Here is a 144,179-nt window from a genome sequence, read left to right as displayed (position 1 = left end):
AGTCCAAATACTGAGGTAGTAATTAAACTGTCAATATCTCTTAGCTACTTTCTTAGTTCTAAGACTTTAGGAAATTCCTCTCCATCCCATTTTTCCCAGTCCCTGGGAATAACGTGCCATCCCTCCCAATCCCCTCTCTTTCCATAAGGGCAGGTGGCACCATACCACAATGGTGAGGAGGCTGAGGAGAAAGCTGGTCAGGAAAATGGTGATCCCATAAAAATAAAGTGTGCTACAGACGGATATGTTGGCAGAAGGTAGTTCAGCCATGGCTGATGGTGGTGAGAACATCAGAATACACCTAGGAAGAGAATCAATGGACAGGACCACCATTACAGATATGACACTAGAGAGATACACATTTGGTAAAACAAAATTTATTAAGTATGCAATTTTACTTACCATTCTGCTAACCCTGGCCCATAATACTTTATTCCTTCTTATAGATACATTATCTTCCAGTCACTTCACATTATATTCCTACTTATGTATTTTTTGCCTGATTATACCTTGTTCTATAGACTCTACCAAGGTTCCACAGAACCTTGTTCCAAATACAAGCAACTTGGCCAGAATGTATGTAGAAAGTCTTTTCCATCTCTATATATAGAAAAGAAAAGGTACAGTCTACCACGGAAATGATAGATTTGGTCCTCGCTTACCTGTGGCTCTGGCTGAAGTTGTGGAAACATTCACTAACATTGCCCAGACAGAATACAGGTATCATTAACAGAAGAGGTATCAGGCTGGGAGGGAAAAAAAAAACATCAATCTAATAGGCATTTTTATGGCCTTTCCCCATCACAGAATACTCTGTTCTTTTCCCAACTCCATCACCCCTCAACTCTCCATATATATATATTATATAATAATATATATTCTATATATATGGAATATATAGATTCCATATATATGAATATATATATGAAATTCATATATATATATACATATATATATGAAATTTCTTCAAGAAAAATGCCTCAAAAACCTTATGTATAGGGGTGCCTGGGTAGCTCAGTGGGTTAAAGCCTCTGCATTCGGCTCAGGTCATGATCTCAGGGTCCTGGGATCGAGCCCCACATCAGGCTCTCTATTCAGCAGGGAACCTGCTTCCCCTCTCTCTTGCCTGCCTCTCTGCCTACTTGTGATCTCTCTGTCAAAAAAAAACCAAAACAACCCTTATGTATACTTTTTGTCCAATTGGTAGGTAAGTGGAGTGGAGAATGCATTCCATACCTAAATTAATGAACCCTACAATAGTGTCAGAGAGTCTTTGGGTGTGGGTCAAAGTGAAAGGAAAAAAATCTAACAAGGAGTTCTGTGCTAACTTTCCATGGCCACCAGGAATAACAATTTTCATCACCCCATTTGTAGGAGCTTTTTCAAAGCATACACTTAAATAACCAATTATTAATCCAGCTAAATAGAGCCAGCTCTCTATAAGAGGAAAAGATCCAGAAGTAAAAGTTATAAACTCTAATGTCAACTCTGACATGACTACTACATTAGGTGAGATCCAGACCCTTCTGAGGGTAAATAGTTCCAAGACTCTCACCCAGTGTTATAAAGGTGGATGAGATCTTAAAAGCTATCTGTTACAACTCTTCATGATATAAAAAGGAATTAGAAGTCCAAAGACTTAAAGTGAAATATTTGTTGAAGATCACACAGAGTTAATGGCAGAATTATGGTTAAAATCCGAATCTAAAATTGCTTGCCTATTCTACCTGGGAACATGGTTCCAATGATCATATGTTTGTAGCTTCCAACTCAGTAAGGCTCTGTGAGGACCGAGGAGTAACAGACTCTATGGAAATGAAGGGCACTGTCCTATTTGTTCTCACCTAGACCACAGAATAATGAGTTTACACCTTGCTAGAAAGGAAAGCAAAAACCTTACCTTGACAAAATGATGGCTATCTGACCAACGTGACAAGTATAATCTATAACCTGTGAAAAAAATAAATATGAGTAAAGTCTTAGAATACTGTCAATCATAATAAAATAAATATCAGGTCATTACTTATCACTTGTACGAACAAAAATTCCCAAGAGCCACCCTGCTTCTGTCAAGCAATATTTGCTACAAAACTTAATTAAAACTTAATTAATTAGCATTAGAGACAAGAGAATTTTATCTCTATTACTATAATCTAAAAAGTACAACAGCAACAACAGCCACAAGGAAAGCCTGTGGGAAGTAGCTTAATATAAGCCTTGGATACCACAACAAATTCTTTTAAAAAGAAAGGTAAATATGCAATCATACAGTACTCCTCCATCTTCTAATAATAGTTCAATCCTATTCTCTTTTAGATCCAGGGAGGTGTGGACTTTTCAGATCTTACAGGTGGAGCAGAAGTCTATGTATAAAATGACCAGCAGAAAGCTTAATAGGCCAGGATTAGCATAAAGGAGGCAAGTCAAATAAGCCCTTTGGATATAACATCTATTAGACTCTAGAAGAAAGAACATTCCAAACACCCCCAGTTGTATTAGACACTGAAAAATAATTTACAGAAGAATGTTATCTACCCACTGGAAGTTTATGAAAAAAAAAAAAAAAGACTTTGAATAGAACACTTTAAAGTGAGAATAAACTAGAAAACAGCTTTTTTCTGTTCTGAGGTAAGAGATCCTATTATATTCTAGAATGGCACTGTTAAAAATCAATAAGCATTAAGTGAGCAGTTAATCAATAATCAGAGATGGGTAAATGATCTTCCCTAAAAACTATGGATCAGGAAGAGTAAATGATTTCAAATAAAACAGTCACTGTTGATTTTAAGTAAAATGAGAAAAGTAAAATCAATCTTGGGTGACCTCTCCTACCTGTGTCCCTTCTTCCCTTTTTATTCTATCCTCTACCCATCAGGCTAAACTGTTTTTAATTTCTGTTCTTACCTTACTATCAATGAATCTCTGATTAAAAAAAAAAACTTACCCATAATAGTACCATTTATTCATTCAACAAATTTTTATTGAGTTTCATCATGTGTATGATAGTATACCACTTTCATTAAGTCTAGAACTGATCTGTAGGCTCTAGAGAAAGGTATGTGGGTAGGTTTTCCAGATTAATTTACTCCATGAAGCTCTTAAACAAAAAATCCCCTTCAAAAAAACCAAAACAACTGGGGAGGGTATGTGCTAGGGAGAGTGCTGTGAAGTGTGTAAACCTAGCAATTCACAGACCTGTATCCCTGGGGATAAAAATACATTATATGTTTATAAAAAAATAAGAAATAAATAAAAAATTTTAAAAAAAAACAAAAACAAAACAGGGGTGTCTGGTTGGCTCAGTTGGTGGAGCATGCAACTCTTGACCTCGGGGTTGTAGGTTCAAGCCCCATGTTGGCCACACAGATCACTTAAAGATAAACTCTTGTGGAGCATAACAAATAACATGGAGGACATGGGGAGATGGAGAGGAGAAGGGAGTTGAGGGAAATTGGAAGGGGAGGTGAACCATGAGAGACTATGGACTCTGAAAAACAACCTGAGGGTCTAGAAGGGGCAGGGGGTGGGAGGTTGGGGGAACAAGGTGGTGGGTATTAGTGAGGGCACGTGTTGCATGGAGCATTGGGTGTGGTGCAAAAACAATGAACACTGTTATGCTGGAAAGAAATTAAAAAAAAAACACACACAATAGAATGGATACTACAGAAATAAGAAAACTGGAATATTTAGCAAGATTTATACAATAAGATTAAAATATACAATGACAACCAAAGAAATGAAAATTGCTAACATCACAAAAATGTTTTTTAAAAACGATTTTATTTATTTATTTGCGAGACAGTAAGAGAGCATGAGCAGGAAGAAGGGGAAGAGAGAGCAGGGAGCCTGAGGTGGGGCTCAATCCCAGGACCCCAGGATCAAGACCTGAGCCGAAGGCAGACACTTAACCGACTGAGGCACAAAGCCACCCCTAAAAATGTTTTCTACCAAGATCACTTAGTGATATACCGAAAGAATCAGGAATAAGAAACTGATTGTACTATACAATGGAATACTATTTAGCACTAAAAAAGAATGAATGACTTACATATGCTATCATGGATAAACTTCAAAAGCTTATAAATGAAATCAATCAGACACAAGAGAATATATATTGGATGATTCCATCTATATGAAATGTCCAGAAAAGGAAATCTAGAGAGTCAGAAATTAGATTAGCAGTTGCCTAGTACAGGGGGTGGGTAGGAAATTAACAATGGGCATGAAGAATTTGATTAGGGTGAAGAAAATATTCTGGAACTGATTTATGATATTATTTTATAATAAACACTGTTATGCTGGAAAGAAATTAAAAAAATAAGAAATAAATAAAAAATTAAAAAAAAAACAAAAACAAAACAGGGGTGTCTGGCAAGTATTCTTTAGAAACCACTGGATTGTAACTTAAAATAAATGAATTATGTGATAAGTAAAATATGTATGCACACGCAAAAAATCCATATGTACTTAGTGTTCTCCTCTCTTTTATAAATGTCATACTAGACAGTGCCCCAAACTCTCTTTGAACCAAAGAAGGGAAGACAAGTATTCCCTGGATCCACCTTGTTTTCTGATTACCACACATGAACCCCTCTGCCCTTCTGCAAACCAGTATCTGTTACCCACACATATTGAAGAAATATAGCAGAGCAAAACAGACATTCTCCCTTTCCAACACCTGGAGCCCAAATCCCATGTGAGCAAACTGAGCACCTTCCCTGACTCTACCCAAGATCTTATTCTTTACGCTAGCAACAATGATGGATTGGCATGAAGCTAAGAAGGATGGAACCAGGCAGTAATGACAGTATGCAAATAATGTTTCCTATAATCAAACTTTTTTATTTTTATTTTTTTTTAAGATTTCATTTATCGGGGCTCCTGAGTGGCTCAGTGGGTTAAAGCCTCTGCCTTAGACTCAGGTCGTGATCCCGGGTCCTGGAATCGAGCCCCGTTTCGGGCTCTCTGCTCAACGGAGAGCCTGCTTCCACCTCTCTCTCTCTCTGCCTGCCTCTCTGCCTACTTGTGATTTCTGTCTGTCAAATAAATAAATAAAATCTTCAAAAAATTATTTATTTATTTATTTGACAGACAGAGATCACAAGTAGGCAGAGAGGCAGGCAGAGAGAGAGAGGAGGAAGCAGGCTTCCTGCTAAGCAGAGAGTTTGACGTGGGCCTCTATCCCAGGACCCTGGGATCACGACCTGAGCCGAAGGCAGAGGCTTTAACCCACTAAGCCACCCAGGTGCCCCATAAAACCTTTTTATTTTTTTGATGGCAAGAGAGAAGAGGAAATCTTTTCAACAGAATGGAAACTCTGTGAGAACACGACTTCTCTTTTATTAAGCTCCATGAATTCACCTACCCAGTCCTGAGTGCTTGCACTGTTTATCAAGGATGTATGGATTTGTTTCAGCATAATGGTTTTTTTTTTACATTGAGGCATTTTATTTGTACATATGTATTAAACCCCTAGAAAAAGAATTCCAGGATTTTCCCTCCTGTATGTTTTCATCTTGCTTATTCATGGTCCATGATATCAGCTGAGGTTGTCAGTACAATGAAACCAAACTGGTGGGGCAGAAGCAGGTTATTCTGCCATTTTTCTACATCTTTCAGTTGTACGTTAAATCGGGACCGATCATTCCACACTTGTTTAACCTGCCCCTGAGGTTCACAACAATTTTCCCCATTCTGTGATCATCAGTGATTTCAAATTCGCCAATTTAATTATGCTTCATCATCACAGTGAGAAACCAGATGAGACTTTGGAGGGAGCCTAAGAAGGACCTGGATTTTGTCTCGCTTTTCAGAATTTTTAATGCTCTTGAGAGCATGTGCCAGGACATTCATGCACATCATTATGGCGGCACTAAAGACAGAGGAAAGAAGGCGGGAGGGGTGAGCCCACGGAATTATGGGTAGCATACTTCTTTTTTTTTAAAGATTTTATTTATTTATTTATTTATTTGGCAGGGAGAGAGAGAGAGAAAGAGAGATCACAAGTAGGCAGAGCAGCAGGCAGAGAGAGGGGAAGGAAGCAGGCTCTCCACAGAGCAAAGAGCCCCAAGCAGGGCTCTATCCCAGGAACCTGAGATCACGACCAGAGCTGAAGGCAGAGGCTCAACCCACTGAGCCACCCAGGCACCCCAGGTAGCATACTGTTCTTAAATATCAACTATGAATAAAACTTACCAGTGGAAATGTGCTCTGTCCATTCTGGTTGTGTCTCATCCTCAACTCTTTGTACAGATACCAGATGTAATTGACGGTGTAAAGAAATGAGGAAATGTAGAATATCTAGGTGAGAATTAAAAAAAAACCTCATAACTGTTCCAGTCTGACTTTTTCAATTTATTACATTATTTTCTACCATAAGAATCCTACTTAATTGTCTATTAGTAATGTACCATCTAATATACATAACATGCATAACTGCGCCATATCTGGGAATTCTACCCAGGCCTACCTAGTTTATGTCTTGGATTCCTTATTTTATCCTTTTGACTATTTAAAGAAATCACAGCATTACCCACATTTTCTCACCCAGCTGTTCTACATTTATGAAGATATCCTAGAGTATTTTTCTATTTTATTTTTTAATTGGAAAGACCGTAAAGATTTCCATTTCTAATAATTTGAATTATTTGAACCAGCCTCCCATTTAAAAATTAAACATATTAGATGAAATATTTTTTAGATCCTTAAAAGGACCAAAGACCTGACAAGATAGCAAGGAATAAGGAGGACAAAATCCCAGAGAAAAAAATTTCTGCTTCCATCTTTGATGAAATAATAGTATTAGAATTTGCCCTTCAGCCTTAAAAACTAAAAATTGGGAAAAATATATGGAACATCCTGTTTTCAAATGTTAGGGTAACCATCAGTTCAGAACAGTAATCCCTGAAAGAAGAAAAACAAGCAAACATCCCAATCACTGGCAGGAAAAAGTGAGTGCAGTGAAGGAGAAACCAAACAGTCTGGCTGTCTTAGTGAGTGAGGAGGCAGAGTTCAGAGTTTGGAGAGGCCAAAGCAGCTATAATATATGAAGCAGATTATCAAAGAAGAGGTAGCTACACAGGTGTAGTGCTCTGGAGATTTGCAGTGGTACCCTCAAGTCCTTGATTAAGTACTGATCTATGCATGTGAGACAGAAAACCATGAAGACCAGGAACAGAACAACCACAGAGGAATAGGTGAAACAATCTCCAAAGCAATAGTTTGTGTTTCCATCACTCAGAGTGGAAAGACGTCCTAATACATAGGCAGGAAATGAAGGTATTATAGCATAATAAGGTAGAATCATAAGAAGAGTATTGCCTCGGGGCGCCTGGGTGACTCAGTGGGTTAAAGCCTCTGTCTTCAGCTCAGGTCATGATCCCAGGGTCCTGGGATCGAGCCCCGCATCGGGCTCTCTGCTCAGCGAGCAGCCTGCTTTCCTCTCTCTGCCTGCCTCTCTGCCTACTTGTGATCTCTCTCTGTCGAATAAACATTAAAAAAAAAAAAAAAAAAAAGAGTATTGCCTCACTAATGGGACAAAATTAGCTGTACATGGAAGACTGCCTGAATCAAAGTTTAAAAGTATGTCTTAGAGAAATAAGCAAGTCTCGGGCACCTGGGTGGCTCAGGGGGTTAAAGCCTCTGCTTTCCGCTCAGGTCATGATCCCAAGGTCCTGGAATCGAGCCCCCCATTGGGCTCTCTGCTCAGCAGGGAGCCTGCTTCCTCCTCTCTCTCTCTGCCTCTCTGCCTACTTGTGATCTCTGTCTGTCAAATAAATAAATAAAATCTTTAAAAAATAAAATAAAATAAAAATCAACATTAACAGGAGTTTGGAAAAAGCTGATTCCAACCCTCATGTATGACTTTGAGGTATTTAAAACTTCAGTGCAGGAAGTACTTCAGATGTGGTGGAAATTGTGATAGAACTAGAAGTGGAGCCTGAAGATGTGACTAAATTTCTGCAACCTCATGATCAGACTTTAAAGGATGTGTGCTCCAAAGTATAGTATAATGACTGCCACACTGTAAAAAATAAGTTTTCATCAAATAACTCTGAGTTCCTTTACCCAAGGCCATAGGCAGATGCAAGTTTAGATTTTAGGAAAAAATCTTAAAGAAAGATCCCTAAAACCTTCCCACCATTACGATGACAAACATATGAGAGAAGTGAAGATCCATTGTAGGGAGTGGTGTCCTTTAAATTACATGGCTATTCAATATTGGGAGTAAAATTTGAAACATGATCAGATACTTTGTCTTCTTCTCTCCTCTTGTTGCCACTTAAAGAAACTGACCATTCTATGCTGAGGAAACAAGTTTTAAGAAGCAATAGGTATCCATTATATACAATGGAATATGATTCACCCACAAAAAAGAATGAAATCTTCCATTTGCAACAACATGGATGGATCTAGAGAATATTATGCTAAGTGATATAGAGAAAGAAAAATAATATATGATTTCACTCATATGTGAATTTAAGAAACAAAACAAAAGAGCAAAGAGAGAGAAAGAGAGCGACACCAAGAAACAGACTTTTAATTAGAGAAGTGATGTTTACCAGAGGGGAGGGAGTTGGGGGTTTGGGTAAAATAAGTGGTGGGGATTAAGGACTACACCTGTCATGATGAGCACCAGGTGATGTATGGGAAGTGCTGATTCACTATATAGTATACCTGAAACTAATATAACACTGCATGTTAACTAACAAAAATTAAAATTAAAACTTAAAAAAAAAAAAAAAAGTAATTTCATTTAAGCCCAGTAGAGGGAACCAGGATGTCATCATATCTGACAGATTCCTCCACCCTCCCACTAGCTAGGTAAACATTCTAAATTTGCCACTTCTTGCAGGTTTCAGATTTAAAAATCTGTTAAAGCCTGAGAGCACTGTTGTTAACAACCTTGATGATTATGACTAATATTAACATTCTTCAATATCAAATAGGGGTGACTAATTATAAATTTATCATCCTTTGGGGCACCTGGGCTGCTGAGATGGTTAAGCATTTGCCTTTGGCTCAGGTCATGATCTCCAGATCCTGGGATCAAGCCCCATGTCAGGCTCCCAGATTGGCGGGGAGTCTGCTTCTCTCCCTCTGCCTCTGCCTCTTCCACTGCTTGTGCTCTTTCTCTCTCTCGCTCTCAAATAAATAAATAAAATCTTTTAAAAAATAAAATAAAATAAATCTATCATCCTAACTACTTGTTGTCTTTTGAGACACTCCCAACTCATCAAATCCATTATCTTTATTCTCCTAAAATCCCAGTGAGGCAAATAGTTACAGAATGACTACCATGTATAAAGATGAACTTATAATAGAGAAAATGAGTAAGAACCATCTATTCAAACTTACATTTGTATAATGCCTTATACAAGGCATATAATGGCTTATAACTTAAGTACTTTTTGTATAATGCCTTATAACTTAAAAGTACTTTTACATATATACTGACATATGATCTTATTTTTGTGATAAAAAAACAAAACTAGTACTTTAACATGACTTATTTAAGGTCTGTTAAGCGGCAGAAACAAGCTCACTTCTATTATTAAATTAATAAAAGACCAATGTAAGAACTTATTTGCCCCAAATATCCCCTACACCAATCTAAAACAGATCCAAAAGATAACTCCAGAATCTCAATTTTCAACCAGACCTTTTTTGTTTTTTTTTTTAATTGAATCCTGACACTAAACAAGATCTTAATAGCTTATTTAGTTCATTCATTTACAAAATGAAGATACCTAAATTTAAAATGTGGTTTTCTACCTTTTTAAAATTGTCTTGAAAAGACAGCAGCTCAAACTTACCATAGAAAACAGAAATATAGTACAATCTAGTATAAAAATACTCTCAGATGGCATTTTTGAGCAAATTCTTGTCTCTGTAGACAAGAACCCATTTTCTGAGCAACAGAAAATAAGGTAAGAGAATTCTACTCTAAAGTAGACTCTAGATGTCCCAAAACACTTAACAGTTTGGGTAAAGCTACTTCTGTTACATGGACCTAGGATACAAGGGATTTTTGCTGTTGTTGTTAAAAGTACTTACCCTTAACAAAGGGAAGTGATCATGACACAAATCTGTTCTGTCACAGATCAGACATGGTGCCATGGCATTAATCAGATGTTGGTTAGTATACCATGGCTAAAAGAGACAGCTAGCTAAAGTGGGCTAGCATCAGAAATCTACCCATAGAAAAGGGCTTAGGGCCATTAAGTATGAAATTAAATCCAGAGAAGTCAGCTATCAATTAGCAAAAGTTTATTTGAGCTCCTATTATATTTAAACCAGACCCTAAAAATCACAATAATAATGTCATACAAACCACCAGCCACTGAAAATTTAGGCCTTGGATTTAGGCAGGCTAAGTCCAAAAGGTCAGAGAGGCAGTGAGAATATATTAACTAGCAAATGTCATGAAGTAAAATCCTAGATAAGAGAATATTTTTAATAGACTGCTTTTACCGACAGATTCAGAAGGTAACAGATCAATAAATATGGGGAGGAAACAAAAGGCCTGCAGGAGAATTCTGTTCCTAAGAAGACCAGCAGATATCCTATTTTACCTCCAAAAATAATAAGAACAGCAATAATTCACACTAGGGGCAAGTACTTCGCATTTTTACCAAATTTAATCTTCATGACAACCCTAAGAATCCCATCATTATTCATATCTTACAAGGGAAACTAAGACTTAGAAAAAATAACTTGCGGGGGCCTGGGTGGCTTAGTGCGTTAAAGCTTCTGCCTTCGGCTCAGGTCATGATCCTCAGGATCCTGGGATTGAGCCCCACATCAGGCTCTCTGCTCAGCGGGGAGCCTACTTCCCTTCCTCTCTCTCTGCCTGCCTCTCTGCCTAATTGTGATCTCTGTCTGTCAAATAAATAAATAAATATCTTTTTAAAAAAATAGTAACTTGCTTAAAAATCATACAGCTAATAGGTACCAGAGCTGGGATTTAAACCCAGATCTGTTTGACTCCAAACTCTATGCTTTAACTCCAAGCCACGAATTTCATGTTGTCTGCAATCCAAACTGGTATCTCTAAAGTATGTGACCAGGTTCATTCACTAATAAAAGGTGACTGCTAACACTTCAACCCATGTCAAAATAAACACTAGAATAGCCAAAAGTAAATAGGGAAGCAGACTGGGATAGTGTCTGACACTGTCATTTTCCCTTATCTTACTTCTCTATCACAGTTATCTCTGATCAACAGAAATACTAGCACAGTAATAATCCTAGACCCTTTTAGAAAAAGCAAGGAATTTGTTCCTGATTCCAAGATTGATCAGGGGGGTAATCATATACAAATTAATCTTCTTGGTATAGATCTAATCATCTAACAGAATTAAAAATTCTCAGCATCTTAGACTATGGATCAGATTCCTTCCTTCAGACCCAAAGGCTATACACCAGACAAAGCCTTCAGATTCCAATGTTATGGTGGCACGGTAACATCTATTTACCGGTTGGCTGAGTTTACTAAAAAGAGAGCACTTGAAACATCCCACATCTTGATTTATTAATCAAAGAATGAAATTATTTCTGATGGCCTAGTTCTCAAACTCGCTTTGCTTCTCAGATAAGTTCCAGAACAAATGACTAGCTCTTGGTAAATGACTGATTTCTTCTGTTCCAGTTCACTGAAGACACATAAAAGCACCAGAGCTGCAGTGAGCCAGTGTTTATCCCTGACCAGCTCGGGGTCTCCTACCAAACTCTTTTCATTATCTAAATCAGGCAAGAACTCAGTAAATCCAGACACATAATAAAGTAATAACATAAGAGATGAATAAGCCTGATTCTAATTTGCATCCCACACCCACCCCAATAGAAGAGGAAAAGCTCAAAACAAAACAAAAATCTACATGTCCTGAAGCTTTAACATCTGAAACCTGGAAAGAGCTATGAAGGCCTATATAGAGCAGTAATTTCCAAATGCTAGTTCAAAAATTAGTGGTGATCCCTGACAAAAGAGGCATTAGTCTAAGAAATATTGAGAAAAAGATAGGGATGTAATTAAATTTTTCATATAGCTAAATCTACTAATTTAAAGAGTCGATGTTCTTGGGGTGCCTGGGTGGCTCAGTGAGTTAAAGCCTCTGCCTTCGGCTCAGGTCATGATCCCAGGGTCCTGGGATGGAGCCCCGCATCTGGCTCTCTGCTCAGCGGGGAGCCTGCTTCCCCCTTTCTCTCTGCCTGCCTCTCTACCTACTTGTGATCTCTCTCTCTGTCAAATAAATAAATAAAATCTTAAAAAAAAATAAAAATAAAGAGTCCATGTTCCAGTCTGAGACTATATTTCGCCTAGTTTTTTAGTATCAATTGTTATTCCTTTTACGAAATTAGGTAGTATTTGTTTAAAAGTATTCCTAATTTAGCAAAATAGCAACAGTATGAAAACTCACATTTTTCTCTTTAGTTTTACTCATTTGTAAAGCCCTGAAGTTCAGGAATCAGTGAACCACTTATCTGGTATATCACCTGGAAATCCATTTCACATGGATGAAAATTACGCACACATTTGACAGGGAAACACCAAACTGACCCTAATGATTTATTCATGCATAACACTCCTCAAGGTTTCTACCCATACTATTTTCCTACTACTGCTTAAGCCCATTTTCTTTCATTCTGCTTCAGTGGAATTAATTAATAACTACTAAATATGTTCTAAAAATCTTGGCACTTATTTTCAAAAAATTTTTTTCTATAAGGATCTCGCTGTTCAAAGAATGAAACTGGAAATTTAAATTAAGGAACCTGAATATCTTGTTTGTTTAGATCAGGTGACAAGTCCTTTCCTTACTATGACTCTTGGAAAATCTAGGACCTCTCATCTGCTTGTGCAAATAAGGAGTGCCTTACCTCCACCCACTCCTAGTGGTTTTCTCAAGAACCAGTTACAGGGGAACCAGAGACATTAATCTCAACTGGTTGAACTGTGAAAGTTAGGGGTAGGAAAGGGAGGTGAACTTTTACTTTTCATTTGTAAACCCCAGGTATACAAAAACATGTGTTTTAATTTTTATCAAGAACATGTATTAATTTTATAAATTACAACAAATCTTTATGTAGAACAGCTAAAAAATAAAAATGTTCCGGGCGCCTGAGTGGCTCAATGGGTTAAGCCACTGCCTTCGGCTCAGGTCATGATCTCAGGGTCCTGGGATCGAGTCCCGCGTTGGGCTCCCTGCTCAGCAGAGAGCCTGCTTCCCTCTCTCTCTCTCTCTGCCTGCCTCTCTGTCTACTTGTGATCTCTCTCTGTCAAATAAATAAAATCTTTAAAAAAAAAATAAAAATGTTCCATTTTTAAGGAAAGAATGTATTTTGCAGTCTCCAGGTCTCTAAAGAGTTATTGAACTTGGTACCAGGATTTTCCAGTAACACAGAGAGACATAAAAGAGCCAATCTGGGTTTGCTCTTATGACATAATAAGTAGATGTTTGGTATCTGCCCCAAGTTCCTGACACACCGCTCCTAAAACCCTTGGAATATCCTGAGTGATGAGAATGATAGGGGTATCTCACACAGAGCTCCTAAATCCCTTGAAATTTCCTGGGTCATAGGAGCACCTTTTGTTCTAATGAGATGATACTTGGTGGGCTCCTGGATAGCTGGTTACCAGAAAGATCAAACCGTGACTTGAGGCTTAGAAGTTTCAGCCCTACATCCCATCCCCCAGGGTGAGAAGAGAGGCTAGAGACTGAATTAATAATTGATCATGCCTACAAGATGAAGCCTCCATAAAAAACTCTAAACTACAAGATTCTGAAAGCTTCTGGACTGGTAAACACATCCCGCTCCACAGGGACAGAAGCTCCTGCATTCAGGACCCTTTTGGACTTATGGTAATCTGGCTATTCATCTGTATCTTTAATTATATTCAACTAGCAATAATGATTGTCATAAAAATCAAATGACTTCCTCAAAATCATATGGATTCTCAACAGCAAAACAATGCAGTAATAATTTTCATTTCTGATACCCCTGCTAATGGAAACATCTTCTAATGGATGTACAAAATAAATAGAGATAAAGTATAGATGTCCACATACGCAGTTCATAGTTATGACAGCTTGATGTTGAGTATATTGGGAAAGAGCTTGGTGGCCACTGGCTGGGGAACACACTGCCTCTATAATGGCTTGCTGCAAAACAAACACTGAATGCTATTTTTGCTTTTTGCCTTTTTCCACAAAAGCCAAAATCCTCCTTGGATTTCTTTTGGTTTGTAAGGACAGGTATTCATGTAGGTTTTTCTTTCTTTTTTTATTTTATTTTATTTTATTTTATTTATTTGAGAGAGAGAGAGCGAGAGACAGCGAGAGAGGGAACACAAGCAGGGGGAGTGAGAGAGGGAGAAGCAGGCTTTCCAGCAGAGCAAGGAGCCTGATGTGGGGCTTGATCCCAGCATCCTGGGATCATGAACTGAGACCAAGGCAGATGCTTAATGACTGAGTCACCCAGGTGCCCCTCATGTAGGTCTTTCTTAAAAGCAAAGAGGTATAACACAAAATATTGACAAGTCAGGGATACCTATGTCTCATTCTCTCCTAAAGTTGAATAAATGGACCAACTGACTCTTCAATTGAATTGTATGTTTCAATATAAAGAAAAGGCCCAAGTGGGGGCACCTGGATGGCTCAGTGGTTTAAGCCACTGCCTTCAGCTCAGGTCGTGATCTCAGGGTCCTGGGATCGAGTCCCACATCGGGCTCTCTGCTCAGCGGGGAGCCTGCTTCCCTCTCATTCTCTCTGTCTGCCTCTCTGCCTATTTGTGATCTCTCTCTGTCAAATAAATAAATAAAATCTTTAAAAAAAAAAAAAAAAGGCCCAAGTTAAATAGCATTTTTTTTCCCCTCCAAGCTGACAGAGTTGATCAGGAGAGAAGACAACAGGGAATATTAAAACATTTATCTGAAACAGTCTAGACATTTTTCTACTCTAAAGAATAACTTAAATATTCATTGAGAATTATTTAAATAATATATTCCCCTAAAAGCTCTACGTTAACCCTGAATATCCAAACACTGAAGTTTTTTAGTGGCGCCTGGGTGGCTCAGTGGGTTAAGCCTCCGCCTTCAGCTCAGGTTATGATCTCAGGGTCCTGGGATTGAGACCCACATCAGGCTCTCTGCTCAACAGGGAGTCTGCTTCCCCCTTCTGCCTCTCTGCCTACTTGTGATTTGTCTCTCCATCAAATAAATAAATAAAATCTTAAAAAATAACAACAACAACAATAAAATGCTGAAGTTCTTTGAGCATATTCTTAGTCCCAAGCTTTACTTATGAATTTCTACACCTGGCCAAGATGGAATAACAAAACTAAGGGAGGGCTTGGCAAACTCTGAGTTGAGGAGTTAGAAATGAGAATCCAGGAAGACTAAGGCTGCTAGAGTTCATAGAACAGAGTGCTGGAGAGGAAAGAGCTGCTCAGAGCACCCTGGATATTTGCAGATCTTCCTGGAGTATTCAGCAAAGTACTGACTGATGCGTGTGTGTCAGGGAATTATCCAAAGCTGAAAGAACTATCTAAAAGTATTACAGAACAGTTATCTAGAGTTCACATAGGCCGAAAAGTAGTTCTTACCAAAAACTGGTAATTCAACAGGACATAAGGTAGAGTACTCAGGAAGGTCTTGGCTCAGTTATGAGAAATAATTAGCCTGAGATTGAGCATCACTCCAGAACTAACTAAAAAATTCATAAAAGAAAGATCTGAGAGATTCAAACCACTTCTAAGTAAATTATCTGCATCGAAGGATAAAATACAAGAATGATTGTCAGTATACAGAAATATCTAGTACACCCCAAATATAAAATTCACAGTGCCTGACATCCAATAAAAGATGCAAAGAAGGGAGCGCCTGGGTGGCTCAGTGGGTTAATGCCTCTGCCTTCGGCTCAGGTCATGATCCCAGGGTCCTGGGATTGAGCCCTACATGGGGCTCTCTGCTCAGCAGGGATCCTGTTTCCTCCTCTTTCTCTCTGCCTGCCTCTCTGCCTACTTGTGATCTCTCCCTGTCAAATAAATAAATAAAATCTAAAAAAAAAAAAGATGCAAAGAGGGAGTAAAACATGATCTATACAGAGAAGAATAATCAATCAACTGAAACTACCCAAAACTGAAATAAATATTAGAACTAGCAGTAAAGGACAATAAAATAGTTATTATATTCTATCTCATATTTTTAATAAGTAGAAACATGGAAGGTATTTTTAAAGACCTTATTTGAGCTGTTAAACATAAAAACTACAATGGAGGAAGTAAAAATATATACAGATTAAACATTACAGAAGAAATGACTAATGAATCTTTGAAAGTATAACAAAGGAAAATATTCAAAATGAAAAACAAAGCCAAAAAAAAAAAGAAGAAGAAGAATCCAAAAACTGAAAAAGCATGAGTGAACTGTGGGAAAGCTTTAAGTACCATTATATATAGGTAATAGGATGCCTGAAAGGAGTGCAAGTAGTGGGGAAAAGGGAAACAGACAACATATTTGAAAGAAATAATGAACAAAAGCTTTCCAAATCTGATGAAGACTATAAACTCATAGATATAAAAGCTCAATTAATCCCAAGGAAAAGAAATATGAAGAAAATGACACCAAGGCCCATCATAATCAAATTATTCATTTTTAAAAAGATTTTATTTATTTATTTGTCAGAGAGAGAGCTTACATGCACAAGCAGGGGAGCAGCAGGTAGAGGGAGAGGCAGGCTCCTTGCTGAGCAAAGAGTCTGATGTGGGACTGGATTCTAGGACTCTGGGATCATGACCTGAGCCAAAGGCAGATGCTTAACCAGGTGAGCCGTCCAGGTGTCCCAAATTATTCATTTTTAAGACAAAATCTTAAAAGCAGCCAGAGGAAAAAAGATACAGGGAGGAACAAAGATATAGTATCAGATTTCTTAAAGGAAACAGTTCAAGCAAAAAGACAGTGAAGAAATATGTTAAAGTACCAAAATTTTCTCAATCCACAAATCTATACCCAGCAAATATACTCTCAAAAACAAAGGCAAAATAGACATTTTCAAACACACAAAAGCAGATCCACAACATAAGAAATGTTAAAGAGTATGCCTCAGGTAGAAGAAAAATGGTATCACACAAAAAATCTGAATTTACCCAAAAGAACAAAACACATTGGAAATAATAAGTATAAAAGATTTTTTTATTATTTAAGTCTCTGTAATGATAATTAACTGAGCAAATATAAAAACATATTGTGAGTTTTACAGTATATATATAAGAAATACATGACAATAAGCATAAAGGCCAGGAGAGGAGAAATGAAAGTATTCCATTGTAAGATTCTCACCCTACATGTGAAGAGATATGATTATTACTTCAACTATAATAAGTTAAAATGTATATTATGAACCCTGTAACATAACCACTAAAGTAACACAACAAAGGGTTTTAGCTAATATGCCAACAAAGGAAATAAAAGGTAATAATAAAAATAGTATATTAGGAGTGCCTGGGTGGATCAGTGGGTTAAGCCTCTGCCTTCGGCTCAGGTCATGATCTCAGGGTCCTGGGATCGAGCCCCATGTCAGGCTCCCTGCTCAACGGGAAGCCTGCTTCCCCTGCTCTCTCTGCCTGCCTACTTGTGATCTCTCTCTCTCTCTCTCTCTGTCAAATAAATAAAATCTTTAAAAAACATATATATTAATCCAAAGAAGGGAGAAAAAAGGAAGAAAAGGGAAAACAGAAAACAAAGGGCAAAATGATAGATTCAAATAAAACAGTACAATTAAATTAAGTGTAAGTGTCCTAAAAACCACAATTAAAAGGCAGAGATTGTTGGACTGGATACACTACTAAGACCTAAATACATGCTGGATACAAGAAACACATTTTAAATAAAAATATACAAATAATTTAAATTTACAAGGAGGTAAGAAGATATACCATGCTAATGATAAATGAAAGTGAAACAACAAAATAGTAACAAAAGGTGAAACGGCTATTTAAATATCAGAAACAAAGTAAATTACAGAGCAAAGAATATAAAAATCTTAAATTAGTATACTCCTTGGAAGAGAACTTCAGAATACATGAAGCAAGAACTAACAGAACTAAAATGAGAAATAGATAAACCCACAATTATTATCAGGAAAATCACTATCTTTCACTAATGAATATAATAGACAGAAATACAGCAAGAATCTAATAGACTTAAAGGTCACTATCAATCAACCTGACATAATCAACAGGTATAGAACATTCCATCCAGTGACAGCAGAGTACATCCTAAAATCCACACATAACCTCAAGGGACCCTGAGATTGTTTTGGCTAAAACAATCTTTTTCTTCTTTTTTAAAAATTTAAATTCAATAATTTAACATTTAATGTATTGTTTCAGGGGTACAGGTATGTGATTCATCAGTCTTATATGATACCCAGTGTCATTACAACACATAGTCTCCGCAATGTCCATCACTCAGTTATCCTACCCCATCCCTCTACCTCACTCCCCTCCAGCAACCCTGATTTTATTTCCTAAGATTAAGAGTCTTTTATGGTTTGTCTTCCTCTCTGGTTTCATCTTGTTTCCATTCTTCCCTCTCTTCCCCTATGAACCTCTGTCTTGTTTCTTAAATTCCACATATCAGTGAGATCATATAATTGTCTTTCTCTGATTGACTTATTTCACTTAGCATAATACCCTCTAGTTCCATCCACTTCGTTGCAGATGGCAAGATTTTTTTTTTTTTTTGATGGCTGCCAAAACAATCTTTAAAAAGAAGAACAAAGTTGGAGGACTCCCACTTCCCAGTTTTGAAACTTAGTACAAAGTAACAGTAATTGAAACAGTGTGACATTGGCTTAAAGACAGACAAATAGAAATAATGGAGCAGAATAGAGAGCCTGGAATAAAATGTCACATGTAAGTCATATGATTTTAAACAAGAGTGGCAATACCATTTCGTGAGGAAAGGACAGTCTTTTTAGCAAATGGTATTTAAAATACTGAATATTGGGCACCTGGGTTACTCAGTGGGTTAAGCCTCTGCCTTCAGCTCAGGTCATAATCCCAGGGTCCTGGGATCAAGCCCCCCTGCTCGGTGGGGAGTCTGCTTCTCCCTCTCTCACTCCCCCTGCTTGTGTTCCCTCTCTTGCTGTGTCTCTTTCTGTCAAATAAATAAATAAATAAATAAATCTTTTAAAAAATAAAATACTGAATATCCACATGCACATGAATGAAGCTGGACACTTACACTATACACAAAAATTAGTTTAAAATAGGTCAAAGACTTAAACCTAAGAGGTAAAACTATAAAACTCCTAGCAGAAGACATAGGGGAAAAGCTTCATGACCCTGGGCTTGGCAATGACTTCCTGAATACAAAATCAAAAGCACAGGCAAAAAAAGAAACAATATATTGGACTACATCAAAATTAAACATTTCTGCGCATTAAAGGACATAATCTACAGAGTGAAAGGGCAATCTATGAAAGAACGGGAGAAAATATTTGTAAATCATATATTTGAAAAGGAATTAATATTCATAATACATAAAGAAGCCCTATAAATCAACAACAAATTTAAAAATGGACAAAGAACTTGAATAAATATTTCTTCAAGATAGATATATAAGTCGTCAATAAGCACACAAGATATTTAACATCACTAATATCACTGACAATTTTTTAAAAGATTTTATTTATTTATTTGAAAGACAGAGAGAGCATAAGCAGGGCAGAGGGAGAGGGAGAGGCAGAATCCTTGCTGAGCAAGGAGCAAGGAGCAAGATGTGGGGCTCTATCCCAGGATCCTGGGATCATGACCTGAGCCGAAGGCAGATGCTTAACCAACTGAGCCACCCAGGTGTCCCTGAACTGTACATTTAAAAATGTCAGGATGTAAATTTTGTTACATGTTTTAATCCAATTTTTAAAAAATTTAATGATTAAAATGGTCTTATGATATGTTCTTTACCATAATTTTAAAAAAGCTAGGGGTGCCTGGGTGGCTGGGCTGGTTAAGCATGGGCTCTTGGTTTCAGCTCAGGTCATAATCTCAGGGTCATGAGATGGAGCCCTGCATCAGGCTCAAGCTGAGCATGGAGCCTGCTTAAGATTCTCTCTCTCCAGGCACCTGGGTGGCTCCGCTGATTAAGTAACTGCCTTCAGTTCATGTCATGATCTTGGGGACCTAGGATTGAGCCCCACATCCAGCTCCCTGCTCAGCAGAGAGTCTGCTTCTCCCTCTCCTTCTGCCCTCTCCCTCTGTTTGTGCTCTCTCTCAAATAAAGAAATCTATTAAAAAAAAGATTCTCTCTCCCTCTGACCCTCACCCACTCACATACACTTTCTCTCTCAATAAATGAATAAGAATAACTAAATAAGCTAGTGTGTTTTAGCCCTCTTCAGCCCATCCATCCTACAGATTACAAACAAAAACTCTGGGAAAATATAAAAATTAACTGCTTGAAGACTGAAAAGTAAAAATCAAACAAAGCAATCAAATACAGAGAAGCAAACAGCACAATAGTAAGTTTCCCAAACCTTTCTCTCTTGCTCTCTTACAGCTTTTTCTCAAGTGTACATCCCAATCAATCATAATGCTTCTCAGTGAAGGCCCCTGAAACCCTAACAGAAACCTATATTCTAGGCCACATAAACCAAAGAATATCCCATTTCAGGCAGGAAAGTGTGGGTGGAAACCCAAAAGTGACAGAGCAAGAAAAGCAGATGTCCCAATTCCGTGTATGATGCCATATAAGTCTCAACCTAACCACTGCACTATGCACGTGCATGACAGCTCAAAACCAGCATAGCTAAGGCTTAGAGAACTAGGCATAGAGAACTTGAACCTAAAAATGATGAAATGAAATTCACATTCTAGGGTACCTGGATGGCTCTGTTGGTTAAGTGACTGCCTTCAGCTCAGGTCATGATCCTGGAGTCCCAAGACCAAGTCCCACATCAGGCTCCCTACTCAATAGGGAGTCTGCTTCCCTCCCTGACCCTTCCCCACTCCTGCTCTCTCTCTCAAATAAATTTTTTAAATTATTTTTTTAAAAAAAGGAATTCACATTCTAAACCTAATCAGGTTGATTGTCTGCTAAACAAAAACATTAGCATTCTCCAGAGAATTACAAAAGAACCCCAAGTCAATGATATGTAACAGTCACAATGTCCAAGATGAAACCCTAAATTACTTGACACACAAAGAACAAAAATTTGTCACCCATTATCATGGGAAAAGACAATCAACAAACACCAACTTAGAGATGGCCAGGTATTGGAAATACCAACCAAAAAAAAATTTTTTTAAGATTTTTAAAATTTATTTGACAGAGAGACACAGCGAGAGAGGGAACACAAGCAGGGGGAGTGGGAGAGGGAGAAGCAGGCTTCCCGCTGAGCAGGAGCCTGATGCAGGGCTTGATCCCAGGACCCTGGAATCATGACCTGAGTTGAAGGCAGACACTTAATGACTGAGCCACCCAAGTGCCACCAACCAAAATTTTTAAAAGCAACTATTATAATTCATACGCTCCATGAGGTAAAAGAAAACAAACTTGAAATGATTTTGGGGGGTGATAGAAATAGGAATGTTTGTTATCTTAGTTGTGGTAATGATTTTTTAAAAGATTTTATTTATTTATTTAACAGAGAGAAAGAGAGAGCTCACAAGTAGGCAGAGAAGCAGGCAGTGGGGAGGGGAAGCAGGCTCTCCATTGAGCTGAAGGCAGAGGCTTAACCCACTGAGCCACACAGGTGCCCCATGTGGTAATGATTTGAAAGGGGTATATATATATATATATATATATATATATATATATATATACTAAAAAAGATAAAATTGTACACTTTAAATTTGTTGTATAGGGTCACCTGAGTAGTTCAGTTAAGCATCTGACTTTGGCTTGGGTCATGGTCTTGGGCTCCTGGGACTGAGCCCCACATCAGGCTCCCTGCTCAGTGTGGGCTCTGCTTCTCTGCTTCTCCCTCTTCCTCTGCCCTCCCCACCCTCACTCATGTTTTCTCCCTCTCTCAAATAAATAAAATCTTTTAAATAAATGTCATTTATTATATGTATAGCTCAATAAAGCTGTAAAAAAATCAAAGTAACATTAATCATACCTATGCCAAGCACAAGGCAATAATATTAACGATCATTTTACAGACTAGGAGACTTAAGTTCAGAAATTATTAAGTATTTGCCTAAGGTTACAAAGTTAACTGGGTCCAGAATTCTATACAGATTTTTTTTTTACTTCCAAAACTATATTATTTCCTTAGCTGAGAAAATAATACAGTGTTACTCAATTTATGAGATATTAGGAGGACTGAATAAAGTATGTTTTTATGACACTAAAATTCATATGAGATATTTAATATATATTAGTACATGAATTTCATACCACCAATTACATGTATTATTTTCATACTATATTGAAAGAAATATTCCCTCTAGTAACATATGTCAAAGGAAACACATAGCAGTGAGTCCCAATTGCAGTGTGACCTCTACTTTTTCATATAGCAAGTCTGAGAAATATAAGAAACATATATAGATGGTACTGTGTGGGTTAATCCACTGATAAAATCTGTGAAAGATCTATAATCCATACATGATAATCTATAGTATTTCCCAATTGAAGCCAATGTTTTTTTCCATTTTATTTTATTTCTTTTCAGTGTCAATGCTTATTCTTTTAATAAAGAAAAGCATTATTCTCAAAAGCTGTTGTTAAAGAATGTTTTATTACATGGAAGTACACTCATGACATGTTGAAAAATAAAAGCAAATTATATGAAGTATTAATGTGCTATTTGTTTTAAAATGCATATATGTACAGAGAAAAAGATTGGAAAGATATATAAGATATGTAATATATATAAAATATGTGAGTGATTATAGGTGATTTTAATTATCTTTTTGTTTCTCTGAATTTTCCACACCTTCTATAATAAACAGGCAGTGTTTTTTTAGTACATGTGCTGCTGAAGTGAGCACAACAAGCCGTGTTTTTTAATATGGAAAAATATTAAGAGCTATTTTTTCAAAGGATAACAATAAACAAAGAGGTCCCACTTACCAAGATGAATTATCTTTGCTTTCTATTTAGGTCTGAGTATACCTGTCTTAAAAGATACAGTCACAGTCTAGTACCACTCACCTGTCCAACTGCTTGCAAGTTATAGCAGACAATGTCCTTATTGGCTACTGAAGTTCCATAAAGAAGTGCCTCAATGAGCCAGCATATCCCCAGGAGAAGGTCAGAGCAGCTCAGATAAAAGAGTGGCCTTATCTGTCAAAGCAACAAGAGCCTCATTTCATAAATGATGTAGCTAGGAGAATAAAAATCAATTATTTTTAAGTTATAACTTTCTAGGAGAAACCTGGGCATCATTTTTCTGGGGTCTCTCTCATTGGTGGACTGTGGGGAATGTAAAGGAATACTCCACATAGGAAGGAATCTGTAATTTCAACTATCCCAACTATCCTGGAATAAGATTACTCATGGGTAGATTAGCATTGACCTTCTTCCTTATAGACATATTCATTCCTCAGATTTAGGGACAAAGGAAAGAATGGAGAGATAAGAAATTTTGTGATGGGAGACACACCACAAATAGAAAATTAAAAGTACTCTAGTTGCACAGCCAACATCTTCTAACAATAGGAAATGAGATCATCAGCTGAGTGTTTAGGGATATGTTAATACTCAAAGAAAATAAAAATGGGTTTTTAAAATCTTAATACAGTTTAACTTGCATTTTTCTCATTCTTTTCTTTATTGAAAAATTTGTAAGATATTTAAAGTGTGCGATGTGATGATTTGATAGACATGTACATTGTGAAAGGATTTCCCCAAGTTAACACCTTCATTACCACACACATTTACTTTTTTTTTGGTGAGAACACTTAAGTTCTACTCTTTTAGCAAATTTCAGTTATACAACAGTGTTATCAACTATAGTCACCACATTAGGCATTACATCCTCAGACTTTATTCATCTTATTTCATCAATGAAAACTCAGAGTAGTGGGTACCTGGGTGGCTCAATGGGTTAAGCCTCTACCTTCGGCTCAAGTCATGATCTCAGGGTCCTGGGATTGAGCCCCAAATAGGGCTCTCTGCTCAGCGGGGAGCCTGCTTCCCCCTCTCTCTGCCTGCCTCTCTGCCTACTTGTGATCTCTCTCTCTCTGTCAAATAAAGAAATAAAATCTTAAAAAAAAAAAAAGAAAACTCAGAGTAGGAAAAAATGTTGGTATGAATTGTATATGCTGTTTTTCAATTTCTGACCCCATCAGTGAAGTCTGTCCTTCTTTGTCACTTTCTAGTATCCTTCCCCTTTTGCCCTCCCAACTCCCACTTTTCTAAAAATAGTATTGGTTAGCATACAGAGAAAATTATAAAATGTTTATTGAGAGACATCAAAGAAAATCTAGAGTGAAGATATATACTATGCTCATGGACTGTAAGACCTAAGATTACAAAAATGTAAGTTCTCCCTAAATTGATATATAGATTAAATGCAATCTCAATTGTATCTCAACATATTTTCTTGTGGAAGTTGACAAGCTGGCTCTATATCTGATGTAGAAATACAAAATATGAAGACAACCAAGACATTCTTGATAAAAAAAGGAGAAAGAAGACTTGTTCTACACGTAGCAAGACTTAATATAAAGCTAGAGTGTAGATACTGTGGTTCTAGCATAGGGATAAGCAATAGACAAATGAAACAGAATACAGAGCTCAAACAAACCTAAGCATATATAAACACTTTTGATACATGACAGAAGAGGCTTTAAAAAATATTTATTTATTCAACAGAGAGAGAGAGAGAGACCACAACCTGGGGGAGCAGCAGAGGGAGAAGGAGAAGCAGACTCCCTGCTGAGCAGGGAGCCCTACCACAGGGTTCAATCCCAGGACCCCGGAGATCATGACCTAAGGCAAAGGCAGATATTTAACCATCTGAGCCAGCCAGGTGCCCCTAGAAATGGCTTTTTTAGAACATTTTTGTTATTATTGGCAAAATTATTATTATTACTGTAGTAATCTCTACACCCATTGTGGAACTCAAACTCACAACCCTGAGATCAAGATTTGCAGGCTCTCCTGACTGAGCCAGCCAGGCATCCCACAAAGTGGCTTTCTGGATCAAGAAAGAAAGGATAGGGGCTCCTGGGTGGCTCAATAGGTTAAAGCCTCTGCCTTCGGCTCAGGTCATGATCCCAGGGTCCTGGGATCGAGCCCCGCATTGGGCTCTCTGCTCAGCAGGGAGCCTGCTTCCCTTCCTCTCTGCCTGCCTCTCTGTCTACTTGTGATCTCTGTCTGTCAAATAAATAAAATTTAAAAAAAAAAAAAAAAGAAAGGATAGTCTTTTCAAAACATGATATTGTGGGGCGCCTGGGTGGCTCAGTCGTTAAGCGTCTGCCTTCAGCTCAGGTCCTGATCCCAGGGTCCTAGGATCAAGCCCCACTTCTGGCTCCCTGTTCCACAGGAAGCCTGCTTCTCCTTCTCCCACTCCCCCTGCTTGTGTTCCCTCTCTGTGTCTCTCTCAGTTAATAAATAAATAAAATCTTAAAAAAACAAAACACAACACAACAACCATGATGTTGCAACAACCCGGGTCTATATGTATAAAAATAAAAGTGGACCCCTAGGGGCGCCTGGGTGGCTCAGTGGGTTAAAGCCTCTGCCTTCGGCTCGGGTCATGATCCCGGGGTCCTGGGATCGAGCCCCACATCAGGCTCTCTGCTCGGGGAGTCTGCTTCCCTCTCTCTCTCTGCCTGCCTCTCTGCCTGCTCGTGATCTCTGTCTGTCAAATAAATAAAATCTTTCAAAAAAAAAAAAAAGTGGACCCCTATGTTCTATCTCACACACTCAAAAATGAGTTCCAACTGGTTTAAATAACGAAATATGGAAAGCAAAACCCATAACAATTTTTTTTTAGATAACAGAGGAGAATGTCTTCAACTTCTGGCCAGGGAAACTTTTCCTAAACAAAACAAAAAGGCTCTAAAAGGAAGTAATTGAAAAATTCAACCAGTGACAAAAGAAAAATATGTCAAAAGCACCACCAAGAAAGTGAAAAGACATGCCACAAAATGGGAAAAGATTATTTGCAACACATAAAACTGACAAAGGACTGGTATCAAAACAAAATTAAAAACAAAAACTCTTACAAAGCAATTAAAAAAAAAACCTAGTAGAAAAAAATAGGCAAAAGATGTGAACAGGTAGTTAAGAGGAAATCCAAATGGCCATAAACATATGCAAATATGCCTAACACCACTAGTAATCAAGGAAATTAAAATTTAAATCCACAAAAAAATTATACATTCATGGCAAAAATTTTTAAAGTCTGACAATATCAAGGATTAATGGAAATATAAAGCAATGAATCCTTTCATACCCTACTGGCACAACCATTTAGAAAAAGTTTGGCATTATCTAGGAATATGCCTCTCCTACAGCAATTCTATCATTAGGTAAATATACTAGAGAAATGTTTGCATGTGTGTACCAGAAGACATGGACAAGATTAAAGATTATATATAGATATAACATATATATATTATACCTATACACCATACAAATATAATAGATATACATAAATTATGATGTGTTCAAAGTAGAGAATGCTAAACATCAGTGAAAATTAAATGAACCAGAGCTTTACACAAGAATAAATAACATTGACGAAAAACAGCAAATCACAGAACTATATAAAAAATACATACAGTATTAATCCATTTCCAAAAAAATTCCAAAGTGAGCTGAATTAAATTGTTTAAATATACATACCTTGACAAAACTGTACATAAAAGCAAAGAAATTATGATCACAGAAGTCAGGACAGTGGTTACCTCTAGAGGTGAGGAAGAGAACTGTGACCTAGTAAGGAGCACAGTAGGTTGACCAGTAAGGAGCATTTTGGTACAGGCAATTTCTATTTCTTATTCTTACCGATTATAATAATTCTTTTAAAAGTGCACACAGGTTTTATGCTTTGTAATCCACATCTAATATATATCACAAGAAAAAGTAAATTAAAAAAATATTTAAAGTTATTATCACTTACTACCTAATATAAAACTAATCTCGCCTGTACAAAAGGAAATTTTTCTCATACCCCTCTTCCAAATGAGAGGAAAGGTAAGATGCTATACCTTGCAAGCAGGGGTAAATGGTCACGCTGCTTTGGCTAACAAAAACAAAAACGAGTGAAATAACATTTTTTTTTACATTTTAAACTATATTTAATAAATATCAGATATTATTATTATTATTACCATATATAGCCTTTGCTCCGGGTAAGCCTACTAAAATTCCAGCCAGATAGCACATTCACAGATTGTACTGGCCCATGACCTCCCACAAGTTTATAATTGTTAATGGGTAAAAAATTAAAAGTGAACACCAAATAAACTCTGGAGGAGAAAGGCAGCCAGGAGGCTTTTGTGAGCAAGAATGCAATTTTATTTATAGTCATGGATTCAATAAATAGCCTTATACAGAGAGCGCTATTTGCAACTAAAATATACCTAAAGTCTTTGGCAGGGAAATGGAGGATAAAAAGAGATTTATATACTTTCACTCACGCTTAGAAAACAGTGAGTTCTAGTAATAGGAGATAAAGGCAATCAAGTAAAGAACAAAAATTAACTGAGCACCTATTGCTGAAGCGAAGAAAAATTTCACCCTGCCAACATTTACAAAATACTATGTTGAAGGTAATACAAAGGTACGGTATAGCCCATGGTTTAAGGAAAGTACAATCAGTTCGGTAATCTGTAATACACATAAAAGCAAAAGACATAGTCCTAAATATGAAAGTTTTTGCTTTTAAAAAAAACATGCCTAGTGGTGCCTGGGTGGCTCAGTCGTAATGCGTCTGCCTTCAGCTCAGGTCCTGATTCCAGGGTCCTGGGAGCCCCACATTGGGCTCCCTGCTCAGTGGGAAGTCTGCTTCTCCCTCCCCCATTCCCGTTCCCCCTGCTTGTATTCCTTCTCTAGCGATCTCTCTCTGTGTCAAATAAATAAATAAAAATCTGTAAAAAAATTTTTTAAAAATGCCCAATTCGTACTCCAGTTAAATCAAGAGCAGGATAAGGGGTAGAACATGCACTGTGGGAAAGGGTTTCCCTGGGGAGGTTCTGAGTCCAAGTGGGTTCTGGTGAGTTGAAAGCCCTAAAATAGTATTCATATGAATACTCTTCTAAAATCCTGCTTCCCAATATTTCTATTCAAATGAAATCAGGTTACAAAGAATATCAAAAGTGCTCTTTACGGGGAAATAAAGTCACATAAGTGTAGTAAAGTATATCTGCCTTGAGTATTATTTAACACTGGCTAGTCTGGCCACCTTCTTCTCTCTTCAGTTAGCCTTTCTGAGTCACTGTTTCATCAGCTAATCACCTCAAAGATTCCCTATGGATTTCTCCAATTTACTACATTTATTTTAATTTAATAAACTATTTTGGTCTTTTTCAGATTATGACTTCCATGTGTTTTTTTGATTAAAAATATTCTTTAAGGGCGCCTGGGTGGCTCAGTGGGTTAATCCTCTGCCTTCGGCTCAGGTCATGATCTCAGGGTCCTGGGATCGAGCCCCACATTGGGCTCTCTGCTCAGCGGAGAACCTGCTTCCCCTCCCCGCCGCCTGCTTCTCTGCCTACTTGTGAGCTCTCTCTTTCTCTCTGTTAAATAAATAAATAAAATCTTTTAAAAAATTTCTTTAATGGAGAAAAAAGGAAAACTGGAGGAAGGCTGACATTCTTAATCTGGAAAAATTGGAATTTTTCCTACACCAAGAAAACAGAATGTGTGGGAACCAGTGAACTAGTGGTTGTTAAGGTCCTTTAAGCTCTGGTTATGTGAAAGGTATGGGAACCAAAGCCAGAGAAACTAAAGGTCACATCCTAGGTCAAAGTAGATCCTACATCTTTATAAAGCTCTAACCCACTGTCATGCCAGAGGTCACCTTAGAGCAGTGGTTCTGAGCCAGGAGCAATTACGCCTCCCCCAGGAGATATCTGGCAATAAATTTAAACATATTTTGGTTTTTACAACCTCAGATGTATGGGGAGGTGGTTTGCTTCTAACATCTAGTGGGTAAAGTCTGCTAAACATCCAAAGGTACAGAGAGCCCCCTACAACAAATAATCCTCCAGGCCAACAGATAAATAATGCAGAGACTGAGAATCTCTGCTTAGCTGTCCTACTATGTAACTTATACTTCATTAACTTAATCACCTATGAATTCAAATTTCAGCAAAGGAGACAAACATTAGGGAAATCTGAATCACAGAAAGATATGTGGCCTAAGATTACTTCGGCAGGCAATGACAACACAGTACCAGGACTTCTACTTTCTAGTTACTTACATAGTCACAGTCTAAGCCTGACATTCAAAATCCTATTTTCATTACATACCATATTTCAGTGGCTTAAAAAGCATATATGGAGAAAGGCTTTGGAAAAAGACAATCCTGTACTCAAATTCTAGCTCTAACAAATTACTGGGTATATATAAGATCTTAGGAAAGTCCCTCAACCTTACCAGGATTCCATTTCTTCACTATAATATCAGATTAGTAATATCTACCTCACAGAGTTGTTTTAAGGATTAAATGAAAAATGTATTTAAAACACTGAGCACATCTATCTAGAATAAAATAAATATTAAATACCGTGTTTAATTTGAAAGGGGACTGTAGTTAAGAGTTAGACTTTTGAAAATCTCTGTTCTGCTACTTACTGTAAAATTTCAACAAGTTACTTCATGACTTTGAGCCTTAATTTCCTCATCTGTGAAATGGAGCTAATACCATCCTTCCCATGGGAAAGTGATGAAAGCTAATAAGATAAACTCTGTAAAGCACCCAGCATACTTGGAGCTCAGAAAGTGTTCAACATATGGAACTACTCTGATTAGGAAAGTGGGCCCAATAAAAACCCAATCACATTTTCCACATACAAAACCTCTCCTATATATGTGCTGAACTATATTTTGTCTAATTTTGTGCCATTTGGCCTGGTGAGAGAAAGTGTTGTTACATTTTTATTTCATAGCTAGGAAATACTCTCTCTTCCTAGTCTTCTCTCAGTCAGGAAGGTTTTTCTGTTTGTTTATACCTTAAATATATATAATTTTTGTTTGTCAATTACACCTCAAAAAAAGGAAAATATTTTTACTTGATCTTTTTGGTATGAATAATTTTACCTAGGATGTATTTTTGTTCTGTTTTCACCATTAAATTATAGTTGCCTAGAAGGCCTGAACAGCAAACCTAATATTTTCTGGACAACAAAGTCTGAGCTATTTCTTAGCCCCACTAGCAATATTGCCAAGATACCAATATCAGAAAACTCACCTCTTGGCAGTATCATACTGTGCTTAGAGTGAAGAGGCTTCAAACAACTCTATTTCCTAACTTTAATAATTAATGCATAGCAAAAAAAGTGTACTTTTAGTAGCCAATCTCTCACTATTCAAAGTTATAGTTAAAATAATTACCTAGAAAAAAAGGGAAACCTATTGACTGTGTCTAAAATATCTCAATGTAACATAATGACAAATTTACAAGTAATTCATAGAATTATTCCATTATTTATAGTTGATATTTCTCTTATTTATTTCAAAGGCTAAGTCACTAAAAAAGTTCAAATCCAACACAAAAAGAGTTTGCTCACCTCTGGAGATTTCTGTATATTCTGGAATACGGCATAGGCAATAAGTGAACTTGAACCGATAACACTGACAGAGATAAAAGATAATCATTAAAAGAAGACTACTGGGGCTCCCTCATTTTTGCTAATGATTTTTTACAGCTTTACTAATATATAACAGAAAAAAATAAACCACACATTTTTCTAAAATATGGAAAGCTTCATGAATTTGTGTGTCATGCTTGCATAGGGGACATGCTAATCTCTGTATCATTCCTACTGATTTTGCAAATCAGTCTTGCTGACCAAGTCCTTTGATTTTCAGATGTTATTACTCAATCTGTTTTTTTTGTTACTGTTGATGTTACATTTTATTAATCAGAAAATATCAACATGGTAAAGAACAGCATTTCTCCCTAAAGAGTAAAAGCAAATACCCAGGGGAAAAAATGTAGGAAACTTTAGAATTCTACAGTTTTGCTTTTACTAGTTAAAACAGTCATAGTACATGAGATTAAATAAATTTACCTCAGAGTAGCCATAATAAATTGTATCCACTGTATTGCAGAAAAAACCTAAACAAAACATGAAAGAGAATAAAATCAAAACTTTTACATTTAATATTCAACCTTACTCCAATTTCACTGTTTATTAACTGTCTGTGCAGAGCACAAATTCTTCAGTGCCTAATCAAAATACACTACAAGTCTGAGACGGAGCGGAAAGGCCTCTGGAAAGGCAGGGCAGTTCCTTGTTTCCTCTTTTATTGCTCCATCTCTAGGAAACAATAAGATAAAAAGAGTAGAGAGGTGGACAGAAAACTACTAAATGAAAAGAGAGTTGGATGAGAATATTTAAAAAGAAAAGAATAAAATGGAGAAGAGGTAGGAAAGGTTAAATTTTGAGAGAATAGACATGCGTGAAAATAATAGGTACTAGGAAAGGTAAACAAATACTAAAGAGTTGACTGATAACTAGAGAGAGAAAAAACAGAATAGTAAGGAGTAAAGAAATAGGAAGTAGTAAAGAGATACTGTGAGTGAAAAGTACAGAACAAGGAGGAAGAAAGGGGGAGCAAAAAGAAAGGGACTACTTATAATCTCACCAAGTCCCAATTGTCCTCCAGAATGCTAGCCTCCAGCAGGAAGGCCATGGGGACTTCTGCCCTAGCTATGCTTATGCAGCCCGATCCTTCTCAGGTCTGAATCCAGCACAGAACAGGTGGCTCCACCCCCAGCTCTGCTGGGCTCCTCCCTACCCAATCCTGCCCCGTATCTTGAGGACAAGGAAAGAAGGTGGTGACAAATGGAGGAGAAAGCCAAGCAGAAAGAACAAAAATAGAAAGAGCAGGTGACAAGGAAACAAAGTTCTAAAAAGCATTAGGAATTGTAAGAGGAAGAGACAGGAATAATAAAAAATAGAATGGTGAAAAGATAAACGGAGCTGCAAGACAGAAATTGAACAGAAAAAAAGGAGAGAAAAATAAGGAAGAAAAAGGAGTTCTGCTCAGGGGCGCCTGGGTGGCTCAGTGGGTTAAATCCTCTGCCTTCGGCTCAGGTCATGATCCCAGGGTCCAGGGATGGGAGCCTGGCATCGGGCTCTCTGCTCAGTGGGGAGCCTGCTTCCTCCTCTCTCTCTTTGCCTGCCTCTCTGCCTACTTGTGATCTCTGTCAAATAAATAAATAAATAAAATCTTAAAAAAAAAAAAGATATTTCGGTGGGGGGGGGGGTAGTGCTAAATATACAAAAAGCAGGGTACTAATACAGAGAGAAAAATGGAAAGGTAAATCCCCAAATGGGAATTTGGTCAGTGGCATAAGACATTTTAGAAGGGGTGCCAAGAGTGAAAAGTTCTTATGTCAAGAGCAGCAGACTGATTTGGCATGGTTGTTCCTTGAACAATTTGAGATTTGTTCTTGACTGAGACAAGAGTCCTTTGTCCAAAGGCATTCTCTTATCACTTGGTGAGACTGTCATTAGTCCCCTTACCCTTATTAGATAGATATATGATTAGAGGCCCCAGAACACTCCCTGAGACCTTATAGTAGGGATTTCTGAACCAGAAATCGACTTGAGTTTTTTATTTGTTTATTTAGTACTTTAAGCAAAGTGGTTAGAACCTGCCTCCAATTTAATTAGTTTCCTACCAAAACCTACCTGTTTAATGATGTCCCTTCTTCTACTCCATACTATAGTGAACAAATGAATCCTATATTAACTCATATGAATAAGTGAATCACATATTTAAATCACTGAACCTATGCAAATGATCCAATTTATGTTATCAGTAAATATTTTGTAGAGTGTATGAAAATAAGTTTAGATGAAAGCTAAATGGTCTCATAAATGAAATATTCTCCTTCTGCTTTCTCCTTACCATAGTCCTTGTCCAAATTTTACCAGTTCTTCTGAATATTGTTCAAATGACAGGCAGTGTATATTTTTTTGTGTGCAGATAATTTGAGATTCTGGCATTCAGATAATTTTTCCTGCTGTATTATAAGCTCCTGGAAATCTGGGTCTGTCTCTTATTTGTCTTTGTATTCTGTAGCACAACTTTACACAGAGTTGATATATAAACATAAGTATATTAAATGAATCATGTAATTTAATATATTTCTGGTGGGAATTTTTGGTACAGAATATTTCAGATGTTACTATTAAATGTGAGATATTAACAGCCATTCTCTTCACAGATTTTCTTGGTATTACTAAAAATTTATTGATTGCTTTAATATGCAGTCTCTCTTTTCCATCACAGGCTTTTATCTCTAAATGGGGCAAGTTTTAAGCAGACCTTTTTTTTTTTTTAAGATTTTATTTATTTATTTGACAGACAGAGATCTCAAGTAGGCAGAGAGGCTGGCAGAGAGAGAGGAGGAAGCAGACTCCCCGCTGAGCAGAGAGCCCGATGCCGGTCTCCGATCCTGAGCCAAAGGCAGGGCTTTAACCCACTGAGCCACCCAGGCGCCCCTGAAATATCTTTTAAAACATAATCTTCCCATCTTTCTTTTCTGCAAGGGCTAACCCAAGCCCAAATGAAGTGGGCGATACTTACTTTTAGTTTTCTCTTCTCTTTTTACTTAGCTCCTTAGTAAGCTCAAATACATCACAGCTCACTTAATGTAATGAGCTACTATATTTCATGTATCAATTAAATTAATAGATATTCATTAAACTTCTACCATGAGCAAGTTATGTGGATACAAAGTCAAAAAAGACACCTTCCTAGTAAAAAAATATTTTTAAGTAAAAATTATACTTAACTCAAATAAGATTTCTAGTAATAACATCTACCAATTATCAAGTGCAATCTATGTATAAGGCTCTATGCTAAGCATTCTAATTGTCAACAAAAATTTTGAGGTAAAAAAGTAATATTCCCATTTGAAAAAAAAATTTTAGTAGACTCTACACCCAGTGTGGGTCTTGAAGTCACAACCCTAAGATCAAGAGTCCCATGTTCTACCAACTGAGCTAACCAGGCACCCCAGTAATGTTTACATTTTTTCAGATGAAGAAACTGAGATTTAGGGCGCCTGGGTGGCTCAGTGGGTTAAGCCGCTGCTTTCGGCTCAGGTCATGATCTCAGGGTCCTGGGATCGAGCCCCACATCGGGCTCTCTGCTCCGTGGGGAGCCTGCTTCCTCCTCTCTCTCTGCCTGCCTCTCTGCCTACTTGTGATCTCTCTCTGTCAAATAAATAAAAATCTTTAAAAAAAAAAAAAAAAAGAAACTGAGATTTAAAGAAGTCACTTTTAATGGTTACAGAGTCATCAACGGTAATACCAATATTCAAATCCAGTCATTCTGACTTCATAGTTTGCACTCTTAACACACACAATATTCTAATGGAGAACTAGTTAATAGGAAGAGAGGGAAAGATAATTTTAAAAATTAATGTAACATCTGGGACGCCTGGGTAGCTCAGTCATTCAAGCATCTGCCTTCAGCTGAGGTCATGATCCTAAGGTCCTGGGTTGGAGTCCTGCATCAGGCTCCTTGCTCAGCAGGTAGCCTGCTTCTTTCTGTCCTTCCACCCCTCCCCTCACCCCATGCTCTCTCTTGCTCTCCCAAATAGATAAATAAAATCTTTACCAAAAACAAAACAAAAAGAATGTAACATCAAGGTAGCTCTTTTATTAGGCAATTGCTTCTTAGATATGACAATAAATGCATAAGCAACAAAAGAAAAACACAGATAAATCCGTCATCTTCAAAATTAAAAACTTTTCTGCTTCAAAGGATACCATCAAGAAAGTGAAGACAAGCCGCAGAATATAAAGAATATTTATAAATCATGTATCTGATAAGGGACTTATATAGAGAATATATAAGAACTCCTACAGGGGCACCTGGTAGCTCAGTCAGTTAAGCCTCTGACTCTTGACTTTGGCTCAGGATGATGGGATCAAACCACAGGACAGGCTCCATGCTCAGCAAGGAGTCTGCCTGAGATTCTCTCTCCCTCTCCCTTTGCCCCTCCCCCTACTCACGTGCACCCTCTCTAAATAAATAAATAACAAAATCTTTTTTAAAAAACCCTCCTACAATTCAATAATAAAAATACAATCCAGGGGCGCCTGGGTGGCTCAGCCACTGGGCGTCTGCCTTTGGCTCAGGTCATGATCCGAGGGATCTGGGATCGAGCCCGGCATCAGGCTCCCCACTCAGTGGAAACCCTGCCCCTCCCTCTCCCACTCCCCCTGCTTGTGTTTTCTCTCCCATTATTTCTCTCTGACAAATAAATAAATAAAATCTTTAAAAACATTTCAACCCAATTTAAAAACTGGCAAAAGTTTTATTTTTTTAAGAGATTTATTTAACAGACAGATAGCACAAATAGGCAGAGCAGCAGGCAGAGGGAGAGGGAGAAGCAGCCTCTCCGCTGAGCAGGGAGCCCGATGCGGGGCTTGATCCCAGGACCCTGGGACCATGACCCAAGCCGAAGGCAGCTGTTCAACCCACTGAGCCACCCAGGCACCCCTGGCAAAGGTTTTAAATAGAAATTTCTCCCCCCAAATAAATAAATGACTAATAACACAGGAAAAGATGATTAACATCATCAGCCAGCAGGGAAATACAAAGTCACAATGAGATAACTTTTCATATCTACCAGGATAGCTATAATAAAAACGATAGACAATAGCAACTGTTGCAGAAACTGTGGAGGAACAGAAACTCATATACTGCTGGTGAGAATGTAAAGTACAGCAGCCACTTTGGCAGTTGCTCAAAAGATTAAACATATCCTATATGACTCAGCTGCTAGGTATAAACTTAGTTCTACTTCTAGGTATATACCCAAGAGAAACTAAACATACGCCCACACAAAAACTTGAACACAAATGTTTATCATGTTGTTATTCATATAAATATATTTTTCAATATTTTATTTACTTGGCAGAGAGAAATCACAACCAGGCAGAGAGGCAGGCAGAGAGAGAGGAGGAAGCAGGCTCCCTGCGGAGCAGAGAGCCCGATGCGGGGCTCAATCCCAGGACCCTGGGATCATGACCTGAGCCGAAGGCAGAGTCTTTAACCCACTGAGCCACCAGGCGCCCCACGTTGTTATTCATAAAAGAAAAAAGGTAGAAACACAAGTGTCCACCAACTGGTGAATGGATAAATAAAATGTAGTATATCCATATAATGAAGTATTATTCAACAATTACAAGGAAAGAAGTACTGTGCTCACTTCGGCAGCACATATACAAGGAAAGAAGTACTGGTGCATTCTACACCATCAAGAACCTTGGAAACATTATGCTAAATGAAAGAAGCCAATCACAAAAGACCACATATTGCATGAGTCCATTTGTATCAATGTTCAAAATAAGCAAATTTATACACGACATAAGGAAAATTAGTAGCTGCCTAGGGCTGGGAAGGTAATTTGGGAGAGAATGGGGAGTGACTACTGATGGGCACATGATTTCTTTTTAGTGTGACAAAAATATTCTAAAATTAGACAGTAGTGATGGTTGCACACTTTAAGAATATACTAAAACTCATTGAATTGTACACTTTGAAAGGATAAACTGTAAATAGGCAAATTTTATAAGGAAATGACCCTTTGCTGAAATTCATGGTGTAATGATAAATGGGTAACATTAGTAGGGTCTTTCCTACTGAAAAGAATAATATTTAGAATAAAAAGTGTAAAACAAACATTTTAAGAGGGAACTGAAGATAAAGTTTGTAAGAGAGCACCTGACTGCTCTAAATGAATCCACCACTCCTGGTCTGAACAAAGTATACTCTAGGACTTTGATAAAACTTGCAGGTTAACCCAATAAACCACTGAATGAAATCTGAGAGTTTGTGTAAAAATGGGACAATTGTTAGAAGTTGTAGAATATCATAGAAATTTCTACAAATTGTAGAAAATTGGTGATAACTAAATTTTTAAGGAAAAAAGATGGTGGAATCTGCAAACCATAGATCAAAGATCTCAGTACTGATCCCAAATAAGATTCTAAAATTAACTATCCAAAAAGTGTGCTTCTAAACAATTTTTTAAAAAGTAATCACTAAGTCAGAATGGATTTATAAAAAAATCATGCCAAACTACCCCATTCTTTCTTTGGATAGAATTACCATAGTATATATTCTATTTTGACAAAGCATTTGGTGAGAAATTTCATGATATAAAAATAAGGAGAGGCACCTGAATTTGAGTGTCCAAATCTTGGTTTGGGCTTGGGTTGTAATCTCAGGCTCATAGGTGCATCAGGCTCTGCACTCAGCAGGTCTGCTTGGGATTCTCTCTCTCCCTCTGCTCCTCCCCCTGCTCATACTCTCTCTCTCTCTTTCTCACAAATAAATAAATAAATAAGATCTTAAAAAAATAATAATGAGGGGGTGCCTGGGTCACTCAGTTGGTTAAGCATCTGCCTTCGGCTCAGGTCATGATCTTAGGGTCCTGGGATCTAGTACTGCACTGGGTTCCCTGCTCAGCGGGAAGTCTGCTTCTCCCTCTCCCTCTCCCTCTCCCTCCACCCCACTCTGGCTCTCTCTCTCAAATAAATAAATAAAATCTTAAAAAAAAAAAAAAAGGAAATATAGGCCAAGTGGAAGCACAATTAACAGCATTTCTTGCACAAATAAGCCTAAGGGAGTGTTAACTAAATGATCAACATCAACTTAGAAATGACTTCTACTGGGGTTAATCAGCATTCTGACTTGGCACAGTTCTGTAAAACACTTTCACTGATGACTTCAGAGAAAATATAGTGGGCACATTTAGCAATGTGTGTGTGTTACTGTTGCATAACAACTTTCCACAAATTTAGTGACTTAGAACACACATCATCTCACACCTTCTGTGGATCAGGAGTATAAGAATAGCTTAGTTGCGTCCTCTGCTACAAAGCCTCTCACAAGGCTTAATCAAGATTATCAACCAGGGTTGAGTCTCATCTGAAGGCTCAAATGGGGAAGGATTCTGCTTTCAAGTTCACAAAGTTGTTGGTCTAACACAGTTCTTCCAGGGTTGTTGATCTAAGGACCTAATTATTGATCAAACACTTCACTCAGTTCTTCACCGCATGGATTTCTGCAAGATATCTTCTGATCAAGATGGAAGTCAGAACCTTATGCAACAAAATCGCTTTAGCGATATTCTACCACCACTTCTGTATTCTATTGACCACATATCTTGCCAACAGCCAAGGAGAAAGGATCACATGAGGGGGTAAATACCAAAAGGCCGGGATTATTGGAGACTATCTTAGGGTCTGCCACTGTGTTTTCATCCAATGTATCAAGTACGTTTCCAATTCAGGTCATTTATAATAGCTTTCCTCTTTCTGCAATGTTCTTCCCCCAGAAAATCACATGACTAGCTCCTTCTCATCCTTCAAGTATCAGCTTTAACGTCATTACCTCTGAGATGTAACATTTATCAAATTCCAAAATATCATGTTTGTTTTTGCTGTCTGCTTTCCCCTAGTAGACTGGAACATCCTTGAGGACAGGCAACTTACCTGTCTGATTCACTCCAATATCTTCAGTACCTAAAAAAGTGCCTAGAATGGGTACTCAGTATTTATTGAATGAATGTACTCAAGTTGTGGGAGGTAGATGACAGATTTAAGATCTAATAAGACCTAAATACTTTAGAATAATGAGTTTCATTTAATAAGGTAAAAGTTAATGGAAATAAAAGTATACTGTCCTTGCATCGAAAACACCAACTGGACAAAGATTAGGATGAAAAGTAGCAACATTTTACTTTAAAAATCTAGAGCAGTGCTAGCCAATAAAAATATAAGTCACAGATGTAATCTAAAAGTTTCTGGTGGGGGTGTCTCGGTGGCTCAGTCAGCTAAGCATCTGCCTTGTGGTCAGGTCATGATCCCGGAGTCCTGGGATGAAGTCCCGTATCAGGCTCCCTGCTCAACAGGTAATCTGCTTCTCCCTCTGCACTTCACCCTGCCTATGCTCTCTCGCTTATCCTCTCTCTCAAATAAATAAAATCTTAAAAATAAATAAATAAATAAATAAATAAATAAATAAAAGTTTCTAGTGACCACACTAAAAAAGCAAAAACAGATGAAATTTTAATAGTAAATTTTACTTAAACTAAATATCCAAATTTTTTCTTTCCAACATGCAATCAATATAGAAAATCAGATATATTTTACATTTGTAATTCTGAACTTCAAAATTTTGTGTTTTATAACATCTCAATTCAGAGTAGCCACATTTCAAGAGCTCAATAGCTATATGTGATATTATAAATATCATTTTTATTTAGACTCTTTAATTTATAACTAGATTTTGGAGGCTCTTGCATTTGGATTTTATGCTACAAAAATGCCACTATAAATTTCTATAGTCAAGCAAATTTCCAAGAAAAGAAATGGTATGACATAATAACCATAATAGGTAGTCTTAAGCGAATTATGTACTATATGGCAGATACTGTTGGAAATGCTTTATAACTAGTGTTAACTAATTTAAATAAGTGTGAATTAATTTAATCCACTTACAATCCTATGAGAAAAATATTATTATTATCCCTATTTTATATGATTGTAATTACACGTTGGCAGTGTGCAGGAAAGATTGAGGGGGGATGAGATCCGCAAGAGTTAGGTTACTTTTATTTACTTACTTATATTCCACTTTGACCTAGATAGTATTTCAGGTGGCTTACAAGAGTACGAAAATAAGACAAATTAACATGAATTCAATTTGATCCATGGATGTTAAAATCTAAGATTTTTGGAGATAGGAGAAGAATAAATGAAACAAGATGGGATTGGGAGGGAGACAAACCATAAATGACTCTTAATCTCACAAAACAAACTGGGGGTTGCTGCGGGGAGGTGGGATTGGGGGAGGGGGAGCGGGCTATGGACATTGGGGAGGGGAAGCGAACCATAAGAGACTATGGACTCTGAAAAACAACCTGAGGGTTTTGAAGGGTCAGGGGTGGGAGGTTGGGGCAACCTGAGGGTTTTGAAGGGTCAGGGGTGGGAGGTTGGGGGAACAGGTGGTGGGTAATGGAGAGGGCACGTTTTGCATGGAGCACTGGGTGTTGTGCAAAAAGAATGAATACTGTTACGCTGAAAAAATAAATAAAATGAGAAAAAAAAATAAATACTAACCACACCTAAAAAAAAAAAAATGTTACTTCATTGAAAAAACAATTATTAAAGTAACAGAAATCTATAATAAGGTTTCCTACAATCTCATCAGCTAGTCGGAACATCCTTTTTATTTTTGTTACTTTAAGTCCTTGTCCCTATACATATTCAGTTTCTATCCATTTGTAGTAACTCTATAGCTAGTATTTTATATTCTACTTTTTTAACTTTATTCCATAATAATTTTATTCTCTTTTGTTAGTCTTATTTTCTTTCTCTTCATTCCTCTAGACTGTAACCAATGCTAAAAGCCTAATGTATTTCTCTACATCTTTCTCTATGCTTGTTAAAATATATCCAAATAGGGACAAAGGACACAGTCCGTCTTTGGGTTTCTGGAAGGAAGCACAAAGGAACAGGTAAAAAAGAAAACTGAAACCACCCCTCAGGGGACAGCAACTTCCCTAACAAGACCTCCCACTAGCCCAGACTGCCCACATCTTTTGCCCTAAACCCCTGAAGGACCTCGGAGTAACCACTGGAATAACCTGCAATTACCTTTACTTCATTATAATACTAAAATCTCTGCCTAAGGAGGAGACTCCACCTCATTTATGTAACATACAAAGTATTTATAGGATTTTATGCCCGCCTCTACATACAATGACAAGACTTTCCAATCTAAATATTCATCCTGGGGCACCTGGCTGGCTCAGTAGGAAGAGCATGCAACTGGTGAGTTTGAGCCTCATGTTGGGTATAGAGATTACTAAAAAAAAAAAATAAATAAAAACTAACTATTCATCCTAACCCTAAACAAAAAGCACCCATTCACCCTCCTTTGGGGTGAATTCACAGCTTTAGAAGCTATTTCCCATGATCTCTTTATTTGCTGCGTATGAAGTTTACTTTGTGAAATAAAAACAACAAAACCACATCCAAATGCATACATACATAATAAGGGTTATTATGTTTATGTTATGTTTTAGTTACAGGGTTTTAAAAATGGGATCACATATTTCTGTATACATTTCTTTTCTCATCTAGTATTTCATGGAAATAGTTCTAACCCATTCTGATAGCTGTATAATATTCTATATAAGATCATTTCTCCAGGGGCACCTGGCTGGCTCAGTCAGTAGAGTTCAACTCTTGATCTTGGGGTCTTGAGTTCAGATCCCACACCGGGCATTGAGCCTATTTAAAAAAAAAACAAACATCATTTATCCAACACTTACTCTAAGAAACTTGTGAGTGGTCCTTAGGTTTTTTCTTTTCTTCTTTTTTTCATCTGCAAACAATGCTGCAATAAATATCCCTAATCTCTGCACTTATAACCTCCTGCTATGCTAATGACTTTGCTATTAAAGAATAAATTCCAGAGTGGAATTCTTTAAGTTCTCAAATATTTCAAGTTCTTTCTCACCCCAGAACCTTTGCACTTGCTCTTTTCGTTTCCTAAAATCCTTCCTAACATATACCAATTTTTCAATTTCATATTTATTTATAATTATTTAATATCTTTCTCATCACATGAGCCTAAGTTCCTTGAGAGCTAAATCCTATTCATCCTTTAGGTCTTTCTTCAGCTTACATATACTTGTTTCTAGAAGTTTCCCATGAACTCAAATTCCAATTGATCCCTCCATCATATTTTTCCATAGGTCTTCAACTTTTCTTTCTAGAAATTATCACAATTTGTAATTATATTTTATTTGTATGATTATTTAATGCTGGTTTTCCCAACTAGGTCTGTAAGGAGCATGTCTATTTTGTTCACCAGTGTAACCCTTACCCTCAGAAAAGTATATGGTACCTGAAAAATGCACAGTAAGGGGCGCCTGGGTGGCTCAGTGGATTAGGCCGCTGCCTTCGGCTCAGGTCATGATCTCAGGGTCCTGGGATCGAGCCCCGCATCGGGCTCTCTGCTCCTCAGGGAGCCTGCTTCCTCCTCTCTCTCTGCCTGCCTCTCTGCCTACTTGTGATCTCTGCCTGTCAAATAAATAAATAAAATCTTAAAAAAAAAAAAAAAAAAAAAATTTAAAAAAATGCACAGTAAATAGCAGTAAATATTGAAACACTGAATAATTTTTTACATATAGAAAGCATTCCTTTTTTTAAGATTTTATTTATTTGAGAGAGAAAGAGAGAGACAGTGTGTATGTGCAAGCATGAGCAGGGAGGCGGGGCAGAGGGAGAGGGAGAAGCAGACTCCCCGCTGAGTAAGGAATCTGATCTCCATCCCATGACCCAAATAGCACACCTTGAGCTGAAGGTAGATGCTTAATAGACTGATCCACCAAGGTGCCCCAATATTCAAAGAATTCTTAGAGGAGGATGGGGCTTAAAGAAAATCACACCGCTGGTAAATCTTTCCATAACAATTTTTAACAGATGAAAACGGCTTTGTTCTTTAGACAGTTTAGGTGTTCATCTATCTCAAAAGAACTAGTGTTAACACCAACAAAAATTTGCAAGGGAAAGACAATTAGCTCCAAGGGATGGACCATCTCTGAAGAACAGTATGAGGCTTAAGAAAGGAATGTAGAAAGAGCCAATGGAATTTTGAGAGATAGCCATGGAGTAATTTCTCTCTCATTTATTTACTCACCGAACAAGTATATACTGAGCACCTACCATGTGCCAGACAGGGGGCTATAGTAACTTAACCGAAACAGACAAAAACATAAATCCAGCCCGCCCTGGGAGCAGATAAAAAGAAAAATAAGCAAATTATATGTTGGTTAGCAAGCTGAAAAGTGCTATGGAGGGAAAAAAGAGGGGAGATACAAAGCAAGGAAGTATCAAGAAGGAACAATTTTTTTTCAAGCTTCAGATATTTATTAATCAGTGTAAACCCCAACACAATACAGAAATATGATTTCAGGGGCGCCTGGGTGGCTCAATGGGTTAAGCCGCTGCCTTCGGCTCAGGTCATGATCTCGGGGTCCTGGGATCGAGTCCCACATCAGGCTCCCTGCTCAGCAGGGAGCCTGCTTCCCTCTCTCTCTGCCTGCCTATCTACTTGTGATCTCTGTCAAATAAATAAATAATCTTCAAAAAAAAAAAAATATGATTTCAGCATTTAGAAGGGAACTATTTCCTGGATAAGTGAAAAATTATGCTGATGGTTTCTGGGACACCTTCATTCTAAGCAGCTTTATAGTGAAACACTTTTTTTTTAAAGATCTTTATTTACTTATTTGAGAATGAAAGAGAGGGAGAGAGAGAGAACATGAGTGGGGAAAGGAGCAGAGAAGTGGTGGGGAAGCCAAAGAAGGAGACTCCCTGAGACTCCCTGCTCAGCAGGGAGCCTGACGCAGAGCTTGATCCCAGGACTCCCAGATCATGACCTGAGCTGAAGGCAGACGCTTAAAGACTGAGCCATCTAGGTGCCCAAAATATTTCATTTAGAAGTCTAGATCTTCTTTCTTCAGTTTGTTGTAATTTACATTCACTGAGTACAACTTGTATTGATCACTGAGGACCCAGTCTTTTACAGGGTTCTGAGTTATTCTTCCTATCCCAACTGACATCTAGATTGCACAATGCCAGGGGCAAGACATACAGTGCTGCTCCAGTACCTGCTACCCTAATAAATATGAAAAGGGGGACTAAATTTGGATGCTGCTTTGCCTGACTGAGGATCCGGCATAACTTGGTCGTAGCAGAGCCCTCCAGCCAAGGAGAAGTAAAAATCAAATATGCAAGGCCTGGAAATAAGTCCACCCTACCAGAAGGAGCAATTTTTTAAAGGACGGTCAGGGCAGATCTTAGGAAGTTGACAAATGAGCAAAGAACTTCAGGGAAGTGAATGAGCCAGCCATATGAATATTTTAACGAAAAGTTTTAGAGGGAGAAAGCCAATACAAAGACCCTGAGGCAAGAGCATGCCTAGTATATACAAGGAAGAGCAAAGAAGTCAATTAGATTGGGGCACCCTGGCTTGATGTCGTCAGAAGAAAAAGAATGGAATTTATTTATTATTTGCCTTAGCAGATCACACCACCTTTTTCCTCCTCACTCCAGCTCCTACATCGATCGGGTCATGTATGCACTCATTTTGATGTGGAGAACAAAGGCAAAAGAAATATAGAAACAGTTAAATTTCCTTACAACTTACAACTCATTGACAAGTACTTGGGACTGGCAGGGTGACCTTCCTCCAGAAACTCAACTGCCTCAAAGTTAATGCTTTGCTGTGGCAAAAAGCAACCTTAGCTTGACATTATCCTGGCTTCCAGAATTCTGCAAATCCACTTTAACAGAGGGAAATCTCTTTGGAAACGTCCTTTATCTCTACCCCCTAAGATATATGTTAGCAATCATCCTCCAAACATACAGCCCACTGCCCACTGATATACACCTGAAGGGTCTCATGATTAAGGTTTTACTAGACAGCAGTAAATGACCCCTCAAGTTCCTGGAAACCTTGCTTCCAAATTCCTTAGAGACTTACACTTATCCCTATTTCCTCCCAACTTGAGAGTATGCAATCAGTCACTCCTCACAACCCCAGTGCTGCTGTTTCTGCCCACAGATCCCTTCCCTGCATTATAATAAAAACACCTTTTTGCACCATAAAATGTTTCAAGCATTTTTTTTTAAAGATTTTATTTATTTATTTGTGAGAGAGAGAGAGAGAGAGAAAACACAACCATGCAGAGTGGCAGGCAGAGGCAGAGAGAGGAACAGGCTCCCCGCTGAGCAAGGAGCCCGATGTGGGACTCCATCCCAGAACCCTGGGATCACCACCCAAGCCGAAGGCAGCGGCTTAACCAACTGAGCCACCCAGGCATCCCTCAAGCATTCTTTATTGACCAATGGGCTCAACAATCTTGCATCAACTTAACCTGCCCTGTCTCTTCCTTCCTACCTCTCTTCAATACCCAGCCTTTTGATTTTCCACATCGGTGTCAACTATGGGAATGCACAACTTCCTAAATACGGAGAATTATACCTGGCTTATTTGTGTACATTGTTGTCAGGGTCCTGAAGCTAAGAATCTAATCATACTATAAAGCAAATGACTGGGACCCAGGCACTACTAAAAGGAAGCATTGAGACAATTATTGTACCACATTGAATTGTTTCCATTCATAGCAAAAGTACCAATATTTCTCTTCCCTCTCCAACCAATCCTCTTCCTTCACTATTTTCAAAACCTACTTCAAAACTATAACTAGAGGGGTGCCTGGGTGGTTCAGTGGGGTAAGCCTCTGCCTTCGGCTCAGGTCATGATCTCAGGGTTCTGGGATCGAGCCCCACATGGGCTCTCTGCTCAGCAGGGAGCCTGCTTCCCCCTCTCTCTCGCCTGCCTCTCTGCCTACTTGTGATCTCTGCCTGTCAAATAAATAAATAAAATCTTAAAAACAAACAAAAAACTGTAACTAGAAAGTCATTCCTGATTGATTATGCTAATTAGGTATACCCAAAGCATTTACAAGTTCTTTTTTTTTTTTTTAAGATTTTTTTTATTTATTTGACAGAGAGAGATCACAAGTAGGCAGAGAAGCAGGCAGAGAGAGGAGGAAGCAGGCTCTCTGCAGAGCAGAGAGCCCGATGTGGGGCTCGACCCCAGGACCGAGATCATGACCAGAGCCGAAGGCAGAAGCTTTAACCCGCTGAGCCACCCAGGGACCCCAGCATTTACAAGTTCTTAAGTGATAATTTAAAAACAGTTTAAACATCTTATAAAGGGTTCTAAAAGCTCTTTTTTTTTCTTTGACAGAGATCACAAGTAGGCAGAGAGGCAGAGGGGGAAGCAGGCTCCCTGCTGAACAAAGAGCCTGATGTGGGGCTCGATCCCAGGACCCTGGGACAGTGACCTGAGCCGAAGGAAGCGGCTTAACCCACTGAGCCACCCAGGTGCCCCTGGGTCTAAGAACTCTTAACAGCTCCTCATTGAGTACACGACAGAACAGGAAATTCTTTGATTTCTTTCAAGACTTTATGTTGCTTGGACTTAAAACTATCTAACTAGCGTTTTGAGAACTCTTTCCAGCCAGGCTGGTCTCCCTAAACCATCATGCTCATTCCCACTTCTGCTCCCTTTTCATTTTTCTCCACCTAAAATGTTCTTTCTTCCAAGGGTTAACTCCATTTCTACTTCCTACATGAAGGCTTCTTTAACCACTTTAGCTCATAATTTTCCCCCCACCATCTATCATTTGTCTATGTAGCTCATTTTATTTAATAGCTTATTAAAGGAAACTCAAATTTTTCCAACACACCCCCCCCCCAAACACACACACACATAGTGACTCTTTCTTTCAAAAATTCTATATAGGGGCGCCTGGGTGGCTCAGTGGATTAAAGCCTCTGCCTTCAGCTCAGGTCATGATTCCAGGGTCCTGGGATCGAGCCCCGCATCGGGCTCTCTGCTCAGCAGGGAGCCTGCTTCCTCCTCTCTCTCTGCCTGCCTCTCTGCCTAGTTGTGATTTCTCTCTTTCAAATAAATAAAATATTAAAAAAAAATTCTATATAAACTGGTTGCCCATAACTGGATCCTATGATCTTTGATGACTATTTTATACAACCATTTATTAACATATACAGTGGTTAATATAATGCTAAGACCCTCATAATGCCATTTGTTCATAAAATTTTGTGACTTCTACCCTACAAAATTTCTCATTCGACCCTTCCCCCTCATTGTGGGCTACTGCAGGACCTTAACCTCTCTTACCTAGACTACTACAATTGATCCTTAACTAGTCTCCCCGCCTTCCTTCTTCCATCCACTCCCTTCACATTTTCTGTTGTTTTTTTTTTTTTTTTTTTCCCCCACTCCCTTCACTCCTAAGTGAAAGCAAATTCAACTCACTGTCCTGGTTAATACCTGTGGTGGCTCCAAACCCTTCAGCTTGATGAGACCCTTTGCAGTGTACCCCGGTTTACTTTGCCAGATTCACCATGTTTTTCCCTTTTTAGAAATATCCTTTGGTGTTTGGCTTGTAAATGCCTCCTTCTCCTTCACGATCCAGTTTAAAAGTCATTTCCTGTCTTTAACTTTCCTTGACACCCCTAAGCAGGGCTAACTGAATTTCCACTGATGTTCTCACAACACTGTGATGGTCTTATCACCTCCTCCCGAACACAGGTCCTTCCGTCCAGAGCTCTGTCTCCACAGAGCTATTCCGTATTCCTGCAGGCAAAATCAGGATCTGGGGTAAACCACGCCCTGAACAAATATCTAGGGAATAGAATTATGAGGATTTTTTTTAAGGTTTTTAAGGTTTTTTTTTAAGACCTTCAGGAGCCTAGGGCGTAGCTGGGCGGATACTCCGCTTTCAGTGAAGCAGGCTCTTACAGAAGCCCGGCGTCTCGCCACTGAGGCACTCACCACACAGCAGGCACTGGGCAAGGTTCGGGGTGGCCCTGACCGCCACGCTGACGAACAGCTGCCTCTGCGTGACCTACTCGGGTCCTGAGGGAGCTGGGGAAGTATGAACGACCTCGCGACGACGGTAGCACAGACTGACTGACAGACTAACCTAAAGCAGTAGCGGGTCTCAATGGTCTGCCAGGCGGGCCAAAAGCAGGAAGAAATGGTGGCCAGCCTCGTCATCTTCGAAGAGGAGTAGAAAGAGCGACCTAATTGCTGCAAGACGCCAGGCACGCGCTTCGAGCCGCTCCTCGCGCAGGGGAGGACGGGAAAAGGGCAGGAAGACTGCGAGCCTTGCCGAGTGCGCGTGCGCAGCAGCCTCTTTCCACCGCCCGCCACCCGCGGCCCCGCCCTCACACCCTAGGCCTGCGCGAGCTTTGTCGAGCGAGCCAGCGCGCGCGTGCGCGCGGCAGCCCCATTTCCCCGCCCCTCACGTGGCCCCTCCCTCTCATCTTAGGACGGCGCGAGCCTCCCAGGGTGTACACGTGCGCGCAGCAGAGCCTGCCTTGCAAGTCACGTGACCCACGACTCGGCGTTTTCTCCACTACAGCCTTCCTAGCTCCTACTGCCAGATTCCGGCGTTATGGCTGCCGGCATTCCTCGCGCCGCTTCTCTCTCCCCACTGTTTCCCCTTCTGTTTCTTCTGCTCCTCTCCGCTCCGCATGGCGGCAGCGGCCTGCACACCAAGGGCGCCCTTCCCCTGGATACAGTCACTTTCTACAAGGTAACGGGGGTGGGGGAATCGCGCGCAGGTGCTGCCTGAGCGCCCAGGGGTGCACACCCGTGGGGAAGGAGGCAGGGCTGGCAGAAGGTGGTTTGTAGCGACGATCCCAGGGCTTCCAACCATCCTGAAGGGCCGGTGGACTCTGGGTCGGGACCATCCTGCGACCATGGGGCACACACAGGCCAGGGTCCCCGCGCACCCTTGTCTTTGCAGTATTTGTACTTCCTCTTTGGTAAAAGAGCAGCAGAGATGCAATCCAGGGAACTTGCTGCCCCTTCCCTGCACCCAGTGGGGAGAAGGCGGTGCCGGGCAAGATCCAATCCTCGAGTCCCAAGTGGGAGGCCTGGAGGGCGGTGCGAGGCGGACGCCAAGTGTTCCCGGCTGTGGTGGGGCGGTAGTGAGGGAGGTGGTTGGAAACCCCGCTTATTAACTGGCGTTTCTGCGCCCCTCCTCCCTTGGAGGGAGCAGGGAGTGCACCCTGCTTTGCAATACGCAAACAATGTCCAGAGATCTGTGTCTTCCTGAAAAGTGCAACCGTTAAGAATAAGGGAACTCTGTAGGGAATATCTTGGGCCTGGGAACAAAATGAATAAACTCGGGTCAAGACGTGGAAGGATTCCCCTGGGTAAGTGGACGTTGGAAATGTTGAAGGCTGAATGCAGTCCCAGCTCCCTCCTCTGGCACCTGTCTTCACCCACTGGCAGCTTTCAACTTCGCCTACGAGATGGGCAAACTAAGCATTGAGAGAGAACCCATTCGTTTTATTTTCTTAATTTGAACCCATTGCTGGGAAGTGAAACCAAAAAGTGGAATTCTAAATCTGTCTCAAGCGGTTGAACTCTCTATTCTCAAAAGGTTTCCTTGTCCTGGATTTGGCCTCTGTGGTTTATTCAAATATTTAAAAGTGTAGGTACGGCTGGTTGGTTGTCAGGCATACCCCACAGCACCCTATGCTTTTGGGGTCTTTATTGGGAAAATGACACCCCAGCCCCAAAAGGGGGGAATGGGGTAACATCACAGACCAAGCATGACTTAGAGGGAAATTTTGCACTGTTGGTGCCTCTCTGTTTTTATTGGTATCGCCCTGGTCTTGTCTGTCATTACAGTAACCTTCTTGCAGGTCTTACTGCTCAACCTTTCCTCTCCTGACCATTCCCCCTTTCATTCCTTCAGCTCCAGCCATACATGTCTTCCGTCCTTTGAATATTCCTAGCTCATCTCGCTGACATGGGCCCTTTGCACTGGCAGTTCCTTCTGACTAGAACATTCTTTGCCCAATCTTTGAAAGGCTGGTTGCTTCTTATCATTCAGGCTTAGGTTAAATATTACTTACCTTCTCAGAATCCTTCCTTGACTTCCTTTTCCCCCTGTCAAAAGAGCTAGTCACATTAGTTGGGTCTTTCTGTGGAGCACTTATCACTGATTTTTTCCCCCCTTGTCTATTTTATCATCTCCCACACTAGAATATGAAGAACTGCCTTGTCTATTTTGTGATCATCTGCACGACCTAGCAGGTTACCTGTTACATAGAAGATACTCAATAATAATATATTGAATGAATGAACAGATATCTTCTCCAGTCCCTTTCTAGATCTTCTTCCATCACCAACTGAACAGAAGGAGAGCTACCTGGTAATACATCCAGGGTCCTTGTTCTGTGCTTTTGTCTTTCAGCAATTTCCAGTGTCTTCTTTTGTTTCTTGCCCTTCACAAAGCATCACTAGAAATAAGAGACCCTGCCTGCTTTTTTTACTGCTGTGTTCATGTAGAGTGGTGTCTAGCTCTTGATAGGTACCTTTTTATCCAATGGATGAATGACTGATGAAATCATCTTCATCTTGAGAAAGCAAGTTACCTAAATATAGGATATGGTGGAGTCGATTCCTTAAGGATAAAGAAAGGAAACATATTTCTAAAGCAATTAAGAGGTACAGGCTAATTAATGAAAAGGAAAAAGTCCACTGTGCAGATGTGTGCCATTCAAAACCATTCTGCTGATGGCCTAAAATGGCAGAATAAAAGATGGAGGCCTCTCAGTTCTGTTTCAGGGTTAGACCACCATATAATTATTAATTATTCCATAATACAAATGTAGGCTCTTTGAAGATAGGGTTCCTGTGTTGTACTTTTAAAATATTTTCCCCCAGACATATGTAGCATCTGCTACCATAGCCTACCCTAGTTGTGTTCGTCTTCCAAGTATTTTCAGAGCATCTGCTACATGCCAGGCACTCTTGGGCAATAGGGATAGAGCAGACAACAAGTCAGACCAGGTCCTTGTACTCATAGTGTACGTTCTAGTGGAGAGGACAGACAACAAATATGCAGGTAAGAATTTTAGTGAGTGATTATTGCTGTGAAGAAAGCACAGCAGGGTAATGTGATGGAGGGCGAAATAAAGGAGTGCCAGGATGGTATGAGTGGAGGAGGCCTCTCCATTGTGGGTGGGGGAACATTCAAACTAGCTTTGAACGATAGACATCCATGGAAGGAGCTGGGGAAAGTGTATTCCAGCCAACAGAGACAGCAAATGAAAAGGCCCTAGGTGGAAATGAGTTTGTGGAACTGAAAAAGGACAGCTAGGCCAGAGGGATGTGATCTGGTTTATATTTTAAGTCTTACCTGGGGGGCACCTGGGTGACTCAGTCAGTTAAGCCTCTGCCTTCGGCTCAGGTCACGATCCTGAGGTCCTGGGATCCAGCCCCACATTGGGCTCTCTGCTCAGCGGGGAGCCTGCTTCTCCCTTGCTGCCCCCCCCACTTGTGCTCTCCCTCTCTCTTTCTCAAATAAATAAAACTTTATTTTAGAGATAAATTAGATAAAAAGCACAAATGGGGGAGCGGGAGAGGGAAAAGCAGGCTCCCTGCTGAGTAGGTTCCTGATGTGGGGCTCAATCCCAGCTCAGATCATGACCTGAACTGAAGGCAGATGCTTAACTGAGTCACCCAGACACCCAAATAAATAAAATCTTAAAAAAAAAAGTCTTACCTGCTTTTAGGCCGCCAGAGCTCAGATTTTGGGGGCCAGTGATCACTTAAAAGATTGCCTGTCCTGGGGCGCCTGGGTGGCTCAGTGGGTGGCTCTGTCTTCAGCTCAGGTCATGATCTCAGGGTCCTGGGATCGAGCCCAGCGTCGGGCTCTGCTCAGCAGGGAGCCTACTTCCCCCTCTCTCTCTGCCTGCCTCTGCCTACCCGTGATCTCTGTCAAATGAATAAATAAAATCTTTAAAAAAAAAAAAAAATTGCCTGTCCTGATAGCTTCTCCTCCTTTCCTTGTGTCTCTAGGCAGTGTTAAATATTTTTTAAAAGCTAAAACCAAATAGACATCAACGCACAGTGAGCAACAAAGACTAACAACTGGAATGATGTCAGCTTGACTTAATTATGATAGTGTTTGCCTATGATGAAAAATGGGCAAGAAGTGATCACTTTGATTAGAAAAGCAAAACGTTGGGGTGCCTGGGTGGCTCAGGGGGTTAAAGCCTCTGCCTTTGGCTCGGGTCATGATCCCAGGGTCCTGGGATCGAGCCCCACATCGGGTTCTCTGCTCAGCAGGGAGCCTGCTTCCCTTTCTCTCTCTCTGCCTGCTTCTCTACCTACTTGTGATCTCTGTCTGTCAAATAAGTAAATAAAATCTTTAAAAAAAAAAAGTTATAGGAGGAGGAGAGGGCAGTTGTTAGACTAAAGCTATGCATTGGGAGAAACCATCAAAACAAAGATCTTGGGAATTCCTTTAAAACTTAATCATAGAATTACTATACAACCCAGCATTTCCACTCCTAGGTATATACCCCAAAGAAATGAAAACGGGTGCAAACAAACATTTGTAGGCAAATGTTTGTAACAGTGCTATTTACAAATAGCCAAAAGGTGGGATCAGCCCAAATGTCCCATCACCTGATGAATAAATAAATAAAATGTGGCATATCCATATAGTGGAATATTATTTGCCTACAAAAAGGAATGAAGTACTGAGACATGCTACAGCATGGGTGAATCTTGAAAGCGTGATCCTGAGTGAAAGAAGCCAGGTACCAAAGGCTGCGTATTGTAGGATTCCATCAGAGTAGACATCATAGAGACAAAAAGCAGATAAGGGGTTATCAGGGGCTGGAGAGGGAAGGAAGAATGGGAAGTGACTGCTTAAAATGTGTATGGATATGTGATTTCTTTTCAGGGTATGAAAATGTTATGGAATCGGTATTAATGATCATTGCACAGTATTATTAATGGACTAAATTTCACTGTATTGTACACGTTAAAATGGTAAATGTTGTGTGATGAGAATTTTACCACAATTGAAATAAAGGTCTTGACCCTGACAGTTTAGGACCTGGAGACCTAGACAAAGGGAACTGTGGTCAGGGAGGGGACATTGTCCTAATAAGCCTGCCTCTCAGCAACTTTTTGTGAACCCTGAAACTGCAGAGTTGAGCCTCTCGGCTCCCTAGCCAAAACACCTCCATGGGTGCCAACCTTTTTACAAATGGTTGGTTGGTTGGTTGGTTTTTGTCAGATTTCTGGTTCACTGTTTACTGAGAAAGGCCCTCTGGGATGATGGGCATGCCATGGGGCCAATGTAGTGTTTTCTAAGGGTTCCCTGAATCTTACTGAAAAGGTCACTGGAAGGGAAGGCCTTAATACGTCTGCAGCTTTGTTTATTCTAAGCAGGGTTGTAAATGTCTTTGATTACTATGAACCAGTACCTAATGGGGTACCCAACATCAATAAAATGTTAAATGATTCAGTGGGTCAACGAATGAGTATTAGTGTGTCAGCACTTATCACCCTTGCAGGCATGGTTTCCACTCTGTTTCTTAAACAGGGGTCCCTTGCGAAAGGGAATTAGCCCCAAAGGTCCCTGGAATCCTGGACTTGCTCAGCTCTCTATGCCCTCAGGTCATTCCCAAAAGCAAGTTCGTCTTGGTGAAGTTCGACACCCAGTACCCCTACGGTGAGAAACAGGATGAGTTCAAGCGTCTGGCTGAAAACTCGGCCTCCAGCGATGATCTTTTGGTGGCAGAGGTGGGGATCTCAGGTATGGACAAGTCCAACCCGACTGGAGGGCAGAAGGGGAGGAAGCTAGGAATCATTTCCCTCCTTGTAGGTGGGATACCCAACACCGTTCTGTCTAAGCCACGCGGGAGTGTAAATGAAGTCATGGCCTTGGGGAACTGGTGACAGGCTTAGCTTGAGCAGATCTGATACCACAGAACCTCAGTTCATCCTTGCAGGTGCAAGGGAAAGGGATCCCCCATCCTTTACCCTCCACCCCACACTGACGTGAAACTTACTGTGAGAATCTGGAGCTCTCCTTGCAGGGGACTATAGTCAGAGGAGGAGGTATTATGGTTCCTAGGGTCTCCATAGTCACTTCTCCAGCTTCTTTTCAGCTGTTTTTTTACGAAAACGATTGGATTGTGGCTTTAACTCAAATCTGTCAGAGCTGCCACTAAATCAAGGACCATTCTCAACCACAATGACCACTCTAATAATAATAGTTGCCAACATGTGGTGGTTGACAGTGCACTTTACATCTTCCCTTGAACGCTGCCTAAAATGTGAGGCACATGTTCTCCATGTTTATACTTGAGGAAAACTGAAGCTCAAGGAACTAAGCGGCCCATCCAGAACGCCACCTTAGTATTTATTCTCAAGTCCAGTGGGTTCTTCCCTCTCTCCGCTTCCTTCCAGCAGGGATGCCCCGGTTCCTTGGCTAGCTTGAGAGTCTGATCCTGGGCAGTGATAGTTCCCGCACTTTTCCAGGGCAGTCAGTCAGTTCTGACTCAGCCGCAAATCCACTCCCTTGGGAATTTTTAGAAAAAGAAGAGTAGCAGCTGACATTATCAAACATGTACCGTGTGCCAGGCCACTGTGCCAAGTGTTATCCATGTATCTTATCCTTGTGACAACTCTAGGAAGAAAGTACTGTGACCCCTGTGCTTCATGCCGAGAGTACCTTGCTCAAGACCGTACAGTCTGAAGTGGCAGAATGAGGATTGGAACCCCCACTTCCTATACTACTATCCTGTAATAGGCGGCCTTGGCCCTTTCTTTTTGGCCCGGTATAAGAAACCTGCTGTCACAACATTAGTCCTTGCAACTGCTACTGCTTGTTAGGAAGTACATAGCAAATGCCACATATTGCCCTGAACTCTCCAGGTTAAGTGCACTTTTCTCCTCACGGGGTCCTCCTAAACACCTCACATGTGGTAGAGACGCTGCCTGTTACCTATCACATGTTGCTCTCGCTCACTAAGCTCCAGCCAGAACGGCCCTTGCAAGCCTTCAATCCCCCCAGCTTATTCCTGCCTCAGAGCTTTGGCTCTTTCAGTCCTTCCTACCTGAGACATTCTTCCCAGATTATCACATGTCTGGCTCCTTGAAACTTCCAGTCCTTCAGCTCATGTCATCTCCGCAGAAAGGCCTTCCATGACCGCCCAGAGTAGGCCTTCTTACCTACTGTCACATCACTCCCATTTTATTTTTATCTTTTTGGTACTGATCATGTATGTTTGTTTACCATCTCTCTTCTTACCCTTAAAAGAATATAAGCTCCTTGAGGTCAGAGAAGTTGTAAACTCTTAATCATAACTAGATCTGTAGCACTCAGAACAGAACCTGGCACATAGTGGACTAGAATAAACATTCAGAAGAGTACCCATTTTTCAGATGATGAAAGTGAAGTTCAGAGAGGTTAAATGACCTGACTAATGCCGCACGTCTGGGAAGCAGCAGAAGAGGGATGTCTACACAACCAGAATCCTTGCTGTCAGCTCAGATAGCCCTCACAGCCATCTCCTGCCCTGCATTCCTCGTGGTCTTGCTCCTCATACCTGATTTCTGTTCACAGATTATGGCGATAAGCTGAATATGGAGCTGAGTGAGAAATACAAGCTGGACAAAGAGAACTACCCAGTCTTCTACCTCTTTCGGGACGGGGACTTTGAGAACCCAGTCCTGTATAGTGGGGCTGTTAAGGTTGGAGCCATCCAGCGCTGGCTAAAGGGGCAAGGAGTCTACCTAGGTATGCCTGGTTGCCTGCCTACTTATGACGCCCTTGCTGGGGAGTTCATCAGGGCCTCAGGTGTGGAGGCCCGCCGGGCCCTCTTGAAGCAGGGGCAGGACAACCTTGCAAATGTGAAGGAGACTGAGAAGAAGTGGGCTGAGCAGTACCTGAAGATCATGGGGAAGGTCTTAGACCAAGGTGAGGACTTCCCAGCGTCAGAAATGACCCGGATCACCAAGCTGATTGAGAAGAACAAGATGAGTGATGGGAAGAAGGAAGAGCTCCAGAAGAGCTTAAACATCTTGACTGCTTTCCAGAAGAAGGGGGCCGAAAAGGAGGAGCTGTAAAAAGGCACTCCGGGTGTTTTCCAGGGCTTGGTGGGGGTGGGGAGGGGAGAGTTACCTGCCGACTGTGAGAGACCTGGGTTATGAGAGTGGTGGTTAAAGTGGCACTAAGCCAGAGATCTGAGCATGGCCGCACACTGAAGCTGATATGACCGTGCTTGGGACATCACTATAGCCAGTCTTTGTATAACCAGAGCACTTAACCAGATGGCTTGTGAAATTCCCCCTCAGAAGGAGTTGGTGCTATAAAGAGGAGTGTACTGCCCAGGTCCTTGACAGGTGTTATTCTGACCCAATTAAAGTTTCTGTGTTTTGGTTAAAAGGACCTGAAGCCATTCAGTTTTCTTTCACAAACTATACTTTGGCCTGTGACCTGCTTTTGCCTTTGAATTTATTTTTTAATCTGAGCTGGTATGCACTCCACTCTACCAGGGTAATTGACTATTCTTGTAACACTGTAGAAACTGGTCCCAGTTCAAGGTCTGCCTTTATTACTTTCCACCGGTGTCCAAACTCCAGTGGACTGATTGTGGGTGGCAAAATGCATTGTCCTTTTTCTGGTCCTTAAAAGTGGAATGGCAACATTTTTTTTTTTTTAAAGATTTGATTTATTTATTTGACAGCACAAACAGGGAGCAACAGACAGAGAGGGAGAAGCATGCTACCCGCTGAGCAGGGAGCCCAATGTGGGGCTCGATCCCAGGACCCCAGGATCACAACCTGAGCCAAGGCAGATACCTAAGTGACTGAGCCACCCAGGCGCCTGTGGAATGGCAACATTAAGGGAGCTCAATGTATCATTTTCCATACTCCATTAAAAAACGTAAAGCAGGGGTAACTGGGTGGCTCAGTTGGTTAAGCGGCATGCTCAGGTCATGATTCCAGGGTCCTGGGATGGAGCCCCGCACTGGGCTCCCTGCTCAGCAGAGAGCCTGTTTCTCTCTTTCCCTCTGCCTGCTGCTCTGCTTACTTGGGCTCTCTGTCAAATAAATAAATAAAATCTTTAAAAAAAAAACACACATAGAGCAAATTCTTAGTTTTATTAATAAAATCAGTGTTTTTTTTTTTAGTTGGATTTAGATAGCTAAATGATACAATTTGGTCTGATTTGAAAGTTTTTTTAAAAAGGGATTTTCCATCTAAGCTACTTTGTCACTGTAAGTACCAACATTAAAGAAGCAGAGTGGGAGACCATTGTACTAACTCAAATCTGTTTTCAGGAGCAATGGGCAATTACCTGCAATGGTAAGGTTCTTGATAACCTTCACTTTTCATATTTAACAACTTGGAAATACCAAAGTGCAGCTTCTGAAATATTTATTATTATTATTATTATTTTTAAAGATTTTATTTATTTGACAGAGAGAGATCACAAGTAGGCAGAGAGGCAAGCAGAGAGAGTGAGAGGGAAGCAGGCTCCCTGCCGAGCAGAGAGCCCGATGCGGGACTCGATCCCAGGACCCTGAGGTCATGACCTGAGCCGAAGGCAGTGGCCTAAACCACTGAGCCACCCAGGCGCCCCTGAAATATTTATTATTAAGGCCACAGAAACTTGAACAGAGTTAGCAAGTCAAACCTTAACTTGTTTGTGTTCCTCCATTTCAGCCAGATTGGTAAATTCACTGAAAACAAAAACAACTGTGATAGCTTAAACTCACAGTTCAACTAAGTAAAAGGTTCAGAGGCACCTGGGTAGGTCAGTAGGTTGAGCGTCTGACTGGATTTCAGTTCAGGTCATGATCACAGGGTCATAGGATGGAGCCCCGTGTTGGATTCCGTGCTCAGGGTGGAGTCCGCTTTGAGATTCATTCTCTCTCTCTCTCTCTGCCTCTCTCCCTGCCAATGGATAAATAAAATCTTAAAAAAAAAAAATGTTCAGACCTAAACTCCTGCCGGTAACCAGCATAAGTACTCTCAACATTTAAGAGGATGTAACTGTATACATTTAATTATTTCCCCTACTCATTATGAAAATTTCGGAAGATCTTTCTGGATGCTTCTCACTTGCTTTAGCAAGATACACTTGCTTTAGCTGTTCTGGTTTTTTCTCATCTGTATAAAACAGATTCACTTCCAAAGAACTAAGCAGTCACTGTCCTAATGGGAAATACAGTAAGACAAATGGCAAGTAGGGAAAGAACTCTTCAAACCACATGCATCCACAGTCCCTGAATGTGATCCTGTCAGCTGGGAAAGAAAAGGTGGCAGCACATCAGTGGGTCTTAATTGGATGAGTCCAGGCTGAGTATTATTATTTATAAGCCTAGGGTCTTGAAGAGCCATTAGGCAGGGCTAGAGTATCCTATCAGAGGCTCTTTTTATAGCAAATATTTTTCATTAAAGATGGGCCCTCTAGAGTCTGAAGTGATTTGCATAAGCCACATAAAATTAAATCCTCCCTGACACTTATATATAATATTATGTATAATATATTATATACTATATATTAATATATAGTATATTATATATATTAATTAGATAATATTGTGGCTCAGGTGCTGCTAATCAGACTATGAGGAAGGCTATGGACTGGCTTCCCAGAATCAAACAAATACAATTTCTAGGGAATCTGTAGATAACCCGAGGCAAATAAGACCCTGGATCCAAGATGAAGAAACTCATTCTGAGGAACTTATAAGTTACCTAAATTAATCCTTGGCAATTGGTGCCACCAAAAAAAGTTGCATCAGAATTAGTTCAGGAAAGATTGATTGATAATAAATAAGGCAGAGTCTGGGAATACGAATATAGCCATCAAGACTACTAAGAATGTGAGATGGTGAGTTGGGGGTGGTCTAGATTTCAACTCGCTTCATCAATGCTTTAGAGTTTGAATCTTCCCTAATCTTTACCTTGCTAGGTAGTCTTAGGTGATAGCCTGACCTGCAGTAACTTCTCTTCTCATATGTGAAATAGTACCTTGTCAGGGACCCACTTTTACTAGGATATGTGGAAGCTGGAGGTTGCAAGAGAGCACTGCTTCCATGTATAAACTGGTATATAGGTACCCCATAAATTTTTATAAGCATTTGGCTCATGGTTGCTTACCTTCTACTTGTTACTATGAAATACATGTCTGCATCGAGGCAGTGATAGCATCCAAAAATGGAACAGAGTATAAACCTGAAGATTTTGAGGAAGATTAAAAATGGCATTTGAGCTGCCGACTCTTGGATTTGGCATAGGTTGTGATCTCGGGGTCAAGATCAAGCCCCACATCAGGCTCGCGCTCGGCAGGGAGCCAACTTGGGATTCTCTCTCTCCCTGTTTCTTCCCTGTGCACATGCACACACACACGCTGTAATAAATCTTTAAAAAAAAAAAAAAAAGGTGGTGAGGTGTATTGAGGTATATCCAAGTATCCATCTTTTGTTAACGGAAAAAGAATGATGTGATGGAGTCCCAGACAGAAACCAACATCTCAGGGCCCACACAAAGGCATTTAATAGTATAGGACAGAAGAAACTAGGAGCTCCTCTTTCCACCGTACTGTCAGTGTGTGATCTCAGCCTGTGGGCCCAAGTACTCTTGGGTTAATCATATCATCAGTCTGCCTGAAATCCTCCAGCAACTTCCCACTACATTTAGAAAGCTCCTTCCTTCGCCATCTATAAAGTCCTGATTGCGCGTGCACACATACACACACACACCCGTTTACTTCCCCCTTTCCACTCCGTTAAGCCCAGACACTTGAGCCCTTTTTTGTGAGTCACTGGAACATACCCAGTAGTTCCTACTGTGAGGCCTCTGCACTTTGGTTCCTTTCTCAGTTGCTGTCAATCAGGTCAGATGACACTGCTTGTGGACCCCGGTTAGCATGCACCCTAAAACAGACTTGCAAACTAATGTTTGTGTTCTCTCTTCCCCCACCTGGGCCACTAACTAGGATGTGTGCTCTTATTTACCGCAGAGTCTAAAGTGTAAAGAAGCATCCAATGCACGTATGTTGAATTCACGAATGCTAGCATGTGAGGTACTACTTTCAAAAAGACTAGTCCCTGGGGCTAATAATACATTACATGTTTATATAAAAAAATTTTTTAAAAGGCAAAAAAAAAAAAAAAAGACTAGTGGCCTTGGGATAAAAATTTTAAATTCATAAATACAATTTTGCCAGGGAATATAACACTCAGTACAAAATTGAGATAAATTACCTCATTTAAAAGGTGTGGCTTCTATGAATCCAAACAGAAATGACCCAGGCAGAAATCCCAACTTAAAATGGAAGGGTTTATGTAAATCAACCCACCTAGGGGTGCCTGGTTGGCTCAGTGGGTTAAGCCTCTGCCTTTGGCTCAGGTCATGATCTCAGGGTCCTGGCATGAGCCCCACATTGGGCTCTCTGCTCGGTGGGGAGCCTGCTTCCCTCTCTGTCTCTGCCTGCCTCTCTGCCCGCTTGTGATCTGTCAAATAAATTTTAAAAATCTAAAATAAATAAATAAATCAACCCATCTAATTTAATTGGCTATGTACGTTTCACTAAGTTCTGAAGAAGAATATATACTTCCCATATTAATAAATGATATCAAATAAGTAGGAAGAGTTTCAATAACAAGGCCATAGATACATTGAAACCCCTTTTTATATTAAAAGTTTAAATGAAAGACAAATCCAGGTTGAACATAGTGATTGCAAAATATAATGCAATTTTGAACAATTAAAATTATGAAAATATACAAAATTGATGGGCAACACAGCTAGGCATTTGTACATTTTCCATTATGTGAAGAACACTAAAAATTTCTATATGCTTTATCCACATCAGATAAATGATTTAAACCAAATGTTTGCTTTGGAGAATCTTAACTTAGGATCTCAGTAGTATAAAAAGCAGTAATTTTTCAGTCTGTAAACAGTAGTCGTGTTTTTCTTTCTTTTTTTTTTTTAAATATCAATTTACCACACAAAAACAAACACAACAACAACAAAAAAAAACCCACACAAACCAAAAACAGCAGCAGCAGCAATGGGTTATTTGGGAATTCTCTTCAAATACCAATGACATACAATTGCTGGAGGGTGCTTTTTACTCATGTAAATTTTATATATATATGTGTATATATATATAAAATTTTAAACTGTACACAATTTATAGTGCATAACGGTTTCCAAAAGAACAGATCAATAAAAGATATTGGGCATCTCTGCATAATTTCATTCTTTTTACAATTCTCTCAAAATGTAAGAGGTTGGATCTAATTGAAATGCTACATTTAGTAGGAAAGTCAGCAAGTAACAAAGGAAGCATAACCTCACGTCCTAACATTATTTGTCACTAAAACCAGGAGAGGTCCTGGGTGTCCCTAGGCAAAAGACTAGTTAGGTAGACCACTGGAGTCAAGCACTGTCCCTGAGGACCAAAGCCAGCTCACTGAGCACACATATGCTAGATTGACCATGGTCAGCTGAAGACTTGTTTCATAGAGCATTTCTATGTACAGTATTTTTGGATATTCAGAGAAACATCATTTCAAGAACACATGCCATACACACATACCCCCACCCTCATACACACACCAAGTTCCATCTAAATAGGCAATAGTTTTATGAAATTATGTTGTCATTAAATTAGATTTGGAATTAATTAGAATTTTCAATTCATCTTGTTCAAGGCAGTTCTTCCTTTTCGGACGGGGTATGATGGCTGTGGATAACAACTTACACTAAAAAATAACTTCTTGGAATTACTTGATGGACCAGGATTTCCAGCAAGTCTTATTTTGAACAGATAATAGTAATTTTCTTAAAATTTTCCTTGGAAGTTCAAGCAGTTACTAATCACTCTATCAAACTGTGAATCTAAGAAAGTCACGATGAAGGGACAAAATGCAATTGTTTTGAATACAGAGATTTTCCAAGCTCTCTTTTGTTTCCTTTTAAAAGAAAAAAGTATCACATTTCACTGGAGAAGTGAGTAGACAAGGAACCGTAAGGTCTTTAAGACCAATCAACCCTCCATCAGATGCTTGAATTTTCTCATCAAACTCGTATCTTTGCTCTTACAGAATTACTAACTTTAATGGTGTTTGAGTAATGAAAACCAAAAACAGAAGCACAGATTCAAACACAAAAAGGTATCAAAGCAACTGTATAAACTGTATAACGTTTTCAAGAGCAATGTTATCTTTTCTGTTAGATCAACCTCTGAAGCTATAGTCATAGGGAGCTCCAGGTGAACAATGTAAACACCATCCTGGTGTAATTCTCAAGTTTGAAGAAAGCAGACCAAACGTCAAACCCAATGGATAACATTTCTTTTGCCAGCCTAAAACTTAAAACCTAAGTTAAGTCCATAATATACATTCCTTCCTTCCTCCCCAAACCCCCCACTTAAAAAACACTAAAGTATTAAATCTTTATTTTCAAGCACACAAACACACACACACGTGTGTGTTTGTGTGCTTGAAAAATATATATGTAAAAGCATATACATATATATATATATCTCACAAAACCAATGACATTGGTATCAGACTTGCCTGCATAAATTATGTACACGTCTCTTTAAAACAGTGATTCCCATCTTTCCTAAGGGTGGATGAAAGACAGCAAGCTAGTCCTTAGCAGGCTCATAAGTGGTCTGCACTGCTTTCCCTTCCATATGGTGTAAGTTAACACAAGCCTATCTGTGATTTAACTCTCACAGGAGCTAGGATGGGGATTTCTTGGCTACTGGACTATTAAGCCAAAAAATGAGTGCCTATGGTCATCTGAGTGGCGCTCTTCAGTGACAGGTGCTTATGCCAAATTTCATCTGAGGCCCTTTGGGTACCTGCTTTGGGTTCTGTGGGAGCCAAGCAGCTGAGGAAGCCTCAAAACTGAACTAATGTGGAAAGAGGGCCTGCTCCCAGTCATGGTCCCCCTACTTCTGCTTTCTGCTTCCTAAGGCTCAAGGACCAGACCAAACACCCACTATGATAATGGTAGGGCCATTCAGCTGCTCTGAGGTCAATGCTTTATGCTTAACTTCTATTGCTGCTTTTATAGGACCCCCACCCACCCACCAGATGTTTCTGGTGATGGGAGGAAAGAAGAAAAGTGGGGTTCTCTTGTGGCTGCCATATGCATATGAACATGTATAAAAAGTGGTCAAACCCACATGAGGGTCCTGCTTCTGATTTATATACAATAATTTAATCAATTGTATACATTTAATACCTAAAAAATTAATTCACAATCAAAGTCCTTCATGCATTTTATGAGGAAGTTCTGGATTAAAATGATGGTCAACCAGATGGAGCTTTTGCCTGGGAAGATGATACATTTTCTGGTATAGAGTCACTGGTGCCTGTGGTTCCCACTTCCTTAAATTTTTAGTTTCTTTGTGGTCTCCAGTCTTTTTTTCAGCAGCTCTCCGATTTCCAGAAGTGAGTGTAGATAACTGCTCTGCACCTTCCCTTGCACCGTCTTTGAAAATTTTCTCTCTTCCTACAAAGAAGATAAGAATTAGTGGTCTTGGACTGAAAGCATTCCCTCAGATAGATTATAGTTCCTCTCACGGAAATAAAAACTACCATTACCTTTAGTCTCACAGCAAGCTCCATCAGAATACAATGGGTCATTTTCAATTTCATAATATGCAAAGAAGGCTTAAAGCTCATCACAGATGGGTATTTTTCCACGTGATTTTCACGGACACCCTATTGCTTTAGCATCATTATTTCAATTCTTTCACCAGTACTCTGTTTTAAGTTATACAAAATCAAAAAAACTGAGATTTCTGATTATTAATGTTCATCCAGAAAAAAAGGTAGAGGGACGCCTGGGTGGCTCAGCCATTAAGCGTCTACTTTCGACTCAGGTCATGATCCCAGGGTCCTGGAATCGAGCCCCGCATCAGACTCCCTGTTCTGCAGGAAGCCTGCCTCTCCTTCTCCCACTCCCCTGCTTGTGTTAACTGCTCTCGCTCTCTCTCTGCCAAATAGATAAAATCTTTAAAAAAAAATTAAAAAGGTAGAAAATTATTACTAAGAAGTCTGGATATAAAATCACTACTATTTTGTTTTGAGCTGTACAAAACAGAAAAATTAAGATTTCTGATTATTTCATCATAAAACAAAAGTAGAAATTATTAATTTGGACATTATCAGAGCCACTTCTTAAAGGCATCAAATTTACCTTTTACCTTTGCCAACTTTTCTGGTTACAATATTGATAAGTGTCTCTCTATACTGACAAAGACCATGGGTTCCAGAGACCAAACAGCTAAAAAATAACAAAGCTTTCCCAGACTTCCTCAAATATGTGCTACATACTTGACTTGTAATAGAGACTACAAAAAATAAAGGGATGGAGTGTTCAAACATCGAAAGGAGGTTGGCTGAGAACTGATTATGGTTACATGAAGTTAGCAGTGTTGCAAAGCCCTGAAGAAACCAGGGAAGCACACCTTATGGCCAAACGATATTATCTTGAGACTTCGTCTACCTTGGAAGTACACATGTGCATTAGTAGAGAAGGTATGTAAAATACACTTTATTCAGGACTGTAGTAAAAGTAAGTGTACATAAACAACCTACAATACTCAATGGCTATGATCCATTCATATGCTGAACACCATATAGTTGTTTAAAAGAACAGCATTAGCCTGAACAAATCTCATGAATATAAGGTTAAGCAGAAAAGCAAGCTAAGTTTCAGTATAAAACAGAGTGTATCATTTACTTTCAAAAACGTAGCAGCTATTACAGTACATTTTAAATTAACATAAAAGGTCTTGGCTTGGGGCACCTGGGTGGCTCAGTTGGTTGAGCCACTGCCTTCAGCTCAGGTCATGATCCTGGAGTCCCAGGATCGAGTCCTGCATTGGGCTTCCTGCTTTGCAGGGAGTCTGCTTCTCCCTCTGACCCCCTCCACCATGCTCTCTCTCTCATTCTATCTCTCAAGTAAGTAAGTAAAATATTAAATAAATAAGTAAAATCTTAAAAAAAAAAAAAAGTTCTTGGCACACAACCAGTTTCAGTGGATACACCCAGAGAAGAGGAAAAAGGACTATGACTAGAGGTGGTAGTTCAGAGGCCTTATGCATAGTATTTCAAGTTTAGAAAGGAAGGAGGAAGGAAAAAAGAAGTAAACCTAGTGGAAATTGAAGAAAAAAAATTTTTCACCCAAAAGACAAGCAGCCAGCACTATATGGATCCTACATTTGGTAGTTGGTCCTGCTCAGTATATTACAGGTATTACGACTTCAGTAAAAAATAGGCAATTAAATACCCCATCCTCCCATACCCCCTCCATAATTGTTTCATGTAATCTTCACTATAATCCTATAAAAGAATTTGATACCGATACAGATAAAGAAACTGAGGGTTAGAAAGGTTAAGTGACTTCCCAGGTCAAAGATGAGGATGAGACACCAGGGTGGGTTAGTCAGTTAAGCATCTGACTCTTGGTTTCAGCTCAAGTCATGATCTCAGGATTGTGAGATCAAGCTCTGTGTTAGACTCTGCGGGGAGTCTGCTTGAGATTCTCTCCCGCTGCCCCTCCCCGCAACTATCACACATGCTTACTCTCTCTCAAATAAATAAATCTTTAAAAAAAAAAAAAAAAAAGAGGGACACCTGGGTGTCTCAGTCAGTTAAGTTTCTGCTTTCAGCTCAGGTCATGATCTAAGGGTCCTGGGACTGAGCCCCAAGTCGGGCTTCCTGCTCAGTGGGGAGTCTGCTCCTCTCTCTCTTCCTCCCCTTTGCTCATGCTCTCTCTCTCAAATAAACAAAATCTTTTTTTTTTTTTAAGATTTTATTTATTTGATAGAGCAAGCGAGCACAAGTAGGGGAAGCAGCAGGCAGAGGCAGAGGGAGAAGCAGACTCCCCACGGAGCAGGGAGCCCAATGCAAGGCTCGATCCTAGGACCTTGAGATCATGACCTAAGCTGAAGGCAGAGGCTCATCTGACAGAGCCACCCAAGTGCCCAAATAAATAAAACCTTAAAAAAAAAAAAAATGAGGACAGAGTTAAGTCTTGAAAAATCCACAGTACCCCAAAGTTAAAGATAACCTTCAGAACAAATACTCAAAATGAGAAATCTTATTCCTCACATCAGAATGCACAGATCCTTTAACAACAACCATACAACCAGCAACAGCGGGCTACTGTGCCTGTCATCTTTGTACTGGACAGTCCTTCCCACATATCATGTGCTCCAGCTCTGCCAACTCACTTATGGTGTCCACACACAATTCACCTTTCTGCCTCCAGCTTTTATCTGCCTCTTTCTGCTTTGGATTCCTTTCATCCATTCTGGTCTACCTACTGAAAACTTATTAATCCTTAAATGCCGCATCTCTGGTAAGGCTCTTTTTGACTCGCTCAGTTTTTGTGCCTCTATCCTATCTCCAAATTAATTTGTATGCATCTCTCTACAGCCATGTCTTTTTTTCAAATTAACATATAGTGTATTATTAGTTTCAGAGGTAGAGTTCAGTGATCATGTCTTATATAACACCCAGTGCTCATTGCATCACGTCCCCTCCCTTAATGTCTACCACCACTTACCCTACCCTCCCACCCACCCACCGCCCCTCCAGCAACCCTTAGTTCATTTCCTATGATTAAGAGCCTCCTATGGTTTGTCTCCCTCTCTGATTTTGTCTTATTTTTCCCTCACTTCCCCTATGGTCCTCTGTTTTGTTTCTTAAATTCCACATATGAGTGAGCTTATATATTGCCTTTCTCTGACTGACTTATTTTATTTAGCATTAATACCTCTGGTTCCATCCACATAGCTGCAAATGGCAAGATTTCAATTTTTTTGATGGCTGAGTAGTATTCCATTATATAGCTATACCACTCCTTTCTTATCCATTCATCTCTTGATGGACATCTGGGCTCTTTCCATAGTTTGGCCATTGTGGACATTACTAATATAAACACTGGGGTGTAGGTGCCCTTTCAGATCACTGTGTTTGCATCCTTTGGATAAATACCCAGTAGTGCAAATGCTGGGGGTTAGGGTAGCTCTATTTTCAACTTTCTGAGGAAATGCCATACTATTTTCCAGTTACAGGCAGGTCCTTTTTTTTTTTTTTTAATAAATTTTTATTTATTTGACATAGAGAGAGACACAGCAAGACAGGGAACATAAGAAGGAGAGTGGGAGAGGGTGAAGCAGGCTTCTCACTAAGCAGGGAGCCTGCTTCCTCCTCTCTCTCTGCCTACTTGTGATCTCTGTCTGTCAAATAAATAAATAAAATCTTTAAAAAAAAAAAAAGATTTTATTTGTCAGAGGGAGAGCGAGCGAGCGGACACAAGCAGAAGGAGTGGCAGGCAGAGGGAGAACCAGGCTCCCTGCTGAGCAGAAAGCCCAACATGGGCTCAATCCTAGGACCCTGGGATCATGACTTGATGCTTAACTGACAGCCCCCTAAGCATCCCTAAGATTTTTTTTTTAATAGATACTATAATTTTAAGTTTTTATTATTCTACAGTATTCAGGAAAGGGGATAAGAGTTTGGACCAGAGAGTAAGTTTGGGTTTGTCCTAAAAAGCTGAATGGCTCAAAATCTGCCGCTAATTACCATATTTCTCCATATGTAAATAAGTGTTCCAAATGGACCACCAAGTATCTCTTCTTTCAGAATGGTGTGCAAGCAGGAGGTAGAAGGCTAAAACCCTAGCTAGAATGTACCTATTTCTCAAGGATTCAATTACCAGGCCTTTACTGGCTTCCCAAGTGCCCAGAAGCATAAAGGCTAGTTGGCAGATACAAATGTGTTCTAGGAATAGAGAAGAGAAGAGGTGGGAACAGTTCTGGATGATGAGACTGGAACTTAGCTGGGGCTGAGAAATGAGAGGTGCTATTCTCTATTTTCTAATTCTCTTAAACATACATTTTGTGTGTAAAGAAAGAACGAAACACTATAGAAGCATTAAGAAGACTAAAGTACGTAAGTACTCACATGTAATAATCTAGACAGTACAAAAAAACCCCACCAATGTATAGTATGTTATCATTTGCGTTTAAAAGTAAAAGGTTGTGGGGGAAGGAAAGAGACATAGCTTGAGGCTGGGTTATTGAACTCAGGAAGATTGTACAAGAAACTACCAACAACAAAGGTTCCTTCTTGGAAACGGAACTAGGAAATGTATTAGGATGAGAGGAAGACATTTCAATCTATAGTCTTTATTTATGCCACATTTTTTTTTACCATAAACTTATTTTACTTTTTAAAACAATACACTATAGGGGCGGCGCCTGGGTGGCTCAGTGGGTTAAAGCCTCTGCCTTCGGCTCAGGTCATGATCCCAGGGTCCTGTGATCGAGCCCCGCATTGGGCTCTCTGCTCAGCCTGCTTCTGGCCTGCCTTTCTGCCTATTTGTGATCTCGCTCTGTCAAATAAACAAATTTAAAAAAAAAAAAAAAAAAAAAAAGCAAACCCAATACATTGTAAAGCTTGAAAAAAGAAAGAGTAAATAAATAAAACAAAAATACTAAAGAATTAATCCATCAATTAGTCCTATATACCACTGAAGTCTATGTTCGTTCTAATGTATATATAGGAAAGACAACTGTCTAAAACCAAACTTCTAGTTTCACCTCTGAACACATTTGCTTTCTTTAACCAGCCTTTGGAAATGTTATTTAAGGCTCTGAGCCTCTTCCCACAGTAAGTCCCTTGTTTTTTTGATGTTGTTGTTGTTGTTGTTTTTAAATTTTATTTATTTATTTGACACAGAGCGATCACAAGTAGGCAGAGAAGCAGGCAGAGAGAGAGAGAGAAGCAGGCTCCCAGGACCCTGAGATCATGACCTGAGCCGAAGGTAGAGGCTTTAACCCACTGAGCCACCCAGGCGCCCTAGTAAGCCCCTTGTTAATAGCTCTGTGTTGAAGCTTTACAGAAGAGGGGCTTATAATCTTTTAAAGCTGGTGTGCCAAGCAATATTCCATTCCCTCTCCTCCCTGGGGAAGGTTTGGGGCTGGAAATGATGGCTGCTCTCATTAGTGGATGAGCTCCCTCACTAGCAGAGGCTCAGGTCAGACGAACTGCTCAAGGGAGCATTCCCTCACAACTGAAGTTTCATCACTAGAGCAACTAGGACTGATGAATGTTAATTCACTTGACACCATTAAATCTTCAATCATTTCAGACTGAAAGTTTACTTAGTTCATTTTTTAAAAGAATACATATCCTAAAGGCAAGACTTTATAAGGATTTTGCTAACAAATTTTTTTTTTTTTTTTTTTTTTTGCTAACAAATTTTTAAGAAACTAGCCTATAGTAATTACCAAGAGAAGTCTGATGAGTGGTACCCTTGATTCCATGCTTGGCTCTATTCCCCCTTTTGACTGGCTTACTCTCCAGCCTAATTATTACTGACATTAATTATTTATGATGTCCAGCATCTCTTTTTCAGCTCATAACTGCTGGGGTGGCAAAGAAACCAGCGAACCCAGCAGGAGGTAACTATTCACTCAAGGAGACTATCCCTGGATCTCAATGGCTGGTTTCCTCTGGTGCTCACAACAGGGACAGTTCTAATTGTACTCCTCATTAACTAATCATCAGTATTCACAGCAAAGGAACAACCCCAAAAATGCACAGAAAGAAGGTATGGGATGGGGAGAAGTGAAGACAGAGGGGAAATCACCACCACCAACGACACAACAAAAAACTGCTGCCAGCCACCTTCCAATCACAAGTTTTACATGGAGCAGATGATGAACGGAAATTAACTTATCCTTGTGATAAAGTAAGGAACACTTGAGTATCTACAAATAACTTATTGGTGAACACCTACAGTCCCTTACCAGTGAGAGAGAAGTATCTTCTAAAATAAGTTCTTCAAGTTTAAGTGCAATTAGATGTGTTTCAAGCCCTTTAATATGATCCACAACGTTGGAAATTAAAGTCTGAAGCCCAGTAACATAGTCTTGGAAACTGGTGAAGACAGGTGGCTGGAAAAAAGATTTTTAAAAAGATGAAAGATTATCAAACATATTTCCTTTGCTTACATCTCATAAGCTATATTAACTTCATGCTACAGTATTACTTAATGCTATTAACAGTAACGAGGATGGATATAATTTTGGATATTAAGACAGTCTCTCAAATCAAGGTAAATTTAATTAGTACCAATAATGCTTAACTCAGGAACAATGACAAGCATTTTTTTTTTAAATGGGGCTTATTCTCTCTAGGAACTGGAGATGGAAAAACCAAGAGAAAGTATCTTAGGTGGTCATTACTCAACTTCAGGCTGAGAATCTTCTGGAACACTAAAGAAGATGAGAGGAACCAAAGTTTCATTTCTTCTCTATATGTCTTTGAGATTTCCTCTAATATTAATAACAGAAATAGAGTTTTTTAAGTTCCAACAGAAAAAATAATGGGTAACAACAGTCACAAAAATTCTGAAAAATAGCAGTTAAGGGGAACTTGCCCTCATATATATGAGGGTATATTATAAAGCTACATGAAATCCAGACAGTACTGGTATATAAATGAACTGATAAAAAGTGAAAGAAAACAAGTCCCAAGATAAACCAAAGAGTATAAGGGAATTTAAATGGTAACATCTCAGAACAGTGGTTTCCAGTGGATGAATGGTACTGAGATAACTTGGGAGACATTTGAAATTATAAAACAGGAGCACCGGGCTGGCTCAGTCAGTAGAGCATGCAACTCTTGACCTTGGGGCTTGTGGTCTTAAGTTGGGTGTAGGGATGCCTACCTTGGGTGTAGGGATGACTTAAAAATAATTTTTTAAAAACATTTATTTATTTGAGGGAAAGAGAGAGAGAGAGCACAAGCACATGAGCAGGGATAAGGGCAGAGGGAGAAAATCTCAAGCAGACTCTCCAATGAGCACAAAGCCCAATAACCCATGATATCATGACTTGAGCTGAAAACAAGAGTTAAATACTTACTTAACCAAGTGACCCAACCAGGGGATGAAATCTTTTTAAAAAATAAACAAAATAAAAAGTAAGTACCAAAATAAATTCCAAACAGAGTAAATACCTAAGTTTTAAAAATCCACTAAAGCACCAGAAGAAAATTTAGTTAATGGCTTGTGTAATAAATTGGAAAGGACTTCCCAGGGGCGCCTGAGTGGCTCAGTGGGTTAAAGCCTCTGCCTTCGGCTCGGGTCGTGGTCCCAGGGTTCTGGGATCAAGCCCCACATTGGGCTCTCTGCTCAGTGGGGAGCCTGCTTCCTCCTCTCTCTCTGCCTGCCTCTCTGCTTAATTGTGGTCTCTGTCTGTCAAATAAATAAATAAAATCTTTAAAAAGAAAAAAAAGGACTTTCTAAACATTACACCAAACTAAGAACCATTAAAAATTTTTTTCTTAATTACTATGTTGACAAAAAAATTACTCGTTAAAAGATAAATAAAAAACTGGAAAAAACCCAACAGCTTAAAATACATCATTAGGAAAAATATTACTACCACAACAGGAAACTTGGGCAAAGATGTGAACAGAAGGGGCGCCTGGGTGCCTCAGTGGGTTAAATCCTCTGCCTTCAGCTCAGGTCATGATCTCAGGGTCCTGGGATCGAGCCCTGCATCGGGCTCTCTGCTCAGCAGGGAGCCTGCTTCCTCCTCTCTCTCTACCTGCTTCTCTGCCCACTTGTGATCTCTCTCTCTGTCAAATAAATAAATAAAAATCTTAAAAAAAAAAGATATGAACAGAAAATATATCAAAGAAATCTCAGCAACATGTGACACAATTCAGAAATCAGACAAATGCAAGAAACCTGTCCAATCAGTTAGTAAAGCAAGTTTATGTACTTTCTCTCATTCTCTCTCCCTTGAATAAATAAAATCTTAAAAAAAAAAAAAGTAATGAGATACATCCATGTATCTCCAGAAGAGGTGTCTAAGGTACCCTGTTAAATGAAAACACAAACAGACAAGTTTCCGATATAGAGCATAATTTTGGTTTGTTTGCAGTGGTGATCACTGGCTGGTGGGACTATGAGTGATCTTCACTTTATTCACACCTTTAGGTTACTTTGATGATCAAGAAAATAGGAAAGCTGTTCTCAGTTTTAGAAATTAAAAAAGCAGTAACTACAATCCACCACCACCACCTCAGCCCCAAAATCCAAATGCCAATAAGCTCTTCGAAATGTTCTAGGTACATGGGTTTTCATTAGAAGAAATTAACAGAGAAACTTTTACCCACACTTTCAAATTTTACACTCATGATCTGTTAAATTATCTTGAAAGAAGAGGAGAGAAGGTTCCTTCACTTAGCCCCTCATCCAAATATAACTACCCTTTGTTTCTGAATGAATGGAAACATCCAGCAAAGCAGTGTCAAATCTAAAGAATTCCTGAATTGTTATACGGAATTATGCAGGAAGTCAATATTACCACTAAAACCATTAACATTTTCAAATGACAATGGTCACTGTATGTTGCTACAGTGAAGAACACTCTCTCATTTATAATGATAGGACAAATTCAAACATTAAAAAAACAGCACATCCGGGGCACCTGGGTGGCTCAGTGGGTTAAAGCCTCTGCCTTAGGCTCAGGTCATGATCCCAGGGTCCTGGGATCGAGCCCCGCATCGGGCTCTCTGCTCAGCAGGGAGCCTGCTTCCTCCTCTCCCTCTCTGCCTACTTGTAATTTCTGTCTTTCAAATAAATAAATAAAATCTTTAAAAAAAAAAAACAAAAACAGCACATCCTGTGGAGAATGAATCCTAAATAACTTTCCTCATGAAAAGTACACAAATTATGTTAATGTTTTACACATTCAAAAATTAAATCAATAGATGGGAGGATACTCCAAAACTGAAGACAAAGAAAAATAAATGAATCTTATTTATACCATACTAATAATATAATTTATTTTTAATTCCAGTGTTTTTACAGAGTACTTAACTGTTTGTATCCACTGGAACATATTCTAAGGACAAAGAACAACAGCAAAAAAATTTGAACTTTATTTAGTGGCTTATTGAAACTAGTAATGCAAATGATATAATAATGTAATTCCAAAACTGTTCAGTATTTCTTGTAAAACAAGTGAAATAAATACATTGATGCTATAGGGAACCAGGGTTCAAACTCTGGGGGCGGCATGGGGGGAAGCTATAAACTGGAAGGAGAGAAGGAAAAGAAGGGAGAACACAGGGACACCTGGGTGGCTCAGTGGGTTAAGCCTCTGCCTTCACCCCAGGTCATGATCCCAGAGTCCTGGGATCGAGCCCCACGTCGGGTTCTCTGCTCAGCAGGGAGCCTGCTTCCCCCTCTCTCTCTGCCTGCTTCTCTGCCTACTTGTGATCCCTGTCTGTCAAATAAATAAAATCTTTAAAAAAAAAAAAAAAGAAGGGAGAACGTGGTGATGTTGGACTAAAACTGGAGGTATCACGAAGAATTAATTATTCTGAGTGTTTACATGTGTAAATACATTTCCTCTTTCCACTAACATAAACTTGAAACCCCATCAACAACCAGTACACCTAACATCTACATCTTGGTTTTGAAATGCCACTCCCCATAAAAGAACCAGGCAGGGCTCCTTGAAAAAATGTCTCAGTTCAGTTCAATGGGAACAAAGTGGATAGAGCATTCTTGCTTTTCTATAGGTGTGTAATTTAAAAACAAAAACAAGCTGGGGAGGGAAAACGAATGTACACAGGATTCTAAGGTCTCTTATAATATGCAGTAAAACAGTGAAAAGAAAAAGCAGCATGCAGCCAAGTTATATTTTCTCTGTTATTACCATGATGATGCTGGTTTCTTTTTTCTTCTTTTTCTTTTTCTGTATATTTAATTTGTATGGTCGCAGGACACTCTCACAGTAACTGGACACCCAAAGGATAATAGAAATAGTCTAAAAGAGGAAAAATTGCAAAGTCATCAATAAGCATTATATTCAAGACATCTATCAGGAACAGTTAAGGGTTATGGATTGAACAATCCTTGCTGACAGTTCTATGCAAATCCCTTCAAATTCTCCTCTAGCTCTCCACTACAGATTAGAGAGATTAGATTACTTTCTACAATTACCACACAGATCCAGAAGACCTTCATCTGAACACTGCTTGAAATACTAAGATTGCTTCAATCTTTATCCTCCCTTCTAGCTCTCCCAGCCCTAAAGCCATCCTACATTTGGTACAGTTTCCTTTCACTCCCTTGCAGGAAGTAATCCCTTTCACTCAAGTAGAGGTCCAAATTCCTATACCTGGAATCCAAAGGTTCTTTACAATATGCCTCTGCCCACCCACCTCCCAACCCAGTAAGATAGTACCTCCCCTATAAATCTTAAACACAGAGGGGCACGGTATCAAGCACCAAATCAGGCTCTGTGCTCAGCACAGAGTCTGCTTTTCCCTTTCCCTCTGCACTTCTCCCTGCACTCTCAAATAAATAAATAAAATCTTTAGACAAAAAAAGATTCTTTCTCTCCCTCTGCCCCGTCCCAAAGCACTCATGCTCTCTTTAAAAGAAAGAAAGAAAGAAAGAAAAACAAAAACGCAAAAAAACAGAGAACTCTCCTTGGTCAGCTCGTTTCCCTCCTTTAAGTTAGGTGTTTATACCATGCTTCTTCTCTGTTACAGAGTGCATGGACATACCCATGCAATTATTACTGATTTGTTCAGTATTAGACACTTATACTTTGCCAATCACCAGAACAGACTAGGAGGAAGAGAAAAGTAAATAAACGTGAGGAAAATAAGATAATGGATTATGAGTGTTTGCAATCTTCCTCTTCCCCTCTGGTTAAAACAGAGAAAGTTTTGCTAAATCTGTGCCCAGATTCTCCTTTATAATGCAGAATCTTAGTTAATTAATGACTAGCAACAACAAATTTAAAAAGCTACTGGTTGGGGTGGCTGGGTGATGGACACTGGGGAGGGTATGTGTTGTGGTAAGCACTGTGTATTATGTAAGACTGATGAATCACAAAACTGTACTCCTGAAACAAGTAATATATGTTAATAAAAATTTAAAAATCATTCATGGTGAAATAATAATAAATAAAAAGCTGGTGGAATTAACTTAAAATACATAACAGAGGAGTCAAAAAGGAAAGTGAACAGAGAACAGATAGATTTGGAGTGAATCTGAGCAATTTTTAGAGACTGGTAAAGCAAACTCCAAGTTTTACTCATTATGAACAAAACCTTCTTGGTATGCTTGGAAGGAGCTCATTCAAAAATGACTTAAATTGCTTTTCACTTAACAAAAGGTAGGGGTGGAGGATTAAATTACAGGTGTAAGGTGCCTATTACCTGTTCATTTTTAAAAAATTAATCCTTCCCTCAATAAAGGAAAACCGAGTTTCTCAGGAAGAGAACAAAGACATACCTCAACAAAGAAGACTAGGTTCTCTAAAAGAGCAGGTCGTGTTTTCAAATTACCATCTTTAACTTCTAAGAGGTCACCTTTACATCTACTGAAGACATCTGAAAACAGGAAAGTATTTTATTGGTTTTTTTTTTTAATTTATTTATTCGTTTGACAGAGAGAAATCACAAGTAGGCAGAGAGGCAGGCAGAGAGAGAGGGGGAAGCAGGCTCCCTGCTGAGCAGAGAGCCTGATGCAGGGCTTGATCCCAGGACCTTGAGATCATGACCTTAGCCGAAGGCAGAGGCTTTAACCCACTGAGCCACGCAGGCACCCCAGTATTTTATTGTTTTGTTCAGCTTTTGTTTCAATGATATTTTTAGGAATACGATGCACAATAAGCAAATATAAAAAGATTAATCCAGAAAGTTTTTCCCCCCACAGTGAACCAAACAACAAAGGATATCTATTTTCACCTTATTTTTTTAAAAAAGATTTTATTTTTAAGTAGTTTCTATCCCCAAGGTAGGGCTCAAAATTATGACCCCAAGATCAAAAGCTGCAGGCTCTACCAACTGAGCCAGCCACGAGCCCCTATTTTCAGCTCTTTAAAAAGCCATGTAACTATTGCTCTGTTGCCTTCAAAATATAAAAGGTGACCTTATAAATTATATATTCTAGAGTTTAAAAACCAGCTAACCTTTCCACAAATAGGCCACTGCCACAATAAAATGAAGACTCCAAATGAATGATTTAAAAGAATGTGGGCCATTATGGACTAAAAGACTAAGGTGCATGATAGAAATTCACCTTCATAATAAATACCATGTTTTATTTGCACAATCTTTGTCTTTTAATTATCATTTTTCAGTTGGGCAATAAATTAAAAGACCATTTAGGCTCTTGAAAAGAAAGACCCTTATGGATTTGAAATGCATTTATGTACTTTTATATCAAACAATTCCATTTCCAGGAATCTAATCCCAAGGAAATGTTCAAATGAGTACCCCAATACTTATGTCCCAAAATGTTCATTTCAGCATTATTATAGTCATAACTAACTCAAGTACATAATATATTATGTACTCCGTGAGGCATACATAAATAAACAGCACATTGCTCTAATACTGTGCTTATATGTAACTGACATGGTAAGTGTTCAAGACAACAAAACGTTAAAATAAAATGTATTGCGCGCCTGGGTGGCTCAGTGGGTTAAGCCGCTGCCTTCGGCTCAGGTCATGATCTCGGGGTCCTGGGATCGAGTCCTGCATCAGGCTCTCTGCCCAGCAGGGAGCCTGCTTCCCTCTCTCTCTCTCTGCCTGCCTCTCTATCTACTTGTGATCTCTCTGTCAAATAAATAATAAATAAAATCTTAAAAAAAAATAAAAATAAAAATGAAAAGTATGTATTATAACCTTATCATGTGTTTAAAAAAATAAATCACTACTATGTATTTCCACACACGCATATAAGACTGTTCAGGGGGCATCTAGGAGTATAGACCCCAAAAGTGTTACTTACCTTGTAAGGAAAAGTATTTATTTCCCTCTGGGGAAATAGGTCTGGGAATGAAAGAAAGACCATACCTACTTGCTAACTGTTTTACAGTAGGTTGTAGACTACTTTAGTAATCAACACTTTTTTTTAAAAAAGATTTTATTTATTTATTTGACAGAGAGAGAGATCACAAGTAGGCAGAGAGGCAGGCAGAGAGAGGAAGAGAAGCAGGCTCCCTGCTGAGCAGAGAGCTGGATGCGGAGCTTGATCCCAGGGCCCTGAGATCATGACCTGAGCTGAAGGCAGTGGCTTAACCCACTGAGCCACCCAGGTGCCCCAATCAACACTTTATAAATTTAAAAACAAGTCTTTCAAAATACCAAAAGTATACATTATTATTTTCAAGTTATTGTTTGCAACTCTTGCATTTTCTGCTAAAAAATGAGTTCTTGTCAGACAATAAAATATGGGACTCCACAGTCAGAATGCTTACCTTTTAATTGTTCTAGTAAAGACTTAAGACTATTCTCTACTCTCTCCTGGATCTCCACTGTATCCTCTAAAATTGAAAAAAAACAAAAACAAAAACAAAAACAAAAAAAAACCACTCAATTAATTTTTTTAGGGAGAAAAAGAATTAAGATCAACACCTGCAAGGAACTCATGGACAAGGACATTTTCTTTACTCTTAAGACTCAAAGGCATCAAATTCCATTACTGAGAGACAAAGAAAAAGAAAGGAAAAGAAAAAGAGAGACATTAACTACCTTTCTCTCAAAAGTAATACCTAAAATTCTCTAAGAAGACTTAAAATCCATGTGCTTCAAATACTCTCAAAGACAGAATCCACAAACCTTATGATTGGGGGGATGATGGGGATTAATGGAATATGTGTGATTCTCACCAAATTAGGAAAAAACTCATTTCCACAAAGTTTAGTAAAGAATTCAATCTGAAATCCAATAATACTTGAACAAATTAAGGATTTTTTTCAACTTTTGGACATAACAAGTGATTTTAAATACGGAAGACTTAAATTTCTAAAACATTACTTCGTAATCTATGAATGTACCTTCTTTGATATTAAACTAGACACTTCCAGAACAGCTTCCATCTCCTCCCAGTCTGTCCAAATATGTGAACTATTACATTTACTAAGTTTTCAAAGACAAAGGCCTAGTAAATACACTCGTGCAAATGTACACTTACCTAAACCACTGGTGTCCAGCTCATAAATATCACTAACAAGATAAAAAGAACTGGTCTGACACTGAGAACAGCCAGAACTAAAGAATCCAGCCATTCTGGTAGGTACAGGACCAAGGAAAGGATACTGGAAAAAAAGGGGAAAAAGTAATGTCCTTTAAATCCATCTAAACTTATATAGAACAAGAAAACAGCAGACTAAAACTACTGGATAAAAGTCTATTTCAGCAATTAAGTTGCAATTCACTATCTAACTAAACTAACAACTGAATCATTATGGTGAAAACAGAAACCCTGTATTAGTTTGTTGACTATTAAAAATATACCATTACAAATAAAGCTACTTTGCTTTTCCTCACTCTCCAATTTGGATAGTGAGAGAGCCTCTGTAATTCCCAAGTCTATAAAGGCAGGTTTTCTTCTTACAGGTGCCATAAACTGGGACAAAATACTGTTCTTTACTATTCACCCACCCCAAATTCCTATTTTTAAAGACAGTCTAGGTTACTGCAGCTTTGATGGTGAACACATATTGATGATACCTGAACTTCCTTCTCAATGAATCGCTTTCCTGTCTCCAGAGCCACCTCCAGCTGTTGAAGGAGTAAACGAAGAATATCAATCCGGGAGGACACACCATTCTCAGTGGTCTTTTCTGAGTTTCTTGGCTCCATGGGGTGGTTCAGACCTGGAAGTCCACTAATCAGCCTCAGTGTTAAGGAACGGATTCTTAACCACATGGTCTCTTCCTCCAAGGAAAGTTTCTTATGTTCTTCAGAAACATTCCTTAAAAAGAAATATCCCCAAACAATCCATTTTATTCAATGTGTTGCCTTTACATCTTTCAAGCTTTACTTCGATCAGTCAAGATGCCATTGAATGATCCCGGCACTCGTCTCCTAGCTGAATGATCTCGCATAAACCCAATCACCCAAGTCCCCAATTCAGGATTAACAAAACAGGGAATGCTAACCTACCTAACAGGTCAATTTTCCGCTTCAGTGAGATTTCTGATAACAACAAAATACATATCATGTATTTTGCTGAAAATGTTGTTGAAAATTTTTGTATCATGCGTTTTCAACAAAATACACAATATAAAAATTTCAAATGACAGAAAACTGAAAAATAGAAAAATGTACCCTAATAACCAACACCTGCAATTTTTTTTTTTTTAAGATTTTATTTATTTATTTGATAGACAGAGATTGCAACTAGTCAGAGAGGCAGGCAGGGAGAGAGAGGAGGAAGCAGGCTTCCCGATGAGCAGAGAGCCCGATGCGGGGCCCGATCCCAGGACCCTGGGATCATGACCTGAGCTGAAGGCAGAGGCTTTAACCCACTGAGCCACCCAGGCGCCCCAACACCTGCAATATTAACAAGCTTGGTATCAATCCTTTCAGACTCTTACAATACAGATGAGCAAAACTGCAACTAAAGATATTTATATAATTTGACATATTTTAAACAAATAAAATGGGTTCATGATATTTATACTTTTTTGACAGTCTATAGAAAAGAGTTACCATAGCAAGCCTGAGGCTATTATCTTTAGAAGGGCCAGCTTGCAAGGCTGACGGTTAGCTAATGTCTAGGAACTTGGCACTCCAACCATTCCCTCAATGATAAGAGTGGCTCACTACGCCTAGGCTGTTTGTACAAACCATATGGTCTACTGAGAACACCTGCTTTCCTTCTGGGAGTCTGGTATGTTGACACATGATAGACAGAGGGTACCTACATAACCAGCTGGTAAAAACCTGGGGCATTAGGGGCACCTGGGTGGCTCAGTTGAGTTAAGCCTCTGCCTTTGGCTCAGTCATGATCTCAGGGTCCTGGGATGGAGCCCCACATCAGGCTCTCTGCTCAGCAGGGAGCCTGCTTCCCGCCCGGCTCCCCGCCTGCCTGCCTCTCTGCCTACTTGTGATATCTATCTGTTAAATAAATAAATTAAAAAAAAAAAAAAAAAAAAAAACCTGGGGCACCAAATCTCCAATGGGCTTCCCTAGGCAGAAATGCTGCACACACATCACTGTGTTTTTTTTTTTTTGTTTTTTTTTTTTAAGATTTTATTTATTTATTATTTCACAGAGAGAGAGATCACAAGTAGGCAGAGAGGCAGGCAGAGAGAGAGAGGAGGAAGCAGGCTCCCCGCGGAGCAGAGAGCCCGATGCGGGGCTCGATCCCAGGACCCTGAGATCATGACCTGAGCCGAAGGCAGCGGCTTAATCCACTGAGCCACCCAGGCGCCCCATCACTGTGTTTTTTACTGCTAAGAAACACAGAAGGGAGAGAGCACTGGAAGTCTGTGCATAGAGTTGTCCAGATTCTGTGTCTTTTTCCCTTGCTGATCCTGTCATTTCTCCTTCTGTTATAATAAACCTTAGCTGTGAAGACAACTACAGGTTAAATCTTTTGAGTCCTAGCAAACCACTGAATGCAGTCTTGGCAATCCCCAAATCACAGTGCACTTGACATCTGAACAACATTGATTTGAACTGCATGGGTCCACTTACACAGATTTTTATTTATTTATTTATTTATTTTTTTGGTAAATGCAGTATAGTATTGTAAATGTATTTTCTCTTCCTTATAATTTTCTTTTTTTTTTAAGATTTTATTTCTTTTTCAGACAGAGATCACAAGTAGGCAGAGAGGAAGGCAGAGAGAGAGAGGAGGAAACAGACTCCCTGCGGAGCAGAAAGCCTGATGTGAGGCTCAATCCCAGGACCCCAGGATCATGACCTGAGCTGAAGGCAGAGGCTTTAACCCACTGAGCCACCCAGGTGCCCCCCTTATAATTTTCTTAATAACATTTTCTTCCTCTAGCTTACTTTATTAAAAAAATACAGGATATAATATATATGACATACAAAATATGTGCTGTTGAACTGTTCATGTCATAGGCAAGGCTTCCAGTCAATACACTATTAGCAGTTAAGTTTCTGGGGAGTTAAGTTACACCTGGATTTCTAACTGTACAAGGGGGTCAGAACCCCAACACCACACACTATTCAAGGATCAAACGTATATTCAGAACTACGTCATATACTTATCTGCACGTTTGTGCTCTTACTGCCTTTGGTTGTACTTTCCTAGAAGTGATCTGTTGAATTAAGTGGGATATGGAATTTTCAATCTTTTTTTTCCTAAAGATTTTATTTGAGGGAGATCACAAGTAGGCAGAGAGGCAGGTTGAGAGAGGGGGTAAGCAGGCTCCCCCCTGAGCACAGAGCCTGATGCGGGGCTCAATCCCAGGACCCTGGGATCATGACCTGAGCTGAAGGCAGAGGCTTAACCCACTAAGCCACCCAGGCGCCCCTGGAATTTTCAATCTTAATACAGATTACCAAAATTCTCCATAGGAAGATTATATAAAGTCACATCTTCATGTCAATGCACAACCACCTTTACCTGCACAACCCTGCTGACCACAAGTATTAATCTTTTTTATCTTTGTCCAACAGTTAAAAAAAATCTTTATCACTGTAAGGTGCATCTCTTTGAATTTCTTAAGTCCAATTTGTTTTTTAGTTATATTCTTCTTACTGGTTTATTTAAAGTTCTCCCTTTGGGGCACCTGGATGGCTCAGTGGGTTAAAGCCTCTGCCTTCAGCTCAGGTCATGATCTCAGGGTCCTGGGATCGAGCCCCGCATCAGGCTCTCTGCTCGCGGGAAGCCTGCTTCCCCTCTCTCTCTGCCTGCCTCTCTGCCTACTTGTGATCTCGGTCAAATAAATAAATAAAATCTTAAAAAAAAAAAAAAGTTCTTAACAAATTTACTTCTATATAGAAGGCTAATATTTACAGAGACCAAATCCTTTGTATTTCCGGGTTTGATGTAATGCTAAGAAAGGCTTTCCCTAACCATTAAAAAATATGTTCTAGGGGCGCCTGGATGACACGGTCAATTAAGTGTCTGACTCTTGATTTCAGCTCAGGTCATGATCTTGAAATTGAGCCTCACATCAGGCTCTGCACTGGGTGTGAGGCCTGCTCAGGATTCATTCCCTCCCTCTCCCTCTGCTCTCCACCCCCCCTCATTCTCTCATTCTCTCAAACAAAACAAAACAAAACAAATTTTTTTAAAATTTTCTTGTAGAACTCTTAACGAGTTCTTTAATCCATCTGGAATCTCTTCTCATGTATGCTATGAAGGAAAATCTAATTTTTAGATTAGCCAGTAATCCAACATAGGAGTGAGATTCATTTTCCTCATTTGGCTTACCTATGCCTTCTATTCCTACAACAACCATGTTATTTTATTTGTATAAAAAAGAGATTTTTTTTTTTAAACTCTTAGATTCATCCCAATTTTCCAAGAATAAATACTTGGGGTTTAATTCCAGTTACCTGTCTTTTGGATCCCAGCTGAAGAAAACATTTAAGTCTCTGTTGTCTCGCAAGGCTTCCCATGGAATGTCATCTTCTTCCGGGTGAAGATTCATTGATTTTATACTTTCTGCTAAACTGGTTGATCTGTGATAGAGAAAATTTATGTATTATTTCAATAGTAAAACAGCCATGAAAACATACTAGCCACAACTTTGTCTTACTAGAAAGAAAGGAAAAGAAAGAGGAAGAAGGATTTATTATTAAGAAGTAAAGGTTCACAGTGCTCGCTTCAGCAGCACATATACTAAAAGAAGTAAAGGTTCACAGAAGATGACAGAACCAAGCCCATATCACGCTGGCCTGCTACACAGCAAGAGAAAGCACCTGGAAGCTCAACTAAAATAAAATGGATCAACATTAATTCCTGAAACCCCATGTTTAAGTGGGGAAGGGAAAGCCTTTAAACAACACATGGATTGGGTGATGACCACAGCCTGTCTGGTTTGTGCACTAGACATGCGATGGTGCTGGCTATGCGATCGTTCTCCATGACATGCACTGGGTCATTTCCCCTTTCTTCTCTGCTCCCACCAACTTTCTCTCTCTCTCTTTTTCCCCATTTGTCCCTAGCTTAGGCCTGCTATTATCACCCAGGAGCCCATTAACAGCTCTCAGGATCTGATCTAACCCCTGAGTTTCTTTTTAGCTCTTGTGCAATACTTACATATTTGCTTCAAGTAGAAGGTCTAACAACATCCGTTCAGTACGGACTTGTGCAAAATGAAGAGAATTATTCAGCCTGTTCCTAAAAGCGATAAACTCTGGGATCTTCTCAAATGCACCATATTTGTAAGCTTGAATAATATATTCTGAGGTCTGGGAAGGAAAGACATCACCTCCGTATAAATATTTCACAGATCAGGCAAAGAAGACAAAACTTGCCAGGCAAAACAAAACCAAACTACACTCATACTAAAATTAAGATGTGAAATCGAATCTTTAAAGGTCACAAGTAGAATATCAGCTTTATAACACATTATTTTTCTTCTTTCCTATACCAGTCGCATGTGTTCTTCACTCCTACTATCACCACCACCACCACCCAGCTGCTGCTACCCACACAGGCTTTCTCTTAGCAGTCATGTCTTTTAATTCAGTAGGACTGGAGGTTTTGTGATACCATGTCAGTCAAAAATTTCGTTTAGTGCCATTATGGAAGGGATGTTACTCCATGTTTTTCTGCATCTAAGATAAATTGTGTTTTATACAAAGGTTCCAAAAACACCAGAATAATATAACCACCCCACTACCAACCCAAATAAAAAAAAAATCACCCTCTTCCAGAAAAAAGACAGGCTGCTCCTTGGTTTTGTTTATTTCTGAGTACTATGTATCACAAACATAGAGCTTATGTGCATTATATCAAGACAGAAGACAACAAACAAAAGACCCCTAAGAATTCATCAGAATCCACGCTGAGGACAGAAAGACTACAAGAACCAGGTTTCTTGTCCATCCAAACTACATAAGATCTACGCTGGAAAATTCCATGAACAAGTAAGTGAAGGAACACTCACCATATGCATTTTAATTTTAGAATAATACATTTGTACAGATGTAATGTTGTGAACAGAGACAAGAGAAAGAATTCTCAACAGAAATTCTGGCACAATAGAAGAAAATCTCAGGGAAGAACATTTCAGGGGTGTGGGCCTATACCATCAGGATCAGAAGACAGAAGGATACCCTTTTGGGCCAAGAAACGTTAAGCTCAAAGCGGATGTCAGCCCCAAAGATCCTTTCCAGAAAAGCCAGTCTTTTTACACCTTAGTCAGCTCTGTCCCCATCTCCATTATGACTAAATAATTTGCCCAGTAGGAAAATATGCCGATAGTCAACAACATACCCTCTGATACACAGCCTCGCAGGGTTCATTTCAGGCCGCGGGATTGCGCCACGGGCGCTAATTCAACTGCATTCGATGCGGCTTTTAAACCCCATGGGACACCTCGGCGAGCTGTTTGCCTGCAGTATCTGGAGAAATTAAAGACGGACGGACACAAGAAAATTAAAAAGATTACTTGTGATCCTGCAGGTTTAAAGAAGGACTATCCGAAAAAGCTCAAGTGTACCTTCTAGCCTGATTAAAGGACAGCGATATGCCCCATCAAGAAGAGGCCAGGATACTCTAAACACACAGGCCTATCCGATGGCCTCTCGGCTTGGAAAAAGCAAGGTTTACTATCAGCCCTTGCAGCAGGAACGTACAGCTTGAAAAAACCAGCTGCTTAGGAACATAATGATCCAGCAATTAATCAGGATGAAAACAGGACTTCTGGGGATTTCAATCAAATTTACCATTTACAGCTCCAAAATACGCGGATTAAAGAAAAGAACCCAGCTTTACAAAGTAGACAGGCAGTCTTAATTTCTGAGTGGTCCATGGTATATCATTTTTGAAAAAGAGGCAATGGCTTTAAAAAAAGAAAAGTAAGGGGCAATAGACAGGGAATGTAGTCCTTTAACAAACTGAGAAGGTAACTGCAGCTCTCTGGCTTCTGTTTTTAAGATCGTCCTCCTTTAATGCTGCAGCAAAGCATCGCCGCAGAGCTAGAAAAGAGCCTGTGCATCCACAATTTGAAGAGACAACCCCTACTGGGACTGCAGGCACTTTAAAAAAAACTTTTGAATATCAGAGAATGTTGTCCGTACCTATTTCTACTCACTTATGCACCATGAGGCTAGTTATATCCCATATGGATTCCTGAAATGAACCCTGGTCACCGTAAGAATTAACAAAATAGATGGACATCAACCCTGAATGATCATCTTCATGAATACCTAAAACAGACTTTTAACAGGAAATTATTTTTTGAAGTACAAACACAGAAGTAACTTTTGGAGATAAGAAAATCTGTCTCTAAGTCTCACATTGTAAAAATCTATTCCAAAGTAAGATGACAATGATGACCTTTCCAAAAAGAAAATCCCTGTGTAGACCTTCCAAATACAAATTTCAATCCCATAGCACGAAGCCTTACAAAGCAGAACACTGGATTTTCCAGTTAAGGAGCAAAAGTGTTCTTTCGAAGATCAAGTTGAGAATTGAAATACACCAGTCAATCAAGAAAGAACCATCTGGAGATCTCAAAAACCACCAAGAATAAAAGATGTAGAACGTAGGGCTTTAGCCTTCCAAAGATCTAATACTATCGGAAGGGTTAACACATACAAGACAACACTAAAATCGTGCTCTTTCTTATCCTCAAATTCCTATAGGAAATAGTCCACACCACAGTCCGAAGTTCCCTATTTTGGGACTCAAGCTAGGCATGAAGGTTTAAGGTGCATTTTCCTTGCTGTACTGGTTTTTGCTTTTGCTTCTAGGACCCCCCCAAAGATTATCTACTTTAGTAAGATTAAATAAGCTCTCTCGTAGTAATAAAAATAAATTTCAAGCAGAGAGTCCTATTCCCAGATCAATAAAATGATCAGGTCCATCATCACATACATTCGGATCAATTAGTCACTTCTGCCTCACATAACCATCAGCAAAACTTCAGAAACAAAAAAAGGCACTGAGAACAACATACCCTCTCAAATGATTCCTGAAGATCTCCTTTCTCTTTAACAGTAACTTGAGTTGTTTTGTTTTGGGGTAGGTGTGTTTTGTTTTCAAAACAACTCTTTAGACACAGTAATTGGTGGGGGGTTGGGGGGAAGCAAAGCTTAATTTTCAATAGCATATGAAATGTGCCTTATTGACCAAATCGGGAACAATATGGTGCTTCTAGAATGCTGGATGATTAAAAACTGGAATAAAACCAGCCACCAGGCATGGATTAATCCATTATTTACCCCAACTTCCACCTCAGAGCTATCAGAGAAACAAAACTTTGAAAAGGAGTTATCAGTAAATATTTCTTTAACCTTTTTCTTAGAAATACAGAGTGACAGCCAGAATAATGAGATTTGAGAAACACTTTTGATTTGATTTTTTCCCTTGACTTAGTGAAACTTCTTAAGAACAGAGAAGGGCAAGCACAGATACCTGAACACACAGTACAAACACACAGACTTATAACTCAACTGCCCACTTGTGCTAAGATATTTTAGAAATCCAAGGTCCTAGAGATGCCCTCGGATCTCTAAGCCAGGCCAGCACCTTCCAGGCAGCATGATGCCTACTTCCCTCTCTCCCTGATCAGGAGGTATGGCACAAAATAAGGTATGAACAGAGATCCCAAATACTGGAGAGTGCCATGGGGGAAGGGGAATAGGGCTTAAAAGCCAACTGATGCACAGCTTACCATCCCTTGCTACATCAGTCCTCTAGGCCTTGCCATAAGGCTTACCAGGACAGAATTACTGCAAGCTGACAACAATAAACCTGTATTCCATTGTTCAGAAATGCTTCCGCTCTGCCTTCTGTTTAATACAAGGCTAAAAAATTCGATGGAAGATAGATTAACCGCAGCTGTTACAGTTACAAAAGAACCACCCCAAAAACCAGCTCTGTTGCCAAGTTCCTTAGTTGCTGTTAGACCATGAAAAGAGAAAACTATGGGCAGATATCTGGCATGGCCGAATTCCAAGCAATGAGTTTTAGAAGCACATGAGAACAAAGCAGGCAATGACCATCCTAGAGACTTGCCTTCTTTTCACCTGTGTTCAAGGTGGATTTACACAGTTGGTTGACTGATTATAGAGACTATACAAAACTTCTGCTTAACTGACAAGTGGAGACCAAGTCTGCCTGCAGTGAAAAATATGGTGCAAATCCCTTCCTTTCATTATGGCACATAGCTCTATCTTATTTACTGCTACTTTAAAAAACACACTATTGACACAAGTTTCTTGAAATGTCCTTCAACTGGACAATTTTATAATTCTAAGAAAATACGAGAGCACTGGATGTTGGCAAAGAGCATGGTAGTATAAACTTCGGAAATAATGGTAACACAGAGCAGCTGCTGTTACAGAATCTTCTACGACATCCCAGGCTATAAACACTTAAGGGTTACCTCTTATTCCCTTAGAAAAAGTCCCTTAGAACTAAGAGGAATACCACTTACTACTCTGTTAATAGTGTTTTAACTGTACCTTTGCATGGATTCTGTTAAACACACCCACTCTAGCAACCACAAAAACTCTTAACCTCCACCTAACAGACGTGGCCAGTAAGCTATGGCCTAAGGCACTTGCAAGTACGCATGGTGCATTCAACATGCACACGTGCCACACAAGGGAAGGTGTTCTCTGACTCGCGTGCATTCAGCAGGCAAGAACATATTTTTAAAAAATATTTTTCACTTACATCTTTCTGGTTGGAGTGGAAAAACCTGAGTGCGAAGTTACAGGATTGGGATGCAGCAGCATACTGACCTAGGGATTCGGCATATCGGGTCAAAAGATAGCTAGGTCAGAAGGAAACAAAGAAAAAAAATACGTTATACTTACCACCTCCAGTACCAACTACACTTCAAATTATTATAGCAGATAAATAGGCACACAGGGAAGTTAAAACAGCCTGCCACAGAAATCATCTCATTCACAGAATCAATTTTTTTTTTAAAGAGCAAAGTTAATTCAGTTTTGTGGGAGACCTAAAGCTCTATGCCATGCTTTCTTACACTCAGATGATTAATGGAGCAGAAGGGAATAAAGAAAATACCCTTGATTCATCATAAAGAACAGTCAAAACACAAATTCAAAGGATCTCTAAGGTCAACAAATAAAGAACATGCATTAATCTCAATTGCAAAGCAGAAATAAAGACTTCCCGATAATGTGTTCCAAGTATAGAGCTGTTTGCTACCTCTGGGGAAAACTCTACCTTTTCAAAACTGTGCAAATTTAAAAATTACCATTAAATGCTGGAAGATATAAAAATCTTTCTGCTTTGCAATGGGTCATCATGGGGGATTACTTAATCTAAAAAGCTTAATAACAGAAACTGAAAAGCTTGAGCTCCATGTGTAAGGACCCCACCCTGATATAGCTAGCTGCTCAGTATTCAGAGTATATACTACCAACCCAATGGTGTCATGCTGGATATGCTTAGCATCAAGGCTGGAGTACAGATCCACCACTGGTTCAAATGCCCCCAGCACACAGTAGATTCGAACAAGCAGCAATTTGAATTGAGCATTGGAAGGGCTGTGGGTTAATCCCTCTTCCAGCAAAGTCAGGGCCTGCCACACAGCAGTCTCGTCACCTAGAACCAAAACGTAACAGTATTATCCACAGTACTTAGCAGCAGATGGAGATTTCTCATAAACAAAAGACAAAAACTTACTGATATTATCACCTCCCTTAACTATTTGAAGAATGAGTTTAGGTGTCAAAGAACAAATTTTAGATATACACCTGTAAGCAAAATAGGCAATTTCCCCAAATAGACAGTTTCTCAATAGTTACCTCAGTTCTTAAACATGCATCTGCAAAAGTGATGCAAACTTTTTAAGTTGTGAACAGGTTTATGAAGGAAGTTACAGAATCTCTGAAAATCCTAGATTCTGAGAAGAGATGGACCTTGAAGGAGAATTTGAGTCCACCAACTTTCCCAATACAGGATTTTCTTTACGAGACCCCAGGAAGATATTCTCTCTAGACAACATTTTTCTTCCATATGTAACTCTATTATTCAGATGTCAAATAATATTTGAAAAAAGTTGTTCACTAATAATCAAATTAATATAACACACTTATTTTTGGCCTACCAAAGTTCAAAAGGTTACATACATCAATAGTCTTAAAGATTAAATAACTTCTTTTTCATGAACTTATTTTCATTAAGAAAATAATACGAAATGGAGATAAACATTTATATACAAAAATATTCATTGTACTAATAATGGGGGAATGATTAAGTAAATTATAATAAAACCCACATTATGCAGCCATTTGATATTAATGAGTTTTTAGTAATGAGGGAAAATACTTATACAGTAACAGTTCGGTAAAGCACACAGAATTCAAATTAGTATGAAGAAGTGATCTTTAGTCTATAAGACATGCACAGAAAAAAAAAAGAAGGAAATATGCCAGCTTTTAGAATATCTTTTAGAACTTGGAAAAGTAAGATTAAAATAAGCTGTTTTCCAATACTTTCATAAATTATTTTTACAGTTAGAGAAAACTTAAACTAAACCTTAAAACACTTAAAGTAAAAGCTCCATGCCTTGAGCTTTTTGAATTATATGCTGCAGGCTTTTTCTAAAAGAAATGAGATATAATCAAAAATTGGGGTTTTAGGTAAATATCCATAATCCTATCCAAACTATGCATACCTATAATCTATGCAGACTACCATTATGACTTTAATGTATTGCCTTTGAATCAGAATCACTTTTACACAGTAGCAATCACGACATCATCTAATTTTGTGTTCTGCTCTTTGAAGTGTTTTCCCATGTTGCTACCTAGTCTTCACAACTATCATTTTATTGAATTCAGCAATACTGACCTAAACTCTGGAGCAACACTAGACATAGGACTGGAGGATAAAGGTCACGGGTGGTTCCTGGCCTTAAGGGGCTCAGAGGTGAGTAAAAAGCTGGACAATTAAAGGGAATAAATAATTCTAAGAAGTCCTAGTTACTCAGGGTGCCTGGGTGGCTCAGTCAGTTAGGCGACCAACTCCTGGCTTCAGCTTGGATGCTGGGATTGAGTCCCCCCCAGGTTCTGTGCTCAGCAGGAGCTGCCTTGAGTATTCCCTCCCTTTGCCCCTCCCCCCAACTGGTATGCACATTTGCTCTCCCTCACTCTCTCTCTAAAGGAAACAAATAAATCTTAAAAAAAGGAAAGAAAAAAGAATGGGGTGCCTGGGTGGTTCAGTCAGTTAAGAGTCTGCTTTTGGCTTGGGTCATGATCTCAGGGTCCTGGGTTCTAGCCCTGTGTCAGGCTCCCTGCTCCGAGGGGAGTACTCTTCTCCCTCTGCTCCTCCCCAGCTCATGCTCTCCCTCTCAAATAAATAAAAATCTTAAAAAAGAAAAAAATCCTAGTTACTCAAAGATAACTAGTATTGAAAAAAAGATCTCCTTAAAATGGAAACAAAATTTCAAAATAAACATTAAAAAAGTATAATTTATATATTTTTCTAAACTATTAAACCATTACAAGGATATTTATTATTTTATTTTGCAAAATTTAGGCTATAACTACAACTCTACGCAAATTCATCACCAAATCAAAAGAGCATGAAGCAAAAAAAGAAAAGAGCATGATGGACTGATTAGGCTTTTTGGGAAAAATTTTTCTAACCAAATGTTGTAATATAACAAAATGATGTAAGTTCTAGAGATATATTAATGTACAGTATGGACTACACTTAATGATACTGTACTGTATACTCAAAAGCCGCTAGGAGAGTAGATCTTAATATTTCTAATCACGAGAAAAAAATCTAACTATGGGGTGACAGATATTAACTAAACTTATGGTGGTAATCATTTCATGATATACATATATCAAATCATTATGTTATACATATTAAGCTATACAATCTTAAGCTAATACAATGTAATATGTCAATCACATTTCTTTCTTTCTTTCTTTCTTTCTTTCTTTTTTTTAAATTTATTTGACAGAGAGAGAGATCACAAGTAGGCAGAGAGGCAGGTAGAGAGAGAGGAGGAAGCAGGCTCCCCACGAAGCAGAGAGCCCGATGCGGGGCTCGATCCCAGGACCCTGAGATCATGACCCGAGCCGAAGGCAGCAGCCCAATCCACTGAGCCACCCAGGCGCCCCATGTCAATCACATTTCTTCAATAAAACTAAAGGGGAGCATCGGGCTCTCTGCTTCGTGGGGAGCCTGCTTCCTCCTCTCTCTCTGCCTGCCTCTCTGCCTACTTGTGATCTCTCTCTCTGTCAAATGAATAAATAAAATCTTAAAAAAAAAAAAAAAAAACAACTAAAGGGGAAAAAAGACACCCTTAACTCCCCATTTTACTTTTGCAGAATCATAAACAAATGCCTTTTGGCAAAATATCTGAGAGCATCATCAACTTCTTAAAGTGCTCTTCTTAGGGGCACCTGGGTGGTTCAGTCGTTAAGCGTCTGCCTTCGGCTCAGGTCATGATCCCAGAGTCCTGGGATAGAGCCCTGCCTCAGTTCCCTGCTCAGCAGGAAGCCTGCTTCGCCCTCTCCCACTCCTCCTGCTTGTGCTCCCTCTCAATCTGTGTCTCTCTCTGTCAAATAAGTAAGTAAAATCTTTTAAGTAATTTTTTTTTCTTAAGATTTTGTTTATTTATCTGATAGAGAGAGACATAGAGCGAGAGGGAATATAAGCAGGGGGGAGTGGGAGAGGGAGAAGCAGGCTTCCCACTGAGCAGGGAGCTCAATGCGGGGCTCGATCCCAGGACCCTGGGATCATGACCTGAGTCGAAGGCAGACACTTAATGACTGAGCCACCCAGGTGCCCCTAAATAAGTAAAATCTTTAAAAAAAAAAAAAAAAAAAAAAAAAAAAAAAAAAAAAAAATTTTAAAAGTGCTCTTCTTAATCTTTCACATTCAAATCAGAGTCTTCCAACATTCATACCGAATTTCTACAGATTTCTAATATCTGTCAGATCCACCCTGGACAATGACTATGCCTCTAATTAGAGCACTTCAACCTCACTTTCACTGACTGCAAGAAACCCTGCATCTTTATAATACTGGCAATTTTTCAATGTATCTGCACTGTATGATTATGGACAATTTGCTTAACTTCTTTCTCTGCCCTGTCTTTCCTTCATCTATAAAACTGCACCAATCTTAACTATATTATAAGGTTTAAATTACCTAATTCATGTAAAGCACTTTCAAGGGCCTGTTGATAAACAAATGTTAGCTGCTATTGCTATACTGGGCATGTTGCTAAAAAACACCAAGGGATTAGCAAAGCCATATAGTCACTTATGAGCAAGAATGGATGCTAGAATAAGTGGGGAAGGGTATCTGAGCAGGGATCAAATTACTAAGAGGTCGGTTCATTCATGGGTGTTTTACAGCTCTATGCAAACTTAGGATTCTGGGGCTCAGATGACAAAGACTGTGATAAAAAGGATTCCAGCCCCATCTCCGGTACAATACAGTATAACAAGTACTAGCACAAGGATACACACAACATCCTATAAAAGTTCAGAAGAGGCATAAACTCTGCAGTGGGGGGGGAGGGGGAGGAGTGTGAAATCAAGACAGGCTCGTCAGAGGTAAAAGTTAGATGAAGGAAGGAAGGAAGTTATTTCAAATAGAGGCACATGACGTTCACTAATACTAGCAAAAAACCAGCAGATTTAGGCTGTAAGTACCTAAGAATTTAGAGATATAGGCAGAGGCTAGGTTATACAGAGCACTGTAAACTATCCTAAAGAGGCTGACCTTTACCCTCAGGAAAACAGGGCACCTCTGAAGGGTTTTCAGCCCGAGGGTGACAGTATGAAAATAAGTGCTCCATGAAATGATCCCCGAGGGCAGGGCTGTGTCCACCACACACAGTACTGTCTCCCCAGCCCTTTGTTTCTTGTGCAATTTATTCTCGTGAATAATATGCAATTAAGTACCTAAATTTCTTTTCCCAAAAAACTGCTAATAAAAGAAAATGTCAGGAGTGAGACCTAAAGGGAATCTCAATATCATTCGCTGAATCATCCTTTTCTTGCTCAAGGATATATGATGCTTCCTTCAGCATATATTGTATTTCTGTCCTAAACAGGTTAATTAGAATTACATTCCAAAAAGAGTACATTCTCCTAAACATTTTTTTTTTTAAGATTTTATTTATTTATTTGACAGAGAGAGATCACAAGTAGGCAGAGAGGCAGGCAGAGAGAGAGAGAGGGAAGCAGGCTCCCTGCCGAGCAGAGAGCCCGATGTGGGACTCGATCCCAGGACCCTGAGATCATGACCTGAGCCGAAGGCAGCGGCTTAAACCACTGAGCCACCCAGGCGCCCTCCTAAACATTTTTTTAAGTGAATAAAAAGGGCTATTCCATTTCATGGACCTATACATCTTTCTCTGAATCAGTTTCTCTTATTTTAATTGTGGTAGTTCCGTCATTATTCACTTTTCGCAAATGTTTAAAAATGTAACAGAGAACAAGAAATATCATGTGTTGACAAGGATGTGGAGAGAAAGGATCCCTCATGCACTGCTTCTGGGAATGTAAATTGGTGCAGCCATTGTGGAAAACAGCATGGAAGTTCCTCAAAAAAAATTAAAAACAGAAATACCGTATGATTCAGTAATTCCACTACTGGGTATTTATCAAAAGAAAATGAAAATACTAACTGAAAAAAGATATACACATGCAGCATTATTTACAATAGCCAGGATACGGAAGCAAACCAAGCGTCCATCAATTGACAAATGGATAAAGAAGATGTGGTGTGTACACACACACACACACACACACACACACACACACACACACACACACACATATATGAATATTATTCAGCCACAAAAAAGAATATTTTGCCATTTGCAACATGGATGGTCCTAGACGGTATTATGCTAGTGAAATAAGCTAGACAGAGAAAAACGAATACCATATGATTTCGCTTACATGTGTAATCTAAGAAATAAAATGAACAAACAAAAAAGCAGACACAGACCTATAAATAGAGAACTGACGGTTGTCAGGAGGGACGGAGGGTGGTGGGAAAAAAGAGGAGTGGGAGGTATAAGCTTCTGGTCATGGAATGAGTAAGTCACAGGGCTGAAAGGCACAGGGTGGGAAATACAGTCACTGGTACTGTAACAGTGGTACATGGCAACAGATGCTGGCTACATTTGTGGTGAGCAGGGCATGATGTGCAGAACTGCCAAATCACTATGTTGTACACTTGAAATTAATGTAATGTGTATCAACTGTACTTCAATTAATAAAATTTAAAAAATAAAAACAGAACAGATGTGCACTGATTTAAGATTATCTGGATTACAGAGGGGGGATTATCTGGAGATGGGTTCTTCTAGAAGCACCCTGGAGAAGGGCAAGGAGGAAAAACCTAAAAGCATAAATCAAACTCTTGGATTACGTAATTAGTCTCAGGATTTATAATCAATAAAAGTAAAGCATAAAGTCAAACTGAAATCACTCTTCCTTACCTGTTTCTCTCCATATATCAATAAGCACATGGACAGCAAGGAGACAGTAATAGTCTGAAAACTGCAATTCGGTTTTCAAACAGGATTTCCCTGTAGGGAAAAAATCCCATATTTGTATTTTAACATTTGTTCAACTCTCACTGCCCCAAAGGAGTTTTTTAAAGCACGAAAGTGACAGGAGGGAGAAGATAAAAAAGAGGAAATGAAAGTAGTAAGAGGCATATAAATACCAGAAGAAAAATGTAAGCTATGAATCAAAGGATTCAAAAGAAGGTAAGGCCACACTCAGCTGGAGCAGAAGGAAGAGTTCTAGAACAAAGGTGGTATCTGCAATGGCCCCAAAGGGAGAGCAGCAAGATTTGGAAGGAGGTTTCAGGGAAAGAGAAGAACAGAAGCCAAGGGCCATGTACAACTAAAGTAATAGTACACTCATTACTTCACCTAATGATTCAGATTACACTTAGAGAAACACTGACATCATCTGGTCACATAATTTACACTTTATCACATATATCTAGCAAAAGATCATCTACTTCTGAACTAAACATTTACCTCATAATCTACAACATTCACGTTGTTCAATTTCAGTCTATATATTAAAAATACTAAGGCTGATAAGCAGAAAATGTCACAATTAATCATAAGCTCCACGTAATTCATATGAGCCCCAGTGTGACAGAGCTAGCGCAATCAAGAAGAATCTGGACAACTATCATTATTTAAAACTCCAAACTTAAGAAAGGCTTTATATGTGAACAGTCTTCCCATCTGACAGAATAAGCTCCTTGCCAAACTCATTAAAACAAGGTGCTCTGAGTGATTAAAAAAAAAAACAAAAACAAAACCAACAGACTAAAACTTAGCAAATCAGGCAACTACTACACATTTTGAAAGAATGCTCACCAAATTCTAGTCCATGCTGATACCTTAGCATCAGTTCTCTGACAACACTCAGCTTCTGGTTTTTATCCATAGTGTGGTACAAGCCGAGCAGCCTCGTCAGCTGCACGACACACAGATGCTGCTGCAGAGCTCTGATGTCCGCAGGCAGCGCCAGCTTCTCCTCAGTTGGTGTCGACAAAGGAACAACTCCAAGTAACTGATTAATAAACTGCAATGTAGAAAAAAGGCACCAATCTCAAAAGAGAACTCATCTTTGGCAGGCCGTAATTAACAAATGCTGAAGTGATCTAGAAAAAGGCATTTTCTATCTACCAAAATTACTAAAACAAAAAAATTTCTAACAGCACACAATGCTGATAAAAGGCAACAGAAATGGCATTCTCATTAACTGCTGGCCACAAGTCATCTCTCAATACCGGGTACTATACTAACAGATTAAAAGAATTGTGAAAATGTTTCATAAATTAGTCCACACAACATGATATAATGATATGACAATGAAAAGCTTGATTAGGAAGGCTATAAAAAGAGCAGATTACCAAAAACAAACCTACAATTACAACTAATATACAAGGGAATTCTTACAGAAAATATTACACGTTAAGAGGAATAGTTATGTCAGCGGCCTTATGTTGCTTTTTAATTAAAGTTTTATTTTCAGATACAGATTCACATGCAGATTTAAGAAATAATCCAGAGAGATCCCAGGTACCCTTCTCATCCAGTTTCTCCCAATGCTAACATCTTGCATTAAAATGATTTTAGGAGAGCCTGGGTGGCTCTGTGGTTAAGCATCTGCCTTTGGGTCAGGTCATGATCCCACGGTCCTGGGATCAAGCCCCATGTCGGACTCCCTGCTCAGTGGGGTGTCTGCTTTTCCCTCTCTCTCAGCTCTCTCTCTTAAATAAAATCTTTAAAAAAAACATATTTTCTGAGGTGAGGGTAAGGGGCGGGAGGATAGAAAAGGTTTGTGGTAGAATGAAATGGAAGATCACCTGATGTTTTAGACAAACTGAAGAACAGTTTTATACTTTCATGGTTCTGTCAGATTGGGGTCAGTCAAAAAAAAGATTAATTCTGAGAAAGTAAGCTGTGTAAGAAAAGTAATCTTCATAAAATTTCCCAACAATACAAATTCTGAATAAACACTAAACTAAATTGGGGTACTAGCACGTAAGGAGAGAAGTGGAATGTGGTAAGTGAGATGATCATCCTTCCACGAAAGGGCTCCAACAGAGGAAGACTGTAACTGTAAAAACAAACAAAGTTACACAAATCTGTAATTTAGAAATACTGAGGTAAATCACAGAAGACACAGGTAGGAGCTGAAAGCGATCTGCCTGTAGAGAACCAGAAGCAGGGTGAAGGTGGCAAAGAGCTGCTACTGTCTTTAAGAGAAGCCTTATCGTACCATTTGGCTTTTTCAACTTTATCCATGTAATTTTTTCATAAAAATAAAAATTAAAAAAGAAAACCCCACTTGTGCAGTCTCACATCTGTACCAGTGTTGCTTCAATTTGTCTCCAAATGTATGAATTTTAATTATTATGATCAGATAATCATGTGCAACAAAGAAACTGCAGCCCCAGTTTTGGTATTTTTGATTAAATGCCTATATAGCTTCTCCTGTCAGCTGTTCCATTCTTGTAAGCTACTCTATATATTAGTGATGCTTATCATTAATGCCTTCTTCAAGGAATGCTAAAGAATCTTCCAGATAAACTTTGTCATGAAACAATGCATTCATTCTTTATTCTAGTATGTACCATTTTAATGCTATGCAAAAAGATTCTTTAAAAACTGTCATCATTTGTTTAGCTTAAAACCCCAAGGCAAAGGAAGTCAAAGGATGAAAACATCACTCTGGGTGAGCCACTTCAGGATAATTGGATTCAGTGGCCTACCTGTAGGGGATCGTCCCAGTTTAAAAGATTGGGACTCTAGCTCTCAGCTTGAAATTTACTTAAATGGTTTGCAATCCTCTGACAAACACACTGCTGAGAGGCAGAATTTTTAGCTACTGAAGTCATCCTACATTTAAAAAGTTGTGGCAGCAAAATTACCCCCTCAATGAAAATTTATGTGGGTCTACAAAACTCATTCCAACCGCTTTAAATCCTTTGTTTCACAGAACAAGGACTACCCATCACTGCTAGTATTCCAGCATTTCTAGAGGGTTCATCTCAATAGACTGTTTTCTATATGAGGTCACATGAGATGACCCAAGAGTTTCAAACATACGAATACAGTAGAGCTGCTTATACTAGATACACATTAGCAAACCCTTATGAATCTCAGCTGAAGGCAACTAAGTGTCCCTTTAATGCAGCCTCATTAGTTAATGCTTCAACTTCTAAGATGGGAACCAACGGAAGACATGATCAACTGTTCCAAATCTTAGCACTTAGTACATAATATCTGCAACAAATACTAACTAAAAAAATCTCTTCCACATGGTTCTAGATTCTGCTTAAATTGCTCTAGTAACATGAAACTCACACATTGTATTTTTAGAGAATCTAACTGCTAGAAAGACCTTTTTTCGACTGCCCAAATTCTGAATTCCCTGTAACAACTTCCTGCAGATCCCAATTCTCATTCCCTTTTTGTACGGGAGCTTTTCAATTATGAGAAAGGAAGGACTGTGTCCTCACCAGACCAAACCTCTCTTCCATTTCTCTCTCCTATGCTTTCAAGTCCTCCTACAAACCAGAACTTCTTTTCTGGATATCCTACAATTAATCTGGAAACTTCTAAAGCTTGACCTGAGCCCTGTAAACACAGCACTCCAAGAACAGTTTTACTAAACCAAGGTGAATGGTAACAGTCATTTCACAACCGAAAGATCATTAGCTACTTACCAGTTTGGGAAAGCACTGCTCCATCTGCCCTAGATACGTCACCCTCAAGACTGCCAAGTATCAAACCTGGTGGACTGAACATAGAACCACCAAAAAATTCTCCAGTAACCTCCACTATGGGGGCGACAGAAGGCACTCTGGAATAACAGGTGGTGGCAACCCTGTGATAGGAAGGCTTCACTGCAACCTTCACTAATTGCAGAGGTATTTGAGTCAAACTGATCAAGTCACGGACTTTCTTTTATACACGCCCCTGTTTCTTTACATGGTGCTCTATCCTACCCCACATACACTATTCTTCCAACTGGTAGAGTACTCCACCTGCTCACTACCAGGGACGCTCTGAACTAACCGCTAAAAATTCATACTGTGGAATAGGGATGAAGTTCCCAGCAATGGGTGAGCAATCTGACCCAGTACACATTGCTGTGGATGAGGAGTCTAAAGATAAGCGTCTCCATTTCATTATGTAAGAAATTTACATTGGTTCATTCACAGCAAAAACTCCTAATATATGACAGCTAACTACAAAATGGTACACTGGATTAGATCACAGAACAGAAAAAGGATATTAATGAGAAAACTGGGAAAATCTAAATAAAATCTAGGCGTTAGTTAGTAATAGTGTACCAGTGTCTTGTTTTGACAAATGTACCATGGTAATTTAAGATATTAACAAACAAGGGTTAAGACTACAGTGTAACTTTCTGTACTATCTTTGTGACTTTTCTATAAATCTAAAATTATTCCAAAATAAATGCATCAAAATGTAAAACCTTGCTCTGCAAAGGATCCTATTAAAGGATGAAAAGGTAAGCAGAGACTGGGAGAAAATATGTGAAACCACGTATCTGACAAAGGAGTTGTATCTAGAATATCCAAATTCTCAAAACTCAACAGTAAAGAAACAAAAACGAACTATGAAGGGAGCAAAAAACAGAAACACATATTTCACTGAGAATATAAAGTTGGCAAATAAGCACATGAAAAGACGTTCAACACCATTAACCAAGAAGGAAATACACATTAAAACCACTATAAAATATCACTATGTACCTGCCAGAATGGCTAAAATAAAAAATGGTGACAACACTAAATCCTGATGAAGATGCAGAGAAACTAGATCACTCATTTACTGCTAACAGGAATTTAAAACGGAATGGCAACTGTGAAAAAGTTTGGCCATTTCTTTAAAAAAAAAACAAAACTAAACAGGTAGCTATCATTACACTACTGGGCATTTTTTTCATAGAAATGAAGACACAAGTTCACACAAAAAGACCCACACACAAATGTCCAGAGCAGCTCTATTTGTAACAGCCAAAAACAGGAAACTGGATGTCCTTCAACAGTTTATAAAGAAATGGTGGCACATCCATACGACAGAGTACTATTCAGCAATACAAAAGAATGAACTATTGAAACATTAACATGGATAAAATTCCAGAAAATTATGCTGAGGGAGGAAAAAAGTCAATCTCAGAAAGCTACACATACTATGGCTCTATTACATAACATTCTTAAAATGACAAAATTACAGAAATAGAAACCATATTAATGATTGCCAGGGGACAGAGAGACAGGGAAAGGGGAAGGTGCAGGGAGATGGCTGCGGGTAAAAAGGGGTAGCGCGTGGGATCCTGGTGGTGGAACTGTTCTGTATCTTGATGCTGGCAGGGGTCACTGAGTCCACGTGCAATACACTGCACTAAATACACATGTAACGTACCACACGTACACACCCAGATGTAAAACTGCTGAAATCTCGGCGCGCCTTGGTGGCTCAGTGGGTTAAAGCCTCTGCCTTCAGTTCAGGTCATGGTCTCAGGGTCCTGGGATCGAGCCCTACATCGGGCTCTCCGCTCAGCGGAGAGCTTCTTTCCTCCTCTCTCCCTGCCTGCCTCTTTGACTACTTGTAATCTCTGCCTATAAAATAAATAAATAAAATCTTTAGGCGCGCCTGGGTGGCTCAGTGGGTTAGAGCCTCTGCCTTCGGCTCGGGTCATGATCCCAGGGTCCTGGGATCGAGCCCCGCATCGGGCTCTCTGCTCTGCAGGGAGCCTGCTTCCTCTTCTCTCTCTGCCTGCCTCTCTGCCTAGTTGTGATTTCTCTCTGTCAAATAAATAAAATATATAAAAAAAAAATCTTTAAAAAAAAAAACCCTGCTGAAATCTCCACAAGGTCAGTGAATTGTATCAATGTCAATTTCCTAATTATGATAATATACTATAGTTAGGCAAGACGTTACCAGTGGGGCAAAATGGGAATGGGCTATACAGAGCTCTCTGTATTATTTCTCTTACAACTGCATGTATCTATAATTATCTTAAAGCAAAACAAAACAAAAACACACCGTAAAACAAAAAGACAATCCAATTATCCATCAGAGGCTTATTCTCTTCATGGCTAAATTTAACAAGAAATCATCTCTTAATCTGTTAGCACCTGGAATCCTTGGCTTGCTAGAGCAGTTACCTTGGCATCTCGTGTTCACCACTCACACACAGATTTAACCTAGTTACAATTAATACAGGTACCCAACAGAATTCTGAACTGTACTTACTTTTGTACACTGTGTAGCAGGTAGGAGGTCAACAAACACCTTGAGGTCTGTAAAACAACAAGGTTTATCCCCAAATCTTTTAAAATACTGGAACATTAATTCTTCTGGATCACCTGAGAGAGAAAAAGAAATCACTACATTTGCTTCTGCAAATTTAAGAGGTCTGATTTGAAAAATTTTTTTTTTCATTTAAAAATTTTATTTATTTATTTGACAGAAGGAGATCACAAGTAGGCAGAGAGGCAGGCAGAGAGAGTAGAGGAAACGGGCTCCTCGCTGAGCAGAGAGCCCGATGCAGGGCTCGATCCCAGGACCCTGGGATCATGACCTGAGCCAAAGGCAGAGGCTTTAACCCACTAAGCCACCCAGGCACCCCAAAAAATATTTATTTCAATTAAATTAAAATTTTGCTTGATGGGGCACCTGGGTGGCTCAGTCAGTTAAGCATCCGCCTTCAACCCAGGTCATGATCTCGGGTCTTGGGATCAAGCCCTCCATCAGGCTCCTGATCAATGGAGAGTCTGCTTCTCCCTGTGCCCCATCCCCAGCTCATGCTCTATCTCTCTCTCAAATAAATAAAAACTTTAAAAAAATAAATAAAATTTTGCTTGAATACTTGAATGAGAATGACAATGAGGGCTGCAGGATGGTTTGCCCATTTAAACAAGTATTTTAAAAAGGAGCTGAATCTACAATCTCAACTAGTTTACTTGTTATTACACTTAGGAAATATGACACTTTTCATTAATTAAAGTTTAAATACCTAAAAAGTTTTCATTAAAATTTAAATAAAGACTGAAGTTTATATACAAACATTAAACAAACATGCTTCTTTCCATAGTTCTTGGAAGTATTAAATGTTAACTAAAGGGAATGTTTCACACGCACAACACAAAAGAAAATGGGAAGAGTACCAAGCCAGTAACTCCCACAAGATCACTCACTGTGGAAAATTTAAACATGGATCTACAGAAGCTACCAGTGCCTTTTATTTTTCCTCAAATTAAAAACAAAATTAAAAACAAAAAATTAAAAAAAAATAAAATAATAAAAAATAAAATGCTCTCAAATTAAACCAGAGTTTCTGTAAGATTTTAGGTCTTGGTTTCTGTCCACATTTCAGAGAACAAAAGCCCATGGCTTTAATCAGATTCTCAAAGGACGCTGATCCAAGACACTAAAAATCACTTACTGATCTGTGTAAAAGAAGTTTTGTGCAGGGGCGCCTGGGTGGCTCAGTGGGTTAAGCCACTGCCTTCGGCTCAGGTCATGATCTCAGGGTCCTGGGATCGAGCCCCACATTGGGTTCTCTGCTCAGCAGAGAGCCTGCTTCCTGTCTCTCTGCCTGCCTCTCTGCCTACTTGTGATCTCTGCCTGTCAGATAAATAAAATCTAAAAAAAAAAAAAAAAAAGAAGTGTTGTGGGGGCACCTGGGTGGCTCAGTTGATTAAGTGTCTGCCTTGGGCTCAGGTCTGCCTTCAGATCCCAAGGTCCTGGGACTGAGCCCTGTGTTGGGTTCCCTGCTCAACGGGGAGTCTGCTTCTTCCTCTGCCCTTCACCCCACTCGTGGTCTCTCTCAAATAAATAAATAATATCTTAAAAAAAAAATTTGTGGAGGGGCGCCTGACTGGTTCAGTCCATACAGCATGTGAATCTTGATCCTGGGGTTATAAGTTCAAGCTTCATGTTGCAAGCAGAGCTTACTTCAAAAAAAAAACGACAATGGTGGTGACTAGATAAACACAAATCTCTAATATGCAGGGTGGAAAGAAGGAAGAGAAAGACAGAATATGGACATAGCAAGTGCCAACACAGATCCAAATACTTTTATATCGAACTTTGGAAAGAAACAATGGAATCTATGTTAACATTTGCTGAGGATTAGCTAAGGATCAAACGAAAATTTTCATTGGCAATTCTGTGAGACTGAGGTTCCTGAAGTCAACCTAAAGAAGTCAACATGGAGTTCAAAATTGGTTGTGAAAACTCTAGGAAGGGAATGAGAGAAGCCCACAGTTAATTTTAGAATAAGCTGCAAAGGGTGCCTGGGTGGCTCAGTTGGTTAAGCAAATATCTTCGGCTCAGGTCAGGATCCCGGAGTCCCAGGATTGAGTCCCACATCAGGCTCCCAGCTCCATGAGGAGTCTGCTTCTCCCTCTGACCTTCTCACCTCTCATGCTCTCTCTCACTGTCTCTCTCTCAAATAAATAAATAAAATCTTAAAAAAAAAAAAAAAAGCTGCAAAGAGCATTAATTAGATTAAAATGAACAGAGATGATTTGCTTCTGCAAATTTAAGAGATGCTAATGTAGAGTTGAAGACATGATTGAGAGATAACGGTACAGTAATCTATTCATGAGTAAATATTTTCAGGTTATGAAGATATTTGCTTCCCAAACATGACTTATCATCACAGACCTCAGAGAATGAATACTGCACTTGGTATGGAGGGCATCCCTGTATCTTCTCCAAAGTTCCCAAATCATATTAAGGGTTCTTACCCAGTTTGTACTCATCATTAAAACCTTGACGTCTTAAACGTCTGATCAGTTCAAGTTTAGCGAGATGTGGTCCTCGGAGATGGCGGGAACTTTTAGATTCTTCTGTTATCCGATCTTCTATAAACTTCACAGCTTCTTCTGCAGAATAATGCACTTCTCCTTCCAAAGAGCTAGGTATAAACACACATGAAAAAAGGTATTTTGTACCTCTACTGTACATCCTAAAACTTAAAAGTGAAGCGAAATTGACTTCAAGAAACAAATTAAAAAATAAAAACCACTCTGATAATTATAAAATAGTAAGGGAGTAAAAGAGAACTATGAGCACATTCTGACAACTAACATGGCAAAGGATTACTCCCAATTCTGGCATCTGATTACCGGACTGTGACTAGTTACCTCTACCTCTTTCTTTAAAATAAGAATGGAGGGGCGCCTGGGTGGCTTAGTGGGTTAAGCCTCTGCCTTGGGCTCGGGTCATGATCTCAGGGTCCTGGGATCAAGCCCCACATCGGGCTCTCCACTCAGCAGGGAGCCTGCTTCTCCCTCTCTGTCAAATAAATAAATAAAACCTTTAATAAAAATAAAAAGAAAGAATGGATAACTTTACATATATAAAATATTGACTGATAAAAAAAATCTAAGTAAATTTTACTTTATTGCTTGAAGAATGAAGGCTGAGAAAAATTAGATCACTCAGTTAATATTACAAAGTAAGCATCAGCTCATCACCACCTTAAATCCTTACTTTTTAAAAAGATCCCATTTATGTTTGTGTTTTTTGTCTAGAATAGCAAAGAAAAAAAAAAAAGGAAACCAGCAACAATCCAAGTGTTCATCAGTCCATCAATGGGGAACAGGTTAAATGAATTACATCTCTAAAGTAGAGTTCTCTTAAGTCACTAAAAAGAATGAAACGGGGCGCCTGGGTGGCTCAGTCGGTTAAGTCTCTGCCTTCCGCTCAGGTCATGATCCCAGGGTCCTAGGATCAAGCCCAGCATCGGCTCTCTGCTCAGAAGGAGGCCTGCTTCCTCCTCTCTCTCCGCTTGCATCTCTGACTACTTGTGATCTCTGTCTGTCAAATAAATAAATAAAATCTTAAAAAAAAAAAAAAAGAATGAAACGAATCTATATATACCATATATGGAAGATGCCCAAGATATATTTTAAGGGAGAAAATACCAAGTTGCAAACCATTATGTCTACTGTAACTGAATTTTTATGTTAAATAATGAGAATAATTACATTAGTATGTTGACAAAATAAATCTGGAAGAAAGGACTCTAAACTATCATCAAGAGTTATCTCTGGGGGCACCTGGCTGGCTCAGCTGGCAGGGCATGCGACTTGATCTTGGGTTCAGAAGGCCTACATTTTCAATTTCCCCACACTGGGCATAGAACTTACTTAAAAAAAAAAAAATTATCTCTGAGTCAATTATATCTCAATAAAAATGGGGAAAAAAATGTTATTTCTGGAGTCGTAAGATATTTAGGAACTTTCTACACCATACATTTCTGGACTTAGTTTTAAGATTTCTTACAATGAACACATTTATTTTGTAATTGTAAAAAATGAAATATCTTACTTTGAAAGGAATACACTACTGAGACCAAAAAAAGAATTCTATTAGGCTTCCAATGAAATCATTTGCTACACCATGCCAGAAAGTGTCACTGTAATTCAGGAAAGGAGTCAACTTACTGTTCACCTTCAGCAGGAGGAGTCCAGGCCTCTTCAATCAGTCGAAAGACAGAATCGAAATAAGTCAGATAGAACTGCCAGTCATCTGAGCTAAAATCAGATTGAATGGTGCACACAGGATTAAACCCAAGTTGTGACAAGTCTGCCCTAGGAACCATGATAGTCTATTTTCTAGGTTACATTTTAGTCTTTACTAGGAAAACCCCAACCCTCCCTTTGAGTTTCCTCTGCCACCTGAAAAGGGAATTCCAGAGGCATGTTTAAAGTAAGATATTTCCTTCAAAGAAATAAAGAGGTCCAGAAAACTAATATTCTTAACAGAAAACTCTCATGTTAGCACTTCCTCAAAATGGGTGGCCGGTGGCGGCGGGGGGGGACACAACACACATGTTTCTTTTAGACCAATACTGAATTTAACAAATTAATGATTTTTAGCATTCATTCTGAAGATGTAATACTTTGCACTCTGATGGCATAAGTTCCATTATACCCCTTTACTGAAAGATAAAATTTCATCAAAAACTTTTAAAAATACCTAGGCCACACTACTGAAAGATTTATGCCCAGGAAATATAAAAGACAACAGATTAAAAAAAAATTCAGTAGTGACACCTGAGAGCCCCACTCCAGTCTCACGGCCCAGAGAGAACCATCTACTCACTTTTTCAGTAAGAGGCGCCTGGAAAGGGCATTGCACTCTGGCCACCTGCTCAGCTTCTTATACATAGCCATGCATTTATTTTCCCGACTCTGAATCTCGCTTGTCAACTTCTCTACAATTAAAAGTTATAAAAATTGGTAAGCTGGTTTCATTTTTCCTCAGAAAGCAGAATAAAGTCCAAACACAAGAAAGAAAATGTCACACTTTCTTATTCCCTCTCTTAGAAAATGGGACCACTAGTAGATATAAACTATTATCTTATTTAAAATTATTTTCCTGAAAAGAAAAAAAAAATTTCTGATACTAAACTTTTAGAATCATGTTTCCTATAAACTACAAGGATCTAGAATGTACTGAGTTGAGGATCTCTTATAAAACCCCAAAAGCATTTAGGAACTAGTATATTTAGTCCATAGACAGACTACCCATCTATACAAACAGTTCCAAAACATTGAATGAGCTTGGACTGGAATGGGATGAGCAAGGTGAGATGTTAGGAGCAATACAAAAATGAACAGAGATGAATCAAACACTTTCCCAACAGCTAGGAACAGAAAAACTATGACTACTGTTTCTGACCAAATGAGATTTACCCCAACCTTTCAGAACAACTTAGTAAATTACGGATACCAACAACTACATTATGAATTTCCTACAGATAATCTTCATTTTAACTATCCTAAACTATAATCCAGCTGGGTAAAAACAGAAAGGCTGACTTTACCCATCTGCGAGGAGGCTGAAACTAAAGAATTAAAGATAAGCAACATAAAAACAATAAATACATAAAATCTTAAAAAAAAAAAAAAAAAAGCAGGGGGTGGTGCCTAAGTGGCTCAATTGGTTAAGCACCCTCAGGGTCCTGGGATCAGCCCATGGGATCAGGCTGCTGCTCGGTAGGGAGTCTGCTTCTCCCTCTCCCCTCTGCCCCTTCCCTTGTCCCCCAACTCATGCTCACTTTCTCTCTCTCACATAAATAAATTTAAAAAAAAAAAGAAATAACAAAACTTCTCATTTTATGTAATTAGTTAACAGCATTCGTTTTTTGACCACACACAGTCAAGTAAAGATTATACATACCTGTATGAAATAAAGTTATTTTATTTTATTTTTTAAATTTTATTTATTTGTCAGAGAGAGAGTGGACAAGCAGGGGTAGTGCAGGCAGAGGGAAAGGCAGGCTTCCTGCTAAGCAAGGAGCCTGATGAGGGACTTGATCCCAGGATCCTGGGCCATGACCTGAGCCAAAGGCAGATGCTTAACCGAATAAGCCACTCAGACATCACTGAAATAAAATTTTCTAATGATTCCTAATGAGAAATGTGAGGCCACTCATCTACAGTTATATTCCTCCAATGACTGTAAAGGCACAATTAAAAACCAGGTTTGTCAACACTGGATTTCTAGGACTTTCTCCTAAGGAAATCATCAAAAATGGGTAAATGTGGGGCACCTGGGTGGCTCAGTCGTTAAGCATCTACCTTCGCTCAAATCATGATCCCAGGGTTCTGAGATCGTGCCCCACATTGGGCTCCCTGCTCATTGGGAAGACTGCTTCTCCCCTTCCACTGCCCCTGCTTGTGTTCCTGCTCTACCTCTCTTTCTCTCTTATAAAAAAAAAAAAGGATAGTTGTTAGGAACCTAAATCTTCGTCATAAACATCTTCAAAGGGGAATGGTTAGATCATTCTATGAAGTTCCTACATGTAAGTTTTCCAACAAAAAGGGAAGAAGTATTTTCACTACAATGGAAAAGAGCTAACTTCTTTTTTTTTTTTTTTCCTTAGATTTTATTTATTTATTTGACAGAGAGAGAGAGATCACAGGCAGGCAGAGAGAGAGGAGGAAGCAGGCTCCCTGCTGAGCAGAGAGCCCGATGTGGGGCTCGATCCCAGGACCCTGGGATCATGACCTGAGCCAAAGGCAGAGGCTTTAACCCACTGAGCCACCCAGGCGCCCCAAGAGCTAACTTCTTTAACAGATAAAATGCTCTTGCAAATCATTAAGATTAACCACATTTTCAGAAAGAGGCAAAGGATGGAGCGGCTGAGTGGTTTAATGGGTTGAGCGTCTGCCTTCAGCTCAGGTCATAATCCCCAGGTGCTGGGATCAAGCCCCACACTGGGCTCCCTGCTCCATGGGGAGCCTACTTCTCCCTCTCCCTGTGGATCTGCCTATTTGTGCTCTCTCTCTGTTAAATAAATAAAATAAAATAAAAATTTAAAAAAAGCAGCTCAAAATAATATAATGGCTTTTAAACAAATAAAAAAATTATCCTCCCTCAGAATTAAATAAAAGTTGTAAAATGTTTTATCAGATTAAAAAACATTAAAGTTTGACATAGGGACGCCTGGCTGGCTCAGTCAGTAGAGCTTGTGACTCCTGATCTTGGGGTTCTGAGTTTGAGCCCCATTTTGGGTGTCGAGCTTATTAAAAAAAAAAAAAAAAAGAAGAAAGAAAGAAAGCTTGGTGTGTCTGGGTGGCTCAGTTGTTTAAGTGTCCAACTCAGTTTCAGCTCAGGTCTAGATCTCAGGGTCCTGCGACTGATCCCCGCACTTTGCTCCACACTCAGAATGGAGTCTTCTTGGGGCGCCTGGGTGGCTCAGTGGATTAAGCCGCTGCCTTCGGCTCAGGTCATGATCTCAGGGTCCTGGGATCGAGTCCCGCATGGGGCTCTCTGCTCAGCGGCGAGCCTGCTTCCCTCTCTCTCTCTCTGCCTGCCTCTCTGTCTGCTTGTGATCTCTCTCTGTCAAATAAATAAATAAAATCTTTAAAAAAAAAAAAAAAAAAAAGAATGGAGTCTTCTTGTCTCTCTCCCTCTGTTCCTTCCCCAGCTCACACTCACTCTCTTGCTCTCTCCCAAATAAATAAATAAATAAATAAAATCTCCCTCTCCCTCTGCCTGCCACTCCCCTTGCTTGTGCTCTCTGTCAAATAAATAAAATCTTGGGTGGCTCAGTGGGTTGGGCCGCTGCCTTCGGCTCGGGTCATGGTCTCGGGGTCCTGGGATCGAGTCCCGCATCCGGCTCTCTGCTCAGCGGAGAGCCTGCTTCCCTTCCTCTCTCTCTGCCTGCCTCTCTTGTGATTTCTCTCTGTCAAATAAATAAAAATCTTAAAAAAAAAAAATTTAATTAATTAATTTTAAAAGATCTTCAAGAAAAAAAATTTTAATAGAAACATTGTGTCAAGTCAAGATTACTCTATGAGCTAGGTAGAGTACTTCTCAATTCGTGATTTGAATTACGAATTGGGGGTGGGGTGGCTCAGTTAAGCATCTGCCTTTGGCTCAGGTCATGATCCCAGGGTCCTGGGATGGAGTCCCACATGGGGCTCCTTGATGAAGGGAGCCTGCTTCTCCCTCTGCCTGCCACTCCCCCTGCTTTGTGCACTCACTCTCTCTGACAAATAAATAAATAAAATCTTTAAAAAAAAAGAAAGAAAGAAAGAAAAAACTGAGAGGAAGAAGAAGGAGGGGAAAAGTACATCTGTAGAAGGATACACAGAGCAAGTTAACTGGCAAAGAACCTAGAGGACAAAGGATTGGAGATCTGGGGTATAATCTTTCTTTCACACATCTTAAATTTACTGAATCCATGAATTATTTTCAATTTTATGATATTACTTAGGAACGCCTGGGTGGCTCAGTTGTTAAGTGTCTGCCTTTATGGCACAAGGTTGATCCCAGGGTTCTGGGATCAAGTTCCACTCAGGCTCCTTGCTCAATAGGGAGTCTGCTTCTCCCTCTGCCTGCTGTTCCCTTCCTTGTGCCGTCTCCCTCTTTCTCTCTGACAAATAAATAAAATCTTTAAAAAATAAAATATTTTCTAAAAGTAAATGTATAACATACAGGAAAATCTGGAAGAACATTAAACAAGTGATTTTTTATGTCTTTATATCTTTATGTTTCTGTATAAGGAAGAAATTTTCCACAATAAATATTTTTCATGTGTGGGGCACCCTGGGTGGCTCAGTCAGTTAAGTATTTGCCTTCTGCTCAGATCATGATCTCAGGGTCCTAGAATCAAGCCTCCAAGTCAGGCTCCTTGCTCAGCAGGGAGTCTGCTTTTCCCTCTGTCCACCCAGCTGTGCTTCCTGTCTCTGTTTTCTTTCTCTCTCTCAAATAAATAAATAAAATATTAAAAAATTTTTTTTCATGTTTAAATAGAAGGAAGAAAAACTTTAAGAAATATTTAAAAATTACCTCCTAATTTTCCTCTGATAACATCCAAGGCTTCCTGGTACTTTCCCAAACGTTCCAAGATCATATAATAAAGTTCAACCTTACAGAAAAAACAAATAAGAAATGCAACAATCAAAAACTTTTCAATAAGAACAACCGTTTGCGTGTTTTTAAAAAGTTATCTAGGGGCATCTAGGTGGCTCGGACAGTTAATGTCAGACTCCTGGTATCAGCTCAGGTCTTGACATCAAGGTCATGAAGTCAAGCCCTGCCTTGGACTCCTGCTGGGTACAGAGCCTACTTAAAAAAACTAAATTTTAATTTAATATAAAAAATATCAATAGAAAAGAACACTATCTTCAAATGAGATGAAATCAGCAGTAAGAATGTTCATTATACTTAAGCCTAAAACTTCATATTTATACAAAAGGCAAGAATGAGGACCCAGCTCTCTAACTGGAGTAAGACAGCAGTTTGTAATACTGTAATACGATAATACATAATATTGTAGCAATATCAAACTCATGCGAATACAAAAGTAGGTCTTTTGAAGGACTTCCATTACTCACTTCAGCCTCGGCTTCTATCTTGTCTTCTCTCACCATTTTTTCTACCATTCTTTCAGCAAGGGGCAAAAACATCGTTTTTGAGAGGTTTTCATCCTGTGCCGATATAGACTATAGGGAGAAAAAATAAATGTTTCATTCTAATTTCTCCCCCGCTTGCACTACTTATATTACCAGGCAGACCATTATTGTGATCCCAGCACATAATTATCATCAGTCCAGCATGTCAAACATTAGACCTAATTTGAACTTGCCACGAAGATACATTAGAGCGGTTTGCCTTAGAAGAGATTTGTTAAAGATTCATTATTCTATACATTTTTGACAAACTGGATTTCCACAATAACTTTTAAATGGCCTATATAAACTAAACTTTTAAATAGCCTAACTTTTAAATAGGTTACTCATACATTTTTCTAGAACTATGTTAAGAGGGGGTATGCCTACACTGCTCATTATATGTAAAGGGTATCATCAGGTGTTTGAAGAGAAAAGCCCTTCAGATGTCCTTTTGAGACTTTCACATATTGGGAGGGAAAAGGCCAATACCTTCCATTTATACAGCCTAGTATTAACTAGTTTCGATAATTAAGATTATCTTAGATTGATAATCAAAATCAAAGCATATTAATAATTTTAACATTGCCTGAGATTCTGCTCAGAGCTCAATAGCTCAAGGTAACTATCATGCTTATTTCGTACATAAACTATGAGATTCCCCAACAGCTAAGACATGTCCTGAATCCAGTACATGAACGCAAACCTGTCTATACCCATAGCCTCTCTGACTTAACTGCTACATTTTAACTCTTTCCTTCCCATCTTCTCTTACACACTATCTCCTTTTGGTCCTGACAGTAGCTCTGAGAGATAAGGATCTCTATTCTGCAGAAGAGCAAACTGAGGTTCAAAAACAAGAATTGATAAAACAAGGCCATCCAGTTTAATAATGTGTTCACTAAACAGTATTGTCTCAAAAAAAAACCTCAAGCAAAATATCAAATAATTCGAGGCTCATACTTGATCAAATAACCCAGTAGTCGATCTAAGATTCAGGGGAAATACAGTCTGTGCTACACACAAATAAACCGATATACCAACTCATGAGGAATAAATACCAAACCCCCCAACTCAAAAAGTCAACTGACAGTATGTAAAATCCCTGTTTGACACATGACGCAACACATTACCCAAGCTGTTCAGAAGACAAGGACAAATAACTATATACAAAAATAAAAACAAATCTCAATCCCATTCTAAATGCCATACTCACTTGCATAATTAAGCTCATCACAGACCAAAAGTAATAAGGGTTTTTGGGGACAATTTTATATAGAGCCATGCCAGCCTGAAAGACAGAGAGCCATAAATACTTAATTTAGAAAACATCATACAGAGGGCAATTAAAGATCTAGATAGTTACTTTAACTGCCTAGTGACTTGATGGATATTCTCTATGGATACCAATATAGGTAATCACGAAGGTGAATTTTTATATCATCAGGAATATTTCACCTTTTGAAACATATTTCTTCAAATTAAAGGTCAGTATTTTTGGAAAACACAGTAATCCAATATGGTTCTGAGAGACTACCAACACACACAATTTGGCTTATGAATATACACCAACAAACTTACCTAAAAATACTGCACTAACCAGTTATAGTAAAACAAATTAAAAAAATCCAGACAGTATATTTAAACTTAAAATCAGAAAACTTTACTCTGACATTATTAAAAAATTAGTAATTCCTAGGTTAGGAAAACAATCAGGTTCTTTCAAGATACCAACTAGAACTGAACCCTTTCTTTGTGAAATGTATAATATAAAATACTTAAAAGCAGGGACATGGAAACAAGAAACAAAGTAGATCTATTTATGTATAACTGAGAATCTGCCCATAATTAGCCAATCAGTAATCAATTCTAAGAACTCAGCTAATTGTCACAGTTAACCTTTTTTTTAGTCTTTTGCCTATCTTCAATCCACTTGAAAAATTACATGGAGTCCCTATTAAGTGGAAGGAAATGTCTATTCCTGCCCATGATACAAAGATTGAGTCCTGGTCCCAAACACACTTAAAAGCTAGGGAAAGTGATAAGACGTGTTCAAATGACTAAAATAATACTTGGCAAAAAAAATAAACATCCTATACAAAAATACAATGCTTTTTTGTCTCCAAAAAAGGCATGGTTAAGTTTGTTCATTCCTTTCTTTTTCTTTCTTTAAAGGAAAGCAGGGAAGGGAATTTAATCATAAAGCCTTCTTCAAAGTAGCAGTCTTTCACATAAACCTTGAAGGTCGAACAGAATGTCTACAGGCAAAGATGGGGTTAAGGATACATATACACAAATACAAACATTTGGGTTGAGCGGCTAAATGAGTGAATCAATTCCAGGTAGAAGCAAAATGAATCTGAACAAAAATATTAAAGAAAGAAAAGACATGTTGACAAGAAAAAATAGGATGTTTGGCCATAAATAAGGATTAAGATTAAGATAATAAGGGGCACCTGGGTGGCTCAGTGGGTTAAAGCCTCTGCCTTTGGCTCAGGTCATGATCTCAGGGTGCTGGGATCGAGCCCCACATCAGGATCTCTGCTCAGGAGGGAGCCTGCTTCCCCCCGCCCCCCCGCCTGCCTCTCTGCCTACTTGTGATCTCTCTCCCTTTCTGTGTGTCAAATAAATAAATAAAATCTTAAAAAAAAAAAAAGAGGATTGGTAGGGGAAAAGGGCCAAAGGGTAACATATAACCCTGGTTGTGAAGCACTCAAAAAGGAGTCTGTTATATAGAGTAAGGGAGTGACATGTACTCATCTATATTCTTCTAGGAAGAGTATTTTAGCTGTACCATGAAGGAAAAAAATAGGAGATGAGGCAATAAGAAACTAAACCAGGATGAGGTAGATCAAACAGAAAAGAGACCTCAAAGACACTATAGAGTAAGAGTCAAGATGATTTAGAGACAAAATGGACATACAGGATAAGGAGAGTCTAAAGGGTGCCTGAGGGGGGGGTGTTGCTCAGTTGGTTAAGCATCTGCCTTTTGCTCAGGTCATGATCTCAAGGTCCTGGGATGGAGCCCTGCCTAAGGCTCCCTGCTGAGTGGAGAGTCTGCTTCTCCCTCTGCCTCTGTACCTCCCCTGCTCATGCTCTCTCCTGCTTTCCCTCTCTCTCTCACAAATAAATAAAATCTTAAAAAAAAAAAAAAAAGAATAAAGAAAAAAAAGGAGAGTCTAAGATGGCTTAAGGTCCCTGCTTCTAATACCAAACCCTGGAGGAATGGAATGAAAAGTGCTAGAAAACCGGGGCGCCTGGGTGGCTCAGTGGATTGGGCCGCTGCCTTCGGCTCAGGTCGTGGTCTCGGGGTCCTGGGATCGAGCCCCGCGTCGGGCTCTGTGCTCCGTGGAGCCTGCTTCCTCCTCTCTCTCTGTCTGACTCTCTGCCTACTTGTGATCTCTCTCTCTCTGTCAAATGAATAAATAAAAAAATAAAAAAAAAGTGCTAGAAAACCAATTTTACTTGATCATCTGGGGAAAGAAAACATTTTTATAATGACATACAGAAATAAAAAAGGAGAATATAAAATTAATATGAACTTTTCATACAAAAAAAAATAAGACAAAAATTTCATGCCTGCATCCTATACTATGTTGCAAACACTGATACTCCACTGATACAGAAAACTTCTGAAGACACACAAGTTTAAAAAACACGGCGGTGAGGGGCACTTGAGTGGCTCAGTTGGTTAAGCCACTGCCTTCAGCTCAGGTCATGATTCCGGAGTCCTGAGATCCAGCCCTATATTAGACTTCCCTTGCTCTGCAGGGTGTCTGCTTCTCCCTTTCCCTCTGCCCCTCCCCCTGCTTGTGCTCTCTCTATCAAATAAATAAATAAAATCTTAAAATAAAATAAAATAAAGGGGCACCTGGGTGGCTCAGTGGGTTAAAGCCTCTTGCCTTCGGCTCAGGTCATGATCCCAAAGTCCTGGGATCGAGCCGCGCATCGGGCTCTCTGTTGGCCAGGAGCCTGCTTCCCCCTCTCTCTCTCTGCCCCTCTGCCTACTTGTAATCTCTGTCTGTAAAATAAATAAATAAATAAATAAAATCTTTTTAAACATTAAAAATAAAAAATAAAAAACATTGCTGTGAACTGGAGACTCAAAATACAGGAAAGTCAAAAAACAAATGAACAAAGGAATGTCATATACAGAAAAAGAAAAGTCCAATCACCTTTGAACCCATAGCAAATCTTAATTCAAGATGATTTTAAGGGGCGCCTGGGTAGCTCAGTGGGTTAAGCCTCTGCCTTTGGCTCAGGTCATGATCTCAGGGTCCTGGGATCGAGCTCCACATCAGGGTTGCTGCTCAGCAGAGAGCCTGCTTCCCCCTCTCTCTCTGCCTGCCTCTCTGCCTATTTGTGATCTCTCTCTCTGTGTCAAATAAATAAGTAAAATCTTTTAAAAAGGGGGGGGGGGCGCCTGGGTGGCTCAGTGGGTTAAAGCCTCTGCCTTCGGCTCAGGTCGTGATCTCAGGGTTCTGAGATCGAGCCCCGAGTCAGGCTCTCTGCTCAGCGGGGAGCCTGCTTCCCTTCCTCTCTCTCTGCCTACCTGTGATCTCTGTCAAATAAATAAATAAAATCTTTAAAAAAAAAAAAAGATGATTTTAAATATTACCTGCCAGGGATGTCATTTCGGATAGCAGAAATCCTTAAGTTTTCTGATTCCCTGGTTTCCCTCTCTTTTTTACCTCCACAAGTTAGGGCAAATCATTCATTTATAAAAAATTTATTGTGTAGATGCTATTCTAGGCACTGAGGTTTCCACAGTGAACAAAAGAAAAGTGCTCACCCTCAAGAAACATGACATTTAATTTGTAAACTACCTTCTACCCAGACTAACATACCACTTTCAAAATAAACATACACATAAACTAAGAAACTGTAACTATCTTAAGCAGCAAAAAAGGTAAAACAAAAATAAGACATTTCATTCTGAAACATTTAACACCAGAATGCTCCATTCTTCCAATATATTAGCATGGAATAATGTAACAAGCTATCACAGAGTGCCTGGGTGGCTCACTTGATTAAGTATCTGCCTTTGGCTCAGGTCATGATCCCAGAGTCCTATAATCGAGCCACATGTCATCAAACCCCATGTCTCACTGCTCAGAGGAGTCCGCTTCTCCCTCTCTGTCTGCTCCTCCCCCTGATTCACTTCTCTCTCTCTCAAATAAATAAATCTTTAAAACAAACAATAGGGGCGCCTGGGTGGCTCAGTGGTTTAAGCCTCTGCCTTCAGCTCAGGTCATGATCCCAGGGTTCTGGGATCGAGCCCCATGTCAGGCTCTCTGCTCAGCGGGGAGCCTGCTTCCCCCTCTCTCTGCCTGCCTCTGTGCCTACTTGTAATCTCTATCAAATAAATAAAATGTTTAATAAATATTAAATAAATAAGTAAAACAAAAAAACAAGATATAGCTACAACATATTAAGGATTAATGACTATTAAGCCACATCAAAGCAGTGGCTGCAAAGAGCAGGATGCCAAAGTATATGTGTATCTCTGCCAACATGTAAAGTTCAACTGTTTAAAAAAAAAAAAAAAAGTTGCTCAAGTGGCAGATTATTTTCTTCTTCATTCAAAATTTACCCTAATATTGTCATTGCACATTCTTGTCCTTTCTGTTATTTTATTGCATGTATATGTAATAAACATAGTTCAAAAATACGTTTTGTGGGATCATAAAATTAACATACACTTTTAAAAAAAAAGAAATTAAAAGAAAGAAAAGTATCCCTTAGAGATATAAGACAGAGACATAGTACTATTTGAGGGGATGTGGGTGTTGCATTTTATTCTACCATGTGGATGAAGCATAATTCCTTTAACTCTACCTGTATTAATGGACATTTAATATATTTTACTTAAAACATCTTCCTAGAAGTAAAAATATTTTAGTATACGTGCTGCCGAAGCAAGCACAGAAGTAAAAATGATATTAAATATTTACATACATACATGTTACTGTTGCCAATTTAAAAATATATACTCATTTTACATTAAAATAAAAATTATAATCTCTGCATATTTTTCCTGAGAATATAATCCATCAGTACATAAAACACCTTCAAAAACATTTGGGGAAAAAAATTCTTGTAATTTAAAAACTTTTATGAACACAAAGATTAATTTTAAGGAGAAAGGATTTATATCAATATAGTACCTTCCATGCTCCCTAATTTATCTGTTATAGTCTGATATTTCAAGTAAAGAATAAGACAAAACAAAAACTCAAGTAAGAAGGCCTTGCTTTCAGAAAAAATTATAACCACAAACAAAGCCATTTCTAAAAACATACTAGTTTGACATCATAACCCTTTATGGGCTTAACAGTTTCACTTCTCTGGGATGTTGACTTTACCCACCCACTAGTCCAAATGGACTTCTTCACATACATCTAAATACATGGAACATCTAAAATGTGCTAACTGGAGAATAAGCTGCCTCTGGCGAAAAAGACAAGTATCCAAAGAGTGGGGAGTTTTCCCAGGTGGATTTAAAAATCTCAACAGGTTACAAGGAGTTAAATTTACAAAATAGATGCAAACTTTAATCTTTCTATAGTCTGTTCATCTTTAGTTCTGGGATTTCTGCTCATTTTCTGAAAATATAACAGCAATCTCATGCACCGGGACAATTTGAAGCCAACTTACCAGAACCAAAGAAAACATACCACCAGGACACCAAAGAACAACCAGATTTCCCCCAAATAAAACACTTAAAGAACCTGAATATAGTTCATCTTTAAAACACACAAAGAAAAACAAGAAAAAAAACACACAAAGAAAAGTATCTGCCTGATTTCCACACACAAACACAGATTCAGCTCTCCACACAGATGCAAACATCCATATACATGCACACACATTCCTACAATTAAGTCGCATTTAAGGAGACTTGTATCTAATGGCAAATCCCACAGTCCAGGAGGTCTGGAATCAAGTTACCTGTTGCATTTTCTTATATTCGCCCACTCTGGCATAAGCCATGAAGAGGTGAGAGTGATACTCCTCACTATTGGGAACTTTCTTCACAGCTGCCTCATAGAGTTTTGTAACTAACTCCGCTAGGATAAAGAGAAATAGGATATTCTTTAATTATTGAAGTATACCTTAAATCTTAATAGCATTTAATTTTTTCCCCCTTTGGAGGAGATAGATGTCTCTTGTCACTAAGGAAGAAGAAAGTATTTGTTTTGCCTCATCTGATCATTACTCTTCTCTTGGTTGGGTGTTAGTTGATGAAGCACGAAATAGCTCAGCACATTTACAATATAAATAAGACCCCTCAGGATTCAGCTTCTCTGTCTCCTTCGTACTTATTTCCCACAGCACTTGGTGTTCCAGCACGCTGAACTATCTGTGGCCCCACCAGACCCCCTGTGCTGTATCATCCCTCCCCATCCCTTTACTCTGTTCCCTCTGCCTGGATTCTCCTTTCCTCTCTTTTCTACTCAGTGAACATCATCCAAGACCAAGACCCAGCTCAAATGTTATCCTAACTGCAAGGAACTGTGAAAGTTCAAATGTAATCCTTCCCTAAACACCGTCTCTGCACCTCCACCCAGTCTGATCACAGCTTCCTTCTGCCATCTTTATATTTTGTAAATAAGTCTCTTAAAACACTTAAAAACACATACTGTAGAATACGGTGCTTTCATGAATTTCCTTATTTTTTTTTAATTGAGCTCTACATCCAATGTGGGGCTTGAATCCACGACCCTGAGGATCAAGAGTCACATGCCCTACTAACTGAGCCAACTAGTTACCCATGAATTTCCCCTTATAGACTGTGAGTAACACATGGGCAGAGAGACCCCCTTTCATCTTTGACTTGGATACAATACTTTTCACAGAGAAACATTCAGTATTTGTGAAATAAATGATTTTTTTTAAAAACACCGGGGGAGAAACCATATCCCTATGTGTCTGCCTTCAGCTCAGGTTGTGATCCCAGAATCTTGGTATCAAGCCCCACATTGGGCTCCCTGCTCAACGGGAAGTCTGCTTCTCCCTCTCCCTCTGACTCTGCCCCTCCCCTTCTGCTCAAGTGCGCTCTCTCTCTCTCTCAAATAAAGAAAATCTTTTAAATCTTTTTAAAAATTAAAAATCTTTTAATCTTTTAAAAAATGAATAATGAAACTATAAAGTAACATTTCTATCCACAAGGTTGGCAAAATTTTATTTTTTCCAGCTTTATTGAGGAATAACTAACACATAAAAATTGTATACTTTAAGGCACACAACATGATGGTTTGAGGGCAAAACTTTTTTTTTTTTTTTTTTTTAAGATTTTACCCATTTGAGAGAGAGAGAATGAGAGACAGCACAAGTAGGGTGAGGGGCATGAGGAGAAGCAGAGTCCCCACTGAGCAGGGAGCCCAATGTGGACTCATCCTGGGACTCTGGGATCATAACCTGAGCTGAATGAAGGCAGATGCTTAACTGACTGAGCCACCAGGTGCCCCGAGGGCAAAACTTTTTAAGTCAAAACTGAGCAAAATTAATAAAGTATTACTTAGAAAAACAAATGTGATAAAGATTTTTTAAAAGCAAGATAATAAAATATATTCAGGAAAGCAAGTACCTGCTGGAATGTAAAAGGGAAAGTGAAACTGATAGGGAACACATAGGAAGCTGTCAGTATAGATGATGCTCTGTTTCTTAAGTTGGTTGGTGGATTCATGAATGTTCATTATTCCATACCAAGTATTCTAGTGTGTTATGTAAAATGTAGCTTCTATAATATGTATTATGGAAGATATATATCATTCCATAATAAAAGATTTTAGAAATTAATAACAAAAAACTTTATTTACAGGTGAAACGGTAGACTACGTAGAATATACTTAGAAATAATCTAGCAGGGGAATAGGATACAGATAAAATTTGCCATGTGACATGATCACTTAAGGTGGATAGTGAGATTTATTATTCTGCTCTGGTTTTTTTATGTCTGAAATTTTCCATATCAAATAGTAAAAAAAGGGTAACTCTTCCATTTAATAAATCAAAATGTCACAAATTGACCTCAAATTCTCATTCCAACTCAGGGTACTATGCATGTCAAATATCCTTTCTGCCTGCAGTCTTTGCAAATCCTGGTCAATGCATTATTTTGCCTATCGCCATCCACTCAAAACATGAGTGATAAGTCGAATGAACAAATACAGAAATCAGGGGCGCCTGGGTGGCTCAGTGGGTTAAAGCTTCTGCCTTCGGCTCAGGTCATGATCCTGGGGTCCTGGGATCGAGCCCCACATCGGGCTCTCTGCTCAGCGGGGAGCCTGTTTCCCATTCTCTCTCTGCCTGCCTCTCTGCCTACTTGTGATCTCTGTCTGTAAGACAAATAAACAAAATCTTAAAAAAACAAACCAACAAAAAGAAACAAATACAGAATTCAACCAGAAACAAACAAAAGCTTGGGGAACTTGGGTGGCTCAGCCAGTTAAGTCCAACTCTTAATTTCAGCTCAGGTCATGATCTCAGGGTCATGAGATGGAGCCCGACCTGGGCTCCAAGCTGGGTATGAAGCCTACTTAAGAGTGTCTCTCTTGGGCCGCCTGGGTGGCTCAGCGGGTTAAAGCCTCTGCATTCAGCTCTGGTCATGATCCCAGGGTCCTGGGATCGAGCCCCGCATCGGGCTCTCTGCTTAGCTGGGAGCCTGCTTCCTCCTCTCTCTCTCTCTGCCTGCCTCTCTGCCTACTTGTAATCTCTATCTGTCAAATAAATAAATCTTTAAAAAAAAAAAAAAAAAAGTGTCTCTCTTCTCTCCCTCTGCCCCTCCCCGCCTTACATGCTTTCTCTCTCTAAAATAAATAAAATGTTAAGAAAAAAAAAAAAGAAAGGAAAGAAACAAAAACTTCAGCTCAGTATTAAAAACAGTGAAAAAGAAACACACGTCGATGCATCTCCCGGTAAAGAATAGTCAGTGCCTGTAGCGAGTTGTCATCTGTGGGTTCAAGGGCCGCCACCTCCTGTGCCAAGGTGAAGGCTTCCTCTTGCTTTCCAGTTCTCTGTAAACCAATTGCCTTTAAAACCTGATACATAGGAAAAACATTAGTTTTAAAAGGACAGAAATGAAAATATAAGCCAAACTCCCCGCTTAGAGGGGACCCTCTCCTGCTCCCTGTACTTGTGTTCCCTCACTGCCATATAAATAAAATCTAAAAAAAAAAAAAAAAAAGCGCCAAAGAAGGCCAACTTGAAAACACAAGATAAGTTGTAAGGTACACCTAGGCTGCTAATCAAGTAAACCATATTTTACTAAAAATTTCAGCACATCAAGATTCTTTCTGGGACACCTGGGTGGCTAAGTCATTAAGCATCAGACTTCGGCTCGGGAGCGTGGTCCCGGGATCGAGCCCCGCACTGGGCTCCCTACTTGGCAGGAAGCCTGCTTCTCCCTCTTCCCACGTGCCCTGCTTGTGTTCCCTCTCTCTGTCAAGTAAATAAAATCTTTAAGAAAAAGATTCTTTTCTATTTCAGCAATATTAAGATGGCACAATAGGGGCACCTGGCTGTCAGTCTATAGAGCATTCAATGCTCAGTCTCAAGGTTGTGAGTTTAAATCCCACACTGGGCGTGGAACCTACTTAAAAAAAATAAAGAAAAGGCACAACACTGCTTAAAAAAAGAAGCCTATCAATATAAGATAATTAAATTAGCTAAATTATGTCCAAAATATCCAAAGAAACAAATAGTTAGCTTTTAATTAAATACTATTTATGGCATTTAAGTCATCAGAAAAATAAATGGCTTAGAGAGGTGCCTGGCTGGCCCAGTTGGTGGAGTGTGCAACTCTTTATCTCAGAGTTGTGAATTCAAGTCCTGTGTTGGGCTCCACACTAAGCATGGAACCTGCTTAAAAAACAAAACAAAACAAAACCTGGGGGGGGGGGGGGACCTGAAAAAACAGAGTCACTAAACAGATTTAACACTTTTTCCCTTTTAAGATTATAATATATAACCCACCAAATATAAGTAACTCAAGAGCAAATGACCTTACCTTAGCACAATGAAGATCCTTATGTTTCTTCAACAATTTATCTGCTTGTTGAATTGCCATTTTATTATTACCATTATCGAGATAATCTATGAAAATAAATTATGATAGTTATTATATTCCTTTGACAAATATGAAAAATGCATAGGCTGGTATGAGATGTTTCAAAAAGTATTTTAATTCAGTATTAAAAACATCATGGTGCCAGGGCACCTGGGTGGCTCAGTGGGTTAAAGCCTCTGCCTTCGGCTCGGGTCATGATCCCAGGGTCCTGGGATCAAGCCCTGCATCGGGCTCTCTGTTCTGCAGGGAGCCTGCTTCTTCCTCTCCCTCTGCCTGCCTCTCTGCCTAGTTGCGATTTCTCTATGTCAAATAAATAAAATATTAAAAAAAAAAAAATCATGGTGCCAATTTTAATGGCTAAATGGCCAGGATGGTACAGAATACAATCTTATATTTCTGTAGTCATCTCTCAGACCTGTTATAAAATTGTGTTAAGGAAAAAAGGAATCAATTATTATCCAAGTCTAACAAAAGCAAAGATTCATTTCCAGATGAGAAGATCTAGAAGATGAGAAGTGTCATAAATGGGAAATGGTGGTAGCTGTGAATTCTAAAACAGGTCAGTCCACAACCTACTACTACTACCTGATCCCTCTTCGCTCATCAAGGTCCCAAATCAGTACAGGGCAAATGAGACACAGATAACTCAAAATAAGTTACAGATCAAATGTTGGTGAGCGCATGGAGCAACAACACCTCTCACTCAGTGCTGCTGGGAAGGTAAAATGGTACATCCACCTTGGAACACAGTCTGATAGTTTCTTTAAATGCTAAACATACTCTGCCATGTGATCAACAATCGTGCTCCTTGGTACCTACCCAAATAAACTGAAAACTTACACAAAAATCTGCACGCAAATATTTATGGCAACTTTAGTTACAACTACCAAATCCTGGAAGCAACCAAGATGGCCTTCAATGGGCCAATGAATAAGCGAACTGTGATACACACATACGATGAAATATTATTCAGTGATAAAAAGAAATGAGGACAAATAAACACTGGGGAACTTTAAATGCATATTGCTATGTGAAAGAAGTCAATCTGACAAGGCTACATACTCTATGATTCCAATTACATGACATTCTGGAAAAGGCAAAAAGTATAGAGACAATGAAACAATCGTGATTACTGGGGGCTGGGAGGTAGGATGAATGGGTGGAGCACAGGGGATTTTTAGTGCAGTGAAACTATTCTGTATGATTCTGTAATGATGGATATAGGTCATCATACTTTTGTCAAAACCCACAGAAGGGTGCCTGGGTGGCTCAGTAGGTTCAAGCCTCTGCCTTCGGTTCAGGTCATGATCCCAGGATCCTGGGATCAAGCCCCGCATCAGGCTCTCTGCTCAGCGGGGAGCCTGCTTCCCCTCCCCCACCTCTCTGCCTGCCTCTCTGCCTACTTGTGATCTCTCTCTCTGTGTCATATAAATAAATAAAATCTTAAAAAAAAAAACCCACAGAAGATACAACACAAAGAATAAACACTAATGTAAACTAGCAAACTATGGACATTAGTTAAAAATAACCTATCAGGGCACCTGGATGGCCATGATCCCAGGATCCTGGGATCAAATCCTGCATTGGGCTCCCTGCGCAGCGGGGAATCTGCTTCTCCCTTTGCCCCTTCCCCTGCTTGTGCTTACTCTCTCTCAAAAATAAATAAACAGGAGCGCCTGGGTGGCTCAGTGGGTTAAGTCGCTGCCTTCAGCTCAGGTCATGATCTCAGGGTCCTGGGATCGAGTCCTGCATCGGGCTCTCTGCTCAGTGGGGAGCCTGCTTCCCTCCCTCTCTCTCTGCCTGCCTCTCTGTCTGATCTCTCTCTGTCAAATAAATAAATAAAATCTTTAAAAATAATAATAATAAATAAATAAACAAAATCTTAAAAAAAAAAAAAAAGACCTGTGTGCTGGGTGGCTCAGTTGGTTGGGCAACTACCTTCAGTTCATCCCAGAATCCCAGGATGGAGTCCTGCAGCGGGCTCCCAGCTCCATCGGGAGTCTGCTTCTCCCTCTGACCTTCTCCCCTCTCATGCTCTCTCTCTCATATAAATAAAATCTTTAAAAAAAGAAACAACAACGACCTATCATAGTGGCTCAGCAACTGAAACAAAGTACCACAGTAAATCAAGACATTAATAGAGTAAACTGTGGGGAGGGAATGGGATTGCGGGGATATATAGGAACTCTGCACTTTTCCCTCATGTTTCTGTAAAACTGAAACTACTCTAACAAATAAAGCACATTAATAAAATGTGTGTGTATAAAAAAAAAAGAAAAAGGATGAATACCCAACTTTTGTAGCAACGTGGACGGGACTGGAAGTGATTATGCTGAGTGAAATAATTCAAGCAGACAGAGTCAAGTATCATTTGGTTTCACTTATTTGTGGAGCATAACAAATGACATAGAGGACATTGGGAGATGGAGAGGAGAAGGAAGCTGAGGGAAATTGGAAGGGGAGGTGAACCATAAGAGACTATGGACTCTGAAAAACAACCTGAGGGTTTTGAAGGGATGGGGGTGGGAGGTTGGGGGAAACCAGGTGGTGGGTAATAGGGAGGGCACCTATTGCATGGAGCACTGGGTGTTGTGCAAAAACAATGAATACTGTTACGTTGAAAAAATAAATAAATAAATTTAAAATAAATAAATAAATAAAATAAAATGTGTGTGTATGCGCGCGCGTGTATACACACAAAGATTCATTTCCAGAGAAGGAAAGTAAGAAGTGTTACAGGTGGGCGGTAGCTGTCAATTCTAAGATGACTGAATGCAGGCCAGTTCACAATCTGCTACTTCTTACAGTCCCACTCTGTCTATCGAGGTCCCAAATCAGCAAGGGACAAAGGAAGCATAAACAACTCAAATAACCTATGCCGCTGGTGGCCCAGAGTGCCCCAAATAATGGAAAAACTATCATTTTACCTAAAGAATTCCATTTTCCTCCAATGAATACTAGACTAAAACTTAAAACAGAGCTACAGGAACCCATGAGTTTCATCTCTTCAGTCTTTCTTCAATGCCGTAACACACAGACGAGCACCAAGAATGCTAGGTGAAGAGATTAAGAAGCCCTACTCTGGATGTAACCACAATCTAGGGAGGAAGGTCAGAGAGAGACGGACTCGCTGTGGATGCAGCTACAGTCTAGAAAAAATGCCTAATACTCGGGTGCAGAGACTGGAGAACCAGAAAACACTAAAAGCATATAATCTTGGCCTAACTACCCAAATACCTAACACAAGTTTTCTTAAATAGCCCAGCCAATATGCCATCATTTGTCCTTATAGGAAATACCTGACATTTATTTCAGCTCAATAAAGGATACTTTCTCTTGGGCTGATCTCTTTCTGAGTCAGTTCTAAGGTACTTCTGACTCATTCCTGTAAGACTCCAGGTTCTCTGAGCATACCTTGAAGAGTAATTAAACATCTGTAATGAGAAACCAGTTCTGAAGATCTGCCCATAAATGGATGAGACCAGCAGTCGGGACCACAAGGGCATTTAACTTTTCCCTCTATACCTACCTGCCCATGCCCTCTTCTCTGGGAATGGTTCCCGCTGCGTCTACTGCAGGAGCAGGATAGGATGACCATGTCTAGACCTTGGAACTACACCCAATGGGGTGGATATTTGACCCAAGGGTAAATCAGGTTTCTCCCTAATAAACTGTAACTGCAACACTGAGTCACAAAGCAAGAGTCAGGAAACTATGGGGAACCTCATTTGGAAGGAAATAAATATTTTGAGTCTGACATTACCATTGGCAGCTCCAGAATTTCCATTTTGAAGAAGCCTTACGGGATGCAAGTTAGTTGATGCAGAGTAAAGAAAAGGAGTTATCTTACTTCTTCACTCACATAACATTTATAAAAGTATTAAAAATGTCACTTATCTTTATCAAAGGATTGGGGTCAGGGCAGTGCTAACTAATTGAAGCTTGTGGGGAGAGATCACATCTTGGTGCGGCCACAAAGCCAACATGGTGAACCCCGGGTAAACTCATGAGTAAGCAAAAAAAGAAAAAAAAAAAAAAGGCAGTCTGAAGAACCCAGCAGAGAATAAACACACACAGATAAAAGCCCAGGGGAAATTCGGAGGGGGAAAAAGCTTTAGGAATGCCTGGACAGCTCAGTCGGTTAAGTGTCTGCCTTTGGCTCAGGTCATGATCCCAGGGTCCTGGGATCAAGTCCCGCATTGGGTTCCTTGCTCAGTAGGGTGCCTGCTTTTCCTTCTGCCACTCCTCCTATTTGTGCTCTCTCTCTGACAAATAATTAAATTTTTTAAACTCGTAAAAAAAACTTTAGATCCTGACAGCTCTCCAGTTTCCATCAAACCCAGAACACTACATTCCTGCTCTAGGCTCCTACTAGGGTTTACAACAAGCCCCCTTCACTAGAGCTTGTGTCAACGGGTTTCTGCTCCTTGCACCCAAAAGTTTAACTAAGACACTCCACTATATTCAGCCAGTCTGCTGTCAGGCTTCCCCTTCCTACATGCCTAGAAGGGAAAAGTCTATTTTCATTTTACATTCCTGACTTTAGAATATAAATTATGTAGCCCTTGGAGAAAACAGGTTAATAAAAATTATATCCCAGAGCCCCTGGGTGGCTCAATAAGTTAAGCCTCCAACTTGATTCTGGCTAAGGTCATGATCTCAGGGTATGAGAGTGAGCCCCATGTCCAGCTCTGTACTGGGTGTGGAGCCTGCTTAAGATTCTCCTTCTAAGGGCGCCTGGGTGGTTCAGCCGTTAAGCGGCTGCCTTCAGCTTGGGTCATGATCACAGAGTCCTGGAATTGAGCCCCACATCAGGCTCACTGCCTGCTTCTCCTTCTCCCACTCCCCCTGCTTGTGTTCTCTGTCAAATAAATCAAATCTTTTTAAATCAATCAATCAATTAATAAAGTAATCTCTACACTGAACATGGGCTCAAACTCACAACCCCAAGATCAAGAGTTGAACGCTCTTCCAACTGAGCCAGTCAACTCTTAATACTTTCTAATTTTTTTTCTTTTAACAGCAAAGAACAGACTTCAGACTCAGCTACACAAATATCAGAATCTAGTTAAAACTTTAACAACATTGTTTTGTTTTCATCTTTTATTTTTACCATTTTGTTTTCTCAGCATAAGTAACAGGTACTCCATTAATGATAATAAGTTATTTTAATTTTTTTTATTTTCTTTTTTTTTTTTTAATTTTTATTTATTTATTTATTTAGCGGAGAGAGAGAGCACAAGTAGGCAGAGAGGCAGACAGAGAGGGGGAAGCAGGCTCTCCGCTGAGCAGAGACCCTGATGCAGGGCTCGATCCCAGGACCCTTAGATCATGACCTGAGCCGAAGGCAGAGTCTTAACCCACTGAGCCACCCAGGTGTCCCGATAGGTTATTTTAAAATAAATTTAAGTTAAAAATCAAATTAGAGAAAATTCTAAGTAATTAATAATACAGATAGATAGTACTATAATAAAGCTGGAATCATCAGACTGGTTAGAAGAATGATAGAAATTTGGGAAATACTGGGTTAAATCATTGATAACAGACCATCAAAATCTGTTAAATGACTGAGCCAGCCACCTTCCTGGGTAATAATTTAAAGAGAAGTGACTCTTCCTTACATATGCAGACAACAGTGGACCCTGACACAGGCAGACCTGTCTACCTGCCGGGTAGAAGAGGCCCTGGGATTAATCTGTCCAATCACAATTAGGGATACTGATAGTAAGAAAGAGATCAGTCATAGGGTGTCTGGATGGCTCATGGCTCAGTCTATGGAGCATGCACCTTTTGATCTCAGGGGTTATGTGTTTGAGCCCCATGTCAGGGATAGAGCTTACTTTAAAAAAGAGTCAGGGGCGCCTGGGTAGTTCAGTGGGTTAAAGCCTCTGCCTTTGGCTCAGGTCATGATCCCAGGGTTCTGGGATTGAGCTCCGCATCGGGCTCTCTGCTCAGAGGGGAGCCTGCTTCCTCCTCTCTGCCTGCCTCTCTGCCTACTTGTGATCCCTATCTGTCAAATAAATAAATAAAATCCTTAAAAAAAGAGAGAGAGAGAGAGAGAGAGTCAGTCTTGCCAAAAAGAAAGTAAGCAAGCAAGCAAGCAAAGCTTTAGGCTGTGGGTGCTTGCAGCTGTAGTGAAATTCTCTAAAGCAGCTAAAATGACAACCTGCAATGTTTCCACTTCCTAGAAGAGCTTCAAAGACTACTAAAGATATTGCTACAATTTAGAAAAAAAAAAAAGACTGAATACAACACAGCTCCATCTTTGCTTAAAATTCTAAATGCTTTAGAATAGGAGCCTTGCTTTTACCAAGAATACAAATTGTAGGTTAAACATTCCTTCAGTCAACAAATGTTGTTAAATACCTACTACTCCCAAGATGACTGGGAGGGTTAAATTTAAAAAGGAATGATGCCTCCTAACCAATCACCTCACAGCCTACATCTGCCCCCCACCTTTTAAGATTTTATTTATTTGGCAGAGAGGGACACAGCAAAAGAGAGAACACAAAGCAGGGGGAGTGGGAGAGGGAGAATCAGGCCTTCCTTGGGCAGGGAGCCCGATGCAGGGCTTGGTTCCAGGACCCTGGGATCATGACCTGACCTGAAGACAGACACTTAACAGGTGCCCCAACATTTGCCCTTTTTTGAACTATTTCTCCCAGGGTATTCAGAGCTATCTTTTTAAACTGCAAGCCTGATCACCTCACGCTCCTGGTTAAATCTCTTTACTGTTTCCCATTATCTTTAAAATGAATTTCAAAATTCTTAAAATGGCTTACAAAGCTGATGAGGTCGACCACAGTAGCCTCATCTCAACCTCCGCGTTGCCAACAAACAAGCCTTTCCTCAGGTCCTCAGGTGGAGCAAGCTCCTTTTTACATACTTCCCCCATATTGCCTGACTAACCTCTGCTCTTCTACGTTCGAAGTAAAACGTCGTTTCCACAGGGAACCTGACAGCTCAGATGCCCATATTGTATGCACTCACGGGAACCTACATTTTTCCTTCAAAGCTCTTTACTTATTTAGGGGCACCTGGGTGGCTCAGTCAGTTAAGCATCTGCCTTTGGCTCAGGTCATGATCCCCGAGCCCTGGGATTGAGCCTCATGGCAGGCTGCCTGCTCTGCTTCTCCCTCTCCCTACCACTCGTGTGTGCGTGCATGTGTGTGTGTGCGTGCACACGCAGTCTCTCTCAAATAAATAAAATCTTAAAAAAAAAAAGCTCTTAACACAAATGTAATGATTATGTGTACCATTATTTTTAAGAAACAAGCTCCCTGAAAGCAGAAACCATGTCTCTGCTGTGCTGTTTGGTACTCACTCATTCCCTTAATCTACATTGTGCTTAGCACATATTTGGGCCCTCAATAAATAAGGTGAATGAAGAAAGGAATAGAGAAATGAACAAACCATACAGAGGGGAAAAAAGACGTCTTCTAGAAATTGAGTAGTCTATCAGGAAAATGACATGCATACAAAATGACCACAACAGTAAGTTCCAAGAACCAATGATTAGTGATGGCTTCATACTATTAAATTTTTAAAAAATCTTTTCAACTAGGGGCACCTGGGTGACTCGGTCGTTAAGCATCTGCCTTCACCTTGGGTCATGATCCTGGGGTCCTAGGATCGAGTCCTGCATCGAGCTCCCTGCTTGGCAGGAAGCCTGCTTCTCCCTCTTCCACTCCCCCCGCTTGTGTTCCCTCTCTCTGTCTCTCTCTGTCAAATAAATAAAATCTTTAAAAAAATTTTTTTCAACTAATTTTTGTAAAGCTTTCTTTTCTTTTTTCAAGTTTTTTTTTTTTAAAGATTTTATTTTATTTATTTGACAGAGAGAGAGATCACAAGTAGGCAGAGAGGCAGGCAGAGAGAGAGGAGGAAGCAGGCTCCCTGCGGAGCAGAGAGCCCGACGTGGGGCTCGATCCCAGGACCCTGAGATCATGACCTGAGCCGAAGGCAGCGGCTTAATCCACTGAGCCACCCAGGCGCCCCTCTTTTTTCAAGTTTTATTTATTTTTAAAGATTTTATTTATTTATTTGACAGAGAGAGATCACAAGTAGGCAGAGAGGCGGGGGGGGGGGGGGACAGGCTCCCCGCTGAGCAGAGAGCCTGATGCAGGGCCTGATCCCAAGAACCCAGGATCATGACCTGAGCCGAAGGCAGAGGCTTTATCCCACAGAGTCACCCAGACGCCCCTCAAGTTTTATTTATTAAGTAATCTCTACATCCTCAACAGCTTGAACTCACAACCCCGAAATCAAGAGTTGCATGCTCTTCCAACTGAGCCAGCCAGGCACCCCTCAACTAAGTTTTTTTTTTAAGGAGGCTCCACTCCACACTCAGCATGGCACCCAATACAGGGCTCAAACTCATGACTCCGAGATCAAGACCTGAGCTAAGACCAAGAGTCAGACGTTCAACCCACCAAGCCACCAAGGTGCCCCAACTAATTTTTTAAATAACAAAAACAGTGCAAGCCAAGGTTAAAAAATAATAATTAAAAAAAAATCCGAACAGTTCATAGGAGCATAGCATGAAAAGCATTAGTCTCTTTTTTTTTTTTTTTAAAGATTTATTTATTTGACAGATAGAGATTACAAGTAGGCAGAGAGGCAGGCAGAGAGAGAGGAGGAAGCAGGCTCCCAGCCAAGCAAAGAGCCCGATGCGGGGCTCGATCCCAGCACCCCGGGATCATGACCTGAGCTGAAGGCAGAGGCTTTAACCCGCTGAGCCACCCAGGCGCCCCATGAAAAGCATTAGTCTCTTAATCCTGCCCTATGCTCTACTCTATGTAGGAATTTTCTTTTTTTTTTTTAAGATTTTTTTTTTATTAACATGTATTTTTTTAAAGATTTTATTTATTTGACAGAGAGAGAGAGCGAGCGAGCGTGAGAGAGAGGAACACAAGCAGGGGGAGAGGGAGAAGCATGCTTTCCACCAAGCAGGGAGCCCAACACAGGGCTCAATCCCAGGACCCTGGGATCATGACTTGAGCCTAAGGCAGGCGCTTAAGGACTGAGCCAACCAGGCACCACTCTTCTAAGAATTTTCTGTGCATTAAAATCATTCTTTTAAGTCTAATGCTTTAGAATGTAGAGGTCTAAGTCAGACCCTTTTAAATGGTCATAATTTTTTTTTTTAAAGATTTTATTTATTTATTTGACAGACTGAGATCACAAGCAGGCAAAGAGGCAGGCATAGAGAGAGAGAAAGGGAGAAGCAGGCTCCTTGCTGAGCAGAGAGCCCGATATGGGGCTCGATCCCAGGACCCTGGGATCATGACCTGAGCTGAAGGCAGAGGCTTTAACCCACTGAGCCACCCAGGCGCCCCTTAAATGGTCATAATTAAAAAAAAAAAAAAGAAAACGGGTTATACCAAGTGACTTTTCTAAAGAAGGGCAAGATTAATCTTTACTCACCAAGATGCCCTGCCACTCCTGATGGAAAACAGGACAAAACTCGCAGGGCTAACAATGCCCAACAGAAGGCTCAGAGTAAGTACCACATTGGACTGAGGACTTACAAACGTTTACTAATGAACTATAGCAGAATAATTACCTGGAGTTGGCCAGGCACCAAAGGGAAACATCTTAACTCACTAAGAAGTCATTATCATTCAGGAAACACAGCTAGGAAGTATGTTACATCTGACCCAGACTACGGCAAGACTGGAAGCCAGTAAAACAGATTAGAACAAAAGATCGTGTGCCAGAAAGTAAGTAAAAATGTGTATGTGCATTCTAAAAACTATGGGAATATTTTTTCTTTGAAACCTCTCTATTTTACAATTGCTTACCTAGCAATTCCTGTATTCTACACAAATTTATGACATGCCATACCTGACCATCACTTCCACCCTGCTTGTCCCCCAACCACTAAAAACATTTTTAAATTAGTAATAATGACAGAAAAAAGGCACTGGGCTAGTCTCTGCCTTCGGCTCAGGTCATGATCTCAGGGTCCTGGGATCGAGCCCCACATCGGGCTCTCTGCTCAGTGGGGAGCCTGTTTCTCCCTCTCTCTCTGCCTGCCTCTCTGCCTACTTGTGACCTCTCTCTCTGTCAAATAAATAAATAAAATATTAAAAAAAAAAAAGGCACTGGGCTTACCAAGTCGTGTCTGAATACAAAATCTGTAAAGAACCACATAGCACAAGACAGTAATTTTAGCAAAAGGAAAATGAATAAAGTAGGTATTCTGGTAAGGTCAGGCGTGGTTTTCAAACACTAAAAATAAAATACCTAAACCAATTTATGAGTAACGAAAAGCACTCTGAAATTGTTTCAACTAATGAGCTTTCTGAAAAGTTATTCCAAACCTAAACATTGAAAACATAATTTCAACCCACCACATCTCAACTCACCACAATTTCACAGTTAATCACCGGTACAGTCTTGTCTACCCTAAACAATATTCAGCAAAAGCTGAGGTCACAGGCAAGTTTCCAACAGCTGTAAGATGCTAAAACCTTGACAGTACAAATAATGCTGTACAAAGATAGTGATGCTGCTAATTCTGAACTCAGTAAAGGGCTGAGCTCTCAGTGACAATGCCTGTGTTCAAAACCCAGATCTACAACTTCGCAGCTGCAACTCTGAGCACGTTAATCTCCAGCCTTTAGTTTACCGCTATGATCACAGTAATCTTACTACCTATTGGACAATTAGCATTCAAATAAGCACTCTATTAAAGCTGACAGTTGTTGAACTTCTGGCTGGTGGGCAAGCACTACCTACTAAACATAAGTCTTTTATTTAATAGCTAATGAATTCCAGGAACAACAGTAGTTTAGGGGTACTAATATATTTCTTTCTTTCTTTCTTTTTTTTTATTTATTTGACAGACAGAGATCACAAGTAGGCAGAGAGGCAGGCAGAGAGAGAGGAGGAAGCAGGCTCCCCGTGGAGCAGAGACCCCGATGCGGGGCTCAATCCCAGGACCCTGAGATCATGACCTGAGCCGAAGGCAGAGGCTTTAACCCACTGAGCCACCAGGCGCCCCATATATTTAAACACAAAAGCAGGGGCTATCCCAAAGTTTGGAGATCAAAAGTGCATTAGTCAAGGGCAGCTGGTACCCTCTCTTTTCCTATTCCTGCCAATTGGTATTAACTGCCTTGGAATTCTTGAAAGCTTCTAATACTCTTCCCATTAACTTTAACAAAAGCTACATAATTCTGGCTTCAGTTTTGACAATACGACCTGTCACTTCTAGTTAACATATAATAATGTTTAGCAACATGAAATGAACAAGGTTTTTCTTACTGGGTAGTTCAAAACACTTATTTCTAAATGACTTATGGGATGCCAAAGGCATTTTCTTTGGTCCCAAGAGCCAATTTTAGAAATCCAATTATTCTCAAAAATACCGAATCTTGAGGGCGCCTAGATGGCGCAGTCAGCTAAGCATCAGACTCTTGATTTCAGCTCAGGTCATGATCTCGAGATCCTGGAACTGAGCCCCAAGTCAGGCTCCATATGCAGAGTCTACTTGGACTTCTTTTTTCTCCTTCTCCCTCTGCTTCTCCCCCCACCCACATCCCCCTTCCTCCGAGCCCCTGAGTGCTTTCTCCCTTCCTAATAGGTAAATAAATCTTTAAAAGGGGCACCTGGGTGGTTCAGTGGGTTAGGACTCTGCCTTTGGCTCAGGTCATGATCTCAGGGTCCTGGGATTGAGCCACACATCCGGCTCCCTGTTCAGCGGGTAGCCTGCTTCCCCCTCTCTGCCTACTGCTCTGCCTATTTGTGATCTCTCTCTCTCTCTCTCTCTATCAAATAAGTAAATAAAAAAATCTTTAAAAAAAAAGTACTTAATCTTGTGGGTAGGGATTGGGCTAGATGGGTGATGGTTATTAAAGGGGGCACTTGTTATGATGAACACTGGGTGTTTATTACATGTAAATGATGAATCACTGAATTCTACTCTTGAAACCAATACTGTCCTGCATGTTAGCTAACTAGAATTTAAATTAAAAAAAGGAAAGTACCGAATCTTTTTAGTTTCAAGGTGGGGGTAGGGCGCACCTGGCTACTCAGTAGGAGGAGCATGCCACTCCATCTCAGGGTCGATCTCGGGGTGGCTGAGTTCGAGTTCCATGATGGGTAAAGAGATTATTTAAATAAATAAATAAAATCTAAAAAAGGTGGGGGAGCCCGCGTGGCTCAGTTGGTTAAGCGACTGCCTTCCACACAGGTCATGATCATGGAGTCCCACATTGGGCTCCCTGCTCAGCACGGAGTCTGCTTCTCACTCTGAACCTCCCCCTCCCATGTTCTCTCACTCTCTTTCAAATAAATAAATAAAATCTTAAAAAAAAAAAAAAGTCTGCGGGCAGCTCCTGCTGCAGAGTCATAACAAGCCAGAAATTGTGAACCCTGGCTAGATTCAGTTCCTCCCTTCAATCATCCTTATTTCATCCCTGCCCTCTGAAAATATATACCGGAGGGTATGGTAACAAACACCACCGGGAAATGGAAAGAGAGTCCTATCTCTGCAACTCACCACCAGCGTGACCTTTGGCAAGTCAGTGTCTTCAGCTCAAAGTAAGGTATTTTCTAGCAGTGGGAAAGAGGGTGAGCTGGGGACACCGGGGTTCAGATTCTAGCTCCATCAAATGCTAGCTGAGTGACCTTAGGAAAATTAGACAACATCAACAAAGCCTCATTTTCCTCATCTGTGAGGAGAAAAGGGGGGGGGGGGGATTTGCAGGACTGGAAAAAACTACCCACCTCAGGAGACTGTGTGAATATTAAATGAGACAAGCCATGTTAAGGGCCAATAACAGAGAATGACAGAATGATCGATCTACACACATTAGCTATTATTTCCCACCTCAAAGGGTTGTTGCTAAAATCAAATGTGAGTAAAGCATCATACAAATTTTAAAAGCAGGACCAACTGTGCCAGAAATAAAGTTACCCCCTCCTCCAAAAAAGCTGAATGATCTCAGCCATGTGGAGAAACCTCCATTTAGTAACACTTAACTATAAGCTCGAGGTCTAGTTTGGCAAAAACCACTGACCTTGAAGCCTTCCTCACTGTTCACTAAGATAAACCAACCATCTATGAGGAGAGAGAGGAACTGCAAAAAGGGCTACTGCCCAATTACAAAACATCTCGGTTACTGAAAAGGTGTTTCTCCCTGACTCAAATCTGTTGATTTTTCACAGCCGGGTAGGAGGGTGACATCAAGGTCTTAAAGTCTGAGGGCGTTAAGTAGGGGGATCCATTTAGCAAGCACAAGGGAAGTTGCAGAAAGGAAAAGCCCTGCAGCAGCCCTACATGCCCCTCTGACAAGAGCTAACACTGTCTCTTCACCGCTATTTTGGGCCCACGACCCCCCCCCCCCCCCCGCCCACCCCGCCTCCCACGTGCGCCCAGAGCAGCTGTTTCTCCACCAAAGAGCTCTAGATTGGGAGCCTCCAATACGGCCGGCTCCTGACTCGATCTGGGTAACCTTGCATCAGCCCCTTCCCCTCTTTGGACCTGTTCCTCCATGTGCACCGAGCCCAGCTAGTTAGACAACCCCCTAGACCGGATTCTCAGAAATAAAAAGTCTTCAGTAAGGAATTTTCCCTCAAATAAGAGTGTCGCACCCTCACGCCGGAGCCAGCTTTCACCTGGCTTGGGATCCATCTGAGATCCTGGGTCTTCTTTGGTGTGGCATTAACAACGCAGCCTGCGGGCAGCGCACGTCTCAGCGAGAGTGTGTCTTACAGGGCCTGCACGCCGGGCCAGCTCTGCCGACCTGACGCTGCCTGGACTGCGCCGCCGCTGCCACCGCAGGGCGCAGGAAGGCCCGGCCGGCGCCTACGCGAGGCGGGTGGCTGCGGCCTAGAGGCCCGCGCGGACAGCCCCCCGCATCGGCCAGCTCCGCGCCCGCCCCCTCAGCGCCCCTCCCGGACCTTCGCCCTGGCCTCAACAGCCCTCGACGCGTCCGGCCGACAACAGGCTGGCCCCAGGCACTCACCGTAAATGGGCCGGAGGCGCCTGTCGTTAGGGTCCTGCACATGGCCCCGCGTCGCCATGATGACAAGCGCAGAACCGCAGTGCGCACGCGCGGGGCAGGCCCTTGGGAAGGGGCTGTTAAAGGGCCAGCGCCGATCTCGCTCTTCTATCGCGATAGTCTCAGAGTTGCGACTGACCGCCCCTGCGCAGAAGGGGAGGCTCTCGAGCCTCTTGGACTTCTACCGGTACGGCGATGGGTTCTTCGTTAGGAATCTTTCCTCCTTTTGCCCGATGGAATCAACCAGGTTGGAAGAGACGGCTGTTGGTATTGGGTAGTGAGGAAAGGCGGGGAGAAACTCTTGGTCAAAGTTGGGCTCAGCTCCTCCCGCTTGTCGTATTTATCCTCTGTGTCCGAAGGAGGACCAGTTAGACATGTCTGTGACCAGCTGTTGAGGAGCCAGGAACTCCTCTGGGAGACTGACCCAGGAAACTGTGGGGGAAAAGGGGTCTGATCCGGGGTGCCTGACTGGCTCAATCTGTAGAGCATAAGACTCTTGATCTTGGGGTTGATGAGTTCAAGCCGCAGGTAGGGCAGAGAACTTACTTTAAAAGGGGGAGGGAGAGGGGGAGATGCTGTTCTACAGTAAAAAATCTGCCTGAAAAGTTCAAGATCCTTTCAGCCCTCTCCTGGGTTCAACCAGCTAAGAAGCATCCTAGATTCATAGTAATCCAATCAGTTTGTCAATTATACCTCAGTAAAACTGGAGGGGAAAAGTAATTAAATTCACACAACACATAGTTATTGAATGCCTATTATGTGCCAGGCTACATCAATAAATAGACAAAATTTTCATGGAGCTTTACTTGTAGTGGAAGAAACAGACAAAACAGCGTATTAGACGATGATAAATGATTCTGAGAAAGGTAGAACAGGGACTGGGGAGTGGAGGAGGGAGGCAATTTTATATGTATAATGTGGTCAGGGAAATCCTAGCTGATAAAGTGATAATTATCAAAGACTTGGAGAGGGAGGGAGCCACTTAGGTGTGCCAGGCTCAGTAGAGTCATAACCTAAGTTAAGGCCACACTAGTCTCTAGATTGAAACTCAGGTCTTTCTGAGTAGAGAACCAGAGTAATCCCCTGCACTGCAGTGTCCCCAGTGTTAGCCTTGACCAGCTGGAGTTGACCCCTTCTACTGATGTTCCTTCCCTCTTCCTTTCTGGGCTTTTTTAGTGTCCAAGAAAATGATTCTCCAACTTCAGTGCACATCAGAATCCCTTGGGAAACTTGATAAATATGAGTTTCCTGGATTCTCCCAGAGATGCTAATTCAATCTGAAGACCACTCTTTGGAAAATACTGATTTGTCCCACATCGGGCTCCTTGCTTAGCAGGGATCCTACTCTTCCCTCTACCAGCCACTCTCCCTGCCTGTGCATGCTCTCTCTCTCTCAAACAAATAAATAAAATCTTAAAAAACAAAAAGAAAGAAAGAAAGAAAGAAAAAATACTAATTAAAGGATCTAGATCAAAAGTTTTTATTTACTTTTTTTTAAGATTTTATTTTTAAGTGATCTCTACACCCAATATGAGGCTTGCACTTATAACTCTGAGATCAAGAGTCACACGCTCTTACGCTGAAAAAATAAATTAATTAATTTAAAAAAAAAAACAAAAAGTCACACGCTCAAAAAAAAAAAAAGAAAGAAAATGGGGCACATGGGAGGTTCAGTCCATTAGGTGGCTTCCTTCACATCAGGTCATGATCTCAAGGTCCTGGGATGGAGCCCTGCATCAGGCTCCCTGCTCCATGGGGAGTCTGCTTCTCCCTTTCCCTCTCCTTGCTCCTCCCCCTGCGTGCTCTCTGTCTTTCTCTCTGCATCAAATGGATGATAAAATCTTAAAAAAAAAAAGAAAAAGCATGCTCTACCCACTGAGTCAGCCAGGCACCCATCAAAAGTCTTTCGAATCTACCATAACAGCAAGTTAACAATTGCTATTAAAATGTAAATATGCATGCCTAGGAAAAATGATAGTGATGATAATAACAATAATCATAGAGTGCATTAATGAGCACTCTGCCAGAGACTGTGCCAAGCTCTTTCACATACACCTTCTCACTTCGCTTTAACAAACTGGTGGACTAGGTACCTTTTCAATTTTCATCTTAAAATGAGAATTTTGAAACATAGAGATATTAGGTAATTTGCCCAAGATCACACAGTAAGTCTGTGATGACGTTTGTGGTCGTCTCACTCCCAAATCCACACCCTGGAATTACTGGCCAGTTTCCAAAGAGTTAAGTATAGAAAAGGAAAAAAAACAGTTGAGAAACCTAGTAAGAACTACCCTAGCTAAGTGATGAAAGTTAACATTACAATGATAATTCATGTTCATACCATGTACCCCAACGTGAGATGATGAGGAAGGAACTTTATTTCTGTAGTATTTTTCCAGAAAGCCCATAATCCCAGAGTAATCAGGAGAGAAACATTAAACAAATCCAATTTGAGTGATATTTTACAAAATGTCTGACCAGTACTCTTCGAAACTGTCAAGGTCATGAAAAATTAAGGAATCAGAGAAACTGTCACAGACCAGAGGAGCCTAAGGAGACATGCCAACTAAAGTAATGTGGTACCTTGGTTGGGATCCTGGGACAGAAAAAGGCCATTGTGGAAAAACAGTTGAAATTCAAATAAGGTCTAGAGTTTAGTTAATAGTGTTGTACTAATGTTGGCCTCTTGGTTTTGATAAATGTACACTGGTAATGTGAGATGTTAACATTAAAGAAAACTGGGTGATGGGCACCTGGGTGGCTCAGTCCATTAAACATCCCACTCTTGTTTCTGGCTCAGGTCATGATCTCAGGGTCATGAGATCAGGCCCAGAGTCAGGCTCTGCCCTCAGCACAAGTCAGCTTGAGATTCTCTCCCTCCCTCCCCCTCTGCTCCACCCTCCCCCCCACCTCCCGTGTGTGTGTGCGCGCGCGCGCGCGCTCTCAAATAAAATCTTTTTTAAATTTTTTAATTATGTTTTTAAAAGAATTTATTTATTTGAGAGAGAGAATGAGAGAGGGAGAGAGCATGAGAAGGGGGAGGGTAAGAGGGAGAAGGGAGCAGGGATCCTGATGCAGGACAATGCGGAACCTGATCCTAGGACTCCAAGATCATGACCCGAGCCAAAGGCAATCGCCCAACCAACTGAGCCACCCAGGCCCCCCATAAATAAAATCTTTAAAAAACTGAGTGAGGAGTGTATGTAAATTTTACCCTCTTTTCAACTTTTCTGTAAATCTAAAATTACTCCAAAAAAAAGATTTTTTTCTTAATTTCTTTTTTTAAGAAGCCCCAAGGTGGGGCTTAAACTCATGACCCTGAGATCAGGTATTGTCACATGCTCTACTGACTGAGCCAGCTAGGTGCCCCACAAAATAAAAGATTTTTAAATGCATCATTTTTAATAATTGGAGACAACTATTTTTTTTAATATAGACGTATTAGAAACTCTCATCCCAATTCCTTCCCAAGGCTAGCTAAAAGAGAAAATTCCAGTAACAAGTGCAAGGAGAAATTCTTAAAGAGAATGAGAGGCTCTCCAACAAAGATACAATCTGTGATCCTCATGGAAAAATCATTCCTAAGGCTGAGGAAGCTTTAAGATACCCTAGGTAGGGATGCCTGTCTGTTTTAGTCAATGCAGTGTGCAACTCATTTTTTATTTGCTTTTCAGTGTGCAACTCTTGATCTCTAGGTTAGAAGTTCAAGCCCCATGTTCCGTGTAGAGATTACTTAAAAATAAAACTCTTTGATGCGCCCGGGTGGCTTAGTCAGTTGGGCATCTGACTCTTGGTTTCAGCTCAGATTGTGATCTCAGGATCATGGGATCCCTCCCCACGTCCGGCTCCACATTCAGCGCAGGGTCTGCTTGAGATTCTTTCTCTTCCTCTCCCCCTGCTCCTCCCCCCACTCACTCTCTCACTCTTTAAATAAATAAATAAAATCTTTTTTTTTTAATTTCTTTAAAAAAAAAATATATCCCAGATAGAGAGGTTGGCATTATGGGAAAGTGGTTTTCTTCTAGATCAGTGGTTTTCGAAGTGAGGTCCTTAGTTAGCAACACCAGCATCACCTGGGAAGGTTTAGAAATGCAAATTTGGGGGCGCCTGGGTGGCTCAGTGGGTTAAAGCCTCTGCCTTCCGCTCAGGTCATGATCCCAGGGTCCTGGGATCGAGCCCCGCATCGGGCTCTCTGCTCAGCGGGGAGCCTGCTTCCCCTCCTCTCTCTGCCTGCCTCTCTGCCTACTTGTGATCTCTGTCTGTCAAATAAATAAATAAAAATTTTAAAAAAAGAAATGCAAATTTTTAGGCACTGCCCCAGACCTACGGAGCAAAAACTCTAAGAGTGGGGGCGTAGCAACCTCCATTGTTACAAATCAGTTCTCTGGTGATTTGGATTCAGACAAAACGTGGATTCTTTGACGTAATTTTTTTAAAGATTTATTTATTTGAGAAAGTGAGAGAGAGTGTGAGTGCAGGGGAGAAGGGCAAAGAGAGAGAGAGAGAGAGTCTCAAACAGACTCCATGCCAAGTGCAGAGCCCAACGCAGGGCTCATTCTCATGACCCTGAGATCATGACCTGAGCTGAAATCAAGATTTGGACACTTAGGGGCGCCTGGGTGGCTCAGTGGGTTAAAGCCTCTGCCTTCAGCTCAGGTCATGATCCCAGGGTCCTGGAATGGAGCCCCACGTCGGGCTCTCTGCTCAGCAGGGAGCCTGCTTCATCCTCTCTCTCTGCCTGCCTCTCTGCCTAGTTGTGATTTCTCTCTGTCAAATAAATAAGATACTAAAAAAAAAAAAAAAAAGATTTGGACACTTAACCAACTAAGCCACCCAGGTGTCCCTGGATTCTTTGACTTTAGGTCAGAGGTAGGCAAACTATGACCTATCAGTCAAATCTAGCTTTCTACCAGTTTTTGTACAACCTGTAAGCTAAGAATGATTTTTATATTTTTTAATGGCTGGGGAAAAAATCAAAAGAATAATCTTTCATGACGTAAAAATTACATAAATTCAAAGGTCAATGTCCATAAATAACAGTTTATGTAACACAGCTACACCTATTTATTTATGCATTATCTAGAGCTGCTTTGGTGTTACAAAGGAAAAGTTGAGTAGTTGCAACAGAGACCCAGCTGTGGGGCCCACGAGGCTAAAACACTTTGTCGGGTACTTTTTTTTTTTTTTTAAAGATTTCATTTATTTATTTGACGGAGAGAGATCACAAGTAGGCAGAGAGGCAGGCAGAGAGAGAGAGGAGGAAGCAGGCTCCCCACTGAGCAGAGAGCCCGACTAACGTGGGACTCAATCCCAGGACCCCGAGATCATGACCTGAGCCAAAGGCAGAGGCTTAACCCACTGAGCCACCCAGGCACCCCGTCTGGTCCTTTACAGGAAAAGTTTGTCAACCCCTGATCTGGGATAATGAAAGAAATTTAAATACTCCTAGGATACAATGTCAGTTAAATACAATGTAGTATTTGGGAGTACTTGCACTAAAATGATATTCACTGTTGGTCTGAAATTCATGTTTAACCAGATGTCCTATATTTCTATTTGCTACATCTGGCAGTCCTATCCCAAGCAGAGCTCCATACTCCCCCAAATCATGCTAACCAGCAAGAATGAAAGGCAGGAGGGGCGCCTGGGTGGCTCAGTGGGTTAAGCCTCTATCTTCGGCTCAGGTCATGATCACAGGGTCCTGGGATCAAGCCCTGCATCGGGCTCTCTGCTCAGCGGGGAGCCTACTTCCCCCTCTCTCTCTGCCTGCCTCTCTGCCTACTTGTGATCTCTGTCTGTCAAATAAATAAATAAAGTTAAAAAAAAAAAAAAGAATGAAGGGCAAGAGCCTAGGTAAACTGACCCCAGGATTACTCTGAGACGGTTTGGTCAGGTATGACCAAGCCCAGATCGGGCTTGGAAAGAAGAGAGGACGGAGGAGGGCTGGGGCTCATATTTGGCGCAAATGGAAGAGCTGGTGAGTCACCTGCGTTTTAAGAATTTCCCAGAATGGAAAAATACAGCGCCTTCAAGTAGGGACGCATATGATGCTCCTGGCCAGGACTGTGGTTACTCAGATACATTCTCAGATTACCTTTGTTGGCCTGGCCCCCAGAAGAATGCTGACAGGCTCAGCACTGTTCCCTGAACTTGGCAAAGCCTGGACGTTGTAGACCTCCTTAACAGAGGCCTCTAGATGGTTGAGTCACTGTTCTTGGTGGAGTATGTTTCCCTCCACCCCAAATGCCTTTTTGGCATCCAAGTAAGATGAATTGGCCTTTCTCTTTTCCCATTCCTGCCCTTGTCCTCAGCGCCTAAGGCTGAAGCAGTCATCTGGCTCTGGGCTTGTCCTTACCTGCTCCTGGGAGGCAGCCTCCACACCCTCTGGCAGACCTGAGTCATTTCAGGTGACAAAGGGGATGACCTCAAAGGAGCCAAAAGCCCATCCTAATTGCAGTACAATTATGGGGACATTATGGGGAAATACTTCACATACAGTGGTACTCATTCAATGGTAGTTTCCATTTTCTTGACTTTGAACAAGGGGTAAGCCCTTCATTCTTGTCCTGTTTGGTGGCAGATTTGCTCTGCTGAGGAACTTTCTCACTCAAGGGCAGTGAATCACCTGGGGACATTGTGCCTGAAGAGCTGGGTGACATGAGGTAGGGGGTTGCATTACTTAAATGTACTGATTGTCAGTGTCTCCACCCAATGACTTTTCTAGTTTTTCTTTTCCATCTTGATGGATATATTTTTTTAAAGTTTTGGGGTGTTTTTTTTTTTTTAAGATTTTATTTATCTATTTGACAGAGATCACAAGCAGGCAGAGTGGCAGGCAGAGAGAGGTGGGGAGAAGCAGGCTTCCCGCCAAGCAGAGAGCCCGCGGAGCAGAGAGCCCGACGCAGGGCTCGATCTCAGGACCCTGAGATCACGACCCAAGCCGAAGGCAGAGGTTCAACCCACTGAGCTACCCAGGTGCCCCATGTTTTGTTTTGTTTTTAATAATCCCTACACCCAGCATGGTACTTGAACTCAGGACCCCAAGATCAAGAGTCACATGCTCTTCTGACTAAGCCAACCAGGTCCCCCTTGATGGATAGGTTTCAGTACCTAATCCTGATCCTTCACAAAATGAAAGCACAGTTCTGACAGTTGATTTCCTGTGAATTAAAGGTAGGGTTCAAGGCAGAGAAACACAGAACTGGGAAATAAGAGTCTGAAGAATCCAGGTCATGTTCTTGGTTTGGCCACTAATTCCCAGTTTAATACTGGGCCTCACACATTTTCCTCACAGGGGCCTCCTAGCTCTTTGGTGGTGAGGCCTTTGTCCACCCCAGAACTTCCAACTCAGTCCACCAGGTGGTGCATGAATGCCAGATGTCAGAGGCCAACTTCCCAAATTCAGAAGGGATGAATCTCACTATAATAATTTTTTTTTTCTTTAAGTAAGCTCTGTGCCCAAGGTGGGGCTTGAACTTGTGACCCAGAGATCAAGCGTTGCATGCTCTACCGACTGAGCCAGCCAGGTGCCCTTATAAGCTATATTTTTTTATTTTAAAAGTGTTCAAATGTGTCAAGATCTGTAAAAGAGAATACCAGTGCATAGATATCACACAGATCTAACAAATATTAACATTTACAAGCATAGACTGGATACCGCATGTACATTTCTTAATCTCTCCCCCTCCCTACCTCTTCATAGATAATCGCTATTATACTATTGGCTGGTATTTTTCCTTCCGTGTCTTAATATTTTTATTTCATGTGTATGTATCCATAAAATATAATAGTTTCACTTTCTTTAAAATTTTGATAAATGTTGTTATACTATTCATATGCTTCTGTAAGCTGTTCTTTTCACCTAACATTTGAATAAATATTCCTTAATTGCACCTCACAAAGGTTGTACCAGTTGGCATTCTCATAACCAGTGTGTAGAAATGCCAGTTTCCCTCACTACACAGTGTGCTCTCAAGCTTTTGTATCTTTGACAATCTCCCCGTGAAAAATGATATCTCTGTGTAATTCTAATTCATGTTTCTCAGGTTATAAATGATATTTACCATCTTTTCATCTGTTTAAGACCATTTTGTAATGCATTTTCTTTTGGTCAGTCTGGTCATGTTCTTTGGCCATTTTTTTCAGATTGCTAGTATTTTGTTATTAATTTACATCACCCTTTATATATTAAGAAAATGAGCCTTTAGCCATAAACAGGTGTTTCATATATTTTTTCCAATGTGTTGTTTGCCTTTTCATTTTGGGGATATGGGTTTTTTGCAAGGAAGAAATGTTTTATATTTTGCATTTTTTCCTCCCTCCAATATCATTTTAAAATTACTTTATGAGTTCTCCTAGTATTTTTATGGTTTCATTTTTAACATGTAAGTGTTTGATCTATTTTTTTTTGTTTTGTTTTGTTTTGTTTTTTTAAAGATTTTATTTATTTTTCCGACAGAGAGAGAGATCACAAGTAGTCAGAGAGGCAGGCAGAGAGAGAGGAGGAAGCAGGCCCCCCGCGGAGCAGAGAGCCGGATGCGGGGCTCGATCCCAGGACTCTGAGATCATGACCTGAGCCGAAGGCAGCGGCTTAATCCACTGAGCCACCCAGGCGCCCGTTTGATCTATTTTGAATTTATTCCAGTGTGAACAATGAGGTAGGCTCCCAAGTTTATCTTTTCCAGTTGCTCCAAACCTCATTTATTAAATAATCCATCTTTTTCACAAAGGACACAATGCCATCTTTATCATACACTAAATTTCTGTATGCACTCTGTCTAGTTATGGAACAGTTTACAGGCTCCTTTCAAGGGCAGGTCAAAGCTGGGGGGCCACAAATAAGGAATTTGCCAAGCTAATTGGATTTGGTGTTCTGAGTCTAGACTTTCTCTATACAGCCTCTGAGCTGCTGAACTCAGAGCCCTGGGCTGTATTTGGCTGCTTGTTTACCAAGAAGCTGGCCCTCAATTTAAAATGAAGGAGCTTCTG

General features: G+C 39.9%; 3 protein-coding genes and 2 pseudogenes across 6 annotated transcripts in view; 1 reads left to right on the top strand and 4 right to left on the bottom strand.

Moving 5' to 3' along the window:
• Positions 1–47,892, bottom strand: part of LOC123953775 (transmembrane protein 116-like) — a 54,843-nt gene extending 6,951 nt beyond the window's left edge. For 2 of the 4 annotated variants that reach the window (XM_046024132.1, XM_046024130.1), the window contains exons 1-8: positions 31,779–31,858; positions 31,202–31,248; positions 30,698–30,761; positions 23,162–23,293; positions 6,196–6,300; positions 1,901–1,950; positions 663–746; positions 166–301 (exon numbers count right to left, since the gene is read on the bottom strand). In XM_046024132.1, the coding sequence (XP_045880088.1) occupies positions 166–301; positions 663–746; positions 1,901–1,950; positions 6,196–6,300; positions 23,162–23,293; positions 30,698–30,761; positions 31,202–31,248; positions 31,779–31,826 (666 nt within the window). In that variant the 5' untranslated portion in view covers positions 31,827–31,858. Of the gene's footprint in view, positions 1–165; positions 302–662; positions 747–1,900; positions 1,951–6,195; positions 6,301–23,161; positions 23,294–30,697; positions 30,762–31,201; positions 31,249–31,778; positions 31,859–47,763 lie in introns of those variants that run through there. The other 2 variants (XM_046024131.1, XM_046024133.1) reach the window with 2 other exon arrangements.
• LOC123954775 lies at positions 30,879–30,975 on the bottom strand (annotated as a pseudogene).
• On the bottom strand, positions 43,678–47,837 carry LOC123954380 (annotated as a pseudogene).
• A 219-nt stretch (positions 47,893–48,111) lies between the features above and the next one.
• LOC123954535 (endoplasmic reticulum resident protein 29) lies at positions 48,112–56,055 on the top strand. The gene is made up of 3 exons (XM_046025804.1): positions 48,112–48,378; positions 53,277–53,415; positions 55,231–56,055. The coding sequence occupies exons 1-3, from the start codon at positions 48,238–48,240 to the stop codon at positions 55,731–55,733; spliced, it is 783 nt and encodes a 260-aa protein (XP_045881760.1). The 5' UTR covers positions 48,112–48,237; the 3' UTR covers positions 55,734–56,055.
• A 6,217-nt stretch (positions 56,056–62,272) lies between these two features.
• Positions 62,273–135,238, bottom strand: NAA25 (N-alpha-acetyltransferase 25, NatB auxiliary subunit). The gene is made up of 24 exons (XM_046025844.1): positions 135,156–135,238; positions 121,123–121,208; positions 120,016–120,154; positions 117,063–117,181; positions 111,328–111,402; positions 110,058–110,165; positions 109,510–109,588; positions 105,310–105,421; positions 104,649–104,738; positions 102,945–103,114; positions 100,444–100,556; positions 95,020–95,227; positions 94,117–94,206; positions 88,055–88,235; positions 87,336–87,435; positions 82,743–82,894; positions 82,037–82,162; positions 78,227–78,470; positions 77,688–77,811; positions 76,972–77,037; positions 75,000–75,097; positions 73,408–73,518; positions 69,478–69,624; positions 62,273–63,158 (listed from the first exon to the last, which is right to left on the bottom strand). The coding sequence occupies exons 1-24, from the start codon at positions 135,211–135,213 to the stop codon at positions 63,036–63,038; spliced, it is 2,919 nt and encodes a 972-aa protein (XP_045881800.1). The 5' UTR covers positions 135,214–135,238; the 3' UTR covers positions 62,273–63,035.
• Between the last annotated feature and the right edge of the window lie 8,941 nt (positions 135,239–144,179).

This window comes from Meles meles, chromosome 12, assembly GCF_922984935.1.
Source record: "Meles meles chromosome 12, mMelMel3.1 paternal haplotype, whole genome shotgun sequence".
Taxonomy (NCBI): Eukaryota; Metazoa; Chordata; class Mammalia; order Carnivora; family Mustelidae; genus Meles; species Meles meles.
This window is presented reverse-complemented; position numbering and strand designations above follow the sequence as displayed.

Excerpts from the sequence above, each read along its gene's own strand:
- LOC123954535 (XM_046025804.1), top strand. The coding sequence starts at position 48,238 with ATGGCTGCCGGCATTCCTCGCGCCGCTTCTCTCTCCCCACTGTTTCCC. Across the intron at positions 48,379-53,276 it reads ATACAGTCACTTTCTACAAG|GTCATTCCCAAAAGCAAGTT; the intron begins GTAACGGGGGTG and ends CTATGCCCTCAG. Across the intron at positions 53,416-55,230 it reads GGCAGAGGTGGGGATCTCAG|ATTATGGCGATAAGCTGAAT; the intron begins GTATGGACAAGT and ends TTCTGTTCACAG.
- NAA25 (XM_046025844.1), bottom strand. The coding sequence starts at position 135,213 with ATGGCGACGCGGGGCCATGTGCAGGACCCTAACGACAGGCGCCTCCGG. Across the intron at positions 110,166-111,327 it reads TGATGAGCTTAATTATGCAA|TCTATATCGGCACAGGATGA; the intron begins GTGAGTATGGCA and ends TTCTCCCTATAG. Across the intron at positions 109,589-110,057 it reads AGATAGAAGCCGAGGCTGAA|GTTGAACTTTATTATATGAT; the intron begins GTGAGTAATGGA and ends TTTTTCTGTAAG.